This window comes from Salvia hispanica, chromosome 3 (genome assembly GCF_023119035.1).
Source record: "Salvia hispanica cultivar TCC Black 2014 chromosome 3, UniMelb_Shisp_WGS_1.0, whole genome shotgun sequence".
In the NCBI taxonomy this organism is placed as follows: Eukaryota; Viridiplantae; Streptophyta; class Magnoliopsida; order Lamiales; family Lamiaceae; genus Salvia; species Salvia hispanica.
In genome coordinates, this window is record NC_062967.1 from 22,417,826 (window position 1) to 22,549,011 (window position 131,186).

The 131,186-nt window shown below is 35.2% G+C and overlaps 11 protein-coding genes, 1 long non-coding RNA gene and 2 pseudogenes across 13 annotated transcripts; 10 read left to right on the forward strand and 4 right to left on the reverse strand.

Annotated features, from left to right (window-relative positions):
• The first annotated feature begins 5,109 nt into the window (after positions 1-5,109).
• On the forward strand, positions 5,110-7,946 carry LOC125211473. The gene is made up of 5 exons (XM_048111285.1): positions 5,110-5,278; positions 5,709-5,954; positions 6,784-6,915; positions 7,007-7,123; positions 7,279-7,946. The coding sequence occupies exons 2-5, from the start codon at positions 5,709-5,711 to the stop codon at positions 7,615-7,617; spliced, it is 834 nt and encodes a 277-aa protein (XP_047967242.1). The 5' UTR covers positions 5,110-5,278; the 3' UTR covers positions 7,618-7,946.
• An 8,833-nt stretch (positions 7,947-16,779) lies between these two features.
• LOC125215823 (zeatin O-xylosyltransferase-like) lies at positions 16,780-18,208 on the forward strand. The gene has a single exon (XM_048117390.1). The coding sequence runs from the start codon at positions 16,813-16,815 to the stop codon at positions 18,139-18,141; it is 1,329 nt and encodes a 442-aa protein (XP_047973347.1). The 5' UTR covers positions 16,780-16,812; the 3' UTR covers positions 18,142-18,208.
• Positions 18,209-26,362: 8,154 nt separating this feature from the next.
• LOC125209603 lies at positions 26,363-27,872 on the forward strand. Its single transcript, XM_048109196.1, has 3 exons — positions 26,363-26,480; positions 26,922-27,302; positions 27,412-27,872. The coding sequence occupies exons 1-3, from the start codon at positions 26,363-26,365 to the stop codon at positions 27,870-27,872; spliced, it is 960 nt and encodes a 319-aa protein (XP_047965153.1).
• Positions 27,873-37,704: 9,832 nt separating this feature from the next.
• LOC125209605 lies at positions 37,705-39,257 on the forward strand (annotated as a pseudogene).
• A 1,232-nt stretch (positions 39,258-40,489) lies between these two features.
• Positions 40,490-43,272, forward strand: LOC125214131 (annotated as a pseudogene).
• Positions 43,273-43,385: 113 nt separating this feature from the next.
• Positions 43,386-45,636, reverse strand: LOC125214130. The gene is made up of 5 exons (XM_048115029.1): positions 45,385-45,636; positions 45,160-45,294; positions 45,014-45,051; positions 44,843-44,909; positions 43,386-43,863 (listed from the first exon to the last, which is right to left on the reverse strand). Exons 1-5 carry the CDS (start codon positions 45,625-45,627, stop codon positions 43,486-43,488), a joined length of 861 nt encoding a protein of 286 aa, XP_047970986.1. The 5' UTR covers positions 45,628-45,636; the 3' UTR covers positions 43,386-43,485.
• A 1,838-nt stretch (positions 45,637-47,474) lies between these two features.
• On the forward strand, positions 47,475-48,056 carry LOC125211633. Its single transcript, XR_007174547.1, has 3 exons — positions 47,475-47,554; positions 47,646-47,771; positions 47,879-48,056. It is a non-coding gene; the product is annotated as an uncharacterized LOC125211633 (long non-coding RNA).
• Positions 48,057-49,013: 957 nt separating this feature from the next.
• Positions 49,014-67,748, forward strand: LOC125213535 (nuclear-pore anchor-like). Of its 2 annotated transcripts, XM_048114136.1 has the most exons (34): positions 49,014-49,442; positions 49,525-49,671; positions 49,934-50,032; positions 50,279-50,407; positions 50,531-50,623; positions 50,712-50,777; positions 51,263-51,352; positions 51,451-51,528; positions 51,624-51,733; positions 53,133-53,253; positions 53,415-53,507; positions 53,636-53,684; positions 53,997-54,100; positions 54,199-54,267; positions 54,473-54,616; positions 54,690-54,794; positions 54,881-54,994; positions 55,519-55,597; positions 56,438-56,481; positions 56,581-56,651; positions 58,218-58,320; positions 58,476-58,610; positions 58,685-58,783; positions 58,956-58,997; positions 59,069-59,122; positions 59,286-59,465; positions 59,573-59,620; positions 60,357-60,404; positions 62,026-62,100; positions 62,172-62,246; positions 62,327-62,511; positions 63,547-63,649; positions 64,250-64,366; positions 64,776-67,748. In XM_048114136.1, the coding sequence occupies exons 1-34, from the start codon at positions 49,137-49,139 to the stop codon at positions 67,566-67,568; spliced, it is 6,168 nt and encodes a 2,055-aa protein (XP_047970093.1). In that variant the 5' UTR covers positions 49,014-49,136; the 3' UTR covers positions 67,569-67,748. The 2 variants fall into 2 exon arrangements, with proteins under 2 accessions (XP_047970093.1, XP_047970094.1); XM_048114137.1 differs by lacking the exon at positions 49,934-50,032.
• Positions 67,749-68,415: 667 nt separating this feature from the next.
• On the forward strand, positions 68,416-73,045 carry LOC125215337 (peptidyl-prolyl cis-trans isomerase FKBP62-like). The gene is made up of 13 exons (XM_048116724.1): positions 68,416-68,748; positions 68,833-68,919; positions 70,134-70,394; positions 70,468-70,542; positions 70,634-70,714; positions 70,789-70,983; positions 71,336-71,425; positions 71,512-71,687; positions 71,783-71,905; positions 71,983-72,257; positions 72,351-72,471; positions 72,555-72,597; positions 72,824-73,045. Exons 1-13 carry the CDS (start codon positions 68,553-68,555, stop codon positions 72,958-72,960), a joined length of 1,860 nt encoding a protein of 619 aa, XP_047972681.1. The 5' UTR covers positions 68,416-68,552; the 3' UTR covers positions 72,961-73,045.
• Positions 73,046-79,906: 6,861 nt separating this feature from the next.
• LOC125212954 (glycine-rich cell wall structural protein 1.8-like) lies at positions 79,907-82,949 on the forward strand. The gene is made up of 4 exons (XM_048113264.1): positions 79,907-80,042; positions 80,153-80,638; positions 82,591-82,677; positions 82,746-82,949. Exons 1-4 carry the CDS (start codon positions 79,943-79,945, stop codon positions 82,859-82,861), a joined length of 789 nt encoding a protein of 262 aa, XP_047969221.1. The 5' UTR covers positions 79,907-79,942; the 3' UTR covers positions 82,862-82,949.
• Positions 82,950-83,509: 560 nt separating this feature from the next.
• LOC125209606 (agamous-like MADS-box protein AGL80) lies at positions 83,510-84,427 on the reverse strand. Its single transcript, XM_048109199.1, has one exon. The coding sequence runs from the start codon at positions 84,425-84,427 to the stop codon at positions 83,510-83,512; it is 918 nt and encodes a 305-aa protein (XP_047965156.1).
• Positions 84,428-85,782: 1,355 nt separating this feature from the next.
• LOC125214477 (YTH domain-containing protein 1-like) lies at positions 85,783-90,124 on the reverse strand. Its single transcript, XM_048115522.1, has 4 exons — positions 89,112-90,124; positions 88,883-89,032; positions 86,767-86,952; positions 85,783-86,181 (listed from the first exon to the last, which is right to left on the reverse strand). Exons 1-4 carry the CDS (start codon positions 90,078-90,080, stop codon positions 86,101-86,103), a joined length of 1,386 nt encoding a protein of 461 aa, XP_047971479.1. The 5' UTR covers positions 90,081-90,124; the 3' UTR covers positions 85,783-86,100.
• A 13,417-nt stretch (positions 90,125-103,541) lies between these two features.
• LOC125215515 (scarecrow-like protein 21) lies at positions 103,542-106,876 on the forward strand. Its single transcript, XM_048116951.1, has 2 exons — positions 103,542-103,695; positions 105,060-106,876. The coding sequence occupies exon 2, from the start codon at positions 105,227-105,229 to the stop codon at positions 106,793-106,795; it is 1,569 nt and encodes a 522-aa protein (XP_047972908.1). The 5' UTR covers positions 103,542-103,695; positions 105,060-105,226; the 3' UTR covers positions 106,796-106,876.
• A 4,185-nt stretch (positions 106,877-111,061) lies between these two features.
• LOC125212566 (zinc transporter 1-like) lies at positions 111,062-113,691 on the reverse strand. The gene is made up of 3 exons (XM_048112771.1): positions 112,995-113,691; positions 112,738-112,887; positions 111,062-111,474 (listed from the first exon to the last, which is right to left on the reverse strand). Exons 1-3 carry the CDS (start codon positions 113,496-113,498, stop codon positions 111,190-111,192), a joined length of 939 nt encoding a protein of 312 aa, XP_047968728.1. The 5' UTR covers positions 113,499-113,691; the 3' UTR covers positions 111,062-111,189.
• Positions 113,692-131,186: the final 17,495 nt, after the last annotated feature.

Consider the following 131,186-nt stretch of genomic DNA (forward strand, 5'->3'; position numbering starts at 1 on the left):
GCCCTTCCACACGCCCTTCCACCGACGATCGCGCCCCTCCCGTGTCCTTAAGGGACGTCCGCGTCCGCCCCTCGCCGCCCCAATGGCGGACGTCCCACACGCCATTCCCGGAAGCCTCTCCAACGTCCGACGGGAAGGGCGCCGTTGGAGATGCTCTTATCCTATAAAAGTGGAGTTCGTTTTTCTCATAAAAACTTGACTTAGAAACTCTACATGAGAAAAAAGATCAAATAAGTAAGGAACAAGATATTTATATCGAATAATCCATTTAGTTAAAAAAATATCAAAATTTTGATAAACATGATTATCTAAACACAACCATCCATTTCTTAGAGGAAAAGTTTATCTGTTTCCTACGTTCCCAAACGCAACTTGAGACTAACAGCAAAGCTCAAGACTAGAAACTCAATTTGTCTAAAATTTTCATGTTATTTTTTCTCTATATATTTAATTTCAAATTTCATTAGCTAGTCGAGTTATTTTATAATTCTGAAATTTTTGATTGACACTTTCTCCGTCCCTGAAATTTTTTTCACTTATTTTCGTTTTCGCGTGTCCCTAAAATTTGTCACCTTTCATTTTTACCACTTTTGGTAGTGGACCTCGTATTCCACTAACTCATTCTCACTCACATTTTATTACTATAAAACTATTACATGAAAGTAGGACTCATATGTCACCAACTTTTCTCAACTCACTTTCTATTATATTTCTTAAAACTCGTACCGGGTCAAATAGTGACGAATTATTAGGGATGGAGGGAGTATCAGATTCATATATAATTTTACAGTAGATTTAAAAAAAAAAAACCTTTGATTATAAATATTATGATCTTTTTCAAATTATGTCTTATTTAATTTTACCTAGAAGAATAAAGACTATTAATTTTGAAAATATATAGAAGAAAATTAATTTTATTATTATTATTTATTTATTTATAGTTCAATTTCGAGGACGAATTCATATGTATAAACTATTTAAATCACCTCTTAAAAATAAAAATTTAAGTATAAGTGCATCCCATTATTTTCGCCAACTTATTTTGAAGTTCAATCGAGTGTTACGCTCCTATAAATATTTGGGTTAAATTCATTGGCACCGGTGGAATGTTCAATGGTGAATTTTACTCATAAAACATATCAATATGTATCTTATAATGATCCAAAGAAAATAAATTAAATATTGAATTTTTCAAGAAATGCTTTATTAAATCTTGTTTGTATATGGAGTTGTATTTTATTCTTTTATAACCTCAAGTCATATGCCACCATAATCTCACCAAATCCTTGTTCAATTCCCCTTCAAACAAAAACACAATTCATTTCCACAAAATAGTACTAGTAAACACAAAACATAATCAATTCAAACGGGAACTGAGGTGGTAAGCCCATACATGAACCCAGACAAGAATCCAAACCCTAACTCGACGATACAATCCCCGGGAGCTGAGGTGGTATGTCCGAACCCGAATCCAAACTCGACGATCCAAGCTCATCAAGACGATCAAACACAGATTCCAACGTTGATGTTGGAGTCTCAGTGGAGAGAGCACCAACATCCATAGAACCTAGGATGATGGAGGGGATTAATTGGCATCCATAGCAACAATGAAGAGCCACTGTCCGATCACGGCAGCCACATTGGCCCTGGCGAAGATCAAGCAAGCAATGATGCGAAAGTGATAGATGCAGAAGAGGTCATAGATGGCCAACTACCTGTCCCTAAAGCCCAACCTATCCTCCATCCAACTTTCCGCCACAAGCCCTTTCATCCGTCGCTGACTTCCACAATTTGCTCAGTACGATGACGAGAAAAATGTACCATATTCCAGAATATCTTCAGGTTGAAGATGCCCTATTGAGGGCAATGCGATTCTATGTGAGTCTCTTCTAGGACGAGGCAAGGTCAAAGGGAGTTTCTGCTAGACCATGGAGTCCGCCGAGAAGCTACAATTTTTTTGCGTTGTTTCATATTCCCGCCGCTCAACTTTATTTATTTTATTTCACAACTTATCGTAACTCATCTCATTTCACAACTTATCGTAACTCATCTCATTTCACTAACTTATTTTAAATTGAATCAATCATTTGAATTGGCTTATGTAGCATTAGATTATACACAAAGTAATAATTGTGACCGCGTGATATGCCTAAAGTTGGTTCTAGACACACAAATCGATCACAGAAAAATATTTAAGTCTAATTCACTGGTTGAATATTTGGATCAAATTCACCAATGGTTGAATATTTGGTCATATTCAGTGGTTGAATATTTGGGTCAAATTTGCATTTGAATCTGACCTATAAAACATATCAATTTCCTCAAATTGATTAACATTGGGTTAACAAATTTTTTTTTATTAAAATTAACCTTGATATGGATCCATGTTATCCATTAACCCAAGATTAATTCCAAATTAGTGTTTGGTCTAGCAATTTGATTTTCAATTCAAAAAGGAAACAAAAGGATAAAGTAGATCTAACTATAAAAATTAGATCTAAAAGGGAATAGATGAAGATTAGGAAAGGAAGAACAAAGAAGTGAAGATAATATCATTGATGGAAAAAGCTTAAAGCAAACTTACACCATACTAATATTATCCATTGGCACACAATCAAGGATCCACAAAAAGTATGTTTAGAGTTATTTATTAAACTGCCACTTTAAATTTTGAATTATAATTTAATTAAACTTGCTTTTGTTAATGAAATTGTTATTATCATATTCTTGATTTTCGTCCCTTTTATGAAGTTGCGTTTCATCGGTTACTAATCCTTTTATTTAATCAACCAATCCTATTTAAATGGTCCAAATAATTACTGAGGCATTTAATTTATAATAGCCGATATTAGGATTTGGAACACTAAAAGCCATTTTGATAATACCAAAAGCCACAAAATCATCTATAAATTTCAATCTAATTGTGACATCCATGTAATATTTTACAAAGTAAAACATGCTTCTTTTTCAAGGAATATTCTCCGAAACTTATAAATTAATGTTTTGTATTAATTTTCATACGGAATTTTATTTACGTTTTTTCAGTTTTTTTGATGGTGTATCACTTTTGAACTTGCATATGCTTAATTATTCGTGTAATGTGATTACATATTATGTATTGGATATCCAAAATATTTTAATCAATATTTATGTGTTAATTTTAATAAATAATTTTTTATTTTATGTTTTCTGCTAATAATTTGATACTTAAATAGAATGGGAGTTTTGAGGGAAATTATCATAAATGTCATATAATGGTAATAAAAACACGTCATAAGTGAAGGGAAGTTAAAATGATTTTAAGTTTATGATTTAGTGTTTAGATTTTTAATTTTATTATATGTTAGAGTGGTAACAATCTAATTGTATAGATTTAAATGAATACTAAATGATCAATTTAATTATAAATAGAGTAACTACTACTTTCTTCGTCTCAAGTTACTTGAGTCGTATTTTATTTTGGATTGTCCCAAATTACTTGAGTCATTTCTCTTTTCGGCTAAAAACAAAACATCATAATCACACTTTACTTTATTCTTTCTTTTACTTTACCATCTCTCCTCTCTATTACTTTATTCAATTTTCTACTTTATTTAACTCACTAAATAAAACTTTCTTAAATTCTGTGTCGAAAAAAATGTTTCAAGTAACGTGGGACGGAGGGAGTATAATTTATACTCTCTCTTACGTTATTTTCCTTCACTCTAACTATTTTTTATTATTTTCACAAAAGAAGTGCGAAAAAATAAATGTGTCACTTAGACTGGAACGAGGGAAGTATTTTCTATCTTCTATTGATGGATAATTATTATATTGATAACTCACTTTTATATGTTTATGCGAATGTTTTTTTATGTTAATAATTCATTTTTGTTATATTTCTAACATTTCTAAAATTGATAAACATATTTTAATTTAATTTCAGGTTTATTATCACATACTACATGTAGTGTATGGTATCATTTGTAAATTTACTCAATTTTTCATTATACCGTATACGGCTACATTGTTGTTTTATCTGTTTTATAGTATTATGTTTATGGCATACGGATATTACTTATATTCAAACATGAGTTTAAAATACAATATATGTAGATTTTTTTGGGTGTTTGGTCATTAATTAAATGTCTATTTTTATGTTTTTTTTTCGAGGTATGAATAGGCATTTGCAAAAAGATGTACACTTCAAGATGGGCTTTGTGAAGACTGCGATGAGCAATGTTGCAACAAAAGATGCATCCAAGACTACGGACATGATTATTGAAGTTTACCTTTTTAATTGTACTTTTCTGGATCATGTTGAAATGAAAGTAACCGTTCCCTCATAGTTGAGGTGGAATTTTTCGGCACGGAGTTTAAGAAATGAATGTTTAGTGTGTTAAATAAATAGATTAAAAAATAAGAAAGAGAAAAAGGTAGAGAGAATAAAGTAAAAAGTGAATAAAGTAGAGAGAATAAAATAAGAGAGAGTAAAGTAAGAAAGAAGAAAAAGTTACTATATATGGAATGACTCAACTATGAGGGAACTTTCCGAAATGGAAAAATGACTCAACTATGAAGGAATGGAGGGAGTATATTTTTTGTGCTAGATGACAAACCGGTTTTTGAGTATTTCAGCCTGACCCAACCTGATACCCGCAATTATAAGGCGCGGGCGGGTTCAAGGTTGGGGAATTGCATCCACTTTAATTTCACGTATTTGATAAATCGGATAATTGGTACAACGATAAAAATATACTAAAAAAGTAGTATAATAAAATTAGTACCTTCCACAATATTATTATTGTGGTTAAAATCTATAAAAAAAATGATACTAGAACTTAGTAAAATGAATAAACAAATCCTTGTAAACAAAATAAAAGCATGACCATAATTTTATTTTTCTATCTTTTTTTCCAAAACGATATAAACGATTATATATTTATTCAGTAGGTTAATGTAAAAAAAATCATTATATATTTATTCAGTAGTTTAATGTAAAAAAGAAATAAAAATCAAATCATGCCTATATTTAAGTATGTAGATAGAAACTATTGATTATTTCCATAGTTATATGATTAGTGTTTTATATTTCCACATTTATAAATATATGTGGAGAGTCATATATTTCTCAAAATCTGATCTCATTATTCTCTCGCCTCTTCTAATAACGCCTTTCTCTCGATACAAACTTCCGACTCACATCGCCGCCGTAGCTCTCACACCGTCGCCCCACTTCCTCCTACGGTGCCTCCCAATATTTCTCCAGTGCCGCCGACAAATAGATTCTACTTCGGAGGTTCACCCTTTCCAATTTTGCTTTTCAATCTATATCTTGTGTATATACAATTTTTTGCATATATATGTATAAATTTCGATCCGTATTGCAATTGACGATCCATTCTCTGCAATATTGTTTCCTATTTTGTTTAATTGATTTTACACCTCGTGATCAATCAATCGATGAAAACCTAGATAATTTTATTTTCTCATGTATGCCTGTTCGTATTGCGTGTGTTTATTTGATGAAAATAAACTTACATATTTTTGGGGGAAAAAGAGCGGCAGTGGTTTCATTGTAGTACATAGATATAGATTTGGTTTCTTCATCCAATGACACTTTTTTAGTGGATTGAGTAGTAGAGTTGAATATTGTTGGCTATGTTTTATGATTGCTGTGTTACATATTTTGACATTCGACAGTTATGTGCATACTTGTTTTCCTTTAGATGGCGTCTTCGAAATATCTGAAACAGCCAGAGAAATCTCAAGCAACGCTTGGTAACACAGCAGCTAGAGCAGGAAATACTAAAGCACGGTCTATGCCCTTAAGCACGCCAAATTATGCAAATACAAAGTCTGCTGTAGCTCCAACCAAGTTCTCGGAAAATACAGAACATCTTCAAGAAATAAATAACATAAGGAAAGCTCCTGTAGGGGCCCAGATGAGACGTGTTATCAACTTGCTCTTTAAGGTATAGTATTTGTATGCAACCAAATAACAGTGATATCTCATAGTAATTTTTTCAGCTTTCCATATAATATGTTAATACATGCAAAGAAATCATTCTGCTTCAGTTATGTACCTTTGTCATTGTCTCATCAATTAGTCACAACAACATATATACTTGCTAGTGATTGAGTATAAGTATTTTTTATGCGATAGGAGAGTATCTACCTCTTTCATCCTAGCTCTGTCCTATTTCTGTTTTGTTATAGAAGCTAGCAATCTATAAATAGTATGTACTATCTGGCAATACCTAGAGCTCCATTCTGCAACTACAAATGTTCTCCCATAAAAAATGTGCCTATGATTCAAAACATATACGTAAATGATTTGCAATATCTTTTTGTTTGGTTAGTGCTTTGATAAGATGTTTGTTCACTTGTATTGGTGTAAACAGTTAATAATGTCGATATGTTTGGCATTAAGTAACCCATCTAGGAACTAGGAAATGTAGTGATATGTTTGTGGCTTTGTGCTTATAGTTTTGCAGACTACATTATAAATGAATCTTGGTTGAACTGTTTTGTCCACAATTCTTAAACTTGCATTCTTCTTATTTTCTGGCATGAATCTGATGATAATACTGAGAATAGATTCATAACTTTTGCTCATTTGACTAGTTGTAGAACTTCCTTCAGCACCTTTGTTGTTTTTCTTAACAAACTACTTTGTAGTTATTTACAATCAGTTTATCTGTTCCTTTACACCTTAGAGTTTCATTGCAGTTTATTTACTGTTAAAAAGTGGTGCTGGTCAAAAGTAGTTTAGTACATCTAACTTAAACAATTCATGTTCAGAGGAGGGATGCCTTGACTCCTGATCAAATAAATAAAGAGTGCTATGTGGATGTAAAAGGGAATAAAGCCGTGTTTGACAGTTTAAGGAACAATCCAAAAGTGCATTATGATGGAGAGCGGTTCGTCTATAAGGTGAGGTCACATATATTTGTATGCCCTTGGTCAAATCACACCTTTTTCTCAGCACCTGACCTTTATCTTTATTCAAAAAATTCATTTGCAGTCCAAACATCAGTTGCAAACTAAGACTGATCTTCTTCAATTGATCCGGACGCGTCCAGAGGGCATTGCTGTTAAAGATCTTGAGGATTCGTACACAGCTGTAATTGATGATCTACAGGTAACCTTAATTGCAGGAACTTCAAATCATGCTAGGGATTTGAGCTGCTTTGGGTTACATTTTTCATGCATCACACTGTGTTCCTCTTCTAAACTGCGTATTCCTCTCTTTGTTGAAAACTCAACGAAGGCCTACTGATCATTAGCATTTTGTAGGCTCTGAAAGGTTCTGGCGAAATTTGGTTGCTGTCCGATTCACTAGAGGACATAGCATACCCAAATGATCCTAGAGCTTCCATCACGGTGGATGATGATTTGAAGCAATTGTTCCAGGGGATCGAACTCCCTCGCGACATGCTCGATATCGAGAGGGATCTTCAGAAGAATGGGATGAAACCTGCTACGAACACCGCTAAGAGGAGGGCTGCTGCAGAGATTCATGGCATGCCTCCCAAGCCCAAGACGAAGAAGAAGAAGCACGAGATCAGCAAGAGGACCAAGCTTACCAATGCGCATCTTCCGGAACTCTTCCAAACTCTTCGCGGACCGGGATAATGAATCAAATGCTTACTGGATGTGCAGCTTCTGCTCTCATATTGGTTGGTTGGAGGAGATAATGACTCCTCTTGGTGATATACTTTTGTGATTGATCTATTGAGATCCCTACTCATATTTCAGTCTCCTATTCGTGGACGGACCAAAATTTCAGCTTCGCGGACGGACCAAAATGACAAAACGAGACTCCTATTCGCAGATGGAAGGATTACATTCTATGGAGTCATCTGATGCACATTCTAACTGCATCACACGTTGTCAAACTAAGAAGGGTCAATCACAATTGTAAAAGCCACCTAATACAAATTCATAAACATTTATAAGTAAAACTTCCACTCTAACTATTACTAGTATCACGTCTGTGCTATACACAGATTAATATATTTTTAAAATATTAATTTTTAATTTTAAATTAAATGATGAAACTGCATTTATCATTGATATTTACAGCCTCTTATTTATTGATATTTGGCCCATTTTATATATGGAGTTATAATTATTTGACCTTTCAAATAATAAAAATAATTTTAATTGATAGATAATTTTTAATTAAAACAACATTATTTTAAAATTTTCCAAAACTACCATTTTATATATGTATATATAGATAGATATATTCTAAATATCCAACAATAATAATTATTTTATAAAATTATTTCAAAAATAAGAACATTTTTTTGTAAATGACTAAAATATACTACCGAAAAACTGAAAATCCCCAACTTTGTAGCATATGAAATGTAAAATTAATTTAAGATATTGTTTATCAAGAGCTATAATTTAAGATTGCACTGGTGAGACACTTCTTGGTCGAGCTTCATTTCATTTTAATCTAGTGACCCTATACACTAAAAACCCAAACCCTGAAACCTAAATCCTAAACCCTTAACTTTAAAATATACTCCCTCCGTCCCGGATAATTCGTCCCAGTTTTTCATTTCGGTCCGTCCCACATAATTTGTCCCACTTCACCCATTCCTACTCACATTTCATTATAAAACTAATATATAAAGGTAGAACTCACATTTCACTAACTTTTTCAACCCACTTTTCATTACAATTCTTAAAACCCGTGCCCGAGTCAAAGTGACCCGAATTATCCGGGACGGAGGGAGTACTCATCATGACCAACAAATGAGCCAAATATCAATAAAATTCTCCCTTTGTCCCACTTCAATTTTACTCTGTTGATCACTTATTCTATTTTGGGGGTTTTAGATCTGTATTCGATATTCGATATTTTACACTTAGTCGGCCTATTTGATAATCCTTATTGATAGTAGAGTTTTTTTTTACCTAAAGCTTGGCTGTAAATATGTAACTAGCAAATTGTCTTAAATAAATGACCATCGTCAATATTAATTTTTAAGATTTGATAAGCCAATATCATTTATGTTATTTTGTTTTAAAAACTTTTTGTTTTTTTTCAATTTTTACTAACTCATAATGTTAAAAAGTGACCATCATCTATATTATATTTCTCTAACGTTTTAATTAATTCATGAAAAAATAAAAATACAAAGCTAACTAAAGAATTTGTTGATCATTGTGATATTGACATCGGTTAATCGGGTTGCTACCGATAAGATTAACATGCGATCAATCCCATAAATAATGATGAAAATTAGTTATATTCATAAAATGTAAAATATTTAATAATGATAAACGTGAGATATATGCTTAAACTCAATCATAAACATGATCAAATACTAATATTTGAGATATTTCGTAAAATTTTAATGCATATTTTAGAAATTTAAATAATTTTTTAGTGAATTTAAAGTTTTTAGTTTATTTATCAATTATTATATTAATAAAAATTCAATATATAATTTATATATTTAATATAAAAATTGAAAGTTGCTTTTTTTAGTTATCTATAATTATAAAATCAATCAATGAAATGTCGAATTAGGAGTAAAAATTGCAATAATAAAAAATTTATCGGGTTTCCGGGCCAGCTCATCGGGTTTTCGGGTCTGGCCCTAACGGGTTGCGGGTTAATCGGGTGCGGGCTTGTCGGGTTGTGATTTCTTTCGGGTTATAAAAGTTCAACCCTAATCCTATAAATTTGGCGGGCTATTCAGACCAGCTCACGGGTTGCAGGCTACATTGACATCCCTATCTAAGATCGAAATAAAGATAAGCAGGAACAAATGCACCCTTGACCTTAAGCAGAGACAGCTGCGGCCTTCTTCCTTGGTGCAGCCTTGGTACCTTCTCTGAAATTGGTCTTGAATCTAAGGGGTACATTGCGGAGGTACCTCGTGCGACCAGTTCCGGTGGTCTTTCTACGGATGGCCTTCACACTCCAGTTGTATGTGTGTGTGTCTTGTTCCTCCTCTTTCCGAAACTCCCGGTTCTCTTCCCCATTGCTGTCGCGCAGCTTCAAAAAACCTCATCCATCCATATCCATTATCATCATCTATACCAGAATTTACAGGAGAAAAGAAGTTGAAAGAAGCATAGAAAATTAATGGCATAAATGTGTGGGAAGTAGAAGAGAATGGAATTCATGGAGTTTTTGAAACGGAAAAACTGTTTCTCTCTCAATAAACGTGATGTTTAATAATACTACGGCATTTATTTGTATCCATTAACTCCCTTAAATTCATTAACAAAGAATAGTTTTAATTAGATTATAATTTTAAAATTAGTTAGGCAGTTTTTGTAAATATTTTCAAAACTTCCTTTTTATATGTGTATAGATAGATAGAAGTGTATTATTTAAACAAAATACATGAATTACCACAAATTTAATAAAAATGTGTTGCTTATTACAATAAATCAGAATTAACCATTAAAATTAATAATGACCACAAATAGAAAATGAAATGATAATTAAAAAGAGCGAACTATTATTACTACACATTCTGAACGAAACTAAGCAAACTAAGAATTAAAAAATGTCATTTATGTCAAAGAATATAAGAAATTATAGCACCTTTTCATGTGGCAGAAGCTAATTAATTTTCGTGAGAATTTCATTCTAGTGTCAAGAATTGTGATTACATAAATACCCCCAAAAGTCCCTTGTTAATTCCATAAATACCCCCAAAACTCCCCTTTTATATATGTATAGATAATGGGATGAAATTATAACAGCCACCTCAATACAAATTCCACGCTATAACTATTATTAAATATTTTATAAGTATTCAAATTCATCTCGTAACTTTTAAATATATCAAAAATAACTGGGACTGCTAAAGTGGAACGGATGGAGTAACAACTTTTAATTTCCTCAATATTAAAACCCCACAATGACAGTTTTAAATTTTATATCAACATGTTATTACTACTATTAAATTTAAACATTGACTATTGTACTCCAAATCTTACAATTTAATTTACATAAATTTTGGATATTAAATGCATAATAAAGTTGGACGTTCCATTATTTACACTATTATATTAATAATAAAATTTGAAAATTAATTGGGAGCAATTTCGGCCACTAAGCATCATCTCACAAATTTTCAGTTACTTTACTAGTACATTAAATATTGATATAAAATTTAGGGTTTTTGGATTTAAAATCCAAAAACTTTCACCGAATTTTGGTTTTTCCCACGAACTATGAGATTGGTTTTTAAAACCACGAACTTTCACATCGTTTGCTATTTTCCAACCCGACCCGAATAGCACATTTGAGAACGATTTGTGCGGACGATTTGTGATGACGATTCTGAAGATGAAACCCTAACACCCAAAATTGATTCGCCTACCTGAGGAACGACTGAATTCGAAATGAAGATGAACAAAATCTGACTGAATTCGAATCTGACGATTTCGTTTAGGGTTTACGAGATTTTGATTGATTTTGATCATTTAAGTGTTTTAATTGTGATTGAGGGTAAAACAACGTCATTTAAGGGTCATAAAACCGACGTCCATCTCATTTTTGCGACTGTCCACGTTGGACAGCTTCTGCACCGGAAATGTGTTATTCGAGTCGGGTTGGAAAATAGCAAACGATGTGAAAGTTCGTGGTTTTAAAAACCAATCTCATAGTTCGTGGGAAAAACCGGAATTCAGTGAAAGTTTTTGATTTTTAAAGCCAAAAACCCTAAAATTTAATGTTAAAAAGAATCTGCATTAAAATGGTCATGCCTTTATAATTATATGAATTAAAATAGTTATGCCTAAAAGTTATAAATATTCAAAATTAACCTAAAACTTGTAAATATTTAAATTCATTCATGCACCGATTGAGGCGCGTGAGATACTCACGCGAAGCTCTTTCAAAGATGAATCCATTGGTGGTCTTTGGAGAGCATTTGGAAGTCACCTTGACAGGATGATTGCTGATTGAATCCAGCTGTAGTTGAAATCTTTGATGTACGGCTTCTATGATAGTATAAACCTGCTAGGGATCCATTGACACAAAGCTATAAATAAAGTATTCACCATTTGACAAAGATCATTTTTATTTCTATTGGAGCAGCATTTCAACACAGATCTTGGCAGCGTAATGCTCAACCATTCAAGTATGAAATTATTATGGAATGAGCTTTGAATTCTATACATGCTTAGCCATGTTGATAATTGTTGCAAATGACTGATCTTGTTGAAGATAGAATTTGTTTTCATCAAGCTACTCTATCGAAGAAAGCCAAGGATGCTGGCATATCTCTTTTGGCAAGGGTGGCTAATGTTCTCTTCTTTTCCAATTTATTTCAGTTTCCATGACTATTCACAAGTGTATTAAGGAAAAAGATGAAGAAGAGGGATTTTGGTTTTGTGTAAATATGCACTTTATATAGTCGAGGGTTCACTTGTCCATTGTGTATTTCCTCTGTCCTAAAAAAATAGATAAACTTGTAAGTATTTAATGTCCAATTGATAAAATAAGAGAAATGGAAAAAAGTAAAAGAGAGAAAAAAAAAGGTACTACTAGTATTAGTGTATTGTGGGGTTTATGAGTCAAAATTTAGACTTGATCCAATTTTAAAGTCAAATTTTTACTTATTTGAAAAGGATTGATTATATTTAGGATGCAAGTATAATGTATTTGATCGTTTAAAAATATAAAACGGTAGTACTCCGTATAAGTTTTTCTGATTTGTTTTAAATCTTATTTTTTGTATTTTTGAAGTAAATTTGACTATAATTTAAAGGACTATATTAGCTTAATATATAAAATAGAATATAAATGTTAATATGATTCCTAAAAAAAATAACAAAATGCATAACTTATTGGAGAATTAAAATTTGGGTTTTTCACTTTAAAGTCAATATGCTTTGGTTGTTTAGAGTACAAAAAATTTACATTTTTCGAAAAGAAGAATACTTCTAGAAAAAATTCACGTTTTCCACGTTCAAATTTTTGGTAAAGCTAATTAACTTACTATTACATTTTTTATGCAATTAATTATATTAAAAATACTCCCTCCATCTCATAATAAGAATTATATTTTACCATTTTCGTCCATCCTACAATAAGAGTCCATAAATATTAAATAAGCCTCACATCCACCTACTTATTCCACTCACTTTAAAAAAAAAAAAAACTAATATGTATAAGTGGGATTTACCTCCACTAACTTATTCAATCCACTTTTTTTACCTTTCTTAAAACTCGTTCAAACCAAATACTTTTCTTTACATTTCTTAAAACTCGTCTAAACCAAATATGACTCTTATTATTGGACGGTTGGAATAGTAAAAAAGAAAATAGAGAGGAGAGAGGTTGTACAGGGAATGGATTTTTTATTAATATAGGTTCCATTTGTCCACTTTTAAACGGTGTATTACAAACGGAATAGGAAGTGTATCAGGTGATCCATGCCTAGACACACACATTTATTAAAGCCGAGGGTTGAAAGACAATTTTTAAATGCTGTTAAAAATGAAGAATTAAATTAGTTTATAAAAAAAATCAGAAGATGATAAATTAATATCACTACAAAAGATAAAGCAATTTATTTATGTATTTTTTTATATTTAGCAAATTGTAATGTAAATTTCAGTTTTTTTCGTGAAGTTTTGTTAAAGTATATTTTATTATTAATTGCATTTTTAAATTGTAAATGAAGTAGTGGAACCATGAATAGTGAAAGGAGAGAATGGTTAAGGTAAAATGTTTGCAAGTATTGTCTTTTAAAGAAGGGATGGGGTAAAAAGTAGTGTGAGATTCATGATTAGTTAAGAGCAGGATGGATAAGGGACGGCGGATATGAATGCTTTAAATCCCGTGCCCGAAAGAAATACTCCATCCGTCTTATTGAGGCGTTTCGTTTTGAGCACTCGTTTTAAAAAATAATAAGGAGTAATAAATAGTTGAAGTGGAAAGAGTAAAGTAAGAGAGACAATAATCTAGAGAATACTGACAATAATGTAGGGAAGAATTTTCTCTACATTATTGTTTCTCTTACTTTATTTTCTCTCCTCTTTAATTATTTGTTACTCTTTATTTTTTTAAAATAAGTGTTCAAAATAAAATTCTTTTACTACGTGACCGGAGGGAATACATAAATTAATTTGATATGGAGGGAGTATATTATATATATCATAAAAAAAAATGCATACTTATCAAATTTATGACTAATTATTTTTAAAAAAAGATGATAACTTCAAGTTTTAATATTCTGACACTTTCTACTATTCTTATAAACACAAAAAACTGCTACACATTTTTATACAGGTAGGAGGAGAATGACTTTTCCAATTTTATTATAATTGTATTAATTCAACAACTTTTGTTAATTCAACTTCTTCCCAACTCCATATCGCTCTTGTTGTAAGTTTTTTTCTCTCCGATTTTAAATTCCAGCCCTTCTTTCCCTTAAAGAGTTAAACCTCCAGCAATTTAAACATTAAAGACATTAATTTGATGAGGGCTAAAGATACCTTCAAAAAAATTTGAAATAGAAAGTATATTAATAAAAAAGTAGAGTAAAGGCCAAAAGTAGTCCTGAACATATACCCATTTTATGATTTTGGTCCTGTACTTCATCTTTTGAATTTTTGCAACATTTCAGCTTGAATCACAATTGGTCTTCCGTCAATTTTTAAACGGTTTTACCCCGATTTTGACCAATTTTGATGTTTTTTTAACGGTCCCATTCGGGTTAAAACCCTTTAAAAATCGGTCAAAATTGGGTTAAAACTATTTTAAAATTAACGGAATTGTTAGTGTAGGACCAATTGTGATCCGAGTTGAAATGTTCAGGATGCAAGAATTCAAAAGATAAAGTATAAGACCAAAATCATAAAATGAGCATATGTTCAAGACCAGTTTTGGCCTTTACTCAAAAAAGTATTATGATTATTGTTTATGTATTATATTGAGATAGATAAGTTGATATTAAATTTTTTATTGAATTATACAAAAATTCAAATAAAATTTTTTAATTTTCATCAATATCTATCTATCTGAACATATGCAATTAGGATCTCATTAGAGACCTTATAAAATAATCTTTAATTTGATGTTCTCTCCGTCCTAAAACATAGTCAAACTTATAAAAGATACAAGTTTTAATATGCAAATAGTATAAGTAAGAGAAAGATAAGAGAAAAAGTAAGAAATGAAGAAAAGTATTGTAAGTAGTGTTAGTAAAATGTGGGGTCCACATTATTAGTTGTGTGTAATCTAATTTTGAGGACAAAAAACATTAATATACATAATCAAATACCGTATTTAATTGAATAACTACGCATTACTTATAAACTACTCCCTCCGTCCTTGATTAAGAGGAGACGACGATGACGACATCAATATTAATTAGGGTGAAGGTTTCAAAATATACGGAAGGGGCTGCCTAAGGCGTTTTCGTGCAAACTTGACGAAGAGATAAACATATAATGACCATACCCTACTACTATGTCAATAGTTATTGTATAAAATGTCAACACCACTACGTCAACAGACATCCTCTAATGTCAATAATCGTAAAAATTTAAATGGAGTATAGTTTTAGAAAAATTAATTTAAATCAAAAGAATTATATAAATCTGTAAATCTATATGATAAATTTATGGATGAATGAGTCGCAACCAAATCGGACTATGGATATGAGATGGATGAATGCTAAAATTCGATTTTTATAGGCCTAATTGTATAATTGAATATACTTTGACCCACCTCAAAAAGCCAAAAATCTCTCAAAAGAACATTCTTGCTCCCCACGTTTTTGAACTTTTTCTCCAAGATATTCTTGGAAATCAAGCAAGCATCTACAAAATATAAATCAACCCAAATCCAAGGGCCAACACACTGTACTGCATGATATCCACCAACATGAAGCACACCTTTCTCACACGATTTTAAGAAATAATACAGAGTTAAAAAAAAAAAAAATGCAAATCTTAATTTTTTCTATTAGTATATTAATTTTAGAGAGAACTATATTTTTAGTCTATTGGCATTGTATTAATGTCATCTTTGGATTCGTATTTTTCAAAAATATCACTAGACCTTCAATCGAGATTGATATAATATCACCGACGGGAGTTTTGCATTTTTGACCAAAAATATCATCAAGGCTTAAGGGTTATTTATGTCTTTTTCATGAGAGAAATTATCACTTTGATTCATTCATTTTCCTTTAAGTATGTGTCGCGATGTTGACGAAGTTTCTAGGAAGAGTAAAGTAGGAATGCATGAACCAAGTGTGTCAAAGTGATAATTGTCTCTCTAATGAAAAAAATATAAATAAATACTTCCCCCATCCCATTTAAAATGTCCATCTTTTATTTTATATTAGGAAATAAATTTATCTCCTCTCTTCTTATTAAAATATTCAACTATTTTTTTCATTCAAGAACATGGAGCTTTTACTGTTAGGTATACTCTCTCCTTATTAAAATATATATTCAACCATTTTTTTCTAACTCAAGAATTTGAAGCTCTTACCGAGTACTTTATTTTTAAAATATCAACAACCGCAAAAATCATTTCATCGATACTATATGTCATATTTTTAAAAAATAGAAACCACAGATAATATTAGTACAATATATAGGACTAAATATGTAATTCCCTTTAAATTTTATAATGAAACATAATTAAAATAAATTAGCGATGTAAAGTTTTATGAAAATGCAAAAAATAGTGGATGAGTTTTTGCAGTGGCGAAGTCAAATTTGGTGTTTTCAATTGGTTGGAGCCTAAGAGATATATAATTCAGGTATATAAAGACGATAAGAAATGAAAAGTGAGAAGCATCATCAAAGAGCTTACTTACCTCAATGGAGAAGCATGAAATTGCAGTGATCACAGTTCCATTTCCGGGGCAAGGCCACCTCAACCAGCTGCTTCAGATCTCCGCCCTCCTCTCCTCCCACGGCCTCCCCGTCTACTACGCCGCCGCCGCCATCCACAACCGCCAAGCCCGAGCTCGCCTCAACGGCTTGAACGTCGCCCAAATCCACTTCCACGACCTTCCCACTCCTCCCTTCGCCTCTCCTCTCCCCGATCCTAACTCCTCAATCAAATTCCCCACGCAGCTCCAGCCCGCCTGGACGGCCTCCTTAGCCCTCCGAGAACCGCTCGCCGCCTTCCTCACCGACGTCGCCGCGAAATTCAAGCGAATCGTCGTCGTTCACGACTCGATGATGGCGGCCGCGGTCCAGGACGTCGCCTCGATTCCTAACGCCGAATCCTACGCGCTCTGGTGCATCTCTGCTTACTCTCTCGCTTCCTACTTCGCCAGAGACGAATTGAAAGCGGTATCCTCTTTCGAAGAGGACGAATTGCCGGAGGAGATCCGAAATCTCACGATGCTGCAACAGGAGCCGCTGAAATTGAGATCCGGAGATCTGTACAACACCTGCAGATTGATCGAATCGCCGTATCTGGAGATGCTAGAGAGAGAACAGTCGGTGCGGAATTGGGCGATAGCTCCGATCCTGCCGCCGCCGGATGAAAATCAATCTCACAGAACCCTAGATTGGCTCGATCAACACGATCCGGATTCCGTGATCTACGTTGCGTTCGGCACCACGATTTCGATGTCGGACGATGAAATCAGGGAGCTCGCCTTCGGATTGGAGCAGAGCGGAGTGAAATTCTTATGGGTGCTGAGAGATGCCGATAGAGGCGACGTGTTTGATGACCAGATCCGGCGAGCTAGGGTGCCGGAGGGGTTCGAGGAGAGGGTGGAAGGGGTGGGGATGGTGGAGAGAGGGTGGGCGCCGCAGCCGCAGATCCTGGCGCATCCGGCGATAGGGGGGTTTATGAGCCACTGTGGGTGGAATTCGTGCATCGAGAGTGTGACGACGGGAGTGGCGATGGCGGCGTGGCCTATGCATTCGGATCAGCCCAGGAACACTGAGCTGATTACACAAGTGTTGAGAGTGGGAGTTGCGGTGAGAGAGTGGAGAGAGAGGAAGGAGGTTGTGAAGGCGGGGAGTATTGCGGAGGTGGTGAGGAAGTTGATGACGTCGGAGGAAGGGGTTGAGATGCGGCGGAGGGCGAAGGAGCTGGGCGCTGCTGTAAGGCGGGGTGCTCAGCCAGGCGGCGCTGCTCGTGCTGAATTGGAATCGTTCGTAGACCATGTAACCAGACACAAACACTGAATGAATTTACTACTATTATTACATTTTCTATTTTTAATTAATTATACTACTACCAAATTTGAACTTATATTCTGTTCTATATTAATAAATATTGCCATCTTACAAGAAAGAAAATTAATTTTGAGAAATATTTTATGTCATCGTAAAGGCACTCCGCATTTTTAAATGCTAGATATGGATGAATGAGAAGATGAAGAAAATAATTGGCCAATTAATATATGGACAAGATTTATATACACTTTATTTGTCTAATTTTAAGTCATACATTTTTCTTTAATACCTTTAGACACATTTTCAAAAGTATATAGGACATCATTTTTTATTTAATTTAAATATTTTTTTACTTTATTCTCTTTTTACTCTATTAACAAAACAAAATTGTATCAATTTTTTTATTAAATAAGAAATACTATGTCAATTAGTTGACGGAGGAAGTGTATACTATAGGCAAGAAGAAATTTAGAGAGGTCGAGATTCCGAGAAATGTTCAAACAATAATTTATAAAAGAAAGGATACAAAAAGGGTCCATTATCAGGATAACAAAAAAGATAGTATGTTTTGAGAACAAGTATTATCACTCGTGCTATGCACGAGATATAAGATTTTCAAATAATGAAAATAAGTTTTAAGATAAGTAGATTTTAAAAAAGAATAAAGAGAATATAATAATATTTATACTTAAGAATATGTGTTAATTAAAATAAATATTCATACCACTATAAAAAGTTAAAAATACAATAAACAATAACAAAAAGAAAAATGTGTCTCACACTCCACTCTAAATGGAACATGTCATATTTGATAAACGATTTTATACAATTTTAATTTCTGGTATGAATGGAGTAAAATAAAATAATAAAACGATAAAGAGGAAATAAGCAACTAAGGATTAAAGAGTATGGGTTAATTTGACTAAGATTTACAGATAAAAGATGAGATAAAGGATGCGACTAAAGATCAAAAAGAAAAAAAAGCATATAATAATAAATAAATATTTCAATACATAACATAAGTATGCATACATAAAAATAAAAAATTTAGAAGTAACCACAAACCATTAGTAAATTAAATAAAGATATAATTATATATTATATAACTTGAATATTAAATATAAATAAAATTTTATATAAATTAATAAACTGCTAAATAATTTTATATACTACTAAATTGGAATAAAAAATATTATTTATAGATATAAATTTAAATATTTAAATTAAAAGAAATTTAATATAAAAAATAACTATTACACAAAGTCCAAAACTATCTGACCAATAACAATAACTTAATAAGTTTCATGATAGATAGAATGAAGAAGTTTATCAACATGTAGAATACAGTAATAATAAGGGAATACAAAGTATATAGTACTTCCTCCGTCCAGCAATAGAAGTCCCGTTTTTCCATTTTGGGACGTCCGGGAATAGGAGTCCCGGTTCTACTTACCATATTTGGACAATCTAATTACCCTACTCATTCACTTAAATTTCAAAAATGCCATCCAAAAACCCCCCAAATTGATTCCCTAATTTCCATTCTCTCTCTCATTCTCCCATTCTCTCTCGGAAAACTTAATCCTCCACCGCCTCCACCGCCGCCTCCACCATGCTGCCTCCACCGCGCCGCTGCCATCGCCATCGCCTCCTTATCGTCCGTCGCCTCCACCACGCTGCCTCTACCACGCCGCCGTACCACGCCGCCTCCACCGTCTCCTCATCGCCCACCGCCTCCACCGCGCCGCCTCCTCCACCCCATATCGAACCATAATCGGTCATCTCCTTCTCTCTGGAATACAGTCCAAAAATTGTCCCTTATCTCTCTCTCTCAGCGAACCCTAATCCCCTTCCTCTTCTTAAAATTAATTGTTGTGTTAAGTGTAATTAGGTTTTTTCGACTGGTTCTGTGCCTGATTTGGACAAAGATCCAAAACATTGTTGTATTGGAGTATTAATTTCAAAAAAAATTGTTCTTGAAAAGTCTGTTCTTGTTGCCTTTCTAAAGTCCACTTCTTCCCCACACTACGAGTGAAAGGGAAAATGTAAAGACTACCATTAAACCAGCACAAGCGAGACTTACTATATCCATGTGCATTATGCCCCCTAATTTCTATAAATACGAAGGAATTATTCCTCCGTAATAATAGTGGAATTTGCCTTTCTGCGATTTTTGATCTTTGATTTAAGTTTGGTGCTAGATTTGATTCATTAATCTCATCTTTTGAAATCGATTCAGATTGGGTTTGATTTAAAGTGTGGTTTTTGCTGCGTGTATTGCCTTGAGCTGGTTTGGTTTGGTTTGGCTCCGTTCTTGGTGTTTAAATCTTCATATTGTGACTACAATTAGTGAATTTTGTTTACTTTGATTGTGGGATAATTTGGAATAAAAATAGTGATAAAAAAAACTAAAATAAAAAAATTATTGCACCATAAAAGATGAATTTATAAATTAAATATTTTAAGTGGACCCAAAATTCCACTATCACACACCATTTATTACACACTCCAAAATTTTCTTAAAACCCGTGCCTTTTAGAAATGGGACTGCTATTGCTGGACGGAGGGAGTATATCATAATTGATACCCCTTTGGTCCAACCGAAGATGTTTCATTTTTCTTTTTGGTTTATTCAACCAGGATGACCTACTACTAAAAATAGAAACACCTTTATCTATATTTTATTTAATCTCTCTCACTTTATTTTCTCCACATAACACATTTATCTCTAATTAGGGCGTGTTTGATTGCCCGAAGAGGGTAAGATAAGAGTCCTTATCTAGGGCGTATCTATGCTTTGGTAGCCCTGATATTGTTACACGATGACCCGGCATACACCTTCCAACCCGGAAGAATTTAAGATACCAACCATGTTTTCCTGTATATACCTATCACGGTTTTCGACTCCGATAAGCTGGTGTGCTGCAAACCCCGACAGTGAGGATACCATTAAATCCCCATATAACCCTTTCTCATATGTACCTCAATATTCTAGCCGCGCTTGAGGATATCGCCGCCGATTTATTTTATTTTACAATTTATTTTTCTCCGGCCGTCTGCCCAAGCCGATTTCAGATTGTAAGTGCATTTTCTTGTATCAATTTTTAATAATGTTGAATTGCAAACATTCTTCTCAAATTGTAATCGCAAAAAATATTTTGTAATGTCTCCGATATTGCTTGTACCGAATTAATAAGATTGGGCATCTGCAAGTCGGATCTCAATGGCTAGCGATGAAGACATCAGAAAGGTTAGGCAATCTTCAGCAGGACCTAATTCCCAATGATTTGAATGTATAGATACTAATTTTCTGAACGGTTGGCCTTGCATTTGTGCATAGTCTGTTTAATGCTTTTGGTTTGGTTATTTGTTTATATCGTCATTGGTCTGTTCCACCGTGTTCGGTGCAGTGCGCTACTTGGTAGTCGATAGTTAATCTGGGTAGATGTATGGAACTTAGTTGGATGCACTTTGACAGTAGAATGCGTATGCCAATAAGATCTTGAATGTTGTTTTTTTTTTTTTCACCCAGTTGGCCGACCTATTAGTACGATGTGTTAAAAATTAAGCCTCTTTTTGTTAGATCGTTGTTATTTGGAATTGAGTTCTCTTTAGTTTTCTGTAGATATTTGATTGGTATTTTATTGAGTTGCAATATGAATCAGGATTTCGGGCCAGAAACAGACATGACTACCATGCTGGTTATGATTGAAGAGATAATAAGGAACTACCAACTTAACTTGTTACTCATATCTTTTATGATCACACTGATAACCCCGCAAACCCGCAAGCGAAGACGTTGGAATCGTTTAGGCCAGTCAGAGGTTCTGGACTCCATTCTGGCCCATGTACGCCAGCTGGACAGGCTTGTTCGGGTGTCAGATCAGGCATGTATTGATAATTTAAGAATGGATAGGAACACATTTGGGCGACTATGTCGTATACTTCGAGACCGTGTGGGTTTAATCGACCAAAGGGTAGTTACTGTGGAAGAACAGGTCGCTATGTTCTTGTGTGTTCTATCCCACCACAAGAGATCGCGCATAGTAGGGCACAATTTTATGAGATCATCCCAGACCGTCTCCAAATATATACACACCGTGCTACGAGGCATCCTGACACTCCATGACATATTTTTGGTGAAGGCTCCGCAGCTGATTCTAGAATTTTAAGGGACGCCATAAGCAGGCTCTTAGGTCTTAAAGTTCCTAAAGGGAATGTTAAGTAGATTGTTAATATCTTAGTATACAAATATTTGATTCAATCTTCGTTTCATTCTTTAGGATGCTACTACCTATGTGACAATGCATATCCCAACGCTGATGGTTTCATGACGCCATACAAAGCTGTCTGTTACCACCTTAAGGAATGGGGCGTTGGGAGGCAAGCACCCCAAACACCAGAGGAGTTGTTTAACCTTAGACACGCCAAGGCTAGGAATGTCATTGAAAGATCGTTCGCGGTGCTGAAGATGCGATGGGGTATCCTCCGATCCGCAAGCTTTTATCCGATAGAAGTTAAACGGGCCTCATAATTGCTTGCTTTCTTCTACACAATTTCATCCGTAGTGAAATGGTGGTTGATCCCGTTGAGGCTGAGCTAGCCAATGAGGCTGACATCGACGAGGAAAATGAAAATGACCCTCTATTAGGGTGTGACAACATTAGTAGCGTGGAAGCATCAGCGATATGGACCCAAAAAAGGGATGATCTTGCACGTGATATGTGGGTCGATAGAACTCATGGATGAACTGGGACGTGTGTGATGAATAAGTGATCTCGAGTACTGGTTTATGTAATGCTGCAACGTTTTAGTTTCTATTTTATGGTCTGACTCATTTTACTTTGTTGTATTATCACATTGGTCTAATGTTTGCAGTTTTGTTGTATTGAGAACAAATTATTTGTCCGCATATATAATCGATGTTTTGTTTATGCATTTTGGTTAAGTTATTTCATGGTGAATGAATGTCGAGTTTAACCATAGCCATCGACGTTTCACATGTTTCGTTTGAAATATAAAGAAAAGGCATGTGAGTAAGCCTTTTTCGGTCAAGAATGATCTGAGAAGGCGATAGTGAATAAACATTATCAATACCTCGATGCATACATTACATTAATCTGATTGTGATGAATGTAGCAAAATAATCACAATCACCAACTTCTACATAACCTCCTAACACGCTAATATAGTCCACAGCCGATCAGGAAAATGGGGTGATCTACCATCACCAAATACCAAGCTATAACACACCATACACTAAAAGATACAAATAGATGGACCTCAACTGATTTAGGGACGATCAAACCACACATAGAACTGAACATCACTCGCATCAATGAGTTTGAAGTGGCATTGCACGCCGACCACCAGCTTGCGGAAAGATTTGAAGCGTCTCCATCTCTTTTTCACCCAAATCTTGGTGTCACTATGCTCGAGAGTCACAAACGAAGTGTCTCCATTCACATTGAAGTAAACCGGATGTTCAAGCGAAATCATTCGAATGTGGCGGCGCCAGAAAGCCATTGGAATCTCCAAGGTCCGGTTGATGTTTGACCTGTCTAGAGTAATGGTGAAAGTCGGCATCCATCAACATCTACCAGTACTCTTTCCGGTGCATAGTCATTGTCGTCCGAGGAGACTAGCACTTCTGTGTCCGATGGCTCGTAGTCGGCGGATGTGTCAACATCCGGGGCATCGTTGTGGTCGGAATCTCTATATCGTAGATCTAGTCAAATATTATTGAAAATATGTTACAGTTCAGAGGCAAAAAACCATCCACAACGGTATACATGATGTTTGCAAAATATTACCTTGTACATCGTCGAGACGAGGGCATCCCGTTCTCGGGTCGTAGCGCTTCACATGGAATACGCACGCGTCCACCATAGTAAACGTAAGCACATCGTCGTGTACAATGTTGTAAATACAGCGGAAGTCAGACCATCCCGTGTAGAAGTGGCAACCACTAGCGATCTTCAATAGCCTTACTGGCCAAACCTTCCCGTGGGCCGTGGTGAGACGACGGTCAATCGACAGATCCGCACCATGAAGAGCCACAAATTCCAGTGGAATGCGCTACAATTATGCAGAAATTTCAATTAGAACAGACAAGCGATATGCTGCGGTAACATGATAGGCAAAGCAAAGCATTCAGAAATGATTAACCAACTCGTTCAAGCTGTGATCAACGAAGATCTTCTTCATGAAAGAGGGCAGATATGCGGGTGTGGTAAAATATCCGTAGTTCCTCTTCCATGTAGTAATTTTTGAGTAGATATGCGGGTGCGGTAAAATATCCGTATTGGGAAATTCACGCATTATCGCCTCCCTCGCGCGAACGAGTTAGCCATTGCGGAATCCATTGCCGGACTTCCATCCATTAGCGGTAAGCTCATTCAATGTAGCCATTAGGATCTCTTCCTCACGAACCGACCATATGCGTCGTGACCGGTCAGCTTTCCTGTTCATTGCCAGATCATTGCTACCTACAACCACATACAAAATACACCCAATTGCTAAGACTATCAAAATATCCAGTTGAAATGTGTAAAATTTATATTTTATAAAAAAATTAATTCAATTATACCTTCCGGGCTACCATCGTCGTCGCTAACATCAATGTGTTGGGATGCCATATCAAGCAAACGCTATCTGAAATCGGAAATGGCACGGCTTTAGGAACCATTAATAAGCAATTAGTAGGTCTCTTCAAATATGTAGGCACACGATAGTCGGAGTATTTATGGAAGCGAAAATTTAGATCCACATGCCGCAAAATTGGGATTTTGACTAAAACACCGTCAATCAATTTTAACACATTAACCTTAACACTGATGCTTGTAAGTAAACCTATACACATAATTGACAGTAATTAACAATCTACTATCAAGGAATGCAAGCCTATAAGTTCAGGTGTACCGATGAAGTCGTGTGCATTTACATACATGTGTTATAGTCGGATTTAGGGTCTTCAAACCGTAAGCAACCAAAGTTGCAGACCTTGGCTTGTTTTCAGCATTATAAGTCGGAAGATTTTTGTTAATGGCGCGAGATGAAAAAAAAATTGTGCGCCGCTCTAAAATAATCTAGGTTTTCAAGGACAATAATGGAAATAATCTAATTTAATGAGGACAAATATGACATTCATCACGCGCCCTTATCATTAGTTTCCATTATGCATATCAAAAGCAGTTTATGTTATCTTAAAACCCTTATCAGGGCAAACAAAGTTGAGAGTGTGATAAGCTCTATCAGCCATATCCGACAAATCCACATATACTATCATATCTAGACAAATCATATCTGGGCAATCAAACGCGCCCTTAAGGTAGGAAGTAGTAGTAGTATTTATTTAATTAGAGACCAATTAAAATTATATACAATAAATTGGAGACTAACTAAAATACTACTTTCTCCGTCTACGAAAAATAGAATATATTTGCCATTTTTGGTTGTCCTCGAAAAATAGACCAAGTTTGAAAAATGACCCCACATTTGCTACCTAACATAATTAAACACTACTAATATTATGGACCCCACATTCTACTAACATTATGTCTCTTACTTTTTTTCTTCTTTCTTATTTTACCAATTCCATATCAAAACCTATGCCATTCACAATATGGTCTATTTTTTTTGGACAGATGGAGTACATAGAAGACTAATTAAAATGTATTTTAAATATTTTAGCGAAGTAAATATAGGATGAAAATTGAAAAGATTTTATATTTGTATTCTCATATAGCTTATGAATTAATTTATTTTTAAAAAGTATTACAATAGTGAATAAAACTTCAATTTTGACCCAAGTAAAGGCAAATTATACTCTTTAGCTCAATTCCAATTTTTACTCAAATTAAAGACTAACAGTATATAAATATAATTACAAAAAAGAATTTAAATTAAAAAATATACAGCCCAAATATCAAATCTAATTTTTAAAACATAAATATAATGATACAAAGTTCATAACACCCAATATAGAACTCGATATTATAAATTTTTCAAATCATAAAATTCAACACATATACAACCCAAATAATATACTCCATAAATTATAATTTTAATATAAATAAACCCAAATAATTATACTCCATAAATTAAAATACCCTAAATAAAAAGCGGCGTCTCATTCTCTCTCCCTCTCTCCCAAATCGGCGCCTGCACTCTCCCTCTCCCTCTTTCTCTCTCAATCACGCCGGCAAGCCCACCAGCCTGCATCACCGCCATGCCTTCCGCTCTGCCTCACCGCTCCTCCATTACCCTTCCCCTGCCGGTCTCCTTGTCCATGCTCAGGCACAAGATGACGTCCTACAATGAGGGAATGGAGGGAGCTTTGCTTCAGGGTGTAGATTGTAGAACTGTGTTGAAATATAAGAGTTGAAATAATAAATAAAGTGGAAGAGTGTGCTCGTGAAATAAGAAGAGAATTAGTTAAAGTTAGTTAGAAGAGAATTCTTTCTGTGCGGTCAGTTCTCATGCACCCGCGTGCATGCGTGTTGCATGTTAGCTAGATGATCTAATAGTATAAATAAGCAGCTACTCATGTATCTCTTTTTCATATTGAATGAATGAGAAAATATCTTTTCTCTAATCTTATTTGAGAATCTTTTCTCTCTATGTTTTCTCTCTATGTTTTCTCTCTATGCTTTCTATATGGTATCAGTGAAATTTTTTTGAATTCCACTTCTTTCTCTGATTGTGTGATGGCTCGAGGTGGTAATGCCGGACATAATGCCGGAAATATTGCCAGAAATAATGTCGGCAATGGTGGTAATGTGGTTTAGAGGACAATTCCAGTCCTTACTACCTTCATCTAAGCGATAGTCCTAGGATTGCAGCTAGTTTCTCACAAGTTCTCATCGGCTCAAATTATCTCAACTGGAGTAGATCGGTCGACACCGCCTTGTTGGCTAAAAACAAGCTGCTATTTGTCAATGGTGGCTTGCTTCGGCCAGATGAAGATCATCTACTCTTTCCGCAGTGGATTCGCTGCAACAGTATGGTCGTTTCATGGCTCAGGAATTCGGTTTTGCCGCATATTTGTTCAAGCGTGATGTATTTGGGGAACGCCAATGAAATCTGGACAGATTTGCACGATTGCTTCTCTCAATCTGATTCAGCACGTTCCTATCAGCTTCGACAACAAATAATGAATCTCAATCAAGGTCAGAATGATGTTAGCACCTATTTTACTAATATGAGGGTTGTATGGGATGAATTTAAACATTTTCGGTCAATTTCCTGGTGTACTTGCTCTACCTGCCGTTGCTATAGTGCACGGAGGTGGCAGGCTTCTCAAGAGGAAGCTTACACGATGCAATTCCTCATCAGTCTCAATCCTTCATTCTCTCAAATCAGATCTAACATCCTCTCTACCGTCTCTGTCTAAGACTTTCTCCCTGGTTGTACAAGAGGAGAGGCAGAGAAGTTTGGATCACAATTTTGGATCTACACCTCACTCTGCAAGCGAGCAGTTGTTCGCCGTTAATGCTGCTTCCTCATCTTATGGCCGAGGGAGGTTGTGTACTCATTGTGGTAAAAATAATCACACTGTTGATAGTTGTTTTGTTTTGCATGGTTTTCCACCAAGTTTTGGACGTGGCAGGGGGAAGCCTATGTCTAAGGATTCCATACAACCGAAATCAGTCAATTTAGTGGATGATAACCTGCTGATTATGGTGATAAGACCTCCTCAAATGTGGCTGGAAATTCCTCCATTACAGCAGGCTCTCTGACTTCGACTATGGAAAAATGTCAACAACTTATGGCTCTCCTGCAGTCTCAACTTGGCATATCCTCACCTCCCCAAATTCAAACTCCTTCACCAGAAAATGTCTCTGCCGCTCTCATACATTCATCCACTTCATCATCTCAGATAACACCTCCTCAATTTACTGGTACAATCTCTTTCACACCCTTTGTTGCTACTGTTACTTCCCCTCCTTCATGGCTGATAGATACTGGTGCTACTCATCATGTTTGCTACAATTTATCTCTATTTGATTCATACTCTCCTGTAAATGATGCCTTTGTTAATCTAACCATTGGTGGAACAGTTGTGGTGACACATATAGGCAATATACAGCTAACACCTTCACTTACTCTTTCCTCTGTGCTTTGTGTGCCTTCCTTCGCCTCTAACCTAATCTCTGCTCCTTAACTTCTTCCTTGCCTTGTGTTGTGAACTTTAATCATGATTCCCTCACAATCCAGGAAACTTCACGGGGGACTCTGATTGGGAAGGGTAAACGTGTTGGCAATATCTATACCCTTATTGTTGATTCTGGTATTTCCTCTAATTCCTCATCATCTGTTCCTGCTGTAAACTCTATAGTCTCTGTTGACATTTGGCACATGAGACTAGGTCATCCTTCCTTAAATAAACTCAAATGTATTTCTAATATCTTACATTTGCCAAATAAAAATATCTCTGTTTGTGATATCTGGCACATGTGATATCTTACGTTTAGCTTTTACCCCTTCTCAATCCATGGCAGAACCAACCTTTGATTTAATCCATTATGATGTATGGGGTCCTTTCAGCCCTTGCACCACTCAGGGATTTCATTACTTCCTCACCATAGTTGATGATGCATCTAGGTTCGTCTGGACTTTTCTGATGAAACATAAATCTGATGTGAATGATATCCTCACTCAGTTCTTACACAGTTTAGTAAGAAAATAAAAGTTCTTAGAGCTGATAATGCCCCAGAGTTTTCTATACCCTCTTTATATACTCAGTTTGACACCATCTTGCAACATTCTTGTGTTGAAACACCCCAACAAAATGCTAGGGTGGAGAGAAAACATCAACATCTCCTCAATGTAGCTAGGAGCCTCCTTTTCCAATCACATTTACCTGTGCAATTTTGGGGTGACTGCAGTTGCAGCTTACTTGATAAACAGAACACCTTCTTCTGTTCTCCCACAAAACACCACACCTTTCCAGATATTGTTCAATAAACAGCCTTCCTATTCACGTTTAAAAGTCTTTGGGTGCCTATCCTATGCTTCAACCTTACATAGAAACAGGGATAAATTCTCACCAAAGCTTCAAAATGTTTGTTCTTGGGATACCCTCCTGGTTATAAAGGGTATAAACTCCTCAACATAGAAATAATGCAGGAAATAATCACTCGAAATGTTGTGTTTCATGAAGCCATATTCCCATATTCCCATCACCTTCCATCCACTTTCCCAGACTCTAGACTCTAATCTCACTGCCTCACAAAATAATTCAGCCGCACCAAATAACTCTCTCGTCACCATTCCTAATGACTCTTCAGCCTCACAAAATAATAGCCTCTCTTCCACATCTTCTGAAAATAATCAGAATCAGCCACTCACCACCAGATTGGCAGGTTGATCAGTCCACCAGCTCATTTGACTGTTTATCTTTGTAATTCAGTCTCTTCGGCAACTCCTTATCCCATATCTTCATACTTCACACTTTTAAATCTATCCACATCATACCTCTGATATATCATTTTGATGACTGCAGTCTTTGAGCCAGCCACATATTCTCAAGCAGCTCTTATACCAGAGTGGCATATGGCCATTCAAGATGAATTGTCTGCTCTAAACAAAACCAACCCTTGGTATATTACATGTTAGAGTTTGTATATTAGAAATTACCTTTCGAGTGATTGAATATTGTTAAAACTCTTATTTTATTTTCCAAATGAATAAACAGATTATTTTTGTCATAATGTTGTTATGTTTTACATTTAATGGATGTTTATTGCATATTTAAATGTATAAGTAACTTAACAAAGTCTAAGTCTTTGTTTTAGTAGACCGGTTGTGGGCGTCGTCCACTTTAAGGTAACACGGTCAGTTCTAAACAAAGAAAAAGAATAATTTCACAACCTAGATAGGCTTAGACTACCTATCGTGAAAGGTTGATCTAACAGCGAGACAGTCTTTATGCTATCTACTGAAAGGCGAGGTCTCGTAAATTATTTCTCAATCAATGTACGTTAGCATTGAGCATACGGTATTGATTATGCACTACTTTGACTTACCAAATGGTGCGGGTTTTTCGCAACCCAATAAACCTGGTATATTGGGTAGTGGTGATTAATATCTAGCGGTGCTAGGATTGCTATTATGTTGAATCGTGCACGAGATGAGTCTCGTTTGATAACATCCTCAAGAGAAGCTTGAAATAAGGTTTTATTATTCGGAACCTAGCTAGTTGGAGTTTAATTACTCTATGAATAATAAATAAGATTTTCTTGCTGAGTCATCTCTTGGAATAAATAAGATATTAATTAATTAAGTCCATAGCAGACAATAATTAATTAATGGATGTTTCTATCTTAAGCGTGGGAAATAAATATAAAGTATTGGAAACCCGAAGTACTTGTAATTTCGGATTTGGATGGGGAGTGCAGTATTACTTCTGTAGTGGCTGCTCGTAATATTCCAATTTTAAGCTTATATTAAATTGGGTTTAATTTAATTAGTAAAAAGCTAATTGGGGGAGTCCATATCCAAAGCCTTCCATAGATCCCTGACCGGGCCCAATATGTGACTTATTATAAATAGGAGAATAAATGAGACAGAATATAGACTTGTTTTTCTCTCAAAATTTCCGGCCCTCTCTATTCCTAGTAGAGGTCGAATTTTTCTCCTCCGTGGGAAAGGATTTCTGTCTTCTCTATTTAAGTCCTAGTGCGCTGGTGAGATCAGCCCACCACGATATCAGTTCACAGTTCGGGGAATCAGTCAGAAGATCCGTGGTTTTGTACTGAAGATCTTCACGTGGAGAAGGCGCTAGCTATCTTCGATTCTTTGGAGAATCATCAAGGTATAATGGCTAAACCTTAGAACAACATGTTTTAGGTTTCATTTAATTTAAAGCATGTTATTATTTGAGTTATCAGCATGATACGTGAGATAATTACGCGAATAGAATTTGTCTAAATAATCCGCTAAATAGAGATCTGATTATTATGTAATTGATTTATGCATGCGCTTCCGCTGCCAACCCCTTCATTACAGCCTTACCACCAGGTAAAGTTCCTATCGATTGCAAGTGGGTATTCAAGGTAAAGTTCCATGCTGATGGAACAGTTGAGAGATATAAAGCAAGGCTTGTTGCAAAAGGATATACTCAACTAGAAGGTGTGAACTTTCTAGATACATTCTCTCATGTGGCTAAGCTAACTACTGTGAAGTTCATGCTAGATCTAGCAGCAATTTATGATTGGGATCTATGGCATCTTGACATAAATAATGTATTCTTGTATGGAGATTTAGAAGAAGAAATTTATATGAACTTGCCTCTTGGGCTGTCTGTTGAGGGGGTCGAATCAGAACCAGGGACCAAACTTATTTTTAGGCTCAAGAAGTCCTTATATGGATTAAAACAACTTCTAGGCAGTGGTATCTCAAGCTATCAGAAGTTCTGAGCGGTTTTGGACTTCAACAGTCAGCCTCGGATCATTCCTTTTTCTACAAAAGAAGCAAGTCTGGTTTCTTTGGCATTGTTGTCTATGTTGGTGATATTTTGATAGCCACAAGTGACAAAGATGAAATAGAGAAGTTCAAAGAGTTCTTGGCTCAACATTTTAAGTTCAAAGATTTGGGTATTCCCCAATATTTCCTTGGTCTGGAAATTGCAAGAAGCATAGATGGAATTCTTGTCTCACAAAGGAAATATGCAATGGACTTGCTGAGAGATGCTGGCTTGCTGGGATGTAAACCCTCTTCTGTTCCCATGGGTCCTACCAAACAGTTGGCAAGAAGCAGGAAAAGCTATGGAAGAACCATCCAAGTATAGAAGATTAATTGGAAGACTCTTGTACTTATTTATCACTAGACCAGATGTGACTTTTGAAGTTCATAAACTAAGTCAATATGTCTCTAAACCTTGTGAAGATCACTGGTTAGCTGCAGAGAAAATTCTCAGATATATCAAGGGAACACCTGGACATGGCCTCTTCTATTCTAAAAGGACAGAACCAATGTTGAGTATCTTTTCTGATGCAGATTGGGCTGCTTGCCCTGACACCCGTAGGTCAATGACTAGTTATTGTTTGTTATTGGGATCTTCCTTGATATCTTGGAGAGCTAAGAAACAACATAAAATCTCAAGATCTTCAGCACAAGCTAAGTATAGAGCTACGGCTCAAGCTAGTTGTGAAGTGGTGTGGGCATCAAATCTCCTTGCAGATTTTGGTATAAAATGAGAAAGAGTTGTTCCTTTATATTGTGATAATCAAGCTGCTGTGCATATTTGCTCCAACCCGGTCTTCCATGAGCGTACGAAGCACATTGAGATAGACTGCCACACAGTGAGGGAGAAATACTTGGAAGGAATCATCAAACCTATGCATATCAGGAATACATTGCAGCTGGCTGACATCTCTTTTTCATATTGAATGAATGAGAAAATATATTTTCTCTCATCTTATTTGAGAATCTTTTCTCTCTATGTTTTCCCTCTATACTTTCTATAAACTGCAACAGATTCTCCCGACACCAACTCGGTCGCATTGTCTCCACATTCTCAAAAAGGAAGTAAAGAAATTGCCGTCCGAATTCTTAAAATAAATTGTAATATGATGATAAAATCTTGGAAAATACTTTCATCTTTTTCATCTCTGTTGTCTCTTTCATATGCTTTGTTTTTGTGGCATAATCTGCCAATTTTATATACTTTTTTGTCTTACCATTTTGTTTATACACTTAAATATGTTGAATAAATTCCATCTTTCATCTGATTCTTCAGAAAGAGGCATGTAGTTTCCTAAAGTAGAGAAATAGATTCATCTTCCCATTTGCCAAGAGAAATAGATTCATCTTCCCATCTACCATGAGAGTGGCTATCAGTGTTCAGATTTAATATAATAGATGGTAACAAAACTAAAAAAAGATAAACAAATTGGAGAAAGATAACAAACTATAGAAAAATGAATTAACATAACTAAGAAAGAAAGCATGATAGAAAAGATACAGAGAAAAAAAGCATGAAATCAATACATACAAAACATATTATAATTCGAAATTGCTTGAACATCAATTGTGGGAAAGGGTATTTATAGAGGCAAGGCTTCGATTTTTGTCTCTAAGTTTTGAAAGTTGAATTAAAAATGGACCAGTTCATCCACTTTTTCTGCATGATTGATTCAAAATATGATTCTCTAGTATAAAGAATAAATGCATTATTACACAGTGGTTAAAAAATAAAAAATGAAAATTTTACATTATTATACACCAATTTATTGAAGTATTCAATGGTTTTTGGGATATCTCAACAATGCACGATAATTTAGAAATATTGCCTAAAAACTGATAATTTATTGAAGCTGACAATTGTGAATATTGCCTAAAAACTGAGAAAAAAATATAATTTGTATCACCCAAATGTTTATTTAAGTTTATTGACAGTCTTGTATTTTCATAATTTCATTGTCATTTGGGGTTTATTTTCACGTGGTTACTTTACACCAGTTCATATGATTTGACCTATTAGCTAAAAAGTTATCTAATTTTTAGAGTGTCTTCGGCGGCGCCCCTCCCACTCGCCCTTCCCATGCCACGTCAGCACTAGCCCCTCCCATTCCACTGCCACATCACTAGCCCTTCCCACAATTAAATTAATTCACAATTAAAATTTAAATTCACGGAAATAAAATGTAAATTCACGGAAATAAAATTCGACACGAATACGAACGGGAAATACGAAAATTACATTAAAAAACAAAATTACATAATTAAAAAAAATTACATAATTTAAAAAAAAACATAGTAAAAATAAAATTACATAATCCCCTCGGCTTTCACTCCTCCTCCTCGTCCTCGTCCCCGTCGCCCGTGCCGCTGCCACCTCCGACGTCCCCGCCCCCGATCTCGACGCCATCATCATCAATGGGTGGCATCCCTAAATCGCGCCGACATCGGTCGACCATCTCCTTGCACAGCCTTCTCAAGACTGGATCGTGCGTGTTATACCACTTCAAAGTGATCTGCATCAGGGTCTTCGTTTGCTGCGCGCGGGCGAGGCTGTCGTCATCTTCTCCGGCTGGGACCTCCGATTCGACCTCGTAGGACCCGCTGCCGCTGCCGCTTCCCCTCGCCATCCGCTGCGCAACCTGTTGCCCCATCGGGCGACGACGACGGCGAGTGTCCGTTCGTGGTAGCGGGGCCACTTCCTCGGCTTCGGGGAGCTCGTGCGAACTAGCACTGCTGCTGTACTCACCGGAAGAGTTGATCTTCGTCCACTTCCAGCCCGATTCGACACCCACAGCAAATTTTTGCGAATCCTTGACCACGAGAAAGGCCTCCCACTGGTCAAACTCTTTGATCCCCGAGTCTTTGCTGGGGTACTGGGCTAAGGATTGTCTCCGCACATCATCCTCAGACATGCCGTTGCTTACCATGCGCATGTTGTTTTGGTAGATTGCGGCAAAACGACTGAGCTTAGGCCTCAATCGGAGCCACTGTTTCCGGCATATCTCGGGGATGCGAGGCTTCGCCCCAGGCGGTTTGTTGGCGTAGTAGGCGGCACTGATGCGATGCCACATTCGTTCAACATACTGGTTCGCTCTGGTGTAGGGATCCTCTACAACACCGACCCATGCCTTCACAAGCGCGGCATTTTCCCACACGGTCCAGATCGTCCTCCGCTCAGTCTCATCCACACCCTCCTCCCCTCCCATCCCCGTGTGTGAGGAAGAGCTCGGGACTTTGCCCTTGCCCCTACCCGCGCTCCTGGCCGTGGCCTTGCTTTTTCTCCTGCCCCTTACAGGCCCCGCTCTCCTCCTGGGGAGTCTCACGGATCGGCGATAGCCCCAGATCCTCAAAAGAGAAAGTCTCGATGCCGGCGTACTGAGTCTCCGGAACAGAAGAAGGGGAGTCATCGGCCAACAAATCTATATATGGCCGATAGACAGATTCCCCAGGCGTCCTCGGGCTCCTGTGCTGCATCGACCCACTCACCGACATATTTGGCGGCGTACCGCCCATCCCCACTGCCCCGGGCACCATCCCTCCCACCCCCGCCATATTTGGCGGCATACCGCCCATGCCCGCTGCCCCTGGCATAGTCACACCCATCCCCGCCATATTTGGCGGCATACCGCCCATCCCCGCAGTCCCACCCATCCCCGACATATTTGTCGGCATACCCGCTGCCCCCGGCATCATCTGACCCATTTGACTCATCCACGTGTATATATTGTAGAACATTTGGGGAGTCATCGTCGGCATACCGCCCATCCCCGCCATCCGGGGATTCATCCCCGCAAAATTTCCCTCCGCGCCGATGGGAATCGAGGGTGTGTTCCCTCCGCTCGTGGTGGGGGAGTTTCTGTTGTACTCCATTGTAGTAGAAATGAAATGTGTAGAGAGAGAGAAACTTGTTAACACAAGTGGGGTGAATGAAATGAATTTGGGGGAGCCCTATTTATAGAGTTTATTATTTATTAATTAAAAAAAAAATTGAAATGTCGGACGTCCGAGTGGGACGGGCGACCTTCGCCACAGTGGCGCCCGTCCCACTCGCCCATCGACGGGAGGGGCGAGGCCATCACAGGGTCACTCGGGACGGGCGTGGGCGCCCTTCCCGCCCACAATGGCGCCCGTCCGGTCGGACGTCGCCGACGGGCGAGTGGGAAGGGCGCCATTGGAGACACCCTTAAGAATGGTTTTGCACATTTACACATCTTTCAAATGTCTTTTAATAACCTAAAATTGTTTTACATGTGCCAAAACAATGAGAGCATGTAATATATTTAGATAAAATATGAGTCAAAAAGTTATCTAATATGATAAATCCAAATTTTATTAAAGTTGGAGGGGAAAAGTGGGCCAGCCAAAACTGTGGCTTTATATATGTATAGATTCGTGGAAGTGTCCTTTTTTTGCCAGCTTGGTTTGTTTGGACTAGTTTGCATGCATCGTGATATAGTCATGATGGGAAATCAAATTTCCTTTTGGCTTGTTACTTTGTTGCGACCTAATAGCTGCACGGATTTGCTGCTCCAATACTTTAACAAGTCAATATTTTTCAAGATGGCATTGCTCCAATGTTTACATGGGAAGATTGAGTAGCGACATAGATCTGTGGACTGCTGCACCTCAACGGAAGTGAAATCAAATTACCCTTTGGCTTATTACTTTGTTGCGACCTAATAACTTCACAGATTTGTTGCTCCAATACTTCAGCAACCCAATATTTTTCAAGATGATATTGTTCCGGTGGTCCAGAGCCTTTGTCCTAGCGGCAATGAGCTTAGACATCAATGTATGAGGTGCCGAGTTCAAGCCCTCTTGACATCAGTTGTAATTTTCTCCTTCCTTAGGAGTTTATTTGTAATTTCCTCCTTCATATTGGAGTTAATTTTTTTTTTTTTTTAAAGATGAGGGTTTAGGGTTTAGTACCAACGAGTTAATAATATCTCAAATAAAACAAGTCGAACAACAAGTTTGATATCTCAACTCCAAATCTCTTGCACATGGTCTAAGGAATTAAATAGGTACTACCTCCTTTCCACAATAACAGTTACATTTTGTCATTTCGGTCTGTCCCATAATAAGAGTCACATTTTACTTTTACCATAGATGGTAAATAGGCCAAACTTCCATCAACTTATTTTAATCACATTTTATTCTAAAACTAATATATGTAAGTGGGACCCATAGTCCACTACCTTATTCAACCCACTTTTCTTTATATTTCTTAAAACTTGTGCCCACACCAATGCGACTCCTATTGTGAGACTGGGATAGTATTTCAACAAACACATTTCAAATAGATCAACCCAAATCGGCATAAAAAGTAAATGAAGGAAGACAAGACAACTAGCAAGTGATAAAAGTCAACTTTTGGATTTTGTCCAATTCCCTCACACTAAAGAGTTTAATTCGCATCTTCAACGTCTTCATCACATCTTCTCACCCCACATCACTAACATCTCATTCCACCGGTTAAATACAAGCATGAAAAATAATGTTATTGTTTAACCTCATCCCATATTTCCCGCAGCTCCAACCGATGGCGGGACAACTCCTTCAAACTCTATAATTTCAAAATTTTCAATTCTAACCACACAGTCACAAAGACGGAAGTTTGGGGCAGATTCTCAACCGGATAGCCGAAATCCATAGTTTCTATGCCAGACCTCTAGAACGCATCGGTGATGATGAAGTGGTTGCGAGGATATTGAGGGGAGCTTGTCTTCTTGTATGCTACATGCAAAGTTATGATGAAACTACTTCGCACATCAATCGTCATCTTGGTTCATTTGGACTGATATGCATTCATCATCACGTAGTCATGATGGGAAATCAAATTTCTTTTTAACTTATCACTTTGTGGCGATATAAATACTACACTGATTTGATGCTCAAACACTTCAACAACTCCAATTTTTTCAAGATGGCATTGTTCCGGTATTTCCATGGGAAGTTTGAGTAGCTACAGGGATATGTAGACTGGTGCTCCTGAACGATGGTAAAAACAAATTCTCGTTTATCACTATGTTGCAACCTAATAGCTACATGGATTTGATGCTCCAACACATTAACAACCCTAATATTTTTCAAATTGACATTGCTATGGTGTTTCCACGAGAAGATGGTGTTGACCACTTGCCTAAGCACTATTTGGAAGCTCTGCATTGCGTGGAGTTCACTCTTGGTGAGGTGCATGTTAGAGTTTGTATGCTAGAAATCATCTTTCAAATGATTGAATAGTGTAAAAACTCTTATTTTATTTTCCAACGAATAAAACAGATTATTTTTGTTATAATGTTGTTATGCTTTACATTTAATGGTTGTTAGATTACATATTTAAATGTATAAGAAACTTAACAAAGTCTAAGTCTTTGTTTTAGTAGACCGGTTATGGACGACGTCCACTTTAAGGTAACACGGTCAGTTATGAACAAAGAAAAAGAAGAATTTCACAAACTAAATAGGCTTAAACTACCTATGGTGAAAGGTTGCAATGTCAGTCTGCATATTTCTAAGCCTTACTGAAATAAGATGACATTGGTGTGGTATAGCATTGAACGGATCTAACAGCAAGACGTGTCTTTATGCTATCTACTGAAAGATGAGTTCTTGATAAATATTTATCTCTTAATCAGAACGGGCGTATCTATGGTTTCGTAATAGAAGATATTTTGACCGGGTTTAAGATGCATGCTCACAGATGGATTTCCATCTACTGCATGCCTCCTCGCCCAACATTTATCAATCCTTCTGCTCGTCTCAACCAGGTGCCTCGTTGGGCTCTGGGCTCCATTAAGATTATGCTTAGCAGGTATTTCCTATATATAGTACGACCACAATGGAAAACTGCAGCTCTTGGAGAGGCTCACCTATGTTAACACCGTCGTTTCCACTCACTTAGATTCAGTTGTTCGCTTACTGTTTTCTTCTTTCTATATGTCATCTTACAAACAAATCTATCATTCTCGAGGTTATTAATGAACACAATTATGATCGGTATTCTCATCTCGTGGGGATGAATATCCAATATCTAACTCCGAATTGATATCCTTGTGTAGATAAGCAACTTCGCTAGCATGTGGTTTATTCTCCTCTTCATCTCGATTTTCACCATGGGCATACTCGAGATGAGGTGGAGCAGATTCAGCATCGAGGACTGGTGGAGGAACAAGCAGTTTTGGATGACCGACAGGACATCCGCGTATTTTTTCGTCGTCTTCTAAGGTCTTCTAAAGGTGCTGGCCGGGATCGACACCAACTTCACGGTCATGTCGGTCACGTTGAAGGCGTTCAACGAGGACGACTACTTCACGGAGCTTTACGTGTTCAAGTGGACGACCCTCCTCATCCCCCCTGACCACGGTCCTCATGTTCAACATCGTCGAGATTGTGGCCAATGTCTCGTAAGCCATCAATTGGGGTACCAGTCGTGGGACCCGCTCTTTGGGAAGCTCTTCTTCGCCATCTGGGTGATCTTCCACTTGTACCCCTTCCTCATGGGTCTCCTCGGACGACAGAATTGCACCCCGACCATCATCATTGTCTGGTCAGTCCTCCTTGCCTCCATCGTGTCGTTGTTATTGGTCCGCATTAACCCCCACACGTCGGACGCCTCGAAGAGGGCTGTGCAAGGCCAGTGTGGTTTCAATTGCTAAGGTAGAATTAAGAGGCTGCATTTCTTGAATGTATGGTTAGTTGTATATAAAGAAAGAAGACATGAAACTAGAAACGCCGTCATCTTAGGGAGAAAGCTAAGTTGTATTGTATTTGTATCATTTTGAGGAGAAAGAAAACATGAAACTAGAAAAGACATCACCATTGGTTACATACCTACCACTTTGCTACATCAATTGCATTATTAAGTCATTATGCCCATATTTGGAGGCTAGATTAATCCAAAAACAAGATAGTTACTTTTATATAATTAATTTTTAATTTTATATTTCATATTTTTGTTTGCCATTTTTTAAACTACCATTAGCATAATGGTTGTTTTAAATGGTGATTTAATTTTATGATTCTTCACATCCTCGACTTGTGTCAAGAAAAGGTATGAGGTACGGATGGATATCACATGATAACTCAAAGTATTTCTTTATTCTCGGTCACTTATATAATTGTAATGTAGCATCTTAGCTTGCATTTTAACATTGTTTTGCTCAGTCCTCAACTCGACGTCAAGTTTGCTAGTGCCTACGAGTTTGAAGTGCATTTACTCGACGTCAAGCTTTTAGAAAAAATTGCTTAGTCATTTCTTATCAAATTCTAGCTTCACCATTCATCTGCCACAAGGTCTCCACAATTGGCCGGTCAAATATGAAACTTAGAAGAGATAGTTGTTGATTATGAAGTAAAGTGAAAAAGAAAAAAAAATAATTGAAGTTTGTTAATAGAAAATAAGTCTCGCCTTAAAATAAAATAATAACATAGAAAGTTTATAGTCTTCACATTAACAAAGTATTAGAGTAAAATATATTAGTAAAATAGAAGGTTCATAATCTCCCCGTTACAAAGTTTTCAAAAATTATAGCAGCCATCATCTCAGTAAAAAGATAGAGATAGGCAGATAGCAATACACCAACAATTACAATCACAACTAAAATTAAATAAATAAACATTGAGGTCAACAGTAGTTTATTTCTCATTTCAATTTATTAATTTAGTCTTTATATTTACTTCTTTATTCTAATAAATTGTGTTTATAAATTAATTCTTTATACGCATTTGTTTTAATTACAATTTCTTTTCGAATTTCATGTGTTTCAATACTTATTTAGAAATTATCTTGCCAGAAGAAATTTATGTACAGGCGTGCACATATTTATTCAAAAATTTCACAAATTTTGTTATTACTATATGAAGTAAATAAGTACTCACACACTAATATTCGCCAAAAACTGATAAAAATAGCAAGTCCAGTCAAAAAATTTCCTGGTGTCAGAGCCAAAGCCAATATCTCTCTTAGCTCATCGCTGCTTTATGCAGTATTGCCCACCCCACTGATTCGTTGCTGCGCCGTGGAATTCTGCAGATCTGTGTGAGAATTTTCTCTCTATTTCTTAAATTTTGATGTGGAAACTTAAGCCCGATTATCTGGAACTATTTTTGTTTTTTGTGGGTTCCATGTTTTTGGTCAACTCTTAATTTTTTTCTGAATGCTGATTTCTGATGCTATATGCTAAATTCTGGTTAATTTGTTGGAGGTTGCAACATTGAAGCTGTGCTTTTGTCATTTCGACACTATTTTAATTGAAGCAATATGATTTTTTTCTCTTTAATCTATAGATTGCATATTAACTATGTTAAACATAGCAGTATGCTCATAATAACGATGATAAGAACTATTTTTAGTGCATGTTTTGAGATTTGAGCTACGAATAAGGGATTTTCATGCTCTAGTGTAGGGATTCTCATGCTCTAGTGTGTGGCTGACTAGTATTTTTCATGCTAATTTGGGGGTTTATTGGCTCGTATTTTTTCTAGGTCAAATTTAGGTCGGGGAGATGCAGTAATTCAAAATAAGCTGCTAGACTGCTGTACGGGCATGATGGATTCTATGGGTGGAGGTAACAATGTGACCAGCAATGCCAATTTGGCGTCAAAGCACCGGCTTCGTTGGACCCATGAGCTTCATGAGCAGTTTGTTGATGCTGTCGCACAACTCGGTGGACCAGATAGTAAGTGTTTCTGGATCAAGCCACATTTGCAGTTACTATTGGGACTGAAATAGTATGGATTAGTAACAATAGGAAAAGATTAACAAATCAGTATCCCAATTAAAAGAGCATAAGAAGAAGCCAAAAATTGTTGCTAGCTTAGCTGGAGATACATTGTTCCATCAATCTGGAGAGAGTTTAATTTGGCATGTAATAGTTGAGGGTAAGAAGAGTTTCCATACATCATAATATGCTGTAAACCTGTAAGAAATTGCACTATCGTGTGACTTTCACTGGCCATGTATGTAAATTTTATTTCTCGCACCCTAAAACAGACTTTGTTAGAAATCCCAAATTGCTGAACATCTTTATATTTTAAAGGGATGGCCTAAATGGAGAGTCTTACTCCGACACCCTTATAGCCGTTTGGATGAAATCGTCTTCTGATATTTTGCTACTGGTTTCAGGGGCTACTCCTAAAGGCGTTCTTAGAGTTATGGGGGTTCAAGGACTAACAATTTACCATGTAAAAAGTCATTTACAGGTATGCACACCATCAGATCCCTCTCTAGTGTTGTTCATCAGTGTAGTGTGTAGCACTAATCTAAAATCTCCCACAGAAATACCGGCTTGCCAACTATCTTCCAGATTCTTCCTCTGATGGTAGGTATTTTCTTGACTGTATTGTTTATATGCGCAGGTAGTAACTATAATACCTTGGTTTTTTTGCAGAAGTTATTGTTGTTGTCAACTAATATATTTACTCATATATGCTATGCTTTCGAAGGAACAAAAGCTGAAAAGAAAGACTCTGGAGACATGTTTTCTGGCTTAGATAGTTCATCGTAAGTGCATCAAACAATTAGGACATTTTTATAGTTTCTCATTAAAATAACTTGGAAACTATTCATTTGATATCCTTTTTACCCTTTTCTGGTATTTCCTTATAGTAGTATATTTCAATTTTGTAGTCTCCGTCATTCTTATTGATTGATGTATCTTCCTTAATGGTGAATATATTATGACAGTTCACTAAAGGAACTTTTTTTTTCGTTGCAGGGGAATGCAAATAACTGAAGCACTGAAGCTGCAGATGGAGGTACAAAAGCGATTGCATGAGCAATTGGAGGTACACTGTTATTTTTTCGTAGATTTTTTCTTCGTATATGCTCCATATAGATGCTATCTATGTACATCACGCTCCTGACCTGTTGTGTGACTTATGTTCATTTCACACTTCATCATGGAAAACAAATTGAAAGAGAAGTCTTCTTAGCTAATGAACTAAGATGCATGGTATTGTTATTTTACTAATTTGGGGGACAGGTGGAGCAATGAATTTTGCGAAAGATGCTTGTTTCTTTTAGTGTCTATGCGATATATGACTGTTAGAGAACCTTACAGGTGCAGAGGCAGCTGCAGTTGCGGATAGAAGCTCAAGGAAAGTATTTAAAAAAGATTATTGAAGAACAACAACGCCTAAGTGGAGCTCTCCCAGAAGCACCTGCCTTGGAGGGAATTTTCCCCGACTCTGAGAACAAAACTGACCCAGGGACCCCTGCTGCAACTTCTGAGCCCCCGTTTGCTGACAAGCTTTCCAAAGTATGTAATCCAGTCAAGAGCATTTCGGTCGACGAGTCCTCCTCTCATAATGAGCCACGGACACCTGATTCTAATTGTCATGTGTCTTCACCTCTTCCCAGCCCAAGCGAGAGACCAGAGAAAAAGCAACGTGGGAGCACTGACAAGAAATGGTTCTGAGCCACTCAGTGCTGGACTCGAGCTCGAGCCCTCCTTATCAGGAGCAAGATTCTAATTTCTTGGCAAGAGAATAGTCGGATCATTTATCCGGGTTATCCATTGCAGGCAAAAACTAGGGTCACCAATAGAGACAATTAATCCATTCTGATGCATGTTTCTTTTGTCACCTTGTTGTATGTCTAGTTCAGATGAATGAATGCGATAGTTCAATCTTGTCTTTCTGTCATTTTAGATATGCTATTTTATTTCATCAGATATTATACAGTAGTTTTAACATTTTAGATATCAAAACAAATGAACTAGCGATATAAAAATAATCTTACTGAAATTCTTTATTTATTCCCTGAATAAACCGAACAATATCAATTTCCATACAATAAGAAGAGCATAGCATTTTATTGAGATAAATGTAACATATGTATGTATGTTATTGGTACATGAATGGTGTAACTTAAACCAACAAGTACTATAAGTAGGAGCACACTACTAAGCTCACTACCAAACCTACAAAGGCTCCGGCAGCAACTTCAACCTCTGTATGGCCGACCGATTCCTTCAACAAAGATGCTACAATTTCCGATTCCCCATCAGGTACTACACCCGAGGGTCTTACACGCCTCCGCTTGTCAGGCTCGAGCAACAGAGAACTCGTTTGCTTTTTCTGCAACGAGGTATACTCCTCTGACAGAACAGGATCAGTGATCTCTAAGTCTGGAGATGAGTCTCTGGAATATGAATTTATTACACCATCTGCATCGTCTGTAGAGGAAGGCGTGTAGAATCTGCTTCTTGGCACCACTTTGTTCAGCAGTTTAGCATGAGATCCAACTTCCCTTCTAACTCCCTGCAGTTAAAATCATGATGCTGAAGTAGCATGTTTTCATAAAACAAACAATTAAGCTGCTTATGATAGCAATACAAACATCTGAGGGACTTGTGCATAAAATCAGCATCACAGTCTTTTTTTGGCTAAATTTCTCTTGATGATTTGAGGGGAATATATCAGTTTTGCAGTTGCGTAGACACCAAGCTAAAACGCTTAGTACATAGGCCGTTGAAGCCATATAGGTACTTCTTGCACCTCAACAATACTTCGGAGGTCTTGCATTTTGAGGCATAATATTCAGTTTGTGCAAAAGTAGAAGTTGAGAAAACATCTTATATTTAGACGCAATCACCCCTTTTGCATCTAAAAGTTGCCTCCATATACAGTCACAATCCACAGACCATCATACAAAAGGAGAATACAATGATCTAAACTACAGTTTACCCAACAACCTAAAGGGCCACACATGGATGTACATTCTTGACATCCCTACTTTGCTAAACGAGCATCTCGTTGGTGGATTGAATAATTAATTGACATAGACAGGAAGTTAGGCATATCCAGGTCCAACATTCAGAGATAAGAAGTAAGACTAAAATACAGAATTGAGGACCACATTCACAGTAGCACTCCGAAAATAAAAAGAGCCGATCTATTTCATACTCCACACTAAATTTCCAACTAACCTGCCTAACTCAACAAAAGAATACAGTAGTGGCCCATTCCTCTCTAAAACAAAATAATCTTCCATTTTCATCTTTCCAACCTCTTCCCCATTACTTAGAAAAAGCGAGCCAGCAGTTCACATGCAAGATACTATCATTAAGCCCATTAAGCATCCCCATTCCACTTGCAAGATACTATCTTTACGGCCACTAAACATCACCATTTTCAAGATTTCAAAGTTATGATTTCACAAAGCTTCAATATCAGCATTTCAGTTAGGTCCAGTTTTTGCATCAATGGACATAGAAAGTAGTGAGCTATGGAAACAAACCTGTGCATCATACATTATAAGGCCAGCATAAATCACAGCTAAACCAAAAAGTGCATCCTTAAAGCCTCTGCATATCAAATAAAAAAAATCAATTTATGCTAAAAATTTGATCAAGAACCAATTTCAACAAAAACTGAAGATAAAAACTGAATCTTTACAAACAATAACTACCTCTCCATGCCAAGACAAGTTGCCGTCGCCACAACAGACTGGATTAAAAATAAAAGCCTAGTTAGATCAAAGCAACTAGCAATAAACTAATAGAAATTCAACCAATCACCAAACCAAAGTAAAAAAAGGAAAGAAAGTGGAATTACAGAAGAATGTGTAGAAGGGAATCCTCCAGATGATAAAGCAGTCTTCAAATCAAATTTCTTGCCGTACAAAACGGTGGAAGCAAACGGTTTGAGGAGCTGCCCAACTGCTGCAGAGGCAACTGCTGATACAAGAACCTGGAAAGAAAGAACAAAGGCAGCACCTTTGAAAAACTGCAAAAAATAAAAAGAAACAAAAAACCCAAGCTATAAGCGAAGGAGACGAACTTTGTTGTGCAAAATAGCGGCGATGTCGTGGGCGGGGAGGCCGTTGCCGGTGAGTTGAGAGACGCAGCGGATTGAAGATGGGGAGGAGGAGATGGGAGTTGTTTTGGCGGAGGGGGCATTTTTGGGGTTTGGGAGGTTGGGGAAGCGGAGGCCGCCGCCGCCGCCGAAATTGAGAAATTGGAGTAGCATAATTGAATGATGAATTTGGTGCAAGTTTTCTTTTTTATAAGAGCTGGCTTTCATATTCAACGAGGGAGCTAAGGTTGTTGGTTGGTCCTTGTAGATTCATAACTGCTGCATTTAATTTATAAATTTAATATTATTATATTGTAGTCGTAAAACACAATATACAATTTCATGGTAAAATAAATAGTTTGGTTTTCAGAATTTTCTAGACTTATTTTTTTTACATCAATTTACGTAGTATCTTTAATGTGACCCTACAGATCTAATAAAATACTACTCCATGTAGTTTCGTAATTTTTTAAATAGAGAAATATAAATGTAATTCACACATTTCCAATTTATTAATTTAGTAAATAATTATGGATTTTCGATAATGTTGATGTAAAGTCCGATCACATGATAATTAATTTTTGGATCCATCATTGCACAATATTTGCCTTCCCATTGATGAGAGGGGCCTAGGCACTGGCACACGTTGCCTGTGAGATGATGACTGCTTTCGGATTCAAATTTTGGTGAAGCTACATGGTAGCTTGGGAAGCCAAATTGAACTAATAAAAATATCAAGTCTATCAACGTTAGGGGTCAACAAATTGGGCATGGTTGTTAGGATTGGTATATTGGAAAGCATATTTCGAGCATGTTGCACGGATAGAATTGCTTGTATTCAATATATTCTATAATCCACTTTTAACCCAAGGCGAGAAGAAGTAATTTTATCGCATTGATGTTTGTTTGTACATTTATAAGATGTTTATCAAACATTTAAATGTACAAGAAACAAATAAGTCTGATTCTTCTACATAGTAAACTAGTCGTGAACGATGTTCACAGAAGGTGACGCAGTCGGTCCTTTGTAGAAGAGAAATAGAATTTCACATTTATTGAGATTTGTGAGCTTTAATCTCATCCACTCATTTTAAAATCCAAGGGAGTCTTGATTTTGGATTAGGGTGCTATAAGCATTAGAATAAGACCCATAATGGATGATAATAATATTCTGTTTGGGCTTGTATTAAATTGAGGCTCAATTTAATTAGTAAAAGACCAACAGGTTTGACCCAGGTCCAACCTTCATGGATCCTAATCTGACCCAACATAACTCTATTAAAAGGAGACTAAATAGAAGACTAATTAATAAATGTTAATAATTAAAAATTCGTGCCCCCCTCTTCCAGGGAGTGGACGAAATTTTCAGTTTCATGGAACTGAAGTTCAGTCTTCTTTCTAGTCAAGTCCTTTTGATTCTGACAAGCTTTGCCCACCCAAAGGTCAGATTATTCGGGATACAAATTAGAAGATTCGTGGTTGAGTACGAAGAACATCATATGGAGAAAGCGCAAGCAATTGTCGATTTTTCGGAGAATCTGTTCGGTAACCCTAATCCATAGGAATTCATGAATTAGGGTTTTGATTCCTTATTTGTGAATTACATGTGATAAAGCATGCAATTGATTGTTTAACATGTGATAAATTGATCTCATAATCTGTCAAATAGATTCACATGTATGATTTATCTGTGAATGCATTACTTCCGCCGTGCAAGGGGCACCAATCCCCAGCAATGGTAAAGTGAGGTCCAAAGAATGTGTTGTTTATTATAGCATAATGCTCAATATTTAACTCTATTTATAATTTTTGAATATATTTTATACTAATATTTTCTTTTTGTGAAATCTATTTTTTTTGAGAAAAAATTCTTATTATTCACGAAACTGTATATTTAGTGTCACTAACTTATTATTCACAAACTATATGCTTAGGTAATAGTGTCACTAAAATTTCTTTCACTATTGACGATACTTTTAACCGCCGCAATCATACATATCTTTTGTTTTGTCACTTAATTCTTTCTATGGCATTACATGACCATATCTTCCTCAATCTCCTATCACGATACATCTGCTTTCGACAGGTTCAAAACCGATAAAATATTTCAAATTCCCACCCCCCACCCAACATGTCTTCATCCGTTGGTCTCTAGGTGAGAGTAATATTAGTTTCAGTGATAACGTGTTTTTGGGATTGCCCCCTTCGCAATTTCTATCATATTGAGGATTTTGCTTTTGGCTAAGGCATGCTTGGAATTAGGTTTTTGCTTTCAAGGTTCGAATCCAACTGGTGGATTGACAAAGTTGCGAGCCGTCATCAAGATCAATATAAAAAGTGGAGTAGGAGTACTATTTTTTGATCCATTTAAGGTATAGTTAGGATTTCAACTATCCTATCCATTATCTGTCTAATTGCGTTCTAGTTTAGAGTATTTTTGTGTGACCAAATATACTTTTTTAAAACTATCCTATAATAGGAACAGGGATTTTCAGACCATCCAAGCATATCATGCCAACTATTGGTCTCATGGGACGACTTCTGCTCGACTACTTCTCAAACGGGAATGGCCTTCTTGTTTGTGCTGGATGGATTGGGCCACTTGATGTATAAAGGACATAGGTTGTGGCATCCAATGCATGTGATACAACATTCAATTGTATAATTAGTGTATATATTGATATTCAAAGTCTGAATTATATAATACTCTACTAAATTGTTATAAAATTATTTGAGGATTAATTTTGTAATTGTAATCTTCAATGTGCTATATGATTAGTAGTGATGTATAATAATGACCACTCAAAGTGGGATCGACGTTCATAACACATTCCTCAAATGTATGATCAATGCTGAAATTGCTAAGCTTATACAAAACTGATATTAATAATACAAATTATATAACAAATTACTATCATTTGAAAATTTATACTATTATATATTTGTGTATTAATTAAAAAATGACATATCCTTTGTGAGTATAATTGTATGCCTAGTGAATAAATTTGATAAGGTAGTATGAAAATTGCCATTCCTAATACACTAATAAGTTAGACTAAATACAATTATGAGAAATTTTGTGTGAAAAAAGTTAGACTAAATACAATTAATTAGTACTCCTACTTCATATTCTGTAGTACTCCATATTATCATAAGAAATAGAGAAATTTTAAAATATTTTAAAATTATACAAATATTAAAATTAGTTAGCAATTGATCACCTCCCTTGAAGTTTATATGTAATATGATTTGTTTCTGATAAAATTTACGAATCAAATCACAATGTTCAATTATGGAGTATATTTTAATTTATGGAAATATAAGAAAAGGTAGACTATATTCCTTTTTTGAAATTGGATTTGAAAAATATTACTAGTATGCCTTACTCAAATAGGGTAATCATGTAAAGGAAAATCAGATTAAAATAGGGAAATTTCTTAATTGTCAGAAATTATGAAAATGACAAAATTATCCTAATCATATACTAGTACAAAATAATAATTTATAATTATATTGTGATTTGAGAGCCCAAATCATAAGCTGATTTAATATTGTTGGGCTTAGTATAAACTCACTAAATTCGAATAGTTACCAGCATCCCTCCATTTCTAGCATTCACCCAAAGGCCAAAACGCAAACATCCCCATAATCAAATTTGAAATCTAGGGGTTTTCCGTCGTCGTTGATTTCCATCTGAATGAGATACATTTCTGAAGAGGTTTCCGTTTGAATCGAAGATGCCGCTTTTCGTATCGGACGAAGAATTCCGGCGGTGCTCGCACGATGCGGCGATTTTGACGGAGAAGGCGGACGATTTCATCCGTGGACTATTCAATCAAATAGAGACGGTGAAGGCGGAGGCCGACGCCGCCTCCATTACTCTCGAGCAGACGTGCGCTCTCAACGAACAGAAATATGTCTCCCTTTCCGCGGAGTACTCCTCCCTCCTGCTGCACAACTCCGAGATAAATGCTTTGCTTGAAAAGCGCGATGCTGAAATTGCGGAGCTTAAAGTCGAGAAGCAGCGATTTCTCCTTCAGTCTGTGAGTCTTCGTTTCTACTTTTTTTGTTTGGTTGATGGTTGGATCATTGTTAACTGGCGTTTGCTTTCTGTTTTGGTACTAGATTGAAAAAGATGGGGAGCTAGAGAGGCTGATGAGGGAAGCATCAGAGCTTCATCGATCGAAGAGGCAACTGTTGGAGTTGGTGGAACAAAGGGACTTGGAAATCAACGAGAGAAATGCCACAATAAAGAGTTATCTTGATAAAATTGTATGCAGTCATAGTTCATTGATTTTACCTCTATATGTTTTTATTGGGCTTTAGTGGACTACATTGATCAGCCATTCAGTCTATGTTGCTCCATGTGTGCAGGTCATTGAATTGTGACCTATAGTCTCCGTAACCTATTTCTCATTTTATTTTCGACAAGAATGTTTTTGATAATATTTGCTTTAGAATGCTGAGCAAGTTCCAAGCTCCATCAATAACAAGAAGTCTTGCATATTTATTTATTGAGTGTCTTGGTGTGAAGCTTGATTTGACTGAAAATGCTGCATCAAAAGATGCACGGATAAGAGACCTAGAATCTGAATTGGGGCGATTTCATGCAACATCAGACCGTATTTTACAGGTGGGACAAGTCAAATGTATTTAGCACATGTTTTACAAAAGTATGTGTACTTGGTGGACCCTCATATTGAGAATATTTTGATTTGATTTCTGAAAATTCTTTTTCCCATGTTTTTTGCTATACTATGCTTGCTATACTTAGACCTGTAAAGATTGCCTCTTGATATTTCTTTCCTAGTGGACTTCAGTTTGGTGTATGGTAGACTGGTAGTCGTACTAATAATATCATCTGATTTGGATCTGCCAGGAGAAGGAGCTTCTTGAGAGGCATAATTCATGGCTTAATGAGGAGCTGACGACTAAGGTTAATAATCTGATCCAGGTTCGGAAAGAATATGGAGAATGTGAAGCTGATGTTTCTGGTAAACTTGCAGATGTAAGATTTAGTTTCTCTTGTACCTCTTGAGAAAGGGAAGAATGATTCAATAGTTTTAGCATGCATAGTGATTTTATTTTTCTGGAATATGCTTCATTACCTTAGTTGTTATTATTATTCCAGCTTGAGCTAAAATTGAAGGAGAGTGCCAATTCTTTGAAATTTCACAAAGACAGAGTGAGGGAGTTGGAGGAGAAACTGGCATCGGTAGAAAGAGTGTGTTCCCGACTTCCTGTTCCATATCTAATCTACAAATTCTATCAGTCACATCAATGTTAAATTAATATCTGTCTTGTTTGTATAGGAGTTGTTGTCAACTAAAGATGCTGCTGCAGGCGCAGAGCAACGTTCCTTGGCTGAAATTTCAACAGTGAGTTTCACATTGTAGTCATGCTTATGATTTCATCTGAATGATTGAATCAGACACCTATCTTTCCTGCTGCATGAATTTCATTCATCTCTTCTAAATTGATTATATTTGGGTGAAAATACTTTTAGTCACCCCAGTTTATGATATTTGTTTGTAATATAAAGATTAGCAATGCATTGAGTAAAAATGTTTGCACACTGTGACACTCAGTCAGTCTAGGATTTGTGTTATCCCTTTTTGATAGTTATCTGATTGGCTCAATTTCTAAATTGAAGAAAACTTGGTTATGGATGCATGTATCATTTTTACCAGAGTCTGAAGAGGTTTAGGCTGGAAAGATCGTCATTACATTTTGATCTCGAATGTGTTAAATATTCTGTATTTCTTATGTTTTAATTTACATTGATGTGAGTGAAAAGAGTCATCTATGCATATGCATATCAGTTTGCTGTACCCATGCAGTCTAAAGGCCATTATCTTTGTAGGTAACCAAACTTGTTGACTTGTATAAAGAAAGTTCGGAGGAATGGTCCAAGAAGGCAGGAGAACTTGAGGGAGTCATCAAGGCTCTTGAAGTGAGCTTTGCTTATAGCTATTATGTTCTAAACCAGTTTGCTTCATTAAATATTTTATGCATATTGATGCTATAATTTATGTTTCTTTTTCTATGCAGACTCACTTAAATCAAGTTGAAACTGAATATAAAGATAAGCTTGACAAAGAATTGTCTGCAAGGAAGGAAGTGGAAAAGGTACGTATGTCAGCAAGTTCTTCATTAGTTTTCCTGTTCAATTTTCCTGGTTGTGCCATATTTAACAAGCATTCATTGTCTTTTTGCTGGAGTAGGAATCTACTGATTTGAAATATCAGCTAGAAAGTTGCCAAACAGAATTGGAGAAGTTAAAAAGAGGAAATGAGCTGCAACACCTTCCTCTGAGTAGTTTTACAACTGGCTTGTGAGTTGCTTTGGACCTTTAAATGCACTTAAGTGCATATTTGACAAGCTGATATTTGTGCTTTCCCTTATTTTAGTTTTGTTCCCCAATTTTCATGGTGAGACAGCAGATGCTTGGAGGTTTCTTGACTTAGTTATATGTTGATCAGCTCTTGGCTCTTTCTTTATTCGGAATCCTCAATATATAGTACTCCCCTCCGTCCCACAAAAAAATGCACTCTTTCCTTTTTAGTCAATCCCACAAGAATATGCACTTTCTAATTTTGGAAACTCTTTTTCTCTCTACTGAGGTGGGACCCTTTTTCCACTAACAATACTTTAATTACTTTTTCTCTCTACCTCTCTCATACTTTACCAATTTTGCATTAAAACCCGTGCCGAACCCAAAGTGCATGTTCTTTGGGGACGGAGGGAGTATTTTCTTCTTAATTGGTGCTTAATGAAATTGGTGGAATGGAAATGGGAAATATAATGGCAATAAAATTGATGGAATGCCTCCTAAGTCCTAAGTCCTAACATAGGGGGTGGTATGGACGTATGGTTAATTTCAAATGAATGAGATATGAAAAATCACTGATCATCAACCAATTCCTTGTATCAACCACCATTTTTTATTCCGTTTCCACTCCCTTGTCTCCAAACGGGTCAACCAGGCACCTTTGTAGTCTCTTGACCCTCATTCCAATATTTAGTACATAGTTAAGTTGGTCAAAGTCGCTGTATAAGAGGGAAATATGCCACTACATTATGGTATATGATTTATTTATGCGATATTGTTCTACATATGCTTGGTGGACAAATCTATGCTCATATACATAGCTCATAACTCTGTTATGTTTTACCTTTCTAGTATAGTTGCAGTTAATTTGGAAGTTGCGTTCTGCAGATTGGCTTACTTTTATTATGTGTTTCCTCGAAATTAGTTTAGTCATTTGAGATACACAAATTATTATGTATAATTCTAGGATTGCCTCAATTTAATCGGACCCTGGATGGAGTGTGATTTTGCAATCCAAGCCTTCAATAATTCTGAGTATATACTCAATTTTTTGGTTATTTTGTTTCTTTTAGAATTTTCAGCCTGTCATTTCCTTCACCAATCTAAACTGAAGGGTCATTGCTGTATGAATTTATTAGGTAGTACTTGATAATGCAATTTAGTATGCCTGCTTATTATTGCTATTTGGTATTGCTATTTGGCTACTTGCTTTAGGAAAAAATAATGTAGCTTATACCCATTCGCTTTGTCTATTTGACCATAATAACAATGGTTGCATATAACATCATCGATGAAAAGCTGTTTTTGACCATGCAATCAAATTTGTGTGGTTGCGTTTCTCTGAACCTAACATGCACTAAATCCAAAATGATAGTGACTGTTTGTATGTTCTTTCTTTTAGATTGACAAATTCAGTTGATACTGATGAAATGGTTTTGGATGATCGAGCAATTATTCCTAGCATTCCTGCCGGAGTTTCTGGAACTGCATTGGCAGCTTCACTTCTTAGGGATGGATGGAGTGTGAGTACTATGTCTTTATGGTTCTTGTTTATGTATATCTTAGAGAGCAGTATAATATTCACTTTAGTACTTTGTACAAAGAAAGTTCGTGGGGCTAACTTTAGCTCATTGATTGACTCTTTTGATCCTTCCTTACATTGTTCTTCCTGTACCTTCCGAAGCTGGGGAAAATATATGCCAAATATCAAGAGGCTGTTGACGCTCTACGGCATGAACAGTTGGGGAGAAAGCAATCCCAAGCTATATTGGAGCGTGTATGATTTCTTTGAACCGTCATCTCAGTGAAATATAAATGCTTTATTGCAGCTGTTGGAAGTAATTTTAATACTATTTTATTTTTTGAATTACTACTCTTTCCTTACCTTCTGATTTCGTTTGTTAGGTACTTTATGAAATAGAAGAAAAAGCTGGAATAATTATGGATGAAAGAGGTATACGATGCTTGTATGAAGCAGTTTTGGTTTTTTATCAAATGCTTTGTTATGGACACATTAATAAATTAATAAGCACCAGTTGATTCTTATATATACTCTGGCCTGTCAATCTGTCCTTCCCTTCTTTCCTGTGTGTTAACCTTCTATTCTTGTATTCTCTTACCGTCTTGAATATAATATTTATGTATCGAAATGCCTATATAATCTTTTAATGCAATCAAGGAGTGCTTCACATTTTTTCTAAGTTTTAGTCCATCCTCAAATTTTATACGCTTTGTCAAAGTCATAAGCAATAAGCTATTTTTGTAGATGAACATGAAAGACTTGTCGAGGCCTACTCTGCTTTAGATCAGAAACTGCAGCAGACACTATCTGGACATTCTACTCTGGAGATTACCATTCAGGATCTCAAGGTTTGTCCTTTGGTCTGTTTCGAAACGTTTTTAGCTGAGCACATTGGCTCTGTTGGATACTGTTCTTTACGTTATTGCTGTTCGAATTACTATTTCAGGCTAAGTTAAAGAGGCAGGAGCGTGACTACGCGATTGCTCAGAAGGAGATCGTTGAGCTCCAGCAACAGGTTTGGTTCTGAAAGATTTCATTTTCCAGATACAATAATATTTTATTGGTTTATTATAGGTAATACTTTGATACGATGAGACTTTGAAAATAGATATTTTGAATTTTTAACTTTGTACACAGATAATGTATCTTTCTTTAGTAGGTAATGTATGGTTGAAGTTGAAAGCCCTTATATTCATTACCTGTTTGTTCTGATGTCTTAGGTGGCTGTACTGTTAAAAGAGTGTCGGGATGTTCAGTTGCGTTGTGGATCAGTTACCCCTTATCAAGATGATGAGCTCATTAGTGATTTTTCTGTGCCAGCGGGTTCTGAATCTAGAGCTGAGAACATCATATTAGACCACCTGGTATATGGTTGTCCATTTTTCTTGCATATTTGAGTGAGGAGTTTATGGCCATTGAACTTTTTTACTTTTGCAGTTAACCTTCAAAGACATCAATGGATTAGTTGAACAGAATGTCCAGCTGCGCAGTCTTGTTCACAACTTATCTGATCAGATTGCAGATAATGGAGCAGAGTTGAAGGCAATATGCAGCCTATCTGATGTATTATATTTTCTATATCATGTTTATTTTGGGATATTAAACTTTGGATCTTGATACACTTGCAGGAAAAATATGGGAAGGAGCTTCAGATGCATATGGAAGAGACTGCGTCTAAAGTTAATGTGGTATTGTTAAGGGCAGAGGAACAGGAGAGCATGATTGAGTCACTTCATACCTCTGTAAGAATTTTAAAATGCTAGGTTGTGAATCTCATACTACCTCCGTCCACAAAAAAATAGACTAGTCTTACCATTTTGGGCCGTCCACCAAAATTAGACTAATTCTAAAAATAGAAAGTTTTAAACACTACTAACACTACTAATAATGTGGACCCAACAATCCACTAATACTCCCTCCGTCCCAAGGAAGATGATCCCTTCCTTGGGCGGCACAAGATTTTATGTAGTTTTATTTTGTGTGTTAGGTGGAGAGAGCAAAATAAGAGAGATGGAATAAAGTAGAGATAAAGGGGTTTCCATTTTTAGTAATGGGTCATCTTGGGTGGGACAAATTAAAAGTAAAAGCGGGTCATCTTCAGTGGGACAGAGGGAGTACTACGCTGACCACAGTTTCTCTCTCTCTCTCTTTGCACATTAAAAATTGTGCCACTTACAACTTTGTTTATTTTTTGTGGATGGAGGTAGTACTATTTTTTTGTGCGAGTTGAAGTTATATTGTACAAGTTATTTTGATATGAAAATAGGTGGCCATGTACAAGAAGCTGTATGAAGAGGAGCAAAAACTCCGTGCTTATCCTATTCATCTGCTTGAAACAGTTCCAGGTTCTTCTTTCTGTTATATGTTCTTTGCTGTATTCAATCTCATGTCCTTTATTCATCCACTAACTTCCTGCAAATTTTAGTAAATTTCCATTAATGCTAAGTGTGTCTTGGATTCTGTTATCGTATTCGGCATTCCGAAAATGCTGTGTAGTTGTCTATGTTAACAAGTTGCTTACTATCGTGAAACCGGGAAGATACTGACTAGAAAGAAGGCAAATGAAAGGAGGGATATGAATGTATGGACTAGAAGTGTCTTTGTCTATTACAAGGGTTTCTTGAATTTTCATAACTAGACTGTCTTGGATTTTGTTACGTTATTGGACATTTGGGAAGTGTTTTTACTAAAACTATCAGATATTACAAAATCATGAAGATACTGACAACAAAGAAAGTGAAAAGTGAAGGAGGGCTATCATCATATGAATTTTTGGACTAGAATCGTCTATTACCAGGACTTCTTAAAATAAACTAGAAGTCAATGTAGCTAGAAGTTTTGAACAAGCGTTGGATACTTTTTTATGAATATATGTTTCTAATATTGGATTTGGACAAACTAACTTCTATGTTGCTTCTTATACAATAGCTTTACCTGGGTTTCAAATGAAATCTGCAGCATTTGTATATCCCAACATTGCATATATAACCTTTTTCCTTTTTGTTAGGCTCTTCTTTCTAACTAATGAACACTGCATCATACATTATCTTTTTTATTGGAGCTTTTGTCCATTTTCTGGGGTTTTCTACAACAGTCTCTTAAAAGCTTTCCCTTTTCCATTGTTTCCAAAGGCAACATTTTCTGTCTAAAGAATTGGTGATTTATTAGCAATATTCATCTTGCAGAGCGAGGGAGCAGGGAGATTATACCTATAAAAGAAAGTATCCATGTATGGTTCCATGAAAATCTCCTTAGGATAATTATTACATACATTTGTTCTTCTCTCTCGAATTCCTCAGCCTTATTTGTATAATGTGATAATTGATAGGAGACATCAAGAAAGCATGAACATACGTTAGAGCGTCTGAGAAGTCTGGAAGAAGATTTGGCAAAGTCCAAGTAAGCATATGATATGCTTGTGTTTTATCTTCTTACTTCTTACTTCTTACTTATGTTGTCTTGCTCATAATTTTGGTTTTGTTTATGATACTCTTTTCAGTAACTTTGTGGCTGTAAGATGAGTTTTGCACCTTTTCCCTTTTTTTCTTTTAAAGCTAATGGAAAGTTTCTTGGCTCTATGACTATCAACCTCCATAGTGGTGAAGTAAACTTTAGGTAAAGCATGATTGATCTTACAGTCTTGCACAATGTAAGTAAATTTATAGGTCACCCTGGGCAAGTAAGACATTTTCTGATGTCTGAAGAGCATCAGGTTGGATTATCAATCAACAGATCTTGGTATATTAGCTATATACTGTTACTTTGGGTCTTGCATGTTCTCTCTGACTGGTTAATGGAATTTCAAATATGGAGACGACTTACAAAATGTTAATGGCTTAATGCCTAGAGTGGTATTACAGTATTTTAGGTTGTTAAGAAATTATGGCTCCTTCATTTACTAAGATGTATGATTTCTGAATTCCGACCCCAATTGGGTGTTACGTGTGGAATTTAATGCAGCATTATGTATGAACTTTGTACCTTCATTATGTATACCTGTTTTGATATGATTGGTGCTACCTATGAAGCTAAATGTTTGAGAAAATTTGTTACACCAATATGTTATTTCATCAACATCTACTTACACTGTAAAGTTCTTAACTGCAGAACTGTAATTCATAATATGCCACCAGGGGCAATGCAGTTATATTTGAGTATAGTTCATTAGTTCTATTTTCTAATAGATATTTCAGATAAGACTTTAGCAATGAAGTAAACCTTGTCCAAGACTATGTCCCACTACTGTTGATTGGAATTCCTAGATTTTTGCTATACCTTACTAGATAGAGCAGAAGCAAATTGATAGTATTATTAGGAACTTGATGAAGACGATCTGTCTCAGAGAGGACAGGCGAACGAAGGTTACTTCTTTTTTGTGAAGTTGATGAACTTGGTTATTCATATAGGTAAACAAGATACATGGACTTTGAAGTTAATGGGATTTGATTTCAGACCAATTCTTTAGAAATTAATGTAATTCCAATATCTTCACTATTGAATTGAGAATGCTGAGGAAATTAAGTTTTTAGTTGATTTTCACAACATTTTCTTATGATTCCCATGATGATGCTTCTGGTAGTAAGATGACTTCCTATGCTTTCTAGTACTCCCTCTGTCCCGGCTAAGATGACACATTTCTTAGCCGGCACGGGATTTTAGGAGTTGTTGGTTAATGTGGTTAATTAGAGAGAAAAGAGTGGATGTAAATATTAAATGGAGAGAGAAAGAGAGTTGAATATTTAATTGGAGAGAAAAAAAAAGTGGTTGGGTGTATGAATTGGATAGAAATGTGTCATCTTGGTTGAGACAAACTAAAAAGGAAAGTGTGTCATCTTAGTTGGGACGGAGGGAGTATTAACTTAACACATTAACTAAATTGTACTCTTGGATATATTAACAGTTATTTCGGTCATTAAGCTTAGCTTTATATACTAATTGGCTTGTATATTTATTCTTATGCTTCAGGAATGATATCATATCATTGCGATCTGATCGTGATAAATTGCAAATGGTAGCAACTTTTGCAGAAGAAAAACTTGCCAGGTTTCTGAAGGAGTTTGAGCAACAGGTTTATTTTTTTGGAGCTTTAACTTTATGAGTGGCTTAACTCTTTTAGTTGTGGAAGTTTTTGGAAAATTATTTTCTTGGACTATTTTGTAAGTGTTGGGTAAATTTTTTATCTGTTGCGTGACATGCATCTGCTTGGTTTATGATTTACACTAGAGGGAAGAGCATAATGGAATTAGAGCGAGAAATGTTGAGTTCTCTCAGATAATAGTTGACTACCAAAGGAAATTCCGCGAAAGTGCTGACTCATTGGATGCTGCCAATGAACTATCTAGGAAGTTTACAATGGAGGTATCCTTTTAGCTCTCTCTTTAGTCATGTTAACTCTAATTCTTATTGGTTACAAATTTTGTTTGCTCGTTTAGGTATCAATTTTGAAGCAAGAAAAAGAAATGCTTCAGAACTCTGAGAAAAGAGCTTCTGATGAAGTTTGTAGTTTGAGTGAGAGGGTTCATTGGCTTCAGGTCAGCTTCTCTTGTATTTAAAAATATGCAATATAACTAGGACTTCATTTTAGATACCTACATGGGTATCCGGACTCAGCAAGTTCGACATCATTGTTTTCAAATGATTGAATATATGTAATCTGCACTTTTGATATGACAATATTTTAACCGTGCTTGTATCTTTATTCAGGCTACTCTGGACACCATGCAGAGTGCTGAGGAAGTGCGGGAGGTAGCTATTTAATCGCCATCTTGTTACTCTTTATGGTTAGCAGTTGTGACTAATACATCTTCACTGTTTAGGAGGCTAGAGGTGTTGAGAGGAGAAAACAAGAAGATTATGTAAACAAAATTGAGGTACTTCTTTACTGTGATTTATTGCATATCGAGACAGTTGACAGGAACATGGTTTCTCAAACATTGCCAGCATGCATACAAGTCTTGTGATTCAATTCTGAAGTTTGTCAACATGAAAAAGCTCCTTTTGTTGGTTACACATTATAAAATACTTTCTACGCAGAGAGAATGGGCCGAGGCAAAAAGAGAACTTCAGGAACAACGAGATCTTGTTCGGAACCTTTCTCTTGAGCATGATAGTAGTTTAAAGGATGCGCGAAAACAAGTTGATGAGTTAAATAAAGAATTAGCTACTGCTGTGCGATCCGTGGCAAATGCTGAATCTAGAGCAGCAATTGCAGAGGTGCTTCAGTTTTTTTAGTGATTGTTATATTGAATTTATGCTGTCATCTTTTTTTTTCTCTTTTCTTTGTCAATGGTCTTATTGACTGGTCCGAATATGCTATCCAGGCTCGTTATTCTGATCTGGGGAAGATTGTGGAATCTACAAGGACAAAGGTATGACCTAGGCATTTTGGATCTGTCTTGCCTCATTCCCACATAACAAAGTCAGAAAATAGTATGGAAACAATCATGCATGATATACATCAAAGTATTAAAGATTTTTAGTGATGAACTGCTATTAGCATCGACATTCATAATAATTCACATTTGCATGCAAGTTCATTAGTTATGCTACTAGTTCAAGAGTTCTATGGAATTTAGATGATTGATTGGTATGCATGAATGGAATAAGGTGAGAATGGAATGAAATTGGAATGATGTTGTGAAGTTAATGATGTACATGAAGAGCCAGCTCACGTGTCTGGCATTTACAAGGAATCCCATTATGATTTATGAATGAAATTGCAATTTCTTTCATCATGCTAATTGGTAATTAGTTATATTCTGAAAGCGTTTTTTTTCCCTATGTTATGAACTCTTGTGAGATATTCTCCTCCCTCATAACTAGTTCAAAGGATTAGTGAGATATTCTCCTCGGTTAATTTTTTTTTTGTGGTAATATTAGTTACAGAAAATTTCAAATACCATTAAATTCTGTGAATTCTGAATTAATTATTAAACAGCTGTTAAAAAATTTCAGAAATCTCTCTATGTTGTCACTTTTCAAGACACATCTTCAGTTTTTCGACATGAATATTATCAAATGGTTGATGAGTCATAGAGGTTTTTTAATCTCAAGACACTATATGTTTCTCCCATATTGTTTTTCATAGTTTTCTATACACTGCAGGATTCCGATGGTGTTGATAGTCAACTATCTTCTTCTTCTACTGAAAAGGTACTTGCAACATTCAGGTTTCTGATATTTGTTCTTATCTTGTCTTTCGTGTGCTGACTTGAATAATACCTGTTAAATTCTCTAAATTCTGTCCCATATCGACTTGGTGAAGATCCCATCTAATCTATATAAGTGTGGATAACCCTCCCCCTTACAAGGCCTTTTAAGGGGTGAGTGGCCCATTTCTAATGTGGTATCAGAGCGGGCCCAAGCCGATGATGGATTTATCTCTTTATCTCTTCTCTTGCCTACCCACGTGATGGAAGACCGATGTCCTTTCCGGCCCACACGTGAGGGGGGGCGTGTTAAATTCTCTAAATCCTGTCCCACATCGACGTGGTGAAGATCCCATCTAATCTATATAAGTGTGGATAACCCTCCCCCTTACAAGGCCTTTTAAGGGGTGAGTAGAAATCCATGTTTTCCATCCTAAAACCAATTGGTGATAGGAGGAGGGGGCCATGAGACTTATATAGTGGATTAAGCTCTTCGTGTATACCGATATAGGATATTGTTACTTTCATTTTATGTTTCAATTGCCAACAATACCCTATACAATTTGGTGCAGATAAATGTTTTTGACTTTGTAACATGTGTCCCATCTTTCAGTGATCATTGCCGTCATCTTTTACACTCTGCAAATGCTAAAACATGCAATTATATATGGCTTTGGAAAGTCATATAAGTACGACAAAAAACACATTGATTTTCCTTGGTCAATCCTCATGCTAGTGGTTATGGAATTGGGTTCTGAAATCATGGTTTTACACTAACTTTTAGATATCCTAATCAATTGGAGAATACATTAGCTGAAATTGATTGTCTGTGTAAATGCCATATGTTTGAAAGTTTTTATATTGGATAATCATGGTACTATTTCTAGTCTTTCATGGAGTTACTGTTTGCACCTATTCCGTTTTTAGTTTGTATGGGCAATCTGGGTCAAGGATGGATAGTCTTAGAGTAAAAGAAGAACCAACAAAAGTAACAAAATTTTGAAGTTCCAATATGAATTTGACTGAATAAAAGGGAACCGGAAGGAAAATTTTGTAAAAGGAGAACTAACACTGATTGTTTAAACAAGAGTACTCGAATAAACTGAATACTTCGTGAATAACAATGAAGGAATTCAGAGATTTAGCTCATCTGTTTTAACTGCTTCATCATTGGTCTAGGAATATTTACGGTCAGGCACTGTAGCTGTAGTACCATGCTGTAAGCTTGTAGCCTTGTAACATCACTGCTTTCAGTTTTTGGTATATTTTTATGTTTCTGATAACCGTCTCGTGGGCTTGCAACACTTCAAGAATCTTTCTTTGAGAAGATTCTGCCAACATGTTTGTATGGAAGGATTGACCTATAATTGATCATCCAGGAATCTGTGTGGACTAAAGTCTCCTACACTTGATTAATCAAAATCTCAGCTCCTGTATTCTTTCTCTTCGAACTGAACTTGTAATATTGTTATCTAATTAAATTAGAAATACTATAATCATAAGCCACGCTAAAAATAATCTCTAAAATTAATTGTTGTAAATGTTTGTTAGATTTCTTTACTTGACTGTAACGAACACATCTTTCTTACACACTGAAAACTGTATTGTTCACGGTCATGTTTTAGATGTTGGAGAAATTCCGGGATGAAATTCAGAAATTAAGGGAGGAAGCTGAGGCAAGCAAAAATCACATGCTTCAGGTATGTTCTTGTCCTGTTTGGGTGGTTACATTCTGCCTAGTTAGAAGTACTTAGTTTCATTTGTCCACCAGTACAAGAGTATTGCTCAAGTCAATGAAGAAGCCCTCAAACAATTGGAGGTGGCCCATGAGAATTTTAGGAAAGAGGTATTGCTGCATTTACTCTCCCTTAATTGTGTGCTTTGTTGACATCATTTTCCTATGCAATTTATGTGTTCGTGTTATAGGCTGATGAATTAAAGAGATCTCTAGAGAATGAGGTTCATTTGCTCAGGGAGCATGTTAGTGAACTTGAGAGTGAATGTAAACTGAAAACTGAAGAGGCTATTTCTGCAAATTCTGGGAAAGAAGAGGCTCTTGCTGGTGCTTTGTTCGAGATTGCCAGTATGAAGGATGACTATTCTGTTAAAATGTAAGCTTTCGTATGCCCTATGTGACACCCTGTTGGTGGGTAATTTACAGTATTCTTTGAATGTCTGAGAACATACAAGCTGATGTCAAGGTATATTAATTTGTGTGTGATACTGGAAAGTAGGCAAAGTTTATGTACTAAGCTGTCCAGTTGGACCTGGCCAGTGATTCCAGTAATGTGGGAAATTTGCAGAGAGTAATTGATTAAATGAGATGATGCAAATAAACTAGGAAAACAAAACCTAGTTGGTGTATTATGTTGGATTAAATTGCAAATTTTCTTTTGTAGCTTTAATAGCGTGATGGTAATACCATTCCATCATGAATTCATGACAGAATTTGGCAAAGCAACGTTGCAAACTTTGCTACTGTTGTATAGTTAGTCTATGCTGATAATGAAGAGCTTTAGAGTAGTCAAGTGTTGAATTGCTTGGTGGGGCTCAAATAACTTTAAAATTTACTGAATTGTCTCAGCATGACAGAATTAGGCAAAACCAAAATTGCAACGTTTTATACTGATATATTGTTGGTGTTTCTGAATAAAGATGCTTCAAATCAAAATTACTCTTAACTCCCACTGTGACAGAAAATTGGGCAAAAGAGCATTGAAATCGTTGCTACTGATTTATAGTTGGGCTCTGTGGATAAGAAGCTTCTGTAGAGCGAGCAGGTGTATTGAAGATTATAATTGCTTGGTGTGTCTTAAATGACAGGGATTTACTGTCTTTTATGTGTTATCTGTTTGAGATGGGAAAATTTGTCACCCCTTCATAAGTTCTAACTTTTGTCTTTCTAAAAAAAGTTGTATCTTATCTTTAAAAAATGAACTCTTTGCTACTGAGATGTAAGGCCAGAGTCATAAGCATGATGTAATAATTTAGTTATCAATTATCATTAAACAATAGGAATATGCAAACTAGCGGTTAGGTCAAAAGAAAATTAGTAAAAAAAGATAAGAGTAAATATCATATACTACTATTTTCTTACATGCCAAATTATCTTAAATAACAAGTTTAATTTTCCTGTACTTTGACAGGTCACAGATTGTGGTAATGGAATCCCAAATCACTGCATTGAAAGAAGAGTTGGAGTCAGAACATAAGAAATGGCGAACTGCTCAAGACAACTATGAGAGACAGGTTCCTTCTGTGCCACTTTGCTCTCTGTTAGTGTTAATATTTTATATGGTCATCATAAGGTTTGTTATGTTACAATGTGTATTAAAGGTGTAATATGTCTGAATTATATCATCGAACTCCCTTTGTCCCAAGATAAGTGATGTGTATTCAACTTAGTGACACATTTCTTTTTATTTTTATTTGGCAAAAATTAACTCTTAGTCTCTCTCATACTTAATTGTTTCTCTTTATTCTCTCTTTTCTCTTCTATTTTATTTTCTCTCCTACTCTATTATCATCCCATATAACTAACTAAAGATCACTTTTTAATTCCCGTGCCGAAATGAAATGTAATCGTTTAAGTCGGGATGGGGGGAGTACTTGCAATGACATTTTTGATTTGTAACCATTTCCACCATTTGAGGTTTAGCCATCGTATATGTTTCATGCTTCTTTTTGATTTTGTAATAAAAATTATCTTATATAAAACAAATTGTTCCACAACAATGTAAGAGCTTCGGGTTTATTTTTATTGTTTATGTATCTACAATATTTTGTTTCCAGTAGCTGTTTTTCTGAAAAGGTAGATATCACCATACTTTTTTATGTTTGTTCTTCCAGGTTATTCTACAGTCAGAAACCATTCAAGAGCTGACGAAAACTTCACAAGCCTTGGATTCTGCACAAAAAGGGGCATTTGAGCTCCGTAAAGTGGTGGATGTGCTCAAAACAGAAAATGTATTACCCCTTTCTACTGCATATGTGATTTTCCCTTTTATTCTTTTGATAGGTGTTAATAATTTGGAAGCATAATAGTAGTTGATTGTACAAATGAAGTTGAGAAGTACAAAAAATTCGTATTTTCCTTGTGGCATAGTTAGGTATCGTATGTGTATATGTATAAGGAGTGGTTCGAATAGTTTGAGATATGTGAGAACGCTTTCACTGAACCTATAAATTATTACATTGAACTTTACACTAAGCAAATATCGCAAATTGTATATAGGCTCAATGTGCTATTGACTTTTGGGTCCACTGCAAGTCGTTTATGCTACTTCGACTGCATTCCATCCTAGTATTGTTCTGCTGTTTCTTCTTGCAAGAGGTTTATGCAGTCTGTGAGATTCTAATTATTGTGTCTTTGCAGGCGGAGCTGAAGTCTAAGTGGGAGACGGAAAGGTTAGCTATTGAAGTATACAGGAATGAAGCGGATAAGACGTATGCTGAAATAAATGAACTGAACAAGATTTTGCACTGTCGACTTGAAGCCTTGCACATTAAGTTGGCTGAGAAGGAGAAAGGAATAGCTTCTGGAAGCAATTCCAAGAACGTTGGAGATGATGATGGGTTGCAAAATGTTTTGAGCTATCTCCGACGGTCAAAGGAAATAGCTGAAACAGAAATCTCATTATTGAAACAAGAAAAGCATCGTTTGCAATCTCAGTTAGAGAGCGCTTTGAAGTCAGCTGAGTCTGTACAGACATTGCTTCAAACAGAACGTGAGAAATCACGGGCATCATTGTATACACAGGACGAATTCCAATCTCTTCAATTACAGGTCAGAGAGCTAACTTTATTGCGTGAAAGCAATGTGCAACTCAGAGAGGAAAACCGGCATAATTTTGAAGAATGCCAGAAACTTCGTGAAACATTTCAGAATGCTAAGATTGCAATTGAGAATTTGGAGAAGCTTCTTAAAAACAGAGACAGAGAGCTGGAAGCGTACAGAAAAGAAATTGAAATCTTCAAGGCAGAAAAAACACATCATGAAAACAGAATAGATGAGTTGGTACAGAAGTGCAAGGAAATTGATGTCAATGAATATAATCAGTCGAAGGAAGCTTTCCAGCAGATTCAAATGAGTTTAGGGGAAAAGGATAGTCAGTTGGAGGAGGTTAAGAAACATTTATCAGAAAAGCAGGAAACAGTATCAATTCTAGAGCGAGACCTAGCTAGAAGCAAAACTGAAGTGAGTGAACGAGAGAACAAGATTAATGAAGTGTCACAAACTGCAGCTTCTCTGAAATCTGAATCTGATAAATTTAAGCGGATAAATTATCACTTTAAAAGGAAGGTTGATAATCTTGAAAAGGAGAAAGAAGAGATGAGCAAAGAGGTCCAGTCTTTGTCCAAACAATTAGAGGAAGCTAGACAGGCCTTGTCGAAACAACTGGAGGAGGCTAAACTTGTAAAACGAACCACTGTTGATTCCGGAGGAGAAAATATGCTGAGGGAAAAGGCGAAAGATACCAGGATTCAAACACTAGAAAGAATACTGGAGAAGCAAAGAGATGAACAGAAGAAAGAAAAAGAAGACCATCTTAAAGAAAAAGATCATCTTAAAGAAAAAGAAAAATTTCAAAACATCCGGAAAATAATATCTGACTCTCGTGGGAATGTCAATCAAGAAAAGACGAAACTCTTAGATGATCTTACAAAGCATAAATTAGCTTTGAAAGCTCTTCAAGATGAAGTGGAAAAAATAAAGAACCCCGGAAGCAGTCAATCAGAGAATGCGTCCGGGGTCCAACATTTCTCTAGTAATATATTGGATGATTTTGCTTCCGCCTATTTCCAGGCTGTAGATAATTTTGAACAATTAGCACAGTCTGCTTGTACTGGTCCTGATTCTACCACGACCGATGCTCCACCTCTTGATAATGCAACATCTGGTGCAGTTCCCCCTGGTCAAGCTGTACCATCACTCCAAACCCCTGAACCTCCGGCTGCCAGTGTTCCTGCAGCTAGAGCTGACGTGAAAGAGAGAAGACCTGCTTTGACAAAGGCAACCCTGAAAATGGGAAGGAAGCTGGTGCGTCCTAATATTACAAAGCCCAAAGATCCTCAAGGGGATGTGGAGATGACAGAAGGAGACGAATCTAATACTGGATTACCATCCCATAGTACAGAAAGTCAAGGAACTGAAACTGCTCCCACAACAGCATCTGCACGTAAACGCATGCAAGAGGAGATGCTCACTTCAGAAGAAACTGCCTCTGATGTCCCAGCACCTTTACCTAAAAAGCCAAAAGCTCCAGATAGCCTACAGGTGGCAAGTGATGAACTAGTTGCTGCTCCTACAAAGCTTCCTGAAGCTGTTATCTCTGTAGAATCATCAGATGATATGGGAAACCTTCAGCAAAGTGAGGAAGTTGTTGAGAAGGATGAGCTTGACACTGGAGGAGATCAAACTGATGAGCCATTAGCAGATGAAGAGTTCAGTGAAACAGTCGATGCCACAGATGAAGACTTGGAGAAACCAACTGACAGTATAATATCTGATGATCAACTGAGAGATCAAACCGAACAAGATATTCAGCGCATAGTTGTAGAGTCAGGTGGTGAGAAAGAAGAGGGGGAGCAGCTGGTTAGAGATTTTACTGACAATGATGGTGATAGCAGTGCAATTAATGAGACAGGAGGGCCAGGAAATGAAGAATTTCAAGGCGAACAATCAACTGATCCTGAGAAATCACCTAGTATTGAACCATTGGGCATGGAAGATGAGGAGATTAATCCATCCCAGACACTTGAGGAAGAGAAGATAGGTGACTTAAATGAGACCATAGCTGAAACTGACAGTTCTGATAAGCTTAACCATGGTGCAGATTCTTCCGCAGAAACCAACAGGGCACCTGGTTCGTCCAATCCTCCATCTGAGGAAGCTTCAACTAGCACTACTGTTTCTACTGTTGATGCTGGATCTTCCGATCAAGCTGGATCGACTCCCCCACAGGACACAGGTGGAACACCCGTGTCGCCTTTGAACAGTGGTTCAACAACCATTAATCTACAGGAGAGAGCAAAACAGCGAGCACAAATGAGACAGGCTGGCATGGGAGGGGTTACTTCTTCACCAGCCAGAGGTCGTGGCCGAACAATCCGTGGCCGTAGTGTAAGAGGTGGCCGCACTGGACGTGGGCGGCAATCACCCGGTTAAGGATGCTTTTCATGTATATAGGATGGTGCCGTTTCATATGATATCTGCTAGTATCTGAGCAGCTAGTAATTCACATTTTTCCAACTGTTGATAGTTTTACTGATATCGACTGATGTGTTTTGACAATTTCCTGGAGATTCGCTTAATGATTTATATAAAAATGACTTCTTATTTGTTCTATTTGAGTACCCATAATGATTTTTCATTTAATTTGTGGGGACTCGGACTCCTAATTTATTGGATGAATGGGAAACATATACTTATCTAAGTTGCTCATTATCATTATGGACTAGTGAGAATGAAGTCCATGAAAGTATAATTTAACTTTATGCAAGTGCTAACCAAGTCAAATTTGGATAAACGAGGTAGTTAAAACATCGAATTCTTTATTTACTCTTGAATTTAGTTAGTGAATCAGCTACCATAATGGATTAATGGTTAACAATTTAAAGGCAACTTCGTCAGTTTGTGTTAATTATAAGCGTGTCCCCTCAAACCAAGGTTGCCAAATTTTCATTTGTAACTTTATTCATTGTTTTTTCTTTTCTTTTTTTTCAAATATTAGAATTATCACTTACTACTTCTAGTATTTATTTGTTTCGTAGTAGTACTAATGATGCTTTGAATTTTTTTATTTTAACTCAAAACATTAAGTACTGCAAATATTCACAATTTAAACATTTTCTATTTTCTACTGCCTGATATAATCATCATGAAGTGTTAATAAATTTGGATCAAATATGAATTCATATTTAATGACGAGTATTAGTTAAATAGCAGTATTTTTAAATTCTACAGTTGTTGGGCTATTGTTTAGAGTAAACACCCATCTACTACTAGTCTACTATGGCGATGAGGCGACGAGAGAGCATAGAAGTCTCTAGAAACACTCCCCCATTTACATATCCAACTCCCTTCTCTAGATGGTGCGATCAATCTATTTTTTTCTCTCCGCGTGATAAAATATTGCTACTATTTGCATAGATGGCTTTCGATATGGATGACGATTTTGAGTTCCCAGCGGCTGGGACCAATGAAATGGAGGCAGCTGACCTTCCAGAGGTAGACCCGATTCTCAAAGTGGGAGAAGAGACACAAATCGGCAGCAACGGTCTGAAGAAGAAGCTCCTCAAAGACGGAGATGGCTGGGAGAATCCCAAATCCGGTGATGATGTCCAAGGTAATACTTTTTTTATTTGGGATGTCATGGTTTCTCTTCATTTGTCGTGTATTTAACGGGGTGTTGTTTAATCTGATGATGCAGTTCATTATGTGGGTACTTTGCTGGATGGGACTAAGTTTGATTCCAGCGTCGACAGTGGCAGTCCATTCATATTTAAGTTAGGCCAAGGTATGCTGGTTTCTGTCTTTTACTATGATCATGCATTTTTTAATCCACATCCAACATGTTATGGATTATGTTCCAATACAATCAATTTTCTTGGTTTTACAGTATATTAGGTTAATTAGGTAATGAGATTATTGTCTGGCTAAACTGTATTTGTTTGCATCATTAACATTAGATTCCAATGTAGGTGAAAAATACTGCTTCGATAACTGGCTGCAAACAACTGATCTTAAGCAGATAGTTCTTGCTCTGCTCAAAGTTCGTACTAATCCTGCTCAATTTGAAATAAGCTATATGTTGAACTCAAAGAGCCACATTATACATAGAAATTGCAGGCAACAAGTGAAAATAATTCCTACGTTTTAATTGATTCAACAGAGTAGCCGTAATTTAAACATTTGAGTAGAAATGTATTTTACTGTGAAGGAGACAAAGGTGAAAAATATATTCCACTTTCATACTACTATATTTGGCACTATGTTATCAGTTTATCCACATTGATTTATTATATATAGAACACTGAATAAGTCCGAGTTTGCATCGTCCGGTGCATCCTTTGACCTATCTTTCGATATATTGTTGGTTTTCTTAGAATCACGATAAATTTAAATTTGAAATCTCTATAAAACTGTAGTGGTTTATGTAAGATATATAATCTGGATGTATAACAGGATTATATAACATCCTTTGATCTGGATGTATTGGATCCTAATGTGGATAATACAAGCCTCGTAGACTGAAAAGTTTTCCATATACCTGCGTATTCATTGCTCAAACATAATAGCTATTTGAAGTTCCAATTTGTCAGATGTAGATCTGAGATTTTACTTAAAAGATTATCCTGGTTTTATCTTGTTTGTCTGAATCCTGTCTGAAAATCTATTTTAAGCTAACCTTACTTTGGATTATATGCTATTTAAGGTAAAATATTGATGATTAACTTCATTGCAAGTTAAAAACATAAGAGCTAATGTCAAAAACTTTATTTTGATTAAGAATATCAATCATTGATTCTCCTCAATATTGATATCATAAACAAGTTTTTTCATTTGCAATTAGATATAATTAGTTTGACATGCCATAGTATTTTCAGTTTTGAAATGAATGATTATGGTTCGACTCTGAACTTCATTATTATCTATCATTTAATGAATGCATGGCAGCCTTGAGATTTGAGAGATTTCTGATCAGAATGGGTCTTTCTTTTTCTTATGCAGGCCAGGTAATAAAAGGATGGGATGAAGGAATTAAGACTATGAAGAAAGGTGAAAAGGCTCTCTTTACCATTCCTCCTGAGCTTGCCTATGGAGAGTCTGGATCCCCTCCAACCATACCTCCCAATGCAACCCTTCAGTTCGAAGTAGAGTTGCTCTCTTGGACGAGTGTTAAAGACATATGCAAGGATGGTGGTATCTTCAAGAAAGTATTGGCTGAAGGAGAGGGCTGGCAGAATCCTAAAGACCTTGATGAAGTATATGGTTTGTGTTCTAAAATATCTATCTCTGCACTAAAGAGTTTTTAATGACATCTGCTCTTTATCTCCTATTCCAGTTAAATATGAAGCCCGGCTTGAAGATGGTACAGTAGTGTCAAAAGAAGATGGGGTGGAATTTACAGTGAAAGACGGTATGTGTTGTTAACTGAACATCCTTACTGTTGTTCTGAGCATGAGCTGTGAAGCAGGATGTATTTATGATATTATATGGGTTATGTGCAGGTTATTTCTGTGATGCCCTTTCCAAAGCTGTGAAGACGATGAAGAAAGGAGAAAAAGCACTGCTGACCGTGAAGCCTCAATGTAAGTGACTTAAAGTTGATAAGGCTATCTTAGAAGAGGCTCAATTAGATTTACACTATATCTGTCTTCAACAGATGGATTCGGAGAAAAGGGAAAAACAGTCAGCAGTGATGAAGGCAATATTCCACCCAATGCGTCTCTTCAAATTAACTTGGAATTGGTGTCCTGGATAACAGTGACTGATATTGCCAAAGACCAGAAAATTCTTAAAAAGATTTTGAAGGAGGGAGAGGGTTACGATTGTCCAAATGATGGTACCACTGTTCACGGTAAGATGTATATCTGCACATAGTAAAAGTCTAGTGTGGTTAGCTTTATTTTATTGATGGCAAACATGAGATGCTGAGTAGGACATAGCTGTACATGAGTGATTTTTGACATTTTTTAAATTAAAAAGCATACTAGTGAATGATATCATGGTGAAGGTTTGATTAATTTAGAAAGAAATGAATATTACTGATCAATAAGTTGTATTTATGTTTATGGCTGACTTTTAAGCACACATGCTGAGAATGTCCCTCATGAATGCCGTAGAGCATTGAACTTTGCCAAATTCATTCTAAGATAAACGACACTGCACATTTGCAATACTTAACATTCTTTATTTCTGTGATTTGGCAGTTAAATTAATTGGAAAGCTTCCTGATGGAACGGTTTTTTTGAGAAAAGGTTACGATGATGAGCCACCATTTGAGTTTAGGGTGGATGAAGGTAATAGCATGCTACAACTCTAGAAGCATTTTCTTTTTCTTTTGGTTTATCAGTGTTGTGATTTTCCTATAAAAATACTACCTCAGACCAAGTAATAGAGGGTCTTGATAGAGCTGTAAAGACAATGAAGAAAGGAGAAGTTTCCCTTGTAATAATACAACCTGAATATGCATTTGGGCAATCGGGCTCTACACAGGAGCTCGCTGTCGTACCCGGAAATTCTGCTGTACATTATGAAGTTGAGATGGTTTCCTTTGTTAAGGTTGGTGATATTATGGAATCTGTACTCTTAATCATTCAGCTTCCCATTGGCTATGTTTTCGGGCATCACATTAGAAAAACATCCCATCTTTGTAGGAAAAGGAATCCTGGGATATGAACAACGAGGAAAAGATTGCAGCTTCAGGGAAGAAAAAGGAGGAGGGAAACATATGGTTCCGAGCAGGAAAATATGAGCGAGCATCTCAGAGATACGAAAAGGTAAGCTCGTGATAAATTGTTTGAAATTAATTTCCATGAATTCTGGCCAAATAATAATCTAACAAGATTGCTATCAGGCTGTGGGGTTTATTGTGTATGACCTCTCTTTCAGTGAGGAAGAGAAGGAACAGGCCAAAGTGCTCAAAGCCTCGTGCAACCTCAACAATGCAGCTTGCAAACTGAAATTGAAGGATTACAAGGAGGCGAAAAATCTATGCAGTGAAGTGCTAGAAGCTGATGCTAACAATGTTAAAGCACTTTATAGGAGGGCACAAGCATATATCAATCTGGTTGAGTTTGAATTGGCCAAAAAGGATATCAAGAAAGCACTTGAGATAGATCCTAACAATAGGTACCCTTCCTTAACCTCTATCCTTCTTTTTTGAAGTTTGGCGTTGACGTAGACGGTAATTGGCAAAGATTTATAATCTCTCTAAAATGATAGGGATGTGAAATTGGGATACAAAACTCTGATGGAGAAAGTGAAGGAATACAACAGGAAAGAAGCACAATTTTATGGCAGTATGATTGCAAAGATGAGCAAGCTGGAGCAAGATACATCTTCTGTAAGTGGAGAAATTTGTGTCATGAGATGACTGTCAGTTGCTTTGCTTTATGGTTTCCAACTTGAATTTGGCTACATTTGCAGGGAGCAGCAGCAAAGCAAGGTCTATCATCATTCACAATAGATAGTAAGGCCTAAATCCAATCATTTCCCATATAAAATTTGTGAATAAATACATCAACTTTGACGATTTTCGCAACAAAACTGACGTGGCATCATATTTTTAGATGCCAATGAAAGCGCCTAAAAATTCCGATGTCACGTCAGATTCCAATTGACGGCATCTTATGATGCCGGTCTCATAATATTGGTGTAACTAGTTGTCCAAATTACTAACAAAATTGAATGGCCAGGATTGTCGGAGAAAGTTAACCAAACAGTGGCTCTGGTGAAGAAGTGTGATCAAAGAGTGATGCTGCTTGGCTTGTCCCTTTTGATGATTCTAGCTGCAGTTGTTGTTCCTGTGTTGTACACAAAAATGTACTATTAAAAGTGCATGGATATGTTGTTTTATATGAATAGGCTAATTTCGAAAGACACTGTTCTTGATATCAATGAATAATCTTATATTGCCATGGAAAAATTGTATTTTTTACAGAGGCACGATTATTACTAATCTATACAACAAAGGTAAGTTTTCGGAGTATTTAGGAAAATAAGTAGAATTTTGGGGAATTTAGGTATATCAATTATAATTTAATTGTAATCATTTTAAAAGAATCGTTACCTGTATTATTTTGTATGAAGCTAAATTATTATATAGATGTAAATTTGAATTCCATAATTGTAGGGATGGAATTATTTTATGGATGTAAATGTAAATTTGAATTCCATAATTGTAGGGATGGAATTTAACTAATTTATTTTGTTTCTCTATAATTAATTCATGACTATGGTGTTAAATTTAATTAATTATTTTGTAATATTAATGAAAAAAATTAAACATGGGACATTATCTCAATATTTTATCGGTAATATGTTGGTACTTCATGAAGCAGTCCAGATTAGTGGAGTGGTGGATGTCATAGATGTCTTCTTGTATATTTTACGATCCTATGCGTAGCAAAGTGTTAGAGAAGACTGCGAATGATGACTTAAATCAGTAATTCATGTTTTTGCAGTTATTCGGGGCCTTAATCGGCGACGGATATGGAGTATATGGCTGGAGATATTGGGAGATTGAGAGCTCAGGATGTTGGGGAAGGAAGTGTGAAAATTAGGTGCGCTTGTGCAGTTGCCCACAAATATGCGTGTGTGTTGTCTCTTGTGTGAGTTTATTGTGGGATTGAGATGAGATATTTAGTGTGGAATTGAAGGAAGCTTAGTGAATTAAAGGAGTTTAAGGAGTAATATTTGAGTTGGTTCGCCAGTAATCATACATTATATCACACACATTGTGTCTGTGTTCTTGATCTGTATTGGAATGGGATATTTAGGTTGAAATTTAAGAAATATTAGTGAATTAAGGGAGTTTTAATAGTAATTGTTGACTTGGTTTGGCCTTAGTCATATGTTATATTTACTATGTTGAATGTACTTATACATATGTGTCTGTGTGAATATGTGTGTGTTTAATGTGAAATTTACGAATAGGAGGTATTTTAAGTAGTGTTCCTTGACTTGGTTCACACACATTCTTGTAATTAAATGTGTGATTAAGTGGAGTGAGTTGGGGATTTTACTATATCACGTGTGATTAAGTGGAGTAAGTGGAAGGTTTTACTATGTCATTTAAATTTGATTTAAACGTTTGATTAGAATTCTAATAAAAATATTTTTGGTCCTTTCATCGAATGTGTGTGGTGTAAATTGTTCGATTGTGTACTTTCATGGGTCTCATCTTATGCTTTGCTATTGATTATTGATTTTGTGTATTGCAAATTGATTTTGTTCCTTATTTTATTGTAGTTTTAGGTGAGGTGGGCGGCTTTAAAGATGATAAACGAGTTATTTTACCTATGAGTTCTGTTGAAGAGTGACGAACTGTGAAGCATTGAAGTTTTTAGTTTATAATGATGAGATTGATTTTAATTTTAAAGTTAATGTAGTGTATAAAGAAGTTTTAAAACTAATGAGTAATTATCTGTTTAATTCTTTATTGTGATAGATTTTTATCTTCCTACTCCATGATTTAATATTTAAACATTATAGTGTGTGATTTGTTTCAAATTTATTATGCTTCAATATTGATTTGTATAGATTTTTTATTTTCATATAACTAAAATTGTTACTCATTGTTTATTGTTAATATTGATTCTAATTTTATTTAATTAATTTAAAACTGAATATCAACGTATTAAAAATATATTGTTTCTTAACTGCCTTCCACTAAATTTCATTGATAAATCGAGTTATTTTGGCATATGTGATTAGGCATTTAACAAGGAGAAGGAGTCGAGCGATTTCGCCGGCGAGCTATTCGACGCACGGAGGAACATCACGCGGGTGTATTAACAAGGGGCAGCTGAGGGAATTCTAGGACCAAGTTGCCGATCTTAAATATAAAATTTCATTAAAATTTTGTGATGGGATTGAGAAATGTATAAAAGTGGTGATTTAATTACCTACTTCCATAGCTTACCATAACTTATGAGATGAATCAAAAATCAATTAAGATTATGAATTGATTGACTAATCATAAAATAGATATAAATAATTTAATTAAAATATCATAATGTTAGTAATAATATGTATGTATATTTTTTTTGCCAAAATCACCTATCAATATATTTGTGTGTTATATTTTTTAATAATTATTTTTATTTTATATATTTATCCTTTCAGATTTCATATAATGATATTTTTATGAATTTATAAAATCATTTTACATTATAAATAAGTTTAAATAAAAGAAAATGGATCATGCATCACACGTGGATGATACTAGTTTCTTATAAAAAAATGCGATCTTCGCTTTGGATTGAGGTAAATGTGTTTTTACTAGTTGATTCAAATGAGTTTCTAAATAGTTACTCCCTCTATTTTGCGAGTCTGTATTCCGTTTTAGGATGCCTTGTTTAAGTGAGTCATTTAATTTTTTAGCAAAATATAATATTTCTTTCGTTCAAAAAAAAAAAATCTCATTGGTGACAATATGAGTATTAAAAGTAAAAAAAATAAAAAGAAAACAGATATTATACCTGCATGATATAAACGCTATATTTAAGCACGACTCTTATTTAGCCAAAGTTATTTTTCATCAAATAAATATAATAGTACTCCCTTTGTCCGCAATAGGTGTCCCATTTTTTTCAGCTCGAGTTTTAATGCTAAAAAAAGTGAATGAAAGAAAATTAATGGAATATGAAACCTGTATACATTAGTTTTAAATGATATGTTAGTGGATTGAGTTAGTGGAATATGTGACCAATTTGCTATTTATAGTAGTAATTTTGAAATGAGACTCTTATTCATGGACGGATAAAAATAGAAAATCGGGACTTCTAGTCGCATACAGATAGTAAGTTTTTAACTAATGCGTGGAAGTTTCGGTAAACTTGGTTATTTACTTTTTCAAAGAAAAATAAATTTGGACTCGGAACTTTTTTAGTTTAGTTATAATTAATACTGCGTAATTAGTAGCTACCATACTAAAAAGTACCATCAACATTAGGGGTGGTTCAGTACGGTATATCATACTATGAGTGTCATACCGTATACCGTACCAAAAGTTACGGTATGACAAAATAACATATCGATACCGTACCGAATTTTTCTGTATATCAGAGTTTGGTATACCGAAAATTCGGTATGGTAGTTTTTGATACCGTTATCATACTGTGTTTTCGCGATACCGAACTGCGGTACGACATACCGTTATACCTGTTATACCAGAAAAAATCTATTATACCCAAAATATTCAAAAAAACAATTCTAGTGTTCAATTACTTCAAAAGGTTGAAAACAATTAAACTTCATCACAATCAAATCTTGTTTATACAGTTATTCTTTTTAAATTTTAGTATAAATATAACATAAATATATGTTTATATGTATAATAATCAATCGGTACCGATATATACCGGTATACGGCGGTATAGGAAATCTAATACCGTTACTGTACCGAATCTTTCTGTATGGTATGATACCGTACCAAAAATTACGTATACCGAAAAATCGATATTTTCGGTACGATAAATCCAGTATTTCGGTATAATTTTCCATCCCTCGACATTTCAAAACTCGTGTGTACATAAACTGTGGAGTAAATATTAAGGGTGAGAGTATAGAAAGGGAATTTTATCTTATCTTAATTCAATTAATAATAGGTCGGGCTCCTACTAATACTATTTCCATCCTACTAATACTATTTCCACATTCAAGCCGCCAAAATTAATATCCAAGAGGCCTAAAATACAGAAGTTTCGTCAAAGTTGACTTAATTTATTACTCCGTTTTAAGTGTTTTTTGAGTGGTAGAAAAGTAACATTAATTTAAGGAAAATGGACGATTTCATTTTTAAATTAGTCAGCCAAATATATTACGTAATAATTAAGTTATCATTACTCATGACGTATATATTATTGTTAACTACAATTAAATAATAGCTATTGAATATTCATATTAAGGGCTTAGATCATCAATCTCTAAATATCAATACGATCAATGAAAAATGTCAATAAAGCCATAGGATTAATTTCAAAAAATATTAATAGGAGTATTAATGTCAATTAACTACATGTTTAGTTATAACTAACTTTTAATAGAAATCTCAAAACTTTAAATTCATATAACATATATCAAATTAAAGATAATTTCATAAGAATTCCAACGATATTCTACATGCATATGTTCCGACGTTAAAATTTTAAAAAAAATTCAAAATTTTTTAATTTTTTCGTACAGCAGAAATGTTAACATACTATATAAAATATGTCAATATAAAACATGTAGAATGTCAATATAAGCAATGAGTTAACATTCTTAAAGCATTGTGTTGACATTCTCAAAGCATTGTGTTGATATTTTCGAAACACTATATTGATATTTTCATCCAAAATCCTAATTTGGATTTTTTTTTTGTCTTTTTTTATTTTATTAATAAAAATGAAAATTACACGTGGCAAATTGTAGACCATACATTTTCTAAAATCCTATGACTTTAAATTAATTGTAGTTAGCAATTAAATGATGAGTTATCAATTGATCACTCCCCTTGTTACGATACAAGTAATTCTGTATATTAATATACACATATGTAGGGAGTCGTTTAGATGAGCTGTATATGTCGCACAAATAAAATTCATTGTTAGTCTAACAAGATCTAATTAAATTCCATGGATATGATAAAATTGCATTTATTCTTAGGATTCATCCACACTGACTACATAATCTTATATGGGATCCATAATGTTTCATGATGAAAACTTTTTTTTATAGTACTACAAATATATAATTAGTACTGTAGTATATAATAATTCAACTCAATATATTTAAAGTAACACTTACATTAATAGAAACACTGGCCAATATATATTAACATTGAAGAAAAAAATTTAAAAATATAACAATAAATATTGAATGTAAGCAAAGTTATTCTTGTAGGAGTGTTCTTTCATTTTTAGAATCTTTTGTGGAAAAAATCTGGACCATAAAAATCATAGCAATCTTTCGTCATCGAATTTACCAAAAATTCTACTAATATTTATATCAAATTAGAAATACGACATATGTTTATATCATAACATTTTTAGAAGAAATTGAAAAAGTTCTAATTGTAACTAGTAGTCTAAGACTGTGACAACACACAGCGGTGTGATTTTGAAAGTTTGAAATGCTAGAAATGGAAAGAACACAGTAAATTACAAATATTTGAAAAAATCATTAAATTTGCAAAAAAAAGTAAAGCTTAAAATTTAATTGTAGAACTAATAAGTATATTGTAACCTCTAAAATCCAAGTAATTGAATATTTGAATCTAGTAAACACTCAGTTAAAAGTTTTACTAAGCGATTACGTTCTTTCTATTTCTTTTCTATATATGGAAAGTTAAAAAATTATCATATAATAATCTAGAAATTGCAATAGAAAAAAAGAAAAGAAAAGGAGGTTTGTGACGATTTTTCAATATTTACTTGTCATTTCCGAATTTAAGTTGTAAATTATGTGGAGAACTGGAGATTACCATACGGGTTCTGACTTCTGAGGCAATAATGGATATCGGGAATTGGATACCCAATATCCAAATCCGAAATATCGGGTAATTGGATACTCGATACCCGATTTTTCGGGTTTCGGAATCGGGTTCAGGTATAGGATTTTTGGATTATCGGGTATCGGATAATCTGATACCCGATCGGGTATAACCAAATTACCCGAAAAACCTTATTTTTTATATTTTATTTTTTAAATTTAATATAAATGTATTTATTATATTATTTACAAATTAATTAATTAAATGTACTCCCAAAATCCTTCACTCTTAAGTCATATTTTGGATTAATGTATGAATTGAGATGTTTATTATGGATGAATAAGGGGTGTTAAAACTTATGAATTTTTTATTTCTAAAAATTTGTAGTAGTTTTTTTTCTCTTAAATTTGAACTACTCTAAGTTTGTATCAAATTCGAACAACTTTGTATTTTTAAAAGTTTGTAGCTTATTTTCTTAAAAAAATAAAAATAAAATAATCTAAAAATCTTAAATCGGGATTGGATACCCGAGTCGGGTATCCGAAATCATTTTCGGGTCGGGTATCGGGTATTAAATTCTTGAAAATTCGGGAACGGGTACCCAAAATTTTCGGATCGGGTATCCGCGAGTGCCCAATTTGACAGGCGTACATATCTATATCTAGTTCTCCATTAATATCTAACTGCTGATTAATATTTAATAGTAACAAATACTTTACCAAAATTTACATTTAAGAAGCTAAAATAACAATGTAGAGTTTCTCAAAATTCAAATATAGTATATAGCTATTGAAGTTGTTACTAGTAGATTGCATTTCATTGAATGACACTAAGTCAACAAAATAAAAAGACTAAAAGCGTCACAACAACTTAAGAGATCCATTGTCGCAAATTTATGTCACATTATTTGTATTTCATTATTATAATTATACCAAAATAAATTTTTACTTATATAATACAATCTTAATTAATTATATTATAATATGAAATTCTTGTCGTTAGGAATGATCAACCCCAAATAATGATTCTGTAACACAAAAATTATAAATGAAATACAAAACGAACAATAAATTTGACTCGGATTAGTGAATTCTAGGTAATAATTGTAAAATTAGATTATTGTCCCAACACTATTGTTAGTAGCATTTAGTTATTCTTACCTAATTAAATTAAGATAGGTTGGACTTGGATTAGTCTTGTGACTCTTGTTTTCAACAGCCAACTAATTTTGGCCTCGTCATAAATTATCCAATAAAACATGTATCAATTGCTTATAAATAGGCAAGAGAAATATAACTAATATCATCACTTGTGTAATTCTTTTGCAAACTTTACAAAAATGGGTTTCAAAATTAATATTGGTGTTGCCATTTTGAGTGTTATGCTTCTTCTTGTTTTCTCAGATTCGACTCGCATTTCCAACACAATCGATGTCCCACGTAAGCTCTATGTGCATCATTTCTATATGATTTATATGTGCAATTAAATACTTTTTTACCTAAATTTTGAATAGAATAAAGATAAATGTTATATTTCCGCGTTTTTTTAGGTAATGAGGGTAAAGGGAGTAATGAGGCCGCTGTAAATGATTCCAAATGTTTTGGAAAATTACACCATAGAGGTTTTAAACACGGTGAATACGGACTAGGAGGAGGAGGAGGAGGAGGAGGAGGAGGAGGTGGCGGCGGTTACAATGATTATGGTGACGGAGGAGGCAGAGGCGGTGGGGGTGGCTATGGAGAAGGTGGAGGTGGTGGCAATGGCTATGGAGGTGGTTCTGGTAGTGGCTATGGAGGTGGTTCTGGCAACGGAGGTGGTGGTGGTGGTAGTGGCTATGGGGGTAGTTCTGGCAACGGAGGTGGTGGTGGTAGCGGCTATGGAGGTGGTTCTGGCAATGGAGGTGGTGGTGGTAGCGGCTATGGAGGTGGTTCTGGCAATGGAGGCGGTGGTGGTAGCGGCTATGGAGGCGGTGGTGGTTATGGCGGTGGAGATGACTATAATGGTAACAGAGTTGGTTCAGATGTCGTCAATCCATGTAAGCTTCTTTTCTATAACAATAAATATTAATCTGTTCGTTTCATACGGAAAGTCTATTTTCATTTTTATTAGAAATAATAAGTAGATATCACATTTTACATGATTAACCTTTACAATCTATTTTCTTTTACATTTATTAAAACTCTGTACAAAAGTAAAATGGAACTCATAGACTGAGAGCAAGTACAAATATATAGAATGAATAATAGTGTGCACATAAAAATAATTTAATTGGTAATATTGAAATTTTATGGAAAAGTTTGATACTCTTTGTTTACATCACCATTCAAATCAGAAACTCAACATATAATTAAACCTAGGGGTGGGAATACGAATATCGGGTATTGGGTTTACCCGTACTCAACCCGATATCCGCCGGGTATTGGATACCCAATATCCAATTTAATGGGATTGGGTATGAGATTGGATATTGAAATTTAAGATAAATCGGGTATTGGGTAACCCGAATGGGTATTGTATTACCCGAATATCCAATTTATTATTTAAATTTTTTTAAAAATTAGGTTTAGCCGTTTTGGGCTTCAAGAGTTGGACTAATTTATTTATTAATTCCAACTTACTGAGTTAACTTTTTCTAAATTTATATAAATAAGTCAATCTCTCTTACTCTAGGTCACGGTTTCTCCAAACTCTCTCCTCGCATTCATCCTTTGGAATAATTATTTTGACTTTTGAATTATATTATCTGTTGCTTCTACAGTTTAATTAAATGTGTAACTTTTATTATTTTACTTACATATTGCATAACCAATTCCCATAAATATAATCGTATACTTTAAAATAAAAGTGACCATTTTTTTTAGTTTTATAAATGCAACATTAAAAATATTAGTCAATTTAAATATTTCCGTATTATATTAATATATAAAATTTGATTTTTTTATTAGTTATTAACGCATGTAAAGAGTCGGGTATTTGGGTACCCGATACGTCGGATATGGATACCCGAGACGGGTATTGGAATACCCGAAAATATATCGGGTCGAGTTTTGGATAGACATTTAGATTATTTTAGGGTATGGGTACCTGGTTTTTTCGAGTCGGGTATCCACAGATACTCGTATTCCCACCCCAAATTAAACCCCACAAAAACGTGTTCTCCCAAAAAAAAGCTGATTTCTCATTCTAATTTTATCGAACAGCTCATTAATGAACATTTATTACTAAATATAATAGGCCATTTAAATGGAATAGAGGAGTTGTATGATCACACTGGTGCAAATTGCTTGAACAGTACTTTTTTTAAAAGTTTTCAATTTCAAATTGATTTGATGATTATAATAAATTACAAATTAATACACAACTAAATAGGAGTAGCATCAAGTGTGAACACGATCAATTTAGATAACTCTGTTAAAAATTTTATTTTATTTTATCCATTTAAAAGTATTGTAACATTAATACTTCCTCCATTCCATAAAACATTGCATAACCAAGTCCATTAGCGTATATAATTTATGAGAGGAGAAATAACCCAATTTATTAGTACTTTCTTGTAAACAAACGTGCAATATGAGGATAAACGGTAAAAGAATTAATATTTTAATTATGGTATATAAATACATTACCAAACATTTCCATTTAACAACAAAATTCGACTTTCTATATTTAAAAAGAAACAATAAACTTCGAACTTCATCTATATGTAGATTTGTACATCTAAAATAATTCTTAACCAACAAATATTAGGAAAACTATATATAAAAAAAAATACCCTTAAATTGTACACTCTCTTTAAAATTATGATCAATATTGTAAATTACCTAAAGAATTTAGCTATTTTTTTTTTCTCATTTTCAATTTGTTTGTAATTATCAAGTAGTAGTATGATTTATCAAATATAAGTTGTTTTTCAAATATTATTATTCAATCCAAAAAAAAATTTGGTAACTCAATCTAACTATATTTGATCTATGTGAATTTACTCAGCTATAGATACTGAGAAGACAAGTTCCATCGTCAACCAAGAAGGGTACAGAAGCTATGGAGGGAGTGGTCATGGGGGTGGTCATGGGGGTGGCTATGGGGGGGTGGGGGTGGTGGAGGAGGTGGTTATGGGGGTGGCCATGGGGGTGGTGGAGGAGGTGGCTATGGGGGTGGCCATGGGGGTGGTTATGGGGGAGGCCATGGCGGTGGCGGAGGAGGTGGCTATGGCGGTGGCCACGGGGGTGGCTATGGAGGCGGAGGGGGTGGCAAATAAGGGAGGCGATTGCGCTATATATGGGTGCTTATGACAAAACTATCATAAAAGTAGTTGCATATTAAATTTGAAAAAAAATTAGCTTGCATAAAAAACAAATGACAAGGCAAAACATTCAAGGCTCAATTCTTGATGATAAATTTCAACAAGTGTTATCAATTTGGAAACAAATAAATTAAATTTAAAACCACAGAAGCATTTTTGCATATGTATGTATTCCAAAATATGGAAGAACATGAACAAGCATTGTAGTTAAAGCTTTGGAGTATTTGCACAAAATGGTGCTGCAGACTACCAATTGGCTGAGTTTACAGACAGATAAGAGCCAAAAAGAAGATGCTTGAAAATCTACATAGATTTGCTTTACTATCTCTGCAAAGCTTTCTGAGTTTTTACCCACAACTAAATACTATATGAGGGTCTGATTAACTTATGTTTGGATATAGTATAATTTTGTGTAGCATGTAATTTTGAAGATCCCCTGTTAAAAAAAAAAGCGTTATCCTTTCTTGTCATCATCATCAATATTTCTGCTTTAGAGCTTGTGTAAAACCGAAAATTCAAAAGTGGGATCTTTTTATACTATGTAACTGAATGATAATGGAAAACACAGTGCAATTCTCTTCTTGAATATTAACAATTTATAGCCTAACTCAACCATATACAGTTAAGTTGACAAAATTCCGAAGTGGCAAAGATCCACAAAAGGAAAGAGAATAAAAAATGGGGATACACAATTAGCAGCAGCATCAAGTGCCAGAGATAGCTAGCTAAGACACCACCACCATCCCCAGCAAACCAATTCACATCCACTGAAGAACAGTTGAGATTTTGATCAGCACACCAATTCACATTCTCATTCGCATAGTCGAGATAATTGTGATCCATGAACGGCGTCGGCTGATTCAGAGGCAGCGGGCAGTAGTAGTCCGGCACCGGAAGTTGAGTGTTGGCGCTCGTAGCAGAAAAGATAGCATCTTGATCAATTGCTTCAATCTCATCCAAATCAATAAACACATCATTCTCCTCCTTCACCATTGCAGCCATAACATCATCAGCAGCAGAAAAGATATGATCTTGATCAATTTCTTCAATCTCATCCAAATCAATAAGCACATCCTTCTCCTCCTTCACCATAACATCATCAGCAGCAGAAAATATATCATCTTGATCAATGTGCTCAAACTCGTCCAAATCCAACACCACATCAATCTCCTTCTTCACCATCGACAAGAAGTCGATTCTTGATCGCACGGCCTGGCCCAATTCCAGCAACTGGGACTCGTCCATGAGGTCGAGGCTATCGTCATATTTGGTCTTGGCGAGTTCCTTCTGCCGCCCTTTGAAGAAATCGGCGGTGGGATTGGGCTTGTAGGAGTCGATGAGGCGGCGGACTTGGGCGAAATCATCCGGCCAGATGAAGGAGGAGTTGGTGGAGGGGTCGTGGATGATCATGCAGGCGGGGACGTCGCAGAGAGTGGTGAGTTGCTCAATTTTCTTCACTAAGCCTCCCTTTCTCATCTTCAAAGCTGCCAATCTTGCTTTCTCCTTCTTAACCAACTCCATTTTTAATTTCCCGCGCCCCATTCTTGGAGAATTGATCCAACAATTTGAGGCAGAGACAGATTTAGTAAGAAGGGGGCGTATATATAGTACTCCCTCAGTCCCAAGGAAGATGACCCCTTCCTTGGGCGGCCCGAGATTTTATGCAGTTATATTTTGTGTGGTAAGAGGAGAGAGTAAAGTAAGAGAAAGGGAATAAAGTAGAGATAAAAGTGTTTCCATTTTAAGTAATGAGTCATCTTGATTGGGACAAACCAAAAAGGAAAGTGAGTAATCTTCAATGGGACGGAGGGAGTATAAGGTTTGGGTTTAAGTCAAATTAACTAAAATTTCCATAATACAAATATGAAATAACGGTAAACAAAATACTCAGAGAGAGTTGGTGGTTGTCAAGTTTTCATGCGTACTTTTTTTTCCTTGAGAAAATGCCATTTTTTTATTTCGTAATGAACGAAAATTATACGATCGTCGCAGTCCACTTGCAATATACTACTCCCTCCATCCCACAAAAGATGTCACACTTTCCTTTTTAGTTTGTTCCACAAAAGATGTCACATTTTTTTTTTTTTGGAAAAAGTATTTTTAATTAGTTAGAATCCTCAATATTAGAAATCACTAATTCGCGAATATGATTAATTTTGAGTATTGGCCAAAATGAACATAGAACCAGTCAATTGCCGCTAAAAAGTGCAAGACTAAGCAAATCCTCGCCTAAAATTTCTTCGAAAAACAGAATATGGGATGTAAAATATGAAGCTTTTTGTCAAATACTTTTCACTTTCATCTGTGTGCAAACTTGCAATATGCATTGTACAAAACTAGTAATAAAAAACATTAGTCATCTTTACTTTTCTCTATTGAAAAAAGTAGTAGTATAATACTCTGTTCTACAAAAGATGTCATACTTGTGAGATTACACGATATTTTAAGAGGTTTTGTTTTGTGTTTTAAGTAGAAAGATTAAAGTAGTTTTTATAGGTGTTAATATGAGGACGACTTTGTTCAAAAATGGAAAAGTGAAATCCTATGTGGGATATTTGAAATTCTAAATATCTATTTGAGATATTGAAATAAATTTGTATGATTGAAAAGAAACGGAGCCTCCCTCAATTTAATAGAAGTGTCAAGACCCACCCCACCTGTTTTGATGTGCCAAGATGCAGTGATCCACTGATAAGTAGATCGACTCACTCTCGTTTACTCTCTCATTTTCAAAGGGTGAAATATTGCAGAAAATTGGGAACATTGAGTTTAGGGACTCGTTCCTACCCAGCAAATCAGTCTATAACTTAGCCCTATGATCCTCAAGTGGCAAGACACTAGCATATGATAAATACAAAGAAATGATTAAATCGATCAGATCACAAACCCAATGCCAAAAACTCAAATAAATTTGCTAAGCACCAACTTGAGGTTCAAAACATATATCCTTTCTCTGACCAATTTGATGCTCTGTGATAAATGTTGGATTTGGCATATGCTTATGAAATGAAACGTACCAACTAATCCAAGAGTGCTCAGGACAAAATCTCCTACACGAAGAATATCCAAAAAGATAATCCGACAACCTTGATCTGCGATCAACTTTAAAAGGACAAAACCGAGTGACAGCCCTTCTTCAATCATTGGAAGAATCAAGTTTCATTTTAAGCAGAATATATACGAGGATCCAAAGCTCACTTGTACTGTTGAGAAACTTCCATTATCAGCTTATCCATGAATTGGCATTTCTTGTCAAATCCCCATCCTGGATTGCTCTGTATAATTCCAATTGGTTAAATACAAAAAAGACGAGATAACAATGAGATACTATGAAATATCATACACAGAAACAGTGCCCCTTTAAAACATTCAAATTTCCAATGAATCAAAGCTTGAATGTCAGACAAAACTACTACGAGAATAAAAGATATTGAACTCTAGATTATCATTGAAATGAGACACATAGAATAACAAAATATAGACAACCAGAAAAACAAATGTATGGAAGTTTGGCTTGGGATGGATAAAAATGTTGCTGGGCTTAGTATGTTATATTTTGTTTTTCATCTAGGGTTATTAATTCTGGTTTATCATTGGTTCAAGAATAGCTACACTATGGCAGGAGTTTTCCAGTTACTCCTTGTGTGAGGTGTTGAATTAAATTTCTAATTGTTTCTTGTCTAAATAAATTCACCCCAAGTCTATCAATTTAATCATTTATCAACAGCTGGCAACAAGATCATTATCCAGTGAGCCTCTCATTATAGCTCAACCCAAGTTAAGAAGTCATCCAAAACATGCTACACCCAAATCAAGGGGCCACCTACATGCTAATACATTCAAGATGCCAGAGTTTTTACCTGCAACGAGAGAACAGCACGGTCAGTAAAACGTTTCACAGAAGCAGGTGTGCTAGCTGGGAGAGTTTCAGCCACTCGTTCAAGCTCTCCTAGTTGTTGCTTCGCAGTCACTCTATCTGGACCAGCATAATGGTCTAAAATTGATTTCATAAGAGGAACCCTCTTCATTGTTTCTTCCATAATTTCCTAGATAGAATATAAGTCAAACCAGTAAAGTTACTAATGCAAAGGATGTAGTATGAACATCCTAATCTCATGGAATAAGAGAATACAAGAGTGAGAAACGCATCAGAGCAACATGCTTGCAATAAGAATCGAAACATGCCTTCATAGAGTAACTAAAAATGCATAAATTGTTAAAACAAATTACGGAATACTTCATAAAACAATATGACCATCACCATATCCAAGGCAGAATTAAAACAAAACAAACCAAGCCATCTCATTCTTTGTTCCTCTCTCAGAGAACGTAATTTGATGCAAAACAAGGCAAACGTAAAATAATTTACATGCTTTCTCCAGCTAGAATATTTATGGTAATAATATAACAATAATAATAATAATAATATAATAAAACTTCAACAGAAAATTAATCAGTGTCCTGAATTTGATTATATATGAGGCATTAGCGTTTTCTTCCTATCAAATATGCTAAAGCAGCAGGAGAAGCTATTCATTTTTAGTATCTCATTAATAATATTAGTATTAAACCAGTGTTTGCTTATTCAGGATGTTTTCACTAAGTCAATGACAATAATAATGAAGTGAAAAAACTTGTAATGAAACCAAATTATTCCCCCTCCATCCCACCATAAGCGATTCACATTGCTTTTTGGGACATCCCACCTAAAATGAAGCATTTCCTTTTTAGCAAAAAGCAACACATTTCCTATCTCTTACTTTATTCTCTCACCTACTTAATTCTTCTCTTGACTTCTCTATTTCATTCTATTCACTTAACTCTTTAAATACATTTTCTTAAATCTCGTGCCCAAAAGAAACTCCTCGCTTATGGCGGGACGGAGGGAGTACTACATATGTTATTTGTGTGCACTGTTAAGAAATGAAGTTGTAAGAATCATAAAACCAATAATAGATGCACTAACCAACTTCAGAACCTTCCTAAATAATGCCGAGTATTCAAAATGAGTCATTCAGATTTCATAATCTCCAGTTTGTTCCAGTACAGGCTAGAGACAAAACATATTGAAACTACAAAACCTGACCCAAAAATAAAAGGAAAAAGAGAAAAATAGGTTTAGGGTTTAAGACCAATACTAGCTTTAAATCAACAACACATGCAGATATTCTGTACCACTCAGGAAAGCAGAAACCAAAATTACAATTTTCATCTACTTTTTTATTTTATCTTGTATATCTTTCAATTTTTCCACCACCATGGAGCCGTCTTGTACTGATTACCATGACCAGGGACCCTCCAAATTTGAAGCACAAAGCCATCCAATCTTTCTCACTCACAAACCTCACTTATTTGTGGACACAGACACTGTGTGATTTCTAAGTCGAATAATGAGGTAATATATGCAAAATGGGGGCTACTAAAAACCCCACAAGACAAATGCAAAAGGTGTACAGAATGGTCACAAAAAGGGCATTATAGCAGAAAAGGAGCTTTTTTCAGTCTCCTGCAAGCTTTTCCCCTAAAATAACATCCTGCTACTTACCTCTGCCATTTTAAGAACAGAATCACAATTACTAACATCGAGTTCTGATTTCCCAGGACTTGAAAGAGTTCTTTAATATTGTAAGAGAGAGAATAATGTAAAGAAGAGTCTTCTCTACATTATTTCCTCTTTTACTTTATTTTCTCTCGACTTTAACTATTGGATATTATTTTTTCAAAAAGAGTGCAAAAAAGAGAGCCTCGCTTAGCGAGGGACTGAGGGAGTACTAAATATATGTGACCTATATAAATTACCCCGCACACCACCAACATAGAAAGTTCAATTCTCTGGACAAACTTATACATTTAAGTTTCAGAATTCAAATGAAAAATCATCAGGTGCCCTACTTAATTTAGGACACATAATAAAAGCTTAAAGGAACCAATTATATATTTAAATTGACAGGAACCATAAGTAGGTACAAGTTTTACCTCCCACTCTTCTTGACTCTGAATCCCTTCATATGCCATAAGGAATGGCTTCATCTTCTCAAGTGCATCACGAAGAGGAATAGGAGCTTTCTCATCAATATCGGGGCTCGTGCCAAACTCTTCCATGAAGTACTCCGGCTCACATTCAATCTGCATAACAAACCCCAACATAAGCAACCAGTTTACTAATCTCAGGCATCCGATCTAAATAAAAAACAAACCAGATTACCATTATGTTCGTTTCGTATGCTTCCAGAAGAGCTTCGTCCATAGGAGACGGCAACACTCTGCTCGACATTTCCTCAAACTCTTCTGACAGTTTGCTCATAACCTCCGGCCCCAGTCTCTTAGCCACTTTCTCCTCAGCAGCCGGGTCCCCCAAAAACTCAGCAGGTTCATCTTCTGCATCCCCATATCTATCATCTCGGCTTCCTCTTCCACCGTATCCTCCCCTTCCTCCTCTTCCTCTCGCCATCCCTCTTCCTCTTCCCCGGCCTCCTCCTCCTCGTCCACTTCCTCTCCCTCCTCCCCATCTTTCAGCTCTAACTTCGGGGCCAGCTCCCCCTCCACCTACGTCTCTTTTTGACAATATTCCCATCGCCTTTTTCACTTTCTCCTCTTCACTCAACTGCACTCGAGCAGTGCCCTCATTAGATGACCGGCGCTGCTCCGAAGCACGGGGTTTCGGCTTCTCCGGTTGCGACGCAGGGGGTGTGTCGGGCTTCCCCCGACCAGCACCCGACAAAACATTGAAGATACTCGATGGAACCGACTTGATTGGGGCAGGAGGAGCTTCTGATCCAGCGGAATCCAATTCTGCTTCTTCGTACTTCGACAGGAACGACATTTTGGGATTAGGTTGTTGCGGCGATTGAATTGCAGATTCTTCTCGCCGCGGCGAGAAGGAATTTGGGGGAACAAAACCAATGCCGCGGCCCCGGCCGAATGTGGAGGGGTTTGATTCATTGTTGACGAAGGAAGAGAACGAAGGAGGAATACCTCTGCCGCGACCATGGCCGTGCGGCGGCGGAGAAGCGGCGTCGCGGTTGGAATTTTTGGATTCGTCTTCCGGTGGGGTGTCGACGGTGAACTGGAAATGTGAAGGAGCGCCGCGGCCTCTACCTCCGCCGCCTGATGAGGTGGAGAGAGCGGCGGAAATCGAAGGGCGATAAGGGATTTTGGAGATGCTTCTTCTCATTCTGTTGAGGGGTTTTGGAGTAGAGAGATCTCTTCTCTTCGATCAATTTATTGTTATATTGTTTCTACTTTATTTTTTTTTTATTTTCAATTGGCAAATGGATATAAGTAGTAGGAGTGTTTTATATTCTAATTCACCCTGTAAATTGATAATACTACTAAATAATATAGGTTTAAGAGCATCTGTGGACTAGCATAGGACTAGTAAAAAACATCTCATGCCACGTCACTAGGACATTCTACTGCACTGCCACATCACTACAAAATCTCACTGCATAATAGTGGACAAGTACTAGGACATCCCAACAAACAAATTTACAAATTCACACAAATACGGAATTAAAATTTCGACACGAATACGGAGAAAATGCAATCATAATTTTATTAAATAAAAAAACAATTGAAAAAGTACAAATCAACCAAAAAAACAATGATTTCCACAAATTATATTATAAATATCAACGTGCACTCCTCCGCGCCCACAACTCTTCAATTATATCCTACTGGAGTCGAATATGGATTTTTATTGGCGCATGTCGGCAAATGCACGGACCCAATCAGCGTCCCTGTGAGGTATCCTCATTAGTTCATTGGCGGTGACCACGCCGTGACTTGGACTGACAACATCAGCATCTTCATTGGCTCAATCAGTCAGTTCTAGACCTTCTTGTTTGACGATCATGTTGTGTATGATAATACACGCGCACATAACATCAGCAATGCAGTCGTCATACATAACCGTGTTGGACCCTTCACCGCCGCCCATTGAGCCTGGAGCACGCCAAATGTCCGCTTCACATCCTTGCGCGTTGACTCTTGTCGTTGCGCAAAGTAGATCTTCTTTGGATCTCGTCTTCACAAAGACGGGTCACCTAGGGTATATCACATCCGCCAAATAGTACCTCTAATTGTGTTGTTGCCGTTAGCGGCGAAACTGATGGTCGGACCAACGCCTATTCAACTACAGCTCGATGCTGGATGGCGTGAGGTACCGCCGGCTGCTGTTGCTGTAGGACCGCCTGTATCAGGCGATTTATCTCCGCGGACGTATAGGCCTGCAACTCTTCGTTAATTCATCGGCGTACTTCATCAGCACCCGCACCACTACCACCCGCATCAGCCATTCAGGATGTAGAGAGAAATGTAAAGAGAAAGAAGAGAAACTCGTTAATACAAGTGGTGCAAATGAAAATGAAGTGCAACGAGCCGTATATATAGAGTTTTGAAAAAAAAAATATCGAAAAAAACACTAGTCCGTTGGGATCCCACAATAGCGGACTAGCCGATGGACGAGAGGACGGACGACCGCTTTATCCGACGGACAAGAGGTCGTCCGTTTCATCGCCGGTTGCAGTAGTGGACTAGCGCGATGGACGAGCAGCTCGCCGGTCGCTAGTCCGCGCGCTAGTATACTATTGTGGATGCTCTTACATCTTTAAATTAAGGGTCAAGATCAACTAGATTACGAAGGTATTAATGTCAATTAACAACAAATTAGTTATAATTAACTTTTGAAAAATATCTCAAAACTTTAAATGCATATAACTTTCTCAATTTAAATTATTTTTTTCACAACATATATTAAATATAATTTTATAAGGATTCCAACGCTATGTTTCAATGTCAAAATTTAATAAAATTTTCATAAATATTCATAAATTTTGTAAAGAAATTTTATATCAATACACTTACATAATATGTCAATACAGTGCTTGTACAATGTCAATATGAAATTGTGTTGACATTCCCATGTCTTCGTGTTGATATATTTAATGCACTATATTGATATTGTGTTCTTAAATCCTAAACTGATAGTTTTTATTATCTTTTTAATATAAAAAAATGAAAAACGAAATTGCAAAAGACAACTTATAGACCATTTGATCTCTAAAATCCTATGATCTTAAATTAATTATAGTTAGCACTTAAGGGATGAGTTTGCAATCACATCCTAAACGGAGTATTTATAGCTGACGTTACATAAATATATGTACTCCATACATCCCAAAATAGTTGAGACATTTCTTTTAGGCACGAGATTTAAGAAATTGGTGTTAAAAATTAAAGTGGAGAGTAAAGTAAGAGAAAGAATAAAGTACTCCCTCTGTCCGGTTACATGTGACATACTCCTTCCGTCCCATTACATGCGGCATACTCCTTTCGTCCAATTGTAAGTAGCATATATTTCTTTTTAGGATGTCCTACTCTAAATGACACTTTTCTAAATATGAAAACATTACTATCTCTACTTTTTCCTTCTCTCTTACTTTATTTTATTCACTTTATTCACATAACAACACTAAATAAAATCTCATTTTTTGGAACGGAGGGAGTATTTTTTTTGGTCACAAGTTTTTAGGTATTGTTGTTTTTGAGCGATCGCTTCGGAATTGCACATGTTCGAGCTGGATAGTTTGTAATATTTGCGTAAGAGCATTCACAATAGCATCGAGATCGTTTGGACGATGCCTCGTCCGTCGCCTCATCCGCCCTCATCTTCCCACTGCACGGTGGCGGACGAGCTCCTCGCCCGTGGACGGTGCCTCGTCCGACCACTGCAGGCCAACGGGCGAGTTCATGCGTTTTTCTTTTTTTTCACTTTCTATATTCACTCCCTCATTTTTTTACTTGCCACTTGACATGACCTCCGCTCGTGGCTGCACCTCCGACCCGGCCACACGACAGATGTATGAAGACATGATTGAGATCATCACGAAGAAGTTGGGTTTACATTAGAGTAAGAGTGTAGGTTGTTTTAAAATTAAGTAATGTAGTTCTTTTTCAAAAAAATTAATTAATATAATTTTTATAAAGAATTAAGTAACGTATTCCCTCCTTATTCAAAAAATAGAAACATTTGAAACGGCATGATTTTTAATGCACAATTGATAAAGTAAGTGAAAAGAATTGGTAAAGTAAGAGATGAAAGAAAAATGAGTAAAGCAAGAGTGAGGAAGAGAAAAAATAGTGAAAATAGAGTTAGTGGATTGTAGGGTCCATGTCCTAAAATAGAAATATTCTAAAATTTATATTTTCAAGGAAGAACCCAAAATGGAAATAGTAGCTATTTTTAAAAAATGGAGAGAGTAGTTTTTATTTAAATTAAGTAATGTAGGTGTTTTATTTAAATTCGCTTTGTTTTATATATTATTTTGTTATTTATAATTTGAAAACAAAAAAAAAATTAAATATAAAATTGAAAGGACGAACACTAATCCGGCAACTAGTCAGCACCACTGCAGGAGGAAGGTTCGGACTAAGAAATGGTAATGTGGCGGCCGCTAATCCGGACACTAGTCTGGACCATTGCTAATGCTCTGAGTCTAAGGGCTCTCTGCCCTCTTTTGTAACAAAAAATTTTTGGGAATCAACATGAAATTTGTATAAAAACTCACTAACAACAAGACAAAAGTACGGTCGTTTTGTTCATGTCAAAAAAGTCTTGGTCCTAAAAGATACTATATTAGAAAAAAGGTTTAAATGGAAAGAAAGATTCTTCGGACAAAAAACTTCAAAGAATTTAACGTTAACCGCACTACCATCATATTTGGAGATCTAGTATTGAACAATTGGGTGCCCTACATCACGTGAACATGACTATAATTATAAAAGGATGCCCCTCTTAGGCTCTTAGAATTGATGTTTCAACAAGCGATCATCTTAACTAAAACTATTTATAATGCACGCGCACCCATCGTTTTCTTTTTCCTTATTTCCTTTTCGCCATTATTGCTAGCTAGCTAGCTCTAGCGGGTAATCTCTGTTTGTACGATATTTAGCTAGGCTACTCTTCTTATATACGATATCTAGCTTGACTAATTTCAATATATACAACATCGATTATTTGCACAGTATCCCTGCAAGTACAATCTTGTTAATTGAAACATACCTGATATGTGAGGGGAAAACTAATCATATCTCGGTGAGTTTTCATTCCATAAACCGTACGATCTCATTTTTTAGAACATTTATCTAATATGTGGAGGGAAAACTGATCACATCCTGTTATGTTTTTATCCTAACACCAATTAGTGATAGAAGTAAGTTAATTTGATAACTCAATTAGATAAAGTTGCTTTTAGTGTTTCCTCAGACACTATTATTGTTGTATAATTTAACTATCTAATTATTCTTCAACAAATACAAATTAGTTCTATGATGCAGAAACGTATAGAGAGTGACTGAACTGGTAAAAAGAATTCAAAGAATTGAGAACTTCAGAGTATAAAACTCAATGTAAAATTAATAATCAAGTCTGTCTTTTAAGTTCAACAATGAGGCTTTTATATAGGCAAAGGGAAATCCTAAACTTATGGAAAATAAAACTAGAAGGAAATAACTAAAAGGAAATACTACCTCCGTCCCCCAAATTTTGACACAGTTTACTATTTCGGTCCGTCCCTGAAAATTTGACAACTTCACCTTTTACCGTTTTTAGTAGTGGACCTCATATTCCACTAACTCATTCCTACTCACATTTTATTATTAAACTACTCCCTTCGTCCGCGATTAGGAGTCTCGGTCAATTTTGAGCAACCATTTTATAAAAATGATAAAAAATAGTTAAAGTTGAGAAATGATAAAGTAAAAAAAAGAATAATGTTGATAAGACTCTTGTCAACATTATTCTCTCTCTTACTTTACCATTTCTCCACTTTAACTATTTTTTATGATTTTTATAAAATGAGTGTGCAAAAGTGACTGGGACTCCTAATCGCGGACGGAGGGAGTAATACTTTAAAAGTAGGATCCACATCCCACCAATTTTTTCAACTCACTTTCCATTACATTTTTTAAAACTCGTGCCGAGTCCAAGTGTGTCAAAATTTGGGGCATGGAGATAGTAACTGAAAGGAAATAAATAAAAAGGAAATCCTAATTTAATAGAGGGAAAAACAATTAGTATTTTTCCATCTACTAATTCTACTAACTTAGGAAATAAACAAAAACCAAAAATAACTTGCTTAACCTCCAAGTAATGGAAGTGCATCATTCTATTCATATACTTCCAAGAAAATACATCTAGATCTTACTAATAGAAAAATAGTGTACTTTAATATTCTACTTCTGCTATTGATGTCCTCCTCAACACGTTACTAGTGGTTGCGCGTGCCTTCCTCTCGACTATTCCGACGATGAGATACTGGCCATCGCAGTTATACAGAGCTTGATTATCTCAAAAGACTCTTGAATGACTCTAATAGATTTTTGAAGAGAATCCATTAGATTCTTGAAGGAGTAGGGGGATGGAGGTGACTAACTAATGTGACGATGGATCAATGGAGAAATGCTAAAAATTAGTACTTATCTCCATCCCATAAAAATTGACATTTTCCATTTTAGAACGTCCCATAAAAGGACATCTTTCTATTTTTGCTAACTTTTTTCTCCCTAATAAGATGAGTCATATTCTTCTCTAACAATACTATAATTACTTTTTCTTTCTATCTCTCTCTTACTTTACTAATTGTGGATTAATTTTCGAGCCGTCCCAAATGTCCATAATTTTGTGGGACGGAGGAAGTATTATTATTTGCTATAGTTTGATAGTATGATAAGCGCTTGTTAGCACTTGTTAACAAGAACAAAACTTCAAAAACTGAATGCAAAGAAAAAAATTACTAATAATAAATATACGTCATTGTTCTTCTGTAGGTTATTAATTAAACGCCTCACCTGCAGTTATTTGTAATTAAATATAGTAATTAATCTATCTCTTATTTGATTGCGTTTCAAGATTAGTCCACCTTCATAATACAAAGATTAAATTGTATCTTATGATATATAATCTCATCATTACCCTATGACTAATTTAGTTCTAAACAATATTCCATCCGTTCCATAAGAATACGTGTACTTTCAACAAATTTTGTCAGTTCCATAAAAATATAGGCATTTCCATTTATGAAAAGTTATCCTAATTTATTATCCATATACATCAAGTTATTTACGACTTATATCACTATTAAAGACTAATAATAATGGCGTCTTAATATCTACTAACACTACTGTAACTACTCTTCCTCTCATTTTTCTTACTTTACTAATTTTATGTTAATTTTCGTGTCATATTATATGCCCATATTTTTATAATTATGGAACGGAGAAAGTATATATTACTCTTCTCTATATTATTCTCTTTTTTACTTTATTATTTCTCCACTTTAACTATTTATTATCATTTTTACAAAACGAGTGCAGAAAAGTCAATGGGACTGCTAAAGCGGGACGGAGGAAGTATAACTTATTGCATATTGTACCTCGTTAACGAACCGAGCGTCATCTAAATAATCTAGCTATAAATTACCAAACATCTAATTTTTTCTAAAACAATTAATACTATACATCTGTACAAATCATAAATTAATAAAGCTACAAGCCCTTAGGCGGCCACCAGAATGCTCACAAGAGGGAGAGGGGTTTGGTCAGATACTTCCGAGATTCCATGTCAAGATCCCTCAGCGTCCAGCCCCACGCCTTCCTGCGCAAACCGGGAAGAGAGAGAGCTGTGGACTGGGGGCGATGATCGCGAGGAGGAACTGTCGAGTTCGATGGGGCTTGATTTGAATCTTAAAACTATAATTAGTTTCGAAATTAATGTATATATGTTGTTGAAAAAGTAACTTGCACAATTATTAAGTTGGGTCAATTTATGCATGAATTCATTCATGTATTTAATGAAGATTCATGTACCTTGTTGATGACTCATGTATTAGGCTAGATTCATATTTAGAGACATCTATATATACCATTGAAATCTCTACTATTTCGTTCATTCAATCAAAATCATATTCATTATACAGTCAAATATATCTATTTCATATTCTCTTTTAATTATCTAAGTGTCATAGCACTATTACTGATTCACATACTCAACAAAAATTTGGTATAACAGTTTGCATCTCACTTCACATTATTCTTGAAGTCATTTTGTTGATTCTGACTACATGTCTTAGCCCGGGTGCTTCTGCATGTGCCCAAACACCACCATCGCCAAACTAAATGCCTTATTCCAGACATTGCAGTGGTACATCCGACTAATCTCTCCGCTCGTCAGTTGCCACCGCTCTATTCCTACCCAATGGACTCCTGCCTATTCTCGTCGCACCCTCGCTGCCGGTGGCTTCATTGTCTTCGACGGACAAGACTATGTTTCCCCGGAGGTCACGGCAGCATAGTCATGCCCGTCGGAGACAACGAAGACTCTGATAGCGGGGGAGCGGCGAGAATTGGCGGGAGTCCGTTGGGTAGGAATAGAGCGGCGGTGACTGACAGCGGTGGCGAGGGTGGTCGGATGCATTTAGTTTGGTGAGGGCGATGTATGGGTACATGCAGAAGCACCCTAACTGAGGCATGTAGTCAAAATCAGCAAAATGACTTTAAGAATAATGTGAAGTGAGATGCAAACACATTGATATTCATTCAACAGGGGCTTATCAAATTCATACTATATCCAAGGATCCATGGTGTCCAACGAATATATTGAAGGAAGGATCACGGCAATGACAAGGTAATTCCTATGAAACTACAATCTCTTTGGAGAGAGTTTGACAATTTATCAGAGAAAAATAGTGAAACAATGCAAATCTATCTAATTATTTTCCCACCCAAGTAGTGTTTAGTGGAAGTTTTGTAAATTATTTTAGAACTGTCCCATTATAGTATTAGTATAGATTTTCATGTGGTATTTATCACAAACATCCTTTCTAATGGTTGATGACTTACAATCAACATCATTTTCCATTTAATGTCTAACACATAAAGCAAGTTTTGCATAAGAAATATTTGCATGTCCTCTAGAATTGTATTTCCCATACATGTGTGACCATTTTGCCATGTTCGTATTTCCCATTTACCATGCTTTCTCACTGATGCTTTGATCTCCCGCATTCCTGTAATGCTAGTCGCATGTCCTACTACACTATATAGTTTTGCATATTGCATGTCATCTTTTACCAAAATATGTACCCCAGGTAATAAGTTGTGATAATGAGAAAGCAACTATCTTTGTAAAAAAAAAGACATTTCATACGATCATATTCGGAAGAGCAAAAACAAGTCATAAATGCATTAGAATCAAAGGCCACTGAATACATTTTTCCACAACATATTTCCAGCACACGCTAGCAATCAAAGTAACCAAACCAATTTCAAATAGGATATCAATGTGTGATATCGAACAAGACCCACAGTATAACCCACAATTGTATTAGTTCTTTCTCTCAATTTTACATCATCAATTTAAGGTGAAACACAGAAATAAATTAATACACAACTAAGCATTCAAAGTTTGAAGCACCAATCACTCAACTTGTCCTCCTGAATTATACCACATTCATTCAAATAGTCAACAAATTCATCAATCAGATATGGCCAAGCCCCTTCTTGATCATAGTTTGATAATGCAGGGTCCACTATCTGCATTTATAGAGCAAAAAAATCCAGAACAGCCAGTATTATTTAGTGGAATTCTACCCAGAGCTGCTGGTATTTTTTACATATATCCTGTGTCACATGGATTTCAAACTAAAGAGAAAAGTTGATATCAAGCTGAGGATATTAAGACATCACTGGGGAAAAGGTTGTACCTCAAAGGGTGGAATAGAATTCACCCAGTGATTAGATCACAAATTACGGGTTCCATGGAAGTAAAATGAAGAGCATATACAGGTTGCGAATATTAGATCACTTTCTTCCATTATTATTTGCAGGTGGAAATGCAAATAGTGAAGACAAATTGGTCAAAATTCAAATTGGGATTAGGCGAGCAATGACTCAATGAGTACACAACTGTAACATATTAAAGAGGGGAGGGAAATAGGAAGATATGCATGAAGGTATGCAAGAGAGAGTTTGTATTCATTAACTACCCTTGCAAATTCCAAAAGCTGTGACCAGGTATCACGAGAAATTGCTTTGTTATGCCGAGCCTGAATTAGCAAATAAACATTCAATCTGTCAACAATACATAACTAGTACAAATACACATTTAGTGCAAGCATATTATGAAATGGAAAACTGAAAGACCTTTTGGAAGAGTAATCTTAATTAATAGATGCATCTTAAAATATGTCGAAAACTAAGTTCTGCACTGGTATGAGATAAGAAACACTAAGGATATGTTTTAATCTCCATCTCATTTTTCTACTATGCAGAACACTCAAAATACATTTGTTTTACTCCTTTTTCCAATTTTCTACTCAGTTTTCTAATCCTTTATCATATATCACAAGTCATTACATTAGCCCACCATATTCAAATAGTAATTCTCATCATACTAATAAGGACGAGCTCGTCCGCCGCTGCAAGCCGTCCGTCCGTGCCAGCGGCACTGCGCTGCTCTTAGCTAAAAGCACGTCCATGCCGTTGAACACCCTTACGTGGTGTTGTCTGATTGGCCAACGGCTTAGCCGTTGGCATATTCAATTTTTTTAAAAAAATTTGAAATTAATTTAAAAAAACATTTTTAAATAAAAAAAAATATTTTCCCATTTCCCAAAAAATTATATCCGTTTTCTACCCACTTTTAATTTATTTTGCAATTTTTTCCCCAAAATTCACATTTTCATCTATAAATATCCCCACTTCAACAAAAAAAAAATAATCACATTCTCATCTATTCTATCATCTACATTCTCTCATCTTTTTTCTCTTATTCTCTCATCTAAATTCCCACCACACTACACAATGTCCGGCTCCGGCAATCACCCCTCCGGCAATCGCGGTTGGAACCACGATTGGTTCGACTCCGACTCGATTGCATCTTCAGATGCAACGAGACAATCGGTAAGTTCCAGAGGTATTACCTCTCGGAAGAGCGGTCGGCGGGGAGCAACTCGAGCGAGCTCGACATCATCAGTGCCGCCTTGGCGACCTACCAACGCATGGAGTTGAAATTGTTCAAGTACCTTAGTTATTAGCAAGAGGGGCGCCAACATCCGAAGTATAGGGGCGGCGTAGTAGCATACTCCTCCAGCTCCTCTAGCAAACGGTCGAGGTCGGTAGCCCTATCCGACGGCGCCTCCAATGATGTGGTTACCCAGCTTGACGAAACTAACTTGGGTCAATGGCGTATCCAGAGTTTTTGATATGGGGGTGCGAGTTTGCACGAAAATAAATACAAATGCTTAACATATACCAGAAAATAATGAAAAAGAAAATAATATTGAATACTTGAGCTTATTGGGGTTCGAACTCAGCCCACAAGGAAGGTAGTGTGACTAAATTAATTTCCTGAAAATAGTATTAATATTCTGATTTTTGGGGGTACAGTTGTACCCCCAAATACCCCCCGGATACGCCACTGACTTGGGTAGCCCCGACGCTAGGCCGAGCAGTTCCCGCCGGCCGCAAGGAAGGAAGAAGGCGACGGCCACCCGCCGTCGCGCCCCGACTCCATCCGTCCCCACTCCCGCTCCCTTTGTGCCTCCTCCACCTCCGAACAACTCGTTGCAGGCCCTCTTGGGTCAACTATATATGAACGATACGTCTAACATGACTCCCGACCAACTTGCAACACATGTGGGAATGATACAGAGTCTCAATTAGAATATTGGGGATAGAGGACTAGTCTTCCACGTGTGTATTTTTTAGTCTTTAATTATATAATTTTTAATTTGTAGGATTTTAGTTATATATTTTTTTATTTTCTAGGATTTTAATTATGTATTTTTATTTTTTAGGATTTTAATTATATAATTTTTATTTTTTATTGTATTTTTATAAATTAGAAATGTTTTTACTAATTGAAGTATTTAAATTGAATAATAGAATGGTGGGACCCTTGAGCTTGTCCTTGCAGAAGAGCACGGATGTGGGTGTTGTGCTCTTAGCTAAGGACAAGGAGTAAAAGTGGATCCGGACCCACCCCCGTGCTCTTAAGAGCACGGATGGGGATGCTCTTACGATATAATTAAATAAAACTATTAAAAGTTATACTAAACATAAACATAGGGGAAGTGATAAATTGCTAACTCATTATTTAATTCCTAACTACAATTAATTTAAGACCACATGATTTTAAAAATCTTGTGGTCTACAATTTGCCATGTGCAATTTTGTTTTTCATTTTTTAATATTAAAAAAATAATACTAGCAACTAACAAATTTAGAAAAAGAAACACAATGTCAATACAATTTCCTATTAACATATTATGAAATTTATGAAATATTTATGAAATTTTGTTAATACAATTTTGTTAAAAAAATTTATGAAATTTTTTGAAATATTTTTCAAATTTTGACATTGGAACATATGCAAGTGAGATCTCATTAGAATCCTAATGAAATTATCTTTAATTTGATATATGTTGTGCGAAAAAAATAATTTAAATCGATAAAGTTATATTCATTTTAAAGTTATGGGATATTTTTCAAAAGTTAGTTACAACTAATTTATTGTAAATTGACCTTAATACCCTTATTGACGTTTTTTTATCGTATTGACATTCCGGGGCTGTTGATCTAGGCCCTTGATTTGAATATCTAATGGCTATTATTTAATTGTAGTTAATAATTAAGTATTGAATTGGCAAATATATTATTTCCCCATAATCATAACCATAAAATATATAATAAAGATATATACTGATAAATAAATATTTTACTAAAATTTATGAATTTATAAATTTATAGTAAATTTACTATGGTTATAAATCTTTATTGCCATAAGTTTAAACTTTCAAGTACTAGTACTATTATAACTACTATAAATCTTTGTTGCTATAATTACCATAATCATATCATTATATACATTTATTTAAATATATTTTTTAATTAAATTGTCTTATGTTTTTATATTTATAGTATTTATATAACGCGAATAATATCAAAAATTTATTCTTTTTTATTATACTATTTTGAATTTCAAAGAATATTATTGAGAATAGAAGAGAAAATAGAAAAAATATGGTTAAATCTATATTATGATGTAAAAAATTCTTCGCTTTCTAAATTTTATTACTCCCTCCGTTTCACAAGAACATGCACTTTTTAATTTTGGAAAGTCTCTTCTCTCTAATAAGGTGAGACTCATTTCCCATTAACAATATTTTTCTTACCTTTTCTCTCTACATATCTCCTGTTTTACTAATTTTATATTAAAACTCGTGTCGTTTCTAAATGCATATTCTTTAAGGACGGAGGGAGTACAATTTTCATAATAATATTTTTTAATATTTTTAAAAATATTCTGCTTTTATACATATAGTAATAGATATAAACATGTAAACTCAACAATCCGATTAAAAAAATAATGAAAACCTAATGAATAATCAAACATGGAAGTCATTTTTAAATATCAATTAAATTGTTTTTAGATCAATTTAGTTCACAAAAAGGAGGATTATTTTTAGATCGTTTTGATTTATAAGGGTTCAAACTATTCATATAACTAAAACGGTCTTAAAATGATCTAATTGGGTGGTGTTTAATTTTCAAGATAAAATAATCCCATGATTATTCATCTAGAATTGAGTTTTGGGGTTAAATCTCATGAACCAAACACACTACAAATTTAATTTAATTTCGGATACAATCTTGCAAACCGAACACCTCTTTAGTGTATAAAAATATTTTTTGTATTTTTAATCTCATTTTATTCTTCCTCCGAGTGTTAATATACTATTGATAAAGTACGAGGAATCGGAGATATTGTGAATGGTCTGATCTATCTATGTCCTAATTGGAAAAATTTTAATCATCTCCTTCAATTTAGATCAACCGTATAAGAGCATCTCCAACAAGGAATGGTAAATAAAAGAGGTATTTCATCTATATACCTTCTCAAAAAATGAAATATAAACATAAACAATAGTACAAAATGCATTAAAAAAATATAAAGTAATGACATTTGAGTGTAAATCAACAATGAGGTTAAATTTTATGTTCAAATATAATAAATTCTAGATGAAATTCTTTAACCGAGACTACGAATAAAAATGGTAAAATAAGACTCTCCCAAGGACGAGACTTGTTTAGATAAAAAGTTAGACTAATTTATGATAGTGTAATAGCAAAATCACAGCTGTGCCCAACTACATCCTTCCTTCATTAATTTCCTTTATTTTCATTTCGTGTGGTTTGGATTAGTGTAGATCAGAGATGAGCACAGCAGGTATTTTGCCAAGGCAGGTGATCCATGCCTTTGTTACTCCCTCAGTCCCAAAGAAGTTGGCATACTTTGAAAATGGCATGGGATTTTAAGAAGTTTTGTTTTGTGTGTTAAATAGAGAGAGAAAATATAATTTTTATATTCACGTGAGAGAGAACTTTTTCTAAAAAGAGAAATGTGACATCTTTTATGGGATAAACTAAAAAAAAAAAGTGTGTCGACTTCTCTGGGACAAAGGGAGTATAATACTGTAAGTATCATTACTTTACGGAAGTGAGTCTGAGTTATTGGAAGTACTTGTAAAGTGGAGAGCAGAAGACCATAAATCATAATAATATCACCACGTGATGGCTGTTGCTTTTTCTACTTTAGTTGTCCACGCTTTTCGACCACTTCTCTCTCTCTCTTCAATTTCACATGATCTGAACAAAATATACTCCTCTCTCTCTGTGTTTGACTAATCTCGAATCAAAAACAATATTCCACAATTTTCTTTTATCTCGAGGTATGTTCTACCTACGCAGTCTCTTCTCTGTTTTATATGTTCTCTTATCCTTCCTAGTTTATAATCTAAAATAGTACTACTCTAGGTTGAAGATGATTTTGTTTGTGCAAATTTTTTTGTCTTTCGTATTTTTACAGTATCTTTTTAGCATCTTATTACTGATTCTTATACTTGGTGGTCATATATTGGATTGGAGGAAGTTATTCCGCCTTTCCGTTGAGTTATTTCAGCTTTCTAACATAAATTTGTGTGGTCAAAATTTGGATTATACCTTTTGTTTTCAGGCGATTGCATTCATTTTCAGTCCAATATAGGTATATAGATCGTTAGATTTGTTTGGCTTGAACTCCGGAAGTAATTTAAATTTGACAAATTAATGGGTAATATGCTAGTAGTCTCTATATTGATTCTCACCATATGTTGCTTTCTTTAGTTTTACTGTTGTAGTTTTACAGGTCCAGAACTCCTTGGAACATAGGTTATGCTCATCTAGAAAGTTAATCTTAGCTTCTTTTTGACCATGAAATTGAATCTACTGAAATTGCGTTTAGATTGTAGTAAGAAACAAGGACGAAAAGATGTAACTTACTAACTTGAATGTAATTTCCTGTAACCCTTTGCTATTGTAGAAGTTGAGCTCCAATATAGATTCATAAAAGTAAAGGATCTGCTAGCTGCCTGACAATAAGAACAATATCCTTTTTCCCTTCAAAAAGAAAGCACTAAAAGGGGCAATAAGTTTAAGAAAAATGCTAAATTCATCCCAAAGATGCAGTTAGAGGGCGTTTTCTAGTAAGGAGCCTAGATAGATGAAAATAATATGCTCTAATATGATGTTTACGAATATGCGACAGTTGGAACTTTGACAATTATAACAATTTTTTTAAGTGTTTAGAGATATTCTAGTGCTCAATCATGTTGTATATTACTATTAATCTTGAATAGAAAAGTCCCGCTAAGTGTATTGTATGCATGCATTCAGTTTTTTATCTGTAAGCTTTATTATTTCTTTCATAGTGGAGTTTAAAACAAGGTGTGAAGCATAAAATGCCTCAATAATAAAAATTTCAAACTTGAAAACTTTGTGGGAGTTTCATTGTTTCTGTTGAAGGGAAGCATGAGTAGTTTATAAATATTTGAAACCTTTTTCTTCTATTTACTTGTTTGGATCGGCAGAGCTGACTCTGTGAATTGGATTATATGCTTCTTAATTAATTCAGTTTGGCAGGAAAATATGTGTGCAAAGTTACATGTATTGGATGTCCCTTACTTTTTTTGACATCTTTGTAAGGCTCTTAGTTTATTTTAATACTAAGACTTTCTATTGTCGAAATGCATTACCTTTTTTTTCCATTGAATGCTAGGTTGATATAGTTGCAATCTTCCTGAGCTCGTAGATCTACGCCCTTCTTGTTATTTGTGAAGAGTACCTTGCTGCCATTTGCGACTTTATAGTCAGAAGAAGGTTGATCCCGAAAGAAGGTTTCTAGTCAACTTCCTGGAAAAGTAGTTTATTGTATCGATTCTTGTGATGCAGAAGGCATCCCAGGAAGCTCTAGCATGTTCAAGCGTCCACAGTTCTCACATTCTACCGAGTAAAAGCCAGGATACTGAACTTTCTTTTCAGGCCTATGCTGAACCATTCTACACTCTGGAATCAACACCAGTGACTGGTTCCGCTGTCTTCAGTTCACCTACAGTTACGAGCGTCTCTTCCAATAAGAGTCCCTTCTCTCCGCTACTTTCTCATTCTTATGTGTCAGATATCCATCACTCATCGGATAATAGTTCATCTTTGAATGACTCTTTTGATTCACTATGGCTGTTGAGTAATGAGTCCATGGGACCTGAATGTGGCAGTATGTATAATGGATCCTCAACTGATGAATCGGCGCAGCCTTGTTACTCCACTAGGTACCATAGAATCATAGAGATGGCCTCGAATATGGACTTGAAACAACTGCTCATAGCCTGTGCTGAAGTAATATCTGAAGCTGATATCATCTCTTTCTCTGAGAGAAAGATCGCAGCATCAGCTGCGGAAACTCTGCTGGACATGATACAGGAAAGGGTTTCGGTATCAGGCGAACCTTTACAGAGATTAGGTGCGTACATGTTGGAAGCGCTCAGGGCAAGGTTGCTTTCGTCAGGAAGCTTAATCTGCAAAAAGTTGAAATGCGATGAACCGTCAGGTCCCGACTTGATGTCTCATATGCAGTTGCTTGCTCAAATATTGCCATTCTACAGATTTGCTTATACGTCTGCCAGCGTTGTCATTGGAGAAGCCATGGAAAACGAAAAAAGAATCCACATCATCGATTTTCAGATTGCACAGGGCAGTCAATGGTTGTCTTTCATTCAGGCTGTCGCTCAGCGGCCTGGTGGTCCACCATATGTTCGCATCACAGGTGTAGATGATTCGGAATCAGCTCATGCTCGAGGTGGAGGGTTGGAGTTAGTTGGTCAGAGGTTAGCCCAATTAGCCGAGTCGTGTGGAGTACCTTTCGAATTCCATGGCGCTGCAACATCAGTGTGTGATGTACAACTGGAGAATCTCAACGTACAGCACGGGGAAGCAGTGGCTGTAAACTTCCCTTACGTACTGCATCACATACCGGATGAAAGCGTGAGCACTAGCAATCATCGAGACCGGCTCCTCAGGCTGGTGAAGAGCTTGTCTCCCAAGGTCATGACCCTTGTTGAGCAGGAATCCAACACCAACACTGCTACTTTCTCCCAACGATTTCGTGAGACTCTGGATTACTATGCAGCAATGTTCGAGTGCATAGATGCAGCAGCCTTGGCAAGAGACGACATGCAACGGATTAACGCAGAGGAGCATTGTGTGGCGAAGGATGTCGTCAGCATAATAGCTTGCGAGGGGAACGAGCGGATGGAGAGACACGAGGTCTTTGGTAAATGGAGGTGGAGACTATCAATGGCTGGATTTTCACAAATTCGAATCACTCCATCTGTTACTACTGCTGTGAGGGATATGTTGAAAGAGTATAGCCCCAGTTATGGTGTAGCAGAGGCCAATGATGCTGTTTATATTGGATGGAAAAACAAAGCTCTTGTATCATTTTCTGGTTGGAGATGAACGCAGAGTGTGTGTGAGAGAGAGGATAGATATGTTCGTCTAAGTTTACTACTCTGTATAAATCGATTTACTTTTTTACTATATGAAAGTTGTGGGGCAGGCAGGCCAAACACTACAAAAATAGGGTAATATCTCATCATTCAAGTAAAGACCAAACAAGGGAAAGGAAGAGAGTCTATAGTTAAGGTCAATCATAATTGTCACGAATAATTCCTTCACCAGCATTAATCACTAATTACAGGAGTACAGTTTTTTAGTTAAGAAACAACTTTCACAGCTCATCTTCCCTCTTCACTATTTATGGTCCCACTTGATTTGTTTTTTTCTATATTTTTTTATTTTGTAATTTATTTATTTAAATTTGATTAAAATTTGAAATTCATAAAATTCTAAAATTAACATTATATTGGAATTCAAAAAATACATAATTTAAGTATTAAAATTATACTCCTATACTATATTACTGAAAGTGATAAAAAATATAACTTCATCAGTTCCCTAAGAGAGATGACATTGGTGTTTTAATGCGTGATTAAAACAGTACGAGAGAGAAAGAAAAAGTGAGTGGAATATTATTAGTGGAGAATGAAGTTTACCACGTAAGAGAGAAAAACTTTGCCAAAAATAGAAGTAGACTAATTTTATCGGATGAATCAAAATGTCAAAAATGAGACTATTGCTTTGGAACGAAGGGAGTATGATTTAGAGCATAAGCTCGTTTTCGAGTCCTTAAAACAAAATTCCAGTGGGACTCCAATGCTTGCTCAGACATTTGGCTAGTGTCTCGCTTTAAGTTGTTATCCAATAAGTTAAATAAAAAGCCTCTATTCATTTCAACCATTTCGTGTGTCGGGGTCGCAATGCTTGTATGATCGTTCAGAGCCGACCTCAAACTCGACGTTATACCATTAGGCACCAACCCACTTGTCGATGTGCTTAACCTTTATCCAGGGTAAGACAACTATGAAAAAACTTCTTTCGTCTTCTTGATAGATTATGAGCCAAAATATCCGATTGGGACGTCCCGTACTCACATCGCTTTTCGTCGTTGTTGAAAATGGCATAGAACTTTTGAACTTCAGAGCTCACTCGTTCTAAATGAGCCCGAACTTCTTGTTGGACCGTGGGGGAGCCCCTTGGGGCTGTGACATTTTCTACGTCTCGACAATTCTCTCCCAAAACATCTTTGCCTTGTAGGAAATTTCGACTATCAGATCCTCCGAAAAGTCGACTCACACATCGAACAACTTTCTAGTTTCCTCTTATTGGGTGAAGGCAACACGAGCATTGGCTTGATCGTTTGTGGTTTGGATGCCATCCAACGACTGTGTCTCGAGGCATGTGTGACATATGAGAGATGTACACATCTTGAGCTCCGAGGGTTCCTGCCAACATCAGAAAATTCGACATGTTGGAATAAAATTGAGACCAGGGACGGATGTACATGCAACATACAAGGGGCAAATGCCCCACCTCAAAAAAATTCATTAGTGCTATATTGATCATTATTTTTAAAATTTTTTTGAAATACCATTATAAATGCCCCTTCTAAAATCCTTAAAATGTCTTTGTATGGAATTTTGCCCCACCTATACAGAATTTCTGGATCCGTCCCTGATTGAGACCATGGGTGGTTGTTCTAGCTGACTATAGTGAACAAAATTTTTAAAGAGAATTTAGATAGAAAACTGAGGATAAGAGTGATTTATGGGTGTGAAAAAAATAATGGTTTTGTTTTATCGAGGGAACATCTTTTTTGGTCCACGAACTTTGCCAAAATATCATTTTAGGTCTGTGAACTTTGAAAATATCATTTCAGGCCTATCAATTATGTGTTAATATCATTTGAAGTACTTTTTTACTAGAGGGAACATCATTTTTGGTCCACGAACTTTGCCAAAGTATCATTTTAGGTCCGTAAACTTTGAAAATATCATTTGAGGTCCATCAACTAAGGAGTAATATCATTTTAAGTACTTTTTTACTATTTCCAAGTTTTTTTGGACGAAAATACCCTCAATATTTGTAAGGGTATATATTTTTAGTAAACTTATGATATACTCATATTTTTTATAAATATCTTTACTATATATTTTTGATGAATTTTCTAAATATAATTTGACCTTCAATATTATCACTTAATTTTGTGACATGCAAGAAATAATCCTTATTCAATTTTTTTTACTATTAAAGAAGTTCTATATTCAATTTTAAAATTTTTTGATATAAATAATTGAAGAAGAAATTTAACTTGCATGTCACAAAATTAAGTGATAATATTAAAGGTCAAATTATATTTAGAAAAATCGTAAAAAATATATTGTAAAGATATTTATAAAAAAATAAGTATATGATAAGTTTATTAAAAATATATACCCTTTAAGGTATTGAGGGTATTTTCGTCCAGAAAAACTTGGAAATAGTAAAAGAGTACTTCAAATGATATTATCACATAGTTGATGGACCTCAAATGATATTTTCAAAGTTCACGGACCTAAAATGATACTTTGTCAAAGTTCGTGGACCAAAAAACAAGTTCCCTCTTTTTAATATTTCCAAGTTTTTCTAGATGAAAATACCCTCGATACCTTAAAAGGTATATATTTTTAATAAACTTATCATATACTCATATTTTTTATAGATATCTTTACAATATATTTTTGACGAATTTTCTAAATATAATTTGACCTCCAATATTATCACTTAATTTTGCGACATGCAAGTAAAATTGTTTCTTCAATTTTTTATATTAAAGAAATTTAAAATTGAATAAAGAACTTTTCTTTAATAATAAAAAATTGAACAAGGATCTTTTCTTGCATGTCACAAAATTAAGTGATAATATTGAAGGTCAAATTATATTTAGAAAAATCATCAAAAATATATAGTAAAGATATTTATAAAAAATATGAGTATATGATAAGTTTATTAAAAATATATACCCTTAAAGATATTGAGGGTACTTTCGTCCAGAAAAACTTGTAAAAAAGTACTTCAATTGATATTAACCCATAGTTGGCAGACCTCAAATGATATTTTCAAAGTTGACGGACCTAAAATGATACTTTGGCAAAGTTCGTGGACCAAAAAGATTTTCCCTCTATTTTATTTTAATTATGCATTTTTATTTAAGTCATATAGTTTTTTTATGTTTTTAAATTATAGTATACTTTTAGTTTTAATGAATCTCTAATTTTCTGCTATTTAAATATGAATTTGTGTAATGATAAATATATACATAATTGCAAATTATATGAATTAAATTAAGTGAACACTGATAAATGAAGTTCTCCATAGTACTTTTAGTTGTGTGTAGGGGTGGCGAAACAGGTTATCTGCGGGTATCCGCACCCGACAAGTTGAGTACCCGTACCCGATTTTAGCCAAATTTGTTGTCCCAATACCCGCCCCGCGATATACCGGGATTACCCGATACCCGTGTCGGGTATTCCGTACCCGACATTGCGGGTACCCGTACCCGACCCGAAATCATAGTAAAAAAATTGAAAACCATAATAACCGTCAATGTTCCCTATATTACTTTATTAATATCGATGGTAAACGGTAAATAGATTAAGAATAAAAGTGAGGGGACACTCTATAACTAGTTCCAATGAGTTTTCAATTGTATGTTTGTTGGAATATAAAAATATTATAAATGAAATCTTAGATTATATAAAGTACTCTCACCGTTCCACCTTGGCATTTCATTTTCTTCACTCATTTTGGAAAAATAATAATATATATAATCTTCTCTACATTATTATCTCTCTTACTTTATTTTTTCTCTGTTCTAACTATTTATTTTTAATTTTTCAAAATGAGTGCATATATGACTATTATAATTTAACTATTTACCTTTTTTTCTCCACTTTAACTATTTGAAACACTTTTATTAATATGGAACGGAGGAAGTATTAAAAGATGAAATATGACTAATACTAATACTAGCGGGTATACCCGCTATCCGCAAAATACCCGCTACCTGCAAAACTCTAAAACACTCTACCCGATCCCGCCCCGTTTTCCGTTATCGTCGGATAACGGATACCCAATACCTGGCGGGTAGCGGGATGAGATGGGAATTACCCATAACCCGCTACCCATTTTGCCACCCCTAATTGTGTGGTAAAGTGAATGCATTTTGGCCATTGAGTAAAAATCCAGCTAAATCACTACATCCATCCATATATGATAGTATATGAAATAGGAGATCTACCTTGATATTTAAATGAGACAAATAGTTCTCAGCCCCATATCCTCAGATTGAGAAGTTATAGAAAAAGTTTACTAAAATTAATTAACATATATCCACAAATACAAACTAGTATAACAATACTGTTTTGACGTAGTAAGTCCCAAAGTTTACAAAAGGGTGATGATGGAAATAGTGATCAAGCCCACATAGCTAGAAAGGACATAGATCCTGCACCAAGAAGAAGAGAAATATGTGCTCCCAATTGAAGCTTGACATTGTTTTGCATCCTGGGGCTCATGAAATCGGCTGCTAATAGATCGACGAGGGCCATGTATATCAATATCCCGGCCGATGCTGACTCGAACACGCCCTCAACTGTCACTCCGACGGTACTAATCCCGATTCCAATCCCGATCCCCACTGGGGCCGTCACCGAGAAGAATACCGTCATAACCACAGTTTTAAGCCACTTGAATCTCGCCTGCTTATTCAAATTATTCAGATGAATTGGAACTTTGGAATATCGAAACCCTTCATAATTTTTATATTATGAAATAATTTTGAAGGGCTCACACTAGGAGATAAAAATACACAATCGTATACTCCATTATAGTATCAAAATATAACACCCAAAGTTTATTGAATGAGTTCTTAACTACATTAATTATGTCCAAGCAAAGAAAACTGATGAGGGCCTCATGTAATAAAAATATTGGTTACATGTTGATAAATGTTGCAAAGCTACTTAGATCAGTATTCAATTATTTATATCAAACACAAATTATGTTAGGGAATAGTAATTTCACTCAAACCATTTACATCATAATCATATTTAAAAGAATATTATCTATCCATTTCCTTTTTATATTCATAAAATCTAAAAAATATTTGGATTTATTATAATGTAAGCTCAAAAGCGCATATATCTTATTCAAAAATTCAAAATAGAATGAGTTTTGCATTATCATTGAAACTATATTATCTAGAGATGGTCTTGTCTAGTTTTTTGTCGATTGAATCCCGATTATCAATTGGAACACACCCTCCCCAAGGGCATAAATTCATAAAATTTCATAAAGAATTTATTGTTTTTGATTCTAAGTAAGTAACGAATTCGCTATGTAGGGATTGTAGGATAACCAACCCCAAAACTCCCTAATGGAGTAATATAAACTTCAAACTAATGTTTTAAAAATCGGATCGGTGAGTGAACCAAACTGGTTCATGGTTCAATCGGTCCAACCGAATGAACCACTGTTATTTTACTATTACAAATTATATAATAATATATAAAATATATTCAATTTAATGAATGATAAAATAAACTCTATATATAACAAAATACATTAAATATAAAAATATTAAAAGTTTTTATGGTTGTTGATGACTAGGCAAACAAGTATTTTTATGGCGTTGCTGTTCCACCTATCGTGGACTCTAAGAAAAATGAAATTCTTGCCATATAGGATCAAAATTAAAATTTATCAACCGACATAATGGTTTAGAATTTCAGATTTTCAAATTGACATACAACGACAAAATTTAGGGGTCTAAAATTTAATTGGTGGCCTCAATGAATCAGAATTGTTCTTCACATATTCACGGTGGGGACGAGAATAACTTTTCTAGCATCATGACTTCATATAATTTCTCACCAACAACATTATGTCAACATATGCATTATTCCAAATTCGATGATTCTACAAAATATTGTTGGAGAGTATTTATCTACGTATATAAATACCTGTGAGATGCATCCTCCAAGCCCCATCCCTTCGAAGAATTGGTGAAAACACAGCGCAATCAGCAGCGGCTTTATCGTGGCGGCGCTCCGAGCCGCCCCCAGCGATATCCCGATGACCACCGAGTGCACCACCATTCCCACCTCCAACACCTTCATCATCATTCAAATTTGGAAGACAAGAAGAAAAAAGAAAAAAAAAAATAAAAACACTATGGAATCAAGAACATCAAGGTTAAATGTACGCTGAACAAACGTACTTGTGATATTATGCGCTGTCGGATAATATCCGACTGCGTGGTCCCATTGGGACCGGAGGCAGAGTCGGCGTCGCCGGCCGCCTCCTCGTCCTTGCTCGAGTGCACGCTCCCGTAGAAGGAGGTGGCGACCGTGTCGACCACGAGGGTCGCGATGGCGGCAGCCATGGCGATGAATCCGGAGAAGGGGAATTTGGGAGAGGTCAGGCTCCGGAATGCGTCGGGGAGGATGTGGACGAAGCCGGTGGCGAGCACTACGCCGCCGGCGAAGGCCTTGACCATGAGGAATATGTCGTTTTCGGGGCGGAGGGCGGCCAGCTTCCGGCCGAGGAGGGGGAAGCTGGCGCCGAGGCTGCCGGCGGTGAGAATGGAGGCGATGGCAACCAGTTTGAGCTTAAGGGCTTCGCTCTTGTTGCCTTGCGCCTCGGCTTCAGCGCGGTCTTCGGCGGCCGCGGCAGTGGCGTAGACCGCCGCTATGAGGAAGATTAATTTGTGGGGGCTGATCATGGCGGAGTGTGGAGGAGTTTTTAAGAGGGAATGGGTTGCATTTTTTTAGAGTGGGTGCCTAAAAAATGGGGGGAAGGAATACATGTCTTATAAGGAGAAAAGAGCATGCCAAATTTCTTATTTTAATTGTGTTAATGCGCGTGTACTTTCAAGTATAGTGCTCTCTCTAGTCCAAATTAGTCGTTCTCGCAATATTTTATGTACTCCCTATCTCAAAGAAAGTTGAGTCGTATTTCATTTTTGGTTGTCTCAGTAGCTGAATCGTTTCCTTTTTTAGAAATAACAATACACCTTTTTTCTCTTACTTTGCTCTCTTAGTCTTTCTCATCTCTATCTTTTTCCTTTTATTTCTGCTTTGTTCTTCTTTTACTTAACTCGTTTAAATAATTATTTTTAAAATTATGTAATGAAAAAAAATACATCTACTAATATTAAGTTAGTTAAGCGAAAAGAGAAAAAAGTAAAAAAGTGTAAAGTTTTTGTAACATATCGGAATTTAGAACCCTAATTTTAGAGCCCTAGAATTTATTATTGATGACGTGGAGTCGTGAATGCATTTATTGCATGTGATGCTATGGCCGAGTTGAGTCTAGGGTTTGCGTTGAAAGTTTGAAAAGTCAAACTTATTGATTTTATGATGTGCCATGTGATTTATTAAATTATGAGATTTATGTGGTAAATTAATTGCCTAAGGGTGAGTGAGAATATTAGAGAAAATTTTCATAAATACTAGCCACCTAATTGTTGAGAATTTCGAACCCCTTGGACTTTTGGAGAGGGAATTCTATTTTTCCGGATTTAATTTAATTCTTGAGATATGTATCCAAATTAAGTCCAAGACCCAATTATTTTCCTTTTGAAGAGAGAAAAATCGAGCCCCTTTGTTTTTGGTGATTTTCGAAAATCACCTATTGTGGGAAGGAAGGAATTATTTTATTTTAGTTAATCCCTTATTTGATTTCCTTCCATACCTAGAATTTAAATATTCTACCAAATCTTTCCATACTTCAAGAGATCTTGCCTTAACTTATTCTAGACAATATTTAAAAATCCATGCCTTATTTAAAAGGCATAGGGACGCCACTTTTTACTCCAAGATTGGGAGAATTCTTATTTTTATTTTGCTCCGTGATATTTTATTCTACTCCGTAAAATATACCAAAACAAAATCTTGGCCATCTTAGAAGCATAATTTTCGAAAACTAGGAGATTTGCCCTAGGATCTATTTTTGTTAATTCTTCTTCCCTACTTCACAATATTTATTTATTTAATTTTGGAGAATAAAATCTTACCAAATATTCTAAAGATCTCGTTGGACTCTATAAATAAGAACCAAAACCCCAACCGTAGCCCCCATAATTTTCGAAATCCTCCCCCCCTCACTCTCTCAAATTTTCTTCTTCCACACTCCAATATTTTGTCATCCTTTGAGAAGAATTAGAGTTTGAACGCCAAGATACTTGAAGAACCAAGTCTCTACTTTGTTTCTTCCGATTGTTTTTCTCTAAAAAGGTATTTTGTTTATGAGTTCTTCTTATTCTTCTTTTTCTTCTTCTTTTTCTTCTTCTAACCGATTAATCGGTCTTCTTGAACCCTCATGCATCTTGGTTGAGTGAAAGAGGGATAAAAGGGATGTGGGAATATGTTCATGTGGGTGTGTGTGTGTGGCGTGCGTGTGTGTGTGGTGTGTGTGTCGTGTATGTGTGTGTGGTGTGTGTGTATTTGATGGCTAAATAATCTTGTGAGATAAACATGATCTTGATTAATTAGTAATGATAAGATAAATCAATGTGAAAAGGAAGAAAAAAATATTGAGACATGCATGAGTAAGAGTAGTATTGAACCTAATTTGTGATATGTGCCTATGTGATTAAAAGGTGAAACTTTGGTTGCGAAGCCGGATAACGGAAAAGCGAAACTACTTGAAAACTAAGCAGTCGAGGTGGGCTTTACTCTTAAAACTCTCTTTTTATTTTGTCAAAAATATTGCTTGGTGTTATAAGGGTGGTTTAACTGTTATGCCATGCCTATGTTTGTTTAAATGTGATGTTGGATATGCTTATACGAATTCGGGTCTGAGTATGGGCCGCAAGCCCTACCAGGCCGTGTACACGAGGGGATCGAGAGCCGTCCTTACTAGTCGGCCGGTCTTGTGGGCGAAAAGTGTGGCCACACTTTCGTCGCACCATGGAATGATTGTGATTGTTATTTTTGTTGAGGAAAATGGGGAGTTATTTTGACTGGCCAGTCTATGGAAAATATATTTTGTGATACTCGTGATATTCTCTTTTAACTGCTTAAAACTCGAGTTCACTTGGTAAGGGTGGCATAACTTATAAAGTGTTTTGGCAATGAGCTCACTGAGTATTTCAAAATACTCAGCCCTGCATGTGTTTTCCTTATGTACAGGTTGAACGATGACGAGCGGTGGCGGGTGTTGAGCATGATTACTAATTAATATGGAAATGTTGAACTTCAAGTGTAGTTGTGTCTTCATACATAGCTATTCTTTCTCTTGGTCGCCTTCCGCTGAATTTTGATACATTTTAGGATTTATTTTTGGGATATTTGCATCTTGCCTTCGATTTGAGGCCTTAGCCCTTTTCTTGTGATTTTTATCTTGGATATTATGTCGTACTCTTGAGTTTTTGATCGTTATTTAAGATACCCCTCTCTCTTTCTCATTTAAGCTTCTAGGTTAAGTTATTGTTTTAAATACTCTGATAGTTCTTTTAAATCTTTTGGTCAACACTCTTTGAATGAAACTCTAGCCTATGTTTACTTTAAACTTCTTTAAAGTCCGTTTGGGTAGCAGCCGCCGCATTTATTGTACCCTAGGAAGGCGAGCTGTTACAATTTTCCTTTTTTAGAAACTTATCATTTCGAGCGAACATCTCAAAATGAAAATGTCATTAAGTTGTAAGCAAGATGACCAAGCATAACTCGATTTGAGCTGGTTATGTGACTCGGTCGAGTCACCTAGGTGTATGTGCGTGAGGTGTAAGTAAAAAAAGCTTTAAAACAAAACATTATTATAATTGTATATTTTCTATCCGAGATAAAAATATCTTATTTTATTATTTTGGTACACTGTAATAAAAATTTCATTTATTTTTTCTGTTATCCACCAACTCATCGTACTAATATTATAAAATTATAATATAAAAATGGAACTAAAACTTTACTATTTATTTTTATCAAATTTTCTTCATAATTCTCAACGAGGAATTAAAATGGTATTGTAAAATTAAAATAGAAAAATGGAACATAAATTATCCTCTCTCCGTCCCAATAAAGTTGAGTAAAACTTTTGGGCAAGGAGATAAAGAAATTGTGTTGAAAAGTAGGAGAAATGATAAAATAGGAAAGATAAAGTAGGTGATGCAATAAAGTAAGAGTGATTAAATGTTTTGTTTTTTATTAAAAAGAAAAATGACTCAACTTAATTCGGACATCCCAAAAAGAAATACGACTGAACTTAGTTGGGACGGGGGAGTATTAATTTTTGTTTTTATCAATTTTTCTTCATAATTCTCAACGCCTTTTAAGGAATTAAATTAATGGATGTATTAAGGTCTTCACAATAAGAGGTCTTAGAGCATGTTTGGATGCCCTAGTGGGCGCTCTATGGTTGTCACATCAGCATTTTTTAGTCCGGCCCTTCTTTCGGCAATGGTTTCGCCCTATCAATTAAACTCAATTTTCATTTAATTCTTAATATTATTGTTTTTTATTTTTGTTTTTAATTACTAAAATACCAAAATATATTATAGAGTATTAAACACCACAAATTTTAAAAAACAACTACATTACTTATTAAAAAAAAAACTAGTACATCATACTTAACTAAAAAAAGCTACATCACACTTAATTTAAAAAAACATAAATTAGTCATCTAAATCTAACTTCTTGCTCATATCATCTTCTTCGCTCGGATCCATACTTAATAGTGAAAAGAGAAGAGAAAGGGAGTAAAAGAGGGAGTATTGTGTGAAAAAAAGTAAATGAGGAAAGGAGTATTTATAGAGTTTGGAATAAAAAAAAGAAACAAAATTAAAAATGTCGCACTCATCCTCGGGCGTCCTCGTCCGACGCCTTGCAAAGGGTGCCCGATGCATCGCTCGACGCATCGGACGACCGACCCAGTTCGGTCGTCCCACTCGGGCGCCCAATGCATCGTCCTCCTGCAATGGTTGGACGATCTCGCCCGAGGACGATAATCGCGGATCGTCCGCCCAAATCCCTCACTATTGTGGATGCTCTTGCATGCACAAAAATTCCAAAATGAGGCATTTATTGAATAGTGCAGAGTAAAGTGTGGGCTTTTTGGTGGTAATATTTTGGAGAGGCGGAAGTCTATTATGCACAGGTTTGGGCTAGAGTAGATTATTAATTTATTATAACTAAAACCTATTAAATAAAATTAATATATAGTAGTAATTATTTTAATTAATGAATGAATGTCTATACCTATGCACTTTTGGAGTGATGCTAAATGGCCATAATATGGCCGGCCATAAAAATAAAATATTAATAAAAATTTGTATATTAAATGCTAATTTACTTGAAATCAGGTCATCTTAAAAGTATAAATTTTTTAAGACTAATATATCCTTCTGCATAAATAGAGAGTAGAGTACAATTAATACTAAATAATCTTGGAAATATTGAAATGTGTATGTGTACGTTTATTTGTGTCATATTTCTTTCCGGTTTTTCTTTCTTCTTTTTACTTTTGTTCATGTTTTATATATTATTATTATTATTATTATTATTTAATTTTTAATATATAACTACTTTTAAATTAGAATATAAATATCTTCCTGATATTAAAATTCATTATGTATTTAGGTTCACTTACAAATGAAAAAATTTAAATTTTATTATATTTAACATTAATATTTAAATAACTTTTAAATAGAATAAATGTAAACATTATACAATAAAATTATTTTATATACAATAATATACTATAAAATTGATGGTTGGAGATTAAATGAAATAAAATCGTATTTAAGTAATATGGGACATTTAATAAGAAAATACTTAATCAACTTTTATTAGAATATAAATAGTGCAAGTAGTTTGAGACGAGATGAAAAAGAAAAATGCTAATAGCATTAGGCGGTTCTAGTACTCCCTCTGTCCCATAATAAATGACATACTTGGGAAATGTCACGGAATTTTAGGAGATGTTGTTTTATGTGTTGAGTGAAGAGAAAACTTTTTTATATTAATGTGAGAGAGAACTAAATAGTATTTTTATATTAATGTGAAAGGAATTTTTTCCAAAAAAAGAAATGTGACATCTTTTGTGGGACAAACTATAAAGGAAAGTGTACATCTATTATGGGAGAATGGCATAGTAAATTGTACCAAGTGAATTAAAGATATAAATGATACAATAAGCGCTCCTACAAAGCAACAAAATTTTATTATTATAAACAAACTCAATAATACAATATTATATACAATTGAATCTATAATATAATACTATTATACATTGAAATTCATGATTACAAAAACTGAATCAAAGATAAATGATATTTGCACGTGAAAATTAATTCAAGTACTCCCTCCATCCCAACTTATGTGATAGATTTCTCTTTTGGTGTTTGGAAAAAATGATACTCCTCAATACTTATAGTAGAGAGAAAGTAAATTAAGAAGGAAAATAACTTCCTCTACATTATTCTCTTTCTTACTTTACTTTCTATCCACTTAAACCATTTATTATCATTTTTCTAAAATACGTGTCAAAAATAACTCAATTACTTAAGTTGGGATGGATGGAGTATACTTTTTAAATTTTTGTAGAATCGATGGCTAGTCTTTGATTGATCTTTAATTCAATTGGAGATCTCAATTAATCATCCATGAGATTGTAATTTTTATATGATCTTGGATTTATTCCTAATTTCTATTGATTTATTTTAATTTTTTAGGTGTGGATTATTCCATATTAGTATTCCATAGTATATTATTGAATTCTAAGTGTTAATTGAATATTACTACTTGATTTTGGTTATTTTGATTTCTATACTAATCAGTTTGTTTTCAACTGATAAATTAGTGTAGGAATCGATTAAGATTCAATTGTGACTTCGATAATAGAGAGCGAAAATATATAACCGATTAACTGGAATCGATAGAACTAGCATAGCTCGTTACAATATACTAACATGATAATGTAAATAGAAAAATATATGAAAATATCTCTATTTAGGTACATTGAGACGAATTAACTGTTTATAATTCAATTATTTATAAAAATATAATGATCATTATAATAATTTGAAAACCTAGGTTGTGTCATTTACACGTTTGCAATAATATTATTAGATTATTCAACTCATTTGGGGTCCAATTGATACTGATTCAAATGTAAATTTTTAATGTTAATTTTAATTGTTCTTGAATTTAAGATCAAATTTTGATTAATATCTAATTCATTTATATAAATCAAAATTTAAATATATTAAAACCTATAATTTGATTAATATCTGATTAGCTAAAACCTATAATTATCGGATAATTGCGACAATAACAATAATAACTCATAATATTACATGACTCCATGTTGTAATAGTATATTAGCAACAATATATTAATATGAAGTTGTATTTATAATTTTTAATATTTGTTATTATTATTGGTATTGTCAATATAACCTTCTTGTAACGAAATTTTAAATGGTATCATAATATAGTATATAATAATGATATAAAGCTACTAATATACCATTACGGCCAAACTCCTATAAGTAGTTTAGTACAATGACCCTTAAATGTATTTTGCATTTAAAATTTATCCATGTTATCTATACAAGTCAATATTATTACTATTATATGTTATTATTAGTATTATTAGCAAGTTTAGTTATTGTTGTGTAAGTTGTATTATGTCATATAATAGTTATTTTTGCAATAATATGATAATTATATAATATAGTTATTTTGCAATGTAACAAATGAAATTATTTTACATAATACAGTAGTATCTAAAATACGCAATAATTTATAATATTAATATGTGACTTATATTTACAGTTTAGAAGACATGACACAATTCTAATACAGTATATAAGCATACTTTATATGATATGCAATACAATTATATAATTTTGCACATTCATGAAAATTGATTACCAAATTAGAATAGCTAGGAGTAACATTATGTTTAAGATTAGTTTATCATAAAATATACTCCTATTACCACAATTTATCTAATAGGTATGATATGATTATTTCCAATACAACTTACATATAATTTGACGAAAATTGTGCATAATTATATTGTAAATTGTGCATAAATTATTATGGAGAGAATGTTGTAAACTTAAATTTGAAGTAAAAAATTGAGAAAAGGGTAAATAAGTAAAATTATCTTAGCACTAACTATTACTATTAATTTATTGCATTGACCTTTATAATTATTTACAAAAATGCCATTGTGCGGCTGGCCACATTATGGCCACATAGCATTATTCGCACTTTTGAGAGGGACATACTATACAAGTATAAATAATCGAACTGAATATTATAGTGAGTTAGTATCGAAATACTCGATTCTCAATTTGAGATGGAGTGTTAGAAAGGAGATTTAATTAAAAAACAAGAATCAAGACAAGAATCAATGAAAGTTTATGAAAAATCAAATGACAATGCTTATTAGTTATTAAATTAGAATACACCTTTTATGTATAGCTAGAATTGAACCCCATAAAAAATTGTGTAACAACTGATAGAAGTCCATTAAAGCATAATACAATGCCTATATAATTATTAGTCTTTTATACTATTAAATATTATTAGAGCATTCCTATCTATGGATCGATGTGGGCTCGGATCCACTTTTATTCATTTTTTTATTCTCCACTCTTTTGTAAGAGCACAACACCCTGATCTATGCTCTTCCGCAAGAGCATGCTCAAGGTCTCACTATTCTATTATTCAATTTAAATACTTCATTTACTAAAAATATTTCCACAATATTAAAATAAATTTAAAGTACCCGTAATACTATTACAAATTACTAAAAAATTATACAATTAAAATCCAAAAAATTAAAATTATATAATTAAATTCATAATAAAAAAAATTGAAGCAATGTATGAAAGATAATTTGATGTAAAGAATGGATGATGAATGTGGGTATTATAGATGATTTTGAGATTAAAAAAAATTGAAAAAGGGGTAAAAAACAGCTATATTTTTGGGAATCCAAATTATTTTTTTCTTTTTTCTGGATTATTTTTGATTTTTTATGAATTTAAGAAAAAATAAATTTAACGAAATAAAAAAGAGCTAATCTGGAGGCGCCGCGTAGGCCTGCTCTTTAGTACGGCGGTGCTCTTAGCTAAGAGCAGGGCCGTGTCGTTCGCAAGAGCACAGCGGCGAGCAGGGTACTCGCCGTGCCGACTGCATGATGTCTGTTCTTAGCTAAGAGCACTGATGCAGATGCTCTTATTATGTATTAGTCTTTTGGTTGTGGGTTCTTTTTAGTTTTTCGGTTGCTTGGGCGGGTGTGTTGGTTTTTTGGCCGTTGACGTGTTTTATTTTGATGGTCTGTCGGGTAGACAATTGTTGTTTGGCGCTTCTTTAGTTCGGGAGTTTTGTACTCTGGTCTTGCTTGCTCGTCGTTTTTGACTTGAGCCTTTTTAATTTATCAAAAAAATATAGTATTAGTCTTTTATTTTTCACATTCTATTTTCTTTGGTTCCACTGTTTTGGATAAAAGAAGACTTGGAAAACGTGAACAAACATAAATTTGATCAACAAAATAGCACCTCATCCTTGATACATTGGCAAGAATATTTCAATATGGAGACATTAGCAAGAAATGGAATTCATACTTAACAAAAATAAAAGAAAACAAAATTCATCAAGCTAATACTTTATAATTTAATCATCCACAATCACTACCTTTCAATCTAGTCATCCACAATTAACAGATTGCCACTTCGATAAAACCACAGTTTGTTTTAGTTAGTAGTTTGTAAACGCACTCTCATAGAATAATTCGTTTTGATCTAAAGAGACGTGCGTATGTGCGTATATATATGTATATATTGATTGACGTCAAGCTGCTTTTTATTGTGGGACTTGGTGGAAATGTAACCAAAATGTTGTCATTTAAGTCTGTGTCACCATAGTATCCAATGCGTTTCCTTTTCCCTTTTTTACTGTGAAATTGTTATTGAACTATTTATTTTTTAGTCTTTATTCTAACCTCTGATAACCCTCCAATCTCTGTTAGTGAGGTGATGTTAATGAGGTGATTGAGAGTGGAAAACTTCTAGTCCACGAATGAAGGCACACAATTACCATTTTCTTCTCTGAGTCCTAATTTGTTTCGAATCCTTGAAAGACTATTTTATTTCGAATATACTAAATCGACCATGATATAACATAAAGGGGTGTGCCCAATTAAGACATGAAGCATGATATTGGCTCTTTGGGTAAGTAAAATGAGATATTTCACATGTTGCAATAGCAGTATCAAAGGTTCTAGAAACTCTGTTGCCGAAGAAAATATGTTCCAAAGTCTCCAATTCCTGTTAAAAAAAAAGCCCCAATCATCTTCAATTTCAAACATACCAAATCTGAGTAATCTGTCCTATGTCTTAAGGCTGTCTGCATAACATAGTGTGATTAAGTTGTTAGGGGATTTTTTTCCGTCAACGTACTTTTAATTAATAATTTATGACTGTTTAAAACAAGGTAAACAAACACTGGTAGTATTTTGGGTAAACAGTAAGATACATGTAATCCTGATACGTTAAACTCAAATTTCCAAGATTTTATATCAACCAATACTTTTGGCCTCATAATGTCGTTATGATGTCTCTCCCTTTCTTGTGCATATACTGATATGCAAATTAAAGAAATCTTTAGGTCCTTTATCTTTATTGCTAGTCCTTTTTAACTTTTTTTTAACATTGAGAGTTTGATTGAGGGATTACACTAGTGTCCCATTCTGTCCCACCATACATGGAGTAATATAATAATGAGCCTTTTTGGGATGTTTTATTAATATTCATGAACAAATATTTCATATAGCCACTTAACAAAATTTTCAAATTTGTTCAAAATATATAATGAGGTGATCTTAACTTGTACAATTACGATATACTCCATCTGTTCCATGTTAATATAGTCATTTTTCTATTTTAGGAAGTTCTAAGTTAATTGAGTCATTTTTATTTTTGACAAAAAGTAATTCTCCCTTCTACTTTATTCTTTCTTCCGCTCTGTTACTTTACTATTTCTTAACTTTTTCACCATCCATTTAAAACATTATTCCTAATTTTGTACCGAAAAGAAATATCTTTATTAACAAAGAACAGATGGAGTGCTAAGCAACTATTATTTCGAATTAAATACGAGTAATTTGATTATTATACATTTTTTTCTGCTTTGGTTCTACTTTATGTTTCGCCTTATTTTGGTGCGGAGGTGGTTGTGTTTCTGGCTCACTGTGAGGGTTAGAGCTTTTTTATATATAGAAAAAAATGGATGTAACAATATGGTACTTGTCTGTCAATATTTTGTCAAATCAATGCAAGGAGCTTTTTTAGAATTGTAGTGTCCCTTTTACATATTTTTATGGATCAAAATATGCCAAACATATATTTTGCCCTACCCAAGTTGTATAAGCCCAACATCATTGCGAAAACCACACCGGATCATAAAGAAGTGGAATGGGTATCTTAAAACAATCACAAACTAAAATATTGTGTTATACTATTTGAAGTGATTGGAATGTACTGCTCCCTCCGCCCCCTTCCTCTACCCTGAAAATTTGTGACTTAATTCCATTTTTATTTATCTATAAAAATTTATCACATTTCATTTTTACTATTTTTGATAATGGACTTCACATTCTACCGACTCATTCTCACTCACATTTTATTATAAAAATAATAATTTGTATATAAAAGTAGGACTCACATTGCTACTAATTTTTCTATCCACTTTTGATTACATTTCTTAAAATTTGTGCCAAGTCAAATACTACATCCGTCCCCCAAATTTTGACATACTTTGACCCGGCACGGGTTTTAAGAACTGTAATGGAAAATGAGTTGAAAAAGTTGGTGGGATGTGAGTCCTACTTTTAAAGTATTAGTTTTATAATAAAATGTGAGTATGAATGAGTTAGTGGAATATGAGGTCCACTACCAAAAAGGATAAAAAGTGAAATGTGTTAAATTTTCAGGGACGGATCGAAATAATAAACTGTGTCAAAATTTGGGGGACAGAGGTAGTATTAACAAATTATAAGGGGCCGTGGAGGCTGGAGGGAGTGTATATATGCTTTTGAGGCTATCCAGATATAGGATTTGACATACCAGTGCATAATCAAAGATCAAATTTGATCAATTTGGATCAATAAATTAACCGTCAAGATTAAATATCTCATATACCATTTTGTAGCGTATTTCAGTTATTATAGATGTATATTAGTCATGACTATTTTTGATTAACTAATTCAGTTAAGAAAAATAAAAAATTATGGATTAAAATAATGATATGTTCATTAATTATTTTCCAAAATTAATTTTGATTCTTGTCTAGTTCATAACGTATGACACTCTAGTCATGTTAATAGTATAGCATTCTCCCCCATTTTTCATGCTTAGAAGCTTACTTACTATAGTTATCTATTGACTATTGTATACAAATATGTGATATCAAACCATTGGTGCGTATCAAAAAATAAATAATTTGAAAGTCATATTTTACGAAACATGTTTCAATATGGACATGCAATAAACATGTAAAACACCTGGGTTCAGACAAACAAGAAGCCCACGCATTGTCTAATATAATATCTAATCTTAATTTTCAACCAACTTTGGACATTTCCAAGGTGGATTATATATGTTGTAGTATTACATATAAATAATGTAAAGAGAATTAATGGGGGGCTCTTCTTCTCCCACATAAAAATCTAAATGCATATGATCCTATCCACAACGGCAGCATCTGCAGCTTTGGTTTGTGCATGCCATTCCCTTCCAAATTGCTCCAAGACAACAACATGAATTGAGGAAGACTGAGACAGAGAGAGAATGTTTTGTTGTTTTTCCAATTATCAAGGTGGTAGAGGGAATGTTACACTTTTACTTTTTTTTAAAATTTTTTTAAAAAATGTTCAATCATACATTATAGTTCAATCAAAGAATCATAACCTACTAAGATTATTCCCACTTCTGACGTTTGTCCTTTTCCTTTTCCCTTTTTTTTCCTGCTACATCCATTAGCTACATTCCAAGCATGTCACACCATATAATATAATAATATACTTTTTAATAAATTCAATTAGAAGGCTCCCACATGAAATATTGGAGTTGGAGCTAATCATTTTAGGAGCATCGATAGAGAATCAGAACAATGAATTTCCGTTGTCAGGTGTTACTACTAACCCTCGTATATAATACTAGGGTATGCCTTTTTCCTAGTTTTTAATATAATTGAGAGAATTGTAAATAATGTACTAGGATATATTATTGCTTAATATTAATAATTAACATATCAATGTTATTAATTTTGTAACAAAATGGATATGAAGATATTATTGCAATATTTGAGAGATCGGGAAATAATGGCAAAAAGAGTAAAATTTTTGCTATTAGTTAGCAATTACATATTATAGCATTTGTTTACATAATTCAGTTCGATCGCCTATCTCTTTTAACATTCCTTATATACTTGGTAACGGCTCCCGCTACCAAGCACCCACGACGGATTAGAAATCAGTTACTCACTCCTTAAAAGCTCTATAAGAGATAAAGTTATATATCTATTTATTTAAAGAGGAGTTAGGGCCATCAATTTGTTGACTTTGGATAAAAAAACTTATAGGATAAGAAAGAGGGTTATCTACTTATTTAAAAAGGAGTCAGGATCACCCATTTGTAGATGTGAGATAAAAAAAAAAAAAAAACTCTTATAAGAGGAGGATAAACTACTCATTTGAAGAGCAGTCAGGATTCGATGTGGGACAAGAAGTAGTTTCAATACCCCCCCCCCAATAAGTGTGGGCCAGAATGACTACCGAACTTCCACACTAGTGCGGGCCTGCTCTATTACCATGTTAGAAATGTATCACTCACCCTCTTTAAAAGATCTTCTAAGAAGGGTTAGTCACTCATTTATATAGAAAGGGTTAGTCATTCATTTATATAGAGTCAGGATCACCAATTTATCGATGTGGGAATTAAGGAATTTCACTGCCAGCAACAATCATAAAATAAATATATTTTCAAAGACACCATTATAGTAAGCATGGAATCCTAAAAAAATCAAAATATTCTTGAAAAGAAAAACATAATTATTGAGAGAAGAAAAACATGCATCCCATCAAGTGAATAGGGTGATGTAGAGGGGCCTTGTTAGGCAAGGCGACAGAGCATCAATCCAACCTATTATTCCTCCAAACACCCCCTTCCATGTGCTACTTCTAACTCCCTCTTTTGGCTCTTTCTTCCCTCCCCACACTAACACTAAGCTCGTACTTTGCAAGATTGGCTCCTCACCCTCTTCCCCTTGTATTTTCCGTCTTTTTCGCCGATTCTCTCCCCCTTTTTTTCCTCTCCCTCTCTCTCTCTCTCTCTATATATATATATATATATATATCTACTCATATCATATCATATGTATTCATCATTCTTTCGAAAAATTAATGGCGAAGGACGATGCGGATCACACCAGCACCCTCTCCTCCATTGCCCTACTGCAGGAGAGGTTCAGACAGCTTCAGAGAATGAAGGAATTAAGACAGGAGAGAGAGCTGATGAGAAGCTTGTCCGAATGCAAAACTAGTCGGGAGTCTCCTCCTGTTGCTGCTCAGCCCCGTTGCCAGCTGGCGCTGTCGCTATGGCCGGGTTCACAAACGGAGGAGCGGGCCGAGCTGTGGACGCCGTTGAAACCCTATCATTCTCCCCCACAGTTCAATCTTGAGAATGATATAGATACTTCTCTTCGCCTATGATAATTAATTGATCACCTCTATCTCTTTCTTATTTTTTATTTTTTCCTTTTTGGTTATGTTGTGGAGATTTTAAAGTTGATCTAGTATATATCACCTATGTATAGGTGATGATCGCAGCCCATCTCATTTGTATGTATGGGTATCGGAGTATTATATATGAAATAATTCCTTGCCATTATATTATAGTAGGCCATATATGAATATTGTTTAAATGAGCTTGGAGTATATGTTGATAGTATGTGAAGTAAATGGAGCTATCATTTTTGGGCATAGATTTCAAGAAATCTAATATTGTTTGTGTAGTGAGTGTGGATAAGTCTTACTTTAGTTGTATTATTTGTATTGTGATTAAGAAATAAGCTCACTTTTAAGAGTATCTACAACGATTGTTGTGGATCACATAGCCATGGTGGAAAGCGGTGTTCGGGATCGTCAACTACATTGATATTGTCTGCTTTGAGTTGAGCTCTCACTCGCATGAATTTATTTTTTTGGGGTGACAGTGGGGAGGCGGGATGAGCTTCATGCGTGGGCGCTAAGAGGGGCGGGTTGTCACGCCACACGCCCCTCTCTTGTCCAATCAGCATCCGATGTGTCGCTTACTTGAAAGGTGCGAGTGAGCGAGTTTCTTGTCGATTTTTTTGAATGCTTTTAAATAATTCAAAATTTTGAATTTTAAATATAAATGGACCTACCCTAATATAACACATTCGTTACTCGATGAACATTTACCAATTTTTTCATTTGTCATTTTTTAAAACCCACAACACCATCTATTTCCTGCGGCCACAAAGGCTCTCATCCAACAATATTGCAAGAAGCGGTTGTTGACTACCGCCTTTGGATTTGACATGCATTTTTTGGGTGTCCTCGGATAAAAATGTGCCTAACCACTTGAACGTCTTCAATAGTGTTTTAAAGGATAGAAATTTGTCGATACAATTTAAGGCTAACAATCGACTCTACAAGATGGCTTACTATCTCACCCTTGATACGATGGTCTCTATTTGAGGTGGCCAATGTTCGTTCATTTTCTTGCTCAACTGAGCCCAAACATGTTCTTTTTGCACAAAAGCAAGAGGTTGTATGCAAAACATTTGGAGTTCTACAAGCATGTTTCTCCATCCATTTAGGGCACTTGTGGTTCCTTGTGGTACTTGACAACGTCATGCATGTGTGCATTACAATGCACAACAGGATTATTGAAGAAAAAAGACCAATCACTCCTAGTTGGGTCGACGAGGAAATCCCCAGCTTGTCCAGCTCTGCCACTGCAACAAACCCCCCACACAAAGGTGTGCAGACATAATTCTGAGACTACCTACGACGTCACAAGTTGTCTCGTGATACCACCACCCACAAGGTACTCCAACACGATCTAGTCAAACAAATATAGAAAATTTTGGTCATAACAACGAGTGATTACAATTTCGATTATGTAATTTATCGCTACCAATAAAATGTAATTTAAGGATTTTATTGATTTCATGTTTTAATTAAATTGTGATATATAAATTACAATACAAAACAAATGGACAAAAAAAAAGATTAAAAAAATTGGCACCCATGGCCATGAATAGTTCATGGAATGAATGGTGGCCGGTTGGTACGTTGTCTCTTAAGTGAAAAAATTAGATAAAAAGTGTTATGTGACCATGAATAGTGAAGGGAAGGAACGATTTTAGTAATAAAATTGTGGATGCAATAAGATATTGGTATATAAAATTATTGTAAATAAATTATAAAAGAGCCATGTTTGTATGGCTGACAAAGTAATATTTTAGGGTTGTGATATCTATGCGTGTAAACAGAAAGTCATGTTTGTGTGTGTTGGTTGAATGGTATCTAGATCAATGGTCTTACATTCGATTTCACTTTGATGAAGCCTTTGAAAGTTAATACTCCATATAAATCCAAAAGAAGTGAGATGTATATAGGCATTTGTCATTTTAAGAGTATCCAATGTAATTAGGAGTTCCTATGCCACCAAATTTTGGGGGTTCATATTTGAGATTTAAATGAGAACCTTTTCTTAACGAGACAATATGCAAATTATTTTTACCTTTTAGATTATTGATATATATGGCCGATGGATCTTATTTGTTAAATACATGTAGACTTTTTTTTAATCATAGTGGAACTGAAAATTTTATCTTTTTCAAGTGTAGTAAAGCTTCAGAGGCGAACACAATTGCTTTAGTGTTCCACCACTAGTATTCATGTTTGAGGGGATAATTAAATTGCATTAATTGTTTTGTGTGAAATGATAGAGTTAAAATGGTTGTCGAAAATTTTGGATGGCACACGTTACAGAAGTCAAAATACCAGCTAAGCGTAGTTACAATTATATTTTTCTTATATTAATTATTCAATGTGGTTAATTGTTTCATAATAATAATGTTTGTTAAGAAAGAATATGTTGCTATTTTGTCATTTTGGGACAAAATTGGGATTTGCGACAATCTCATTCAAAACATATTTCTCTACCATAAAAATGTCGTGTTGGGTGGGATCTTTGCAAAAAAATCAATTAAGTTGTGCTCGGATATAATCTGGATCTACACAATTTTGTCTCTTCTCATTATATTACATATGACATGTTACTTCCTCTCAATATGCTTCCTTCAATTTTTTTACTACACTACAGTTTTAACAGTAGATAGTGAAAAACTATTTATGGCAAGTTTGCAATGCATTGTTGCTTCAAACTATTTATGTCACAACTCCATCCCTAAGGTAAACACATAATGAGGTTAATTTTCTTGAGTCCCGATCAATTTTGGAAATATGAGTCGGTGTAACCCAAAAGGCATTATGTTATTTAACTGGTAAACTAAAAAGTGTAGATCACATTTCACATTACAAAATATGATACTTTTCATATTTACAACTTTTATTATGTTTTCATTTGCAGAAATCAGCAAATGATGTAACCATATTTCCCAATTGAGAAATATCAATAAATGTTCCTTCACTGCCTTGATGTAGAAGATCTACCAATTGCTTCGATAGTTATGAGTGCAAATACTTCGATATTGTAAAAGGAAATTTTTTTTTTTTTTAGTTACAAGAGGGGGCATAGCCCTTAAGAAGATTCTACAGTCTGTCCAGCTCGAACATATGAGGTTCCCAAACGATCGCTCAATAACAAGTTCCGTACCCCAATTGGTGGCTCATCATGTAGGTACATACCTGTATCCCGACCTGACGACCAGCTTGCCAAGAAATCTGCAACTGAATTAGCATCACGATATACGTGTTTGATTACCACAGACCAGTTTCTGTTACACATACTCCAAATATTTCGAACGAGACTGAAGCAACTTCCATCCTCTCTATTCGAGTTAACCATAAAGACCACTGCTTGGTTGTCACTCTCGACTTCAAGGCTTCGTATTCCGTTGTCCCAGGCAAGTTGCAGGCCATCATATATTGGCCCATAATTCAGCCACAATTACAGAACCATGTCCTAAGCTCCTGGAGTATCCTTCGTGGAGTATCCTTTACCCCGACATCATTCCTAATAACACCACCGGCTCATGCCACTTTGATGTAATGCATTAGAAGATTGTTAGTTTTTAATGACTAAAAGTTTCCATTAAAATAAAGTAACTCAAAATTTGTGAAACTGTATTATTCTTCAATTCTCCAAGTTTTGCTTGTTTTGACCCTTTATATACTTTTTGTAT

Bases quoted from the DNA above. Each gene is read 5' to 3' on its own strand.
- LOC125209606 (XM_048109199.1), bottom strand. From the start codon at position 84,427: ATGGAGTTGGTTAAGAAGGAGAAAGCAAGATTGGCAGCTTTGAAGATG.
- LOC125214130 (XM_048115029.1), bottom strand. From the start codon at position 45,627: ATGAAAGCCAGCTCTTATAAAAAAGAAAACTTGCACCAAATTCATCAT. The intron at 45,295-45,384 runs GTTCGTCTCCTT...CTTTCTTTCCAG, and splicing joins CCGCTATTTTGCACAACAAA to GTTCTTGTATCAGCAGTTGC. The intron at 45,052-45,159 runs GTAATTCCACTT...TTTTTAATCCAG, and splicing joins TCCCTTCTACACATTCTTCT to TCTGTTGTGGCGACGGCAAC.
- LOC125214477 (XM_048115522.1), bottom strand. From the start codon at position 90,080: ATGAGAAGAAGCATCTCCAAAATCCCTTATCGCCCTTCGATTTCCGCC. The intron at 86,953-88,882 runs GTAAAACTTGTA...TATTCTATCTAG, and splicing joins AGAGTCAAGAAGAGTGGGAG to GAAATTATGGAAGAAACAAT. The intron at 86,182-86,766 runs GTAAAAACTCTG...GGAATTATACAG, and splicing joins GTGCTGTTCTCTCGTTGCAG to AGCAATCCAGGATGGGGATT.
- LOC125215515 (XM_048116951.1), top strand. From the start codon at position 105,227: ATGCAGAAGGCATCCCAGGAAGCTCTAGCATGTTCAAGCGTCCACAGT.
- LOC125215337 (XM_048116724.1), top strand. From the start codon at position 68,553: ATGGCTTTCGATATGGATGACGATTTTGAGTTCCCAGCGGCTGGGACC. The intron at 68,749-68,832 runs GTAATACTTTTT...CTGATGATGCAG, and splicing joins ATCCGGTGATGATGTCCAAG to TTCATTATGTGGGTACTTTG. The intron at 70,715-70,788 runs GTAAGTGACTTA...TGTCTTCAACAG, and splicing joins GCTGACCGTGAAGCCTCAAT to ATGGATTCGGAGAAAAGGGA.
- LOC125211473 (XM_048111285.1), top strand. From the start codon at position 5,709: ATGGCGTCTTCGAAATATCTGAAACAGCCAGAGAAATCTCAAGCAACG. The intron at 5,955-6,783 runs GTATAGTATTTG...ATTCATGTTCAG, and splicing joins TTATCAACTTGCTCTTTAAG to AGGAGGGATGCCTTGACTCC. The intron at 6,916-7,006 runs GTGAGGTCACAT...ATTCATTTGCAG, and splicing joins GAGAGCGGTTCGTCTATAAG to TCCAAACATCAGTTGCAAAC.
- LOC125213535 (XM_048114136.1), top strand. From the start codon at position 49,137: ATGCCGCTTTTCGTATCGGACGAAGAATTCCGGCGGTGCTCGCACGAT. The intron at 56,652-58,217 runs GTAAGCATATGA...CTTATGCTTCAG, and splicing joins GAAGATTTGGCAAAGTCCAA to GAATGATATCATATCATTGC. The intron at 59,123-59,285 runs GTACTTCTTTAC...CTTTCTACGCAG, and splicing joins ATTATGTAAACAAAATTGAG to AGAGAATGGGCCGAGGCAAA.
- LOC125212954 (XM_048113264.1), top strand. From the start codon at position 79,943: ATGGGTTTCAAAATTAATATTGGTGTTGCCATTTTGAGTGTTATGCTT. The intron at 80,639-82,590 runs GTAAGCTTCTTT...GAATTTACTCAG, and splicing joins TTCAGATGTCGTCAATCCAT to CTATAGATACTGAGAAGACA. The intron at 82,678-82,745 runs GTGGCTATGGGG...GTGGTGGAGGAG, and splicing joins TCATGGGGGTGGTCATGGGG to GTGGCTATGGGGGTGGCCAT.
- LOC125209603 (XM_048109196.1), top strand. From the start codon at position 26,363: ATGCCTTCCGCTCTGCCTCACCGCTCCTCCATTACCCTTCCCCTGCCG. The intron at 26,481-26,921 runs GTGTAGATTGTA...AATGTGGTTTAG, and splicing joins GGAGGGAGCTTTGCTTCAGG to AGGACAATTCCAGTCCTTAC. The intron at 27,303-27,411 runs GTCAGAATGATG...CCGTTGCTATAG, and splicing joins AATAATGAATCTCAATCAAG to TGCACGGAGGTGGCAGGCTT.
- LOC125212566 (XM_048112771.1), bottom strand. From the start codon at position 113,498: ATGATCAGCCCCCACAAATTAATCTTCCTCATAGCGGCGGTCTACGCC. The intron at 112,888-112,994 runs GTACGTTTGTTC...ATGATGATGAAG, and splicing joins GACAGCGCATAATATCACAA to GTGTTGGAGGTGGGAATGGT. The intron at 111,475-112,737 runs GTATTTATATAC...TTGAATAAGCAG, and splicing joins TTGGAGGATGCATCTCACAG to GCGAGATTCAAGTGGCTTAA.
- LOC125215823 (XM_048117390.1), top strand. From the start codon at position 16,813: ATGGAGAAGCATGAAATTGCAGTGATCACAGTTCCATTTCCGGGGCAA.